This window comes from Anolis sagrei, chromosome 2 (genome assembly GCF_037176765.1).
Source record: "Anolis sagrei isolate rAnoSag1 chromosome 2, rAnoSag1.mat, whole genome shotgun sequence".
Classification (NCBI taxonomy): Eukaryota; Metazoa; Chordata; class Lepidosauria; order Squamata; family Dactyloidae; genus Anolis; species Anolis sagrei.
The window spans coordinates 95162959-95285884 of record NC_090022.1 but is presented as its reverse complement, the minus strand read 5'-3'; the positions used below and the strand labels follow the sequence as shown (position 1 = coordinate 95285884).

At 39.5% G+C, this 122926-nt stretch overlaps 2 protein-coding genes across 4 annotated transcripts; both read left to right on the top strand.

Moving 5' to 3' along the window:
* Positions 1 to 31915: 31915 nt before the first annotated feature.
* On the top strand, positions 31916 to 53973 carry ZCCHC10 (zinc finger CCHC-type containing 10). The gene is made up of 4 exons (XM_060765203.2): positions 31916 to 31989; positions 46160 to 46318; positions 50301 to 50342; positions 51237 to 53973. Exons 1-4 carry the CDS (start codon positions 31949 to 31951, stop codon positions 51520 to 51522), a joined length of 528 nt encoding a protein of 175 aa, XP_060621186.1. The 5' UTR covers positions 31916 to 31948; the 3' UTR covers positions 51523 to 53973.
* A 7650-nt stretch (positions 53974 to 61623) lies between these two features.
* Positions 61624 to 122603, top strand: AFF4 (ALF transcription elongation factor 4). Of its 3 annotated transcripts, XM_060765205.2 has the most exons (23): positions 61631 to 61713; positions 79237 to 79324; positions 79687 to 79813; positions 82451 to 83242; positions 84038 to 84082; positions 87235 to 87321; positions 89599 to 89635; positions 94087 to 94135; positions 94520 to 94540; positions 95201 to 95255; positions 98320 to 98357; positions 98782 to 98944; positions 100950 to 101876; positions 106267 to 106355; positions 107272 to 107509; positions 109652 to 109749; positions 110574 to 110637; positions 110783 to 110919; positions 111536 to 111607; positions 112446 to 112539; positions 113995 to 114038; positions 114719 to 114939; positions 116378 to 122603. In XM_060765205.2, exons 2-23 carry the CDS (start codon positions 79320 to 79322, stop codon positions 116494 to 116496), a joined length of 3522 nt encoding a protein of 1173 aa, XP_060621188.1. In that variant the 5' UTR covers positions 61631 to 61713; positions 79237 to 79319; the 3' UTR covers positions 116497 to 122603. The 3 variants fall into 3 exon arrangements, with proteins under 3 accessions (XP_060621189.1, XP_060621188.1, XP_060621187.1); XM_060765206.2 differs by lacking the exon at positions 79237 to 79324 and having other exon boundaries at positions 61624 to 61713; XM_060765204.2 differs by lacking the exon at positions 61631 to 61713 and having other exon boundaries at positions 79217 to 79324.
* Positions 122604 to 122926: the final 323 nt, after the last annotated feature.

Below are 122926 nucleotides of genomic sequence, written 5' to 3'. Positions count from 1 at the left end.
CCGAAGCCTATCGCCAGTGTTTCAATCTCGGGCATGCGCAGTAGGCTTTCTCGCCTACGTGCTAATGCTCTTTTTTTTAAAGCAGCCGACTCCCGGCTTCCCTTGTCCATTGGAAGGGGGGGGGGGAGAGATTCTTGCTCTCCCTCACAACGAGATGACGTCATGTATGACGTCGGCGTAAAAGAACTCAATTTAATTTCAGAAGTCTGGTCATCTCTGTCTTCTCGGCCCAATGTAACGAGGGCATGGTGAGAATGCAGAGTAAGGGCGCAGCTACACGGCAGAATTAATACAGTTTGACACCATTTTAACTGTTTTGGCTCAATGGTATGGAATTTAGGGAGTTGTCGTTTGGTGAGGCACCAGCACTGCTTGGCAGAGGAGACCTTGTAAAACTACAACTCCCATTACATAGCATTAAGCCAGGGTGTGCGGGGCTTGATGAATGCAAGGCTGGAGTTAAAATTGCCAGAAAAAACATTAACAACCTCAGATATGCAGATGATAACACTTTGATGGCTGAAAGTGAGGAGGAGCTGAGGAGCCTTCTAATCAAGGTGGGAAAAGAAGGTGCAAAAGATGGGTTGCAGTTAAACATTAAAAAAAACGCCAAGATTATGGCAACCAGACTGACAAATAACTGGCAAATAGAGGGATAAAACGAGGAGGCAGTGATAGATTTTGTATTTCTAGGTGCAAAGATTACTGCAGACGCAGACTGCAGCCAGGAAATCAGGAGACGCTTACTTCTTGGGAGGAGAGCAATGACCAATCTTGATAAAATAGTGAAGAGTGGAGACATCACACTGGCAATGAAGGTCCGCATAGTTAAAGCAATGGTATTCCCCGTAGTAACCTATGGACATGAGAGCTGGACCATAGGGAAGACTTAGCAAAGGAAGATAGATGCTTTTGAACTGTGGTATTGGAGGAAAATTCTGAGAGTGACTTGGACCGCAAGAAGATCCAACCAGTCCATCCTCCAGAAAATAAAGCCTGACTGCTCATTGGAGGGAAGGATAGTAGAGGCCAAGATGAAGTATTTTGGCCACATAATGAGAAGACAGGAAAGCTTAGAGAAGACAATGAGGTGGGGAAAATGGAAAGAAAAAGGAAGATGGGCTGACCAAGGGCATGATGGATGGATGGCATCCTTGAAGTGACTGGCTTGACTCTGAAGGAGCTGGGGATGACAACGGCCAACAGGGAGCTCTGGTGTGGGCTGGTCCATGAGGTCATGAAGAGTCAGAGGCGACTGAACAGATAAACAACAAAAAAAGCCATGGCCTTGTATCAGATATTGGAGCCCTACTGTATTTTCCCCACTATTGACTCCTCACTGTTCACCTCTTATAATTACACAGACTTTATATCAGGCATGGGCAAACTTCGGCTCTCCAGGTGTTTTGGACTGCAGCTCCCACAATTCCTAACAGCCAGATAATCCAGTTCAAAACCAATATTGTGGGATTTTCTGCCTTGATATTCTGGGATAGGGCTGTGTGTAAGGACCAGGGAGACCTTCCCTCTTGTGGCTGTCATGCTCAGTGATGTGTTGAGAAAGTGTTAATAAACAGGAGGGTGTGAGAGGCGAGAAGATGGGTAGAAATCGTTTCCTGAGCTCAGAAAACTGGGGAAAACAGCAAATAACGTAGGATGGAACCTGGCAAATTTGCCCATATCAATTTGGTGACATGTGGGAATGTGCATTCCTATGAGCAATTTCCTATGAAACAGTGATGAACTGGCAGTCTCCTAAACTCTAGCCGCCTGATCCTTGCCTTGCAGTGTTTTTTTTTCTTTTTGAAAATTATGGATTCATTAGAAATTTTGCTACTCCAGGAGATCCCTACTTTGTTTTTGCTTGATTCTGATCTTTCGAAATTGCGCTTTTCCTGCCTTATCTTTGGCTACTAATTAAAGAGAATTGTTACAAAACAATTTGGAGATGACAATAACATTAAGTTATTATAATAGAAACAACCTACAAAAATGTTGGAGGCACAATAAGGAAACTGGGAGTTATATACCTTTATGGTGGGAATGTGAAAACATTAAAAAATTGGAAAATATATTTGTTGAAATTAATTATATACTATTGATTAATCTACCAAAAATAGATATATAGCACCTATTAAATTTTGAAGATATAAGATTAAAATGGCAAATAATGATAATTAATAATTTGTTACTGCTCTAAGATTAGTTGTAGCCAAAAAATTAAAATGAAATTATGAATACAAAGTTGATGATTGGTACAAAGAGGTGTGGAACATCACAATAAATGATAAACTGACTTGTGAAATAAAATGCAAAAATTGATTAACAAAAAGAAATGATTTTGAGGCAATATGGGGTGAATTCTTAGAATATATATTTGTCAAAGAAAAAGGAATAAAGCCAAATAATCAAATATTAGCATTTTGGGAAAAGGTCAGTAGAAGAATGGTGGTGGGTGCACAGAGGTTAAATGTATAAAAATAAATTATTAATTGTTTAACAGATTCATTGTATGTTTTCTGTTAATGTTAGTTGTTTATGATTTGTGTAATTTATTTATTATGAAGAAATAAAAAATTAAAGAACATTTGCAACTTTAGGAGATCCCTACTTTGCTTGCTTGAGTCTGACCTTTTAAAATTGCACTTTTCCTGCCTTTTCTTTTGCAATTTCGAAATTCACAAAAGTTTTTTTTTTAATTAAAAAAAGGAATTGGGTGGGAGCTGCAATTGCTCATGTAATAAACCTGAAAACTTATAATTTTGGAACATATGGTCAGGCTCAACAATATGTGATGAAAAATGAGAAACTATATCATTTGCTTTCTAATACAACAGGAGATAATATGATGGTAATGTGACCCCCATCCTCCAATGGAATGAAGTCCTGCATGTTACGTTGCCAAATATCATAATTACCAAGGCAATCCTATGCCTGAATTCCCATTATTGACCTGGAAGTTTGTATATGCCACATTACATACCATTTGTCCTCAAGATACTATGGATGTATTTCTTTAGTGCATTTTCTAGATCAAAACTGCATAATGGTGTACATACTGAATGTTTAGTTTCCTTCCGTCATATTCAAACTTCTGACATTCACTTAAATTCACAGAACAAAGAAGGGTTGGTCAGTTTATCCATAAAATAAGTACAGAAGGACAAAGAATAAGGACATTTCCTGACATTGTACTATTTCATGTTGGAATTCCACAACTATTACTCAGCTCAGCCAGTGCACAGGATTCAAGCTTCTTGTTGTTATGCTTATGTTAAGAGAAAGCTAACACTTTGTCACTGTAAAGCTAACACACTTAACAGCTGTTAAATATTTTGTCACCAAGTGTCTTGAAGGAACTGATGTTATTCAGCAATATGCTTCACATTCATAGAACCTTTTAAATTAGAAAAAAATATATGAAAAAATAACCAGGTTTCATGTTCCATAGGCAAGTATGTATATACAACAATTAACATTTTGGGAATAGTAATTATAGAGTATTAAAATTACTAAGCAGTGATATAAAAAGAGACATAAAAAGATAAAAAAAATTAAAATTACTAAACAGTGATATAAAAAGAGATATAAAAAGACACAGTTCCAAAGAACAGCTTTAAGAGGGCTTGGAATAAAGAGAGAAGTAGCTGAGATGCAATATTTTGAAGTTATATCGTTCTTCATAATCACAGGATGAATGGAAAGAGTTCAAGAAGGAAAAGGGCTCCAATGGTAGTTTTTATCTTAGGCCCCTTCCACACAGCTGAATAAAATCCCACATGTTCTGCTTTGAATTGGACTATATGGCACTGTGGACTCAAATTACCCAGTTCAAAGCAGATATTGTGGAATTTTCTACCTTGATATTCTGGGTTCTTGTGCCATCTTTACAGACAGGACTCTGTTTTTGTTTTAAAGGATTGTTAGGTATATAGAGTATATTTTTGGCATGTGTGTAGGTATTATTCAATGAATCATTCGGAAGTAGGAGTCATGTCTCTGAAATGTTGTTGGACTGCAATTCCCATGAACTCCCTTTAAGACAGCATAGCCAATGATGAGGAATGCTGTGAATTGCAGTGTGAAAAAATATTTTGAGGACTTACTTTTTCACACTTTCAAAAAAAAAAGCATATGAATAAGCATTCTGGAAGCCTGGGAGAATCATTTGGCAGATGACTATGCTTTCCCATCAATCTTTCTGGTGCAGCTTTGTAAATGTACTTCATTCAGAATCTCAGAAGACTGTGGAATTGTATTCCAGAGCCTTTATTGGTGTCTTATCCGGGGTAAAAAGTTCAAACAGTATTTTGTGTCACCAACTGGATGTAGTCAATTGCGTTAGGCAAACCACTCAGTGTAAATGTCCCCCCACACTGCCTTCTGTGCCATAAGTATGATTATTTTTGTAGAGATTGCTGAAATAATGTACTCAGCATAAGGCTTAGAAAGAGTTGCTACAGGAGACATAAGTACTAGTATGTTACCAAAACATTAAGTATTTTGAACATTTACTGTCATACAGAACAACAAACCAGTCTGTGTGCCACTATATAAGAACAAATAAAATCACTGTTCAAACTAAAATGACATTTCTTTCATTATTTTTTTCACTTTCATTTTTGAAGTGAGCCTCTGCCAGAACTTGGCTAAGATATGATTACATACTTATGTCATACGTCACCAGTGCTTTTGCACTGATGTGCTTCAGTCTATGAGGATTTCCTCACACCTGTTTTTGCATGTGACTTGACCCCACAGCAGAGCTGTCTCAGACAAACAATAATAAAAGTATTATATAGGATGAAATCTCCACAAGCTTTTAAATAAATAATTTCAGAAAATTATTTATACAGAATGACCCTTGGTCTCGCTGTACCAGTGGCTGACAGACTTGGCTAATGGCTACATAATATGATGGCACTACTAACCACAATTATATTCCTCTTTTTGGAGTAGAGAGGAGAGCCTGGGTAAGATGCCCATACCTGGCCCCTCTTGTTAGTGCCCTCCATGTCACTGCAAATACCCAAGTGTGAGAAGGCTGAGAGGAGACATGATAGCCATGTATATGTGAGGGGAAATCATAGGGAGAAGGGAGCAGGCTTGTTTTCTGCTGCCCTGGAGACTAGGACGCAGAACAATAGCTTCAAACTACAGGAAAGGAGATTCCACCTGAACATTAGGAAGAACTTCCTGACTGTGAGAGCTGTTCAGCAGTGGAACTCTCTGCCCCAGAGTGTGGTGGAGGCTCCCTCTTTGGAGGCTTTTAAACAGGCTGGATGGCCATCTGTCGGGGGTGCTTTGAATGCAATGTTTCTTCTTGGTAGGGGGTTGGACTGGATAGCCCACAAGGTCTCTTCCAACTCTATGATTCTAAGTCCTCACTCCCTTCAGGTGCAGTCTGCGGCACATCTCAGGAAAAGGCATGATAATCAGAGGCTGCGTCACATTTTCTTCCTAGCAGTGCTTAGCTTAACCCTTAGAGAAAGTAGATAATAGACTGTGAAAACCAAGGAAAAAGCGGTAGAACACGGTTAGGAAATACTAAATGTCAATGGTGACCATCGTGTGTATAGGCCTTAGTAGATACCCATGTTTCCGTCTTTGCTCCCCCAATCTCTGGTAGCTCCACCAAGCACCAGTTAAGACTTCCACACCACAAGGATACCACAACACATCAGCTTCACTTTACTACCCAAGCATCTCTTTGGGCTGCGCTAGGACAGAGGGATTTATGTGTGATTCTATCCCAGTCTTGTTGGGCTTAATTCAAAACAGGATGATGCTTGAACTCTACTTCTATTTCTTTGAGGTGGGACATTTTTTTCACATTAACAGGTACTTAAAGCTACAATCTTATACACACATACTGGGGAATAATCATAATTAGATACAGTGAGATTTACTTCTGAGCTGACTTGTACAAGATTGCACTTGCAATCCTCTCTGTTTTATTTAAAGCCTTTGAGATACACACGCGCGCACACACACACACACACACACACACACACACATGTTCACATGTGTTAAAGAGTCTTCAGTTTTAAGCATTATGGTTTTCATTCAGGACAACATTAATTTTTATGGTTTTTTTCCTTTCAAATCTTTAACAATCTAAATGTCTAATTCAGAAGAACAGTAGAGACATACACTGCACTCTGAATGTCCTTGTCTGATCATTCACTGTGGGCTCCTATGATGAAGTAATGTAATTTAGCGAAATATGTGGTTATTAAAATAGCCCCTTAGGTAACTAAGTAGGGCTTAACATCTGGAAGGGGGCTAATTAAATTGTGTGCTTTTTAATTCTGAATAATATGCCCTGTTTAGTAGAGCTTGATATGCATTTTACAAAATTAGAAAGCATGTATATAAAGCTAAAGCCAATTACTTTTTTCATAATCATATTTATCCCGTTAGTGCATCATCTCATTTGAGTGGCTATGATAGTAGCCTGGATCCAGAGTCTGTACCTTTAAGTCGCTTGTCAACTTCTGGGTTCTTTTAGGCATGGAATATTCAAAGCTGGTTTGGCCAGTTCCTTCTTGTGAAATGTGCCCTACAGCAGCTGGTATTTGTTGGCCGACTCCTATCCAAGTACTAACTGGAGCTGATTCTGCTTAGTTTCCAAGATCAGACAGGATGTGTGTCTCTAAGCCCAGAGGGGACTAAAAATATTTGTGATGGTAAGAAACCAGCTTCTATCTACCCATAGTTGTTCACCCCATATCTCAGATTAGAGATCCAAAGGGAAGTTTGGATATTTTCTTTATACCCAGATCTTAATGTGATAAACAATATCTTTTTAAAGCTATATTTATAGACTTATGGAAGACCTACATAAAATATCTTTCATTTTATATAGAAATACGTAATGTCTGGTAAGAAACAGTTGTAGTAGGCAGAATTACACAGGTTTATGACTGAATTATCTTAATTCCTTATGGTCAAGAAATCTCCCACTGATTTTTCTTCTCAAATCTAAATATAACTTCTCAAATCTTCATTTTTTTTGTCCTGCGATTTGGCATTACTGGATTATTTTTATGTGATGTTTCCATGGAAACATACAGTTGCCTTCGTAAGAGCTTGTACAGTGCGTGTCCTAAGCATTGGACTATACAAATCTGTGGTATTTTTAGATGCTGAACTCACATTTCAATGAACAAAGTGCATCTCACTGTGTCAACAGTTCATAAATGACACACTACTAGTGTATGATGTATGAGGATGTAGGAAGGACATAATTTAGATGATTTGTAAAAATGTGGGTCTTTCAGCAAACCAATGGAATATGTTTTTAACATAATACAAGTCCTCAAATATTTATACACTGAAATAAATCTAAGCCCTTGCTCTCCTCTGAGCATTCAATATCTTCATCCACATTATAAAAGTAATGCAATTGATTGTCATGGCTCAGTGCTGTGGAATCCTGGGAACACCAGCACTCTTGGGCAAAGAAGGCTTGGCAAACTACAGTTCCAAGGATTCCATACCATTCAGCCAGGGTGGTTAAGCTGGTGTCAAACTGCATACATTCTACTGTGTATATGCCCCATGTCTTCAGCATACATGTCTGTATAGGACTCTGAGATGTGTTCGGTTGGATATACAGTAAAGCCTCACTTATCCAACCTTCGCTCATCCAACGTTCTGTATTATCCAACGCAGTCTGTCTCCTGCCCAGACCTACAGCTGTTTAAATACATTGCGATGTTTTGGTGCTAAATTTGGAAATACAGTAATTACTACATAACATTACCATGTACTGAAGGGCTTTTTCTGTTGATTTGTTGTAACACATGTTTTGGTGCTTAAAATCATAAGGTAATTTGACATTTAATAGGCTTTTCCTTAATCCTTCCTTATTTTCCAACATTTTCGCTTATCCAACGTTCTTCCAGCCCATTTATGTTGAATAAACAAGATTCTAGTGTAGTTACAGGGATCTCATTATTGGCAACCAGCCTCCACATATAGCTTCAGTTCTCTGTTCTATGTGTGGAGCAGATTAGTAAACACTGTCGAAGGAATAGTGAATCATTCATCTATCTGTAGTACACCAATCCAAACTCAGTTGGTGGTGTTACAGTAGATCTGCCAACACCTTTATCCCCCCAGGAGTATTCCTTTTATAGCTCAGCAGCACTGGGCTCCTATGTCTGGTTTCTCTGATTTTAAAATCATTCCAGTTTCCACAGCTGAGAAATTAATTTATCAACTTTAGCTGGAAGTGGGCATCCAATGGCAGTTCCACACAAGCACTTGATATATTGCAATATTGTCCAATAATGCCGCAGTACAGATGAATTAATTCAGTCAAAGAAGCCATGGCCCTCAGTTTCCAAGACCTGAGCAGGGCAGTTGATGACTAAGATTCTTGGCGATCTCTCATTCAGTCACAATCTCAATCACAAAATATTACTTTAGAACAAAACTTCACTTATATATTCTTTATAAATTGGCTATAACTAAAATAAAAGGCTGTTCTAGTTGAAAGCAGTGACAATGGGAAATTTAAAACAGAATTATTAAGAAAGGGATTTAGAATAAAGTATCTGTAGTACATTTTTTTCAAAAATATTGGAAGACACTCTCTGTAATAATTCTCACTATGTAATAATATGTAAGTCACTGTATAGCATTGTAACATAGTAAAACAAATCAATTACAAAGTTACAATAATGTTTGTTTGAAAAAAGAAAAGCCAATCATAATACTTTTTCCTGTCCCAAAATTGGAAATTTTATAGCGGTGGAAAGTATCTCCCGCACAACTTCAATCCCTCAGACAGTTGAGATGTTCTAAGCCTGGTGTAACATTATCCGCAGCATGATTTGAATGTGAGAAACACGATACTTCTGAGTACAGGCAACTGTAAACACCACTTGTGCATGAACATCCCAGAATAGCACGATGAGCAATAATCTACATGACATGCCAAGACTATGGACAGTGACGTCAAGACTGCATGACACCAATATTAGCTATAGTTTATATTCAGGTCACACTTGGGAGTTTGGTAGTGCTTCACAAGTTCTACCACAATAAACCAGCTAACTTGCCAGAATATAATAATTGGGTATGAAATATTATTTTAGCATAATTTTAAGTGCTGTAATGTAAGAGCAGGAAATGGAAATGACTAATCGTCTGAGGCTATAAACACATTCCAGGCAGTAGGTGCCGGCCAGAATTGTCAGGACTTTGGGGTAGACCTGTATAGACTTGTACTGTTTATCAGACACTTTGTTTGTTGTCATCTAGAGAACCCTTTCCAATTATTACATTTCATGGTCTGTAAAGAATGGCTTGTTAAAATGAGAATGTTATAAATGTATGATTTGAATATGTTTCTCTGAAGCAACATGATATGTGTGTCCATGCACAGGAAGGGAAATATCACAAGAAGTCAAAATCTGATATGTGCCACCAGCCAAGTTACATAGAATATATTAGATCAACAGACTTTCTTTCTGTTAATGGCAAACACATATCAACATTCCTTTAATCTTTTATAAACTTTTGATATTGTGTTCAGAAATGAAATTAGATCCATTGGATAATTTGGATCTCCAAATGTTTCATTTAAACTTTACATTTATTAGCTGCCCATTCTATCCTTTTCCTATTATTGGCTGTGAGATACATATATGATCTTGGTAGTTCTTAGATATTATTTTTCATGTCAGGAGTGACTTGAGAAACTGCAAGTTGCTTCTGGTGTGAGAGGATTGGCCATCTGCAAGGATGTTGCCAAGGGGATGCCCATTCTTATGGGAGGCTTCTCTCATGCCCCTGCATGGGGAGCTGACAGAGGGAGCCGAATTCAAACCTCCAACCTGTTGAACTTCAGTCCTGCCGGCACAAAGATTTAACCCATTGCGCCATCGGGGGCTCTGGCTCTTCGATGGGAAACTACTAATAAATACCAAGTACTATAGGCTGTATTTCAGAGGAAGGAGCTGGTAAAACTACCTGAGTGTTCCTTACCTAAGAACACCTTACAAAATTAATGGGGCTGCCATAAAAAAACCTGAAGGCACACCCATACACATTGGGCCAGTGAAGGTCTAAGACCTAACAGAAGTCACTTCCTGATTCATAGAAAAATCTCTCCTGGTCCTAAACTGGTGGTGGCAATATGGTCCCTGGCACACATTTAGGGAGGGATTTTTTTAAAAAAATCTTAACTTCTTTTTTTTACCCCTGGAGTGTGTGTATGTGTGTGTATGTGTGGGGGGGGGGGGATCACATGTGGCCCACAAGTGGCACTTTGCCCACCCCTGGATTAGATCTTCTATACATGCAACATTCATTTGCTATTTCCATGTTTCTTTAACAGCTGTTGATAAACTACTTCTTTTCAACATTAAGTTTTACTAGAATTGAATGGCTTTAAGAGGCTAAGAAGTTACATACAAATTGCTTATTTATTTATTTATTTATTTATTTATTTGCTTTACTTCTATACCACCTTTCTCAGCCGAAATGGCGACTCAAGGCGGTTTACATAGTAAAGGATTAACACAGCAACATCAAAAGGCAGTTAAAAACACATTATACAAAACATATCAAGTCAAAAAACAATCATCATCAAAGACGTGCGCCTCAACAAACAAATCAGAATCAGAATCCGCAATCATAATCCGTTATACCAGTTCCTATGTTCAGTTGTACCATCTTACTGTGTTTCATTGCACTATTTAGCCAAACGCTTGCTCGTAAAGCCAAGTCTTGACCTTCCTCCGAAATGCCAGCAGTGAAGGGGCCTGTCTGATGTCCACAGGTAGGGCGTTCCACAGCCGAGGGGCCACCACCGAGAAGGCCCTGTCCCTCGTCCTCGCCAGCCGCGCCTGAGATGCAGGCGGGACCGAGAGCAGGGCCTCCCCAGACGATCTTAACATCCTAGTCGGTTCATAGGAGGAGATGCGTTCGGAGAGGTAAGTAGGGCCAGAACCGTTTAGGACTTTATAGGCTAAAGCCAGCACCTTGAATTGTGCCCGGTAGCATATTGGCAGCCAGTGGAGCTGGCGCAACAGAGGAGTGGTGTGCTCCCTGAGCGCCGCTCCAGTTAGTAGCCTGACTGCCGAGCGTTGGATCATTTGAAGCTTCCGAGCAGTCTTCAAGGGCAACCCCACGTAGAGAGCGTTGCAGTAGTCTAAGCGGGATGTAACCAGAGCGTGGACTACCGTGGCCAAGTCAGACTTCCCAAGGTACGGTCGCAGCTGGCGCACGAGTTTTAACTGTGCGAATGCTCCCCTGGTCACCGCCGAAACCTGGGGTTCCAGGCTCAGTGATGAGTCCAGGGTCACACCCAGACTGCGAACCTGTGTCTTCAAGGGGAGTGCGACCCCATCCAACACAGGCTGTAACCCTATACCCTGTTCGGCCTTGCGACTGACCAGGAGTACCTCTGTCTTGTCTGGATTCAATTTCAATTTGTTCGTCCTCATCCAGACCGTCACAGCGGCCAAGCACCGGTTCAGGACCTCGACAGCCTCCTTAGTAGCAGGTGGGAAGGAGTGACAGAGTTGGACATCACCTGCGTACAGATGACACCGTACCCCGAAACTCTGGATGATCTCACCCAGCGGCTTCATGTAGATGTTGAACAACATGGGAGACAGTATAGAGCCCTGAGGAACCCCACAAGACAACGGTTGTGGGGTTGAACAGGTGTCTCCCAATAACACCTTCTGAGATCGACCCTCTAGGAATGACCGGAGCCACTGCAAAACAGTACCTCCAAGACCCATCCCCGCGAGGCGTCCCAGAAGGATACCATGGTCGACGGTATCGAAGGCTGCTGAGAGGTCCAGCAGCACCAACAGGGACACACTCCCCCTGTCGAGCTCCCGGCGCAGATCATCCCCTAAGGCGACCAAGGCTGTCTCGGTACCATGTCCCTGCCTAAAGCCAGACTGTGCCGGATCTAGATAATCCGTGTCTACCAAGAATACCTGGAGTTGTGAGGCCACCACACGTTCCAAGACTTTGCCCAAGAAGGGGAGATTGGAAACTGGCCGATAGTTGTCGAATTGAGTGGGGTCCAGTGATGGTTTTTTCAACAGCGGTTTTATTATAGCTTGTTTTAAGCTCGCTGGAATTTTGCCTTCCCGAAGGGAGGCATTAACCACCACCTTCACCCACTCGGCCAATCCCCCTCTGGCTTCCTTCATGAGCCAGGATGGGCAGGGGTCCAGGATGCATGTGGTAGGCCTCATTCCTCCAAGTATCTTGTCCACATCCTCGGGTTTCACCAATTGAAATGAATCCAATAAAACCGGACAAGCAGATGCTCCAGTTACATCCTCATCTACTGCCGTTAATATGGTGTCCAGACCAGAAAGGATCAAAGCGACTTTGTCTGCAAAGAACTGAGCAAAAGCATCACAGCGGGCTGCCGGGTTGTCAGGGCTCCCGTCTTGAGTGACGGGATTTAAAAGGCCTCTGACAACTCGAAACAGCTCCGCCGGACGGTTCTTTGCAGACGCAATAGTGGCCGCGAAGAAAGATTTCTTCGCGGCCTTTATTGCCACGGCATATGCCCTTAGAAAGGACACAAACCGTGTTCGGTTTGGCTCACTCGGATCCGAACGCCACACGCTCTCTAGTTCCCTCTTCTTTCGCTTCATCACTGCCAACTCCTCGTTGAACCAAGGAGCTGGTTTAGCTCGGCTACTTGAGAGGGGACGTTCTGGAGCGATCGTGTCTATTGCCCTAGTCATCTCCCTGTTCCAGAGAGAGACCAGGGCATCAACAGAATCACCAACCGAGGAGGCGGGAAATTCCCCAAGAGCCGTCAGGAATCCATCCGGATCCATAAGCCTCCTGGGGCGGACCAACTTAATGGGTCCTCCACCTCTGCAGAGGTTAGGAGGTACAGTGTCAGCTCACGACGGCTAGGCTCAATGAAGACAGGAGACTTGCATCATGTCAATCAAAGAACTTTACTATCAGATACTGTAACACAGAAAAGCCGGAATTGCTGGATGGCTGCAGGCCACCTCTTATATACCCTCCTACACATTTGAAACATACATTCCCGCCAACCACCAAACTCCCGCCAAAGCTTCCCGCCACCAAGCAAACCGCTGTACCCCAAGGCCACCACCTGCAGGGTCGTTATCAGCTAGGAGTGTCAGGAGTCTAGTTTTCGGCGCCGAAATCAGGGCTACGGAAACTGGATCCTGACATGACGTCCTCCTCCTCTTCTTCCTCCTGAAAGGGAAACGGAACACATATCTAATCGTTTTCCGGGTCGAGGGGCCCCAAGTATTTTTTTAATAGTCCGCAGTGGAATACCGGGTGTATTTTTCCCAAATCCTTTGGTAGCTTCAGTCTATATGTGACCTCGTTTATTTGATTAATGATTCGGAATGGGCCTATATATCGTGGCGTGAGTTTCTTCGATGGTGTGTTAAGTTTGATGTTTTTTGTGGACAGCCATACCAATCCTCCTTCTTCTAGTTTGTCCCCCTCCCTCCTTTTGCGATCTGCGAACAGCTTATGTTGTTTTTGTGCTTCTCGCAATGCTTTCACCACCTTTTCCCAGTTATCTCTCATTTGCTGGGCCCAATCCTCCCCTCTTTCTTGTTCTCCCTCCGGCCATTCTGGGAGTCTAGGAAGGGGGGCTACTTCTTGGCCATAAATTATTTTGAAAGGTGACTCCTGGGTTGTGGAATGTGGGGCTGAATTGTATGCTAGCTCTGCGAAGGGGAGGATATCTACCCAGTTGGTTTGCTGTTGGTTTACGTATGTTCTGAGGAATGTCCCGAGAGTTTGTTGAGTGCGTTCCACCCCCCCGTTCGTCATGGGATGGAAAGCCGAGCTCAATGTCCTCTCAGCTCCTAGCAACCTCATGAACTCTTTCCAAAATCTCGCAGTAAATTGGACTCCCCTGTCACTAATGACTTGGTCCGGACATCCATGTAACTTGTAAATGTGTTTAATAAACAATTCCGCTAGTTTTTCTGCGGAAGGAAGTTTTGGGAGTGCAATAAAATGTACATTTTTTGAGAATAGGTCTAGGACGGTCCAAATGTAACGTTGCCCCTTACTTGGTGGAAGTTCCCCAACAAAATCAAACGCAATCGAACTCCACGGTCTCGTAGGCTCGGTTACTTTTTGCAAAAGGCCTATGGGTTTCTGTGTGGGGGCTTTGCTCTTAGCGCACGTTTCGCAGTGGGAGACATATGATTTAGTGTTACTTCTCATTCCTGGCCACCAACATTGCCTTGCCAGCAATTTTGTTGTTTTGGTGACCCCAAAATGGCCTGCACTTTTGTTATCATGACATCTCTTCAACATTTCTCCCCTCAAAGATTCCGGAATGTACAGTTTTCTATTCACAAACACCAGTCCACCCTTCCATTCCACCTTTTTCTCATTATCTTTTAACCATGCGTCCTTTCTATAGGCCTGTTTCAATTCTTCTTCCCAACTCTCTCCCCCTCCACCTTCTACTCCCACTATCTCTCGATTGCGCTCAGCTTGGGCTCTAGTTACTACGGCCATGTTCCCCCTTTGGACTGATATGAGGCTCTCAGCGGCTCGCTCTCTTCCTCCCTCTTGTCGGGGCATACGTGACAGCGTGTCTGCGAGGACATTCCTTTTTCCTTGATGAAATTTTAATTCAAATTGGAAACGTGAGAAGAATTGAGCCCATCTGATTTGCTTGGCAGACAATTTACGGGGAGATGTAAGGTACTGGAGGTTTCTGTGATCAGTCCAAACTTCAAATGGGGTGCCGCTCCCTTCTAGCAAGTGTCTCCAACACTCTAATGCTTTCATGATGGCCAGTGCTTCTTTCTCCCAGATAGGCCAATTTCGTTCTGTTTCGGTAAACTTTTTGGATAGGAACCCACAAGGTCTTAAGGTTCCTTCAGAGTCTCTTTGCATGAGCGCTGCCCCGTATGCCCAATCTGAGGCGTCGCAATGGAGTATGAATTGTTTGGCCATATCTGGGTGGGTTAAAAGTGGTTCCTCAGTGAATCGCTGCTTAAGTTGGTCGAATGCTTTTTGACATTCGTCTGACCACACTAATTTTGCCCCCGGGGATCGTGTCTTGGCTGTTTCCCCCTTCCCTTTTGTTTTGAGTAATTCTGTAAGGGGTAATGTCAGCTGGGCAAAATCTTTTATGAATGTCCTATAGAAATTTGCGAATCCCAGGAATGACTGCAACTGTTTTCGTGTGGTAGGTGGCTCCCAGACCCTCACATCCTCTACTTTCGTAGGGTCCATTGCAATACCTTTGTGGGATATTCTGTATCCCAAGAAATCAATCTGCCTCTTATTAAATTCGCATTTGGCTAGTTTGGCGAACAATTTTGCCTCCCTTAGCCTTTGTAATACATCTCTCACCAACTGACAATGTTCAGATTCATTCTTATTAAAAATTATTACGTCATCGATATAACAAAACACACCCCGGTACAACAAGGGGTGTAGCACCTCATTTATCATCTGCATGAATGCCCCTCCCCCGCCTTTTAGCCCGTAGGGACACACGGAAAATTGAAATAATCCCATTGCGGAAGAAAAAGCCGTCTTCCATTTGTCCTCTGGCTTGATTCTGATTTTGTGGTAAGCCTCCACCAAGTCTAGTTTTGTAAATATCCTCCCTTCCGACAGTCTGGATAGTAGGTCTTTGGTTAATGGTAGAGGGTAACAAGTTGTAGTGCTCACCGCATTCAAACCTCTATAATCTACACACAAGCGCAATGACCCATCCTTCTTCCGTCTAAATAGTACGGGGGCTCCGAGAGGGGAGTCCGAAGGTTCAATGAACCCCCGTGCTAGATTCTTGTCTATGTATTGTTTCAGTTCCTCCATTTCCCTGGCCGACATTGGGTATATTTTTGCTTTTGGAAGCGTTGCACCTTTATTAATCTCAATTTTAACCTCAACCCTTCTTTTAGGGGGTAGTTTGTCGGCCTCTTTTTCATCAAAGACATCAGCAAAGTCTCTATATTGTGGTGGAATGTTCTGTACCCACTCTCCTGGTGTGTTTTCCTCACATCTGCCACCCATCTTCGGTTGTGAGAAGCTTAGGCTCCTCTCCTCCCAATTTACTTGGGGGTTTGCTCCTTGTAGCCATGGCATTCCCAAGATTACATGGTAGGTTGCTAATGGGGCCACCACAAATGCCACTTCGCCTTCCCAGTCGCCTACTTTGCACTTCACTCCTCCGACCTCATATTTAGCTGGGGCTCCGGAAGCCACCGACCCATCTAATTGGGTAAATGCTATGGGGGTTTGCAAAGCTATGGTCTTACATTTTAGCTCTTCAGCTAGTTCAGGGGTCATGATATTTCTAGAACATCCGCAGTCTATGAAAGCTTTGCAACCGGCCCATTTATCTAACCCCTCTAGTCTTATGGGGAAAATGAGCATTCCATTGCTTTGACTCACCAAAGTTCCCTTAAGACTCTCAGGCAGGGAGCATTCCTCTGCTTTCCTCCCGGCCGCTGGTTTTGGTATCGGCCGTGAGAGATCCCCTCCCTTCCGCTGCCAGCATGCGGAGGCTCGGTGGCCAAAACGGCCGCAGACATAACATCCGGTTTGTCGGCTTTTCTCTCTGCTCGCTGGCTCCTTCTTTGGCGGCTCCCCAGATGGCTTCCTGTCCTCTCTCCTCTGCGGTCTGGATGTTATGGTAGTTCCTCGGTGTCGCTCAATTTGGCTCAACGTTGTCTCCACTCGTCCGGCTAGTTGGATCCAGCCCTGGATCGTCCCTGGATCGTCGCGATGCAGAGCCCATGTCAGCAGCTCCTTCCTCAGACCTTCCTTGAAGATCTCCACTTTAGTCTGGGCAGACCAATCCGGGACCCGTTCAGCCAGCATCTGGAATTCCTCAGCGAATTCCGATACGCTCCTCTGCCCTTGTGTAATCGTTCTCAGCTTGTCTCTTGCTTTGATGCGTTCAAGGGGGTCTCGGAAGCGTGCCTCTAGTGCAGCCAGGAATGCTCTCACCGACCCTAGGCATGGATCGTGTCGAGCGTGCAGTTGCACGTACCAGCTTGCTGCGCCTCCCCTCAATGCTGCTCCTACAATTCTCACTCGGCTGGCCTCCGACCTGAAGGTATGTGCATTATCTTCCAAATACCCTCTTACCAGTGTCAGGAAGAAGTCAAGGTCTTCAGGCTTCCCTCCGAATTCGGCACGTAGATCCTCCCTTCTCTGTTGTAAAGGCTGGAACTGCATTCCTTGTGTGCCTGCTTGCATCATTCCTACTGGGGGTGCGGGCTGCCCGAATGGTGCCTCTATCCGCCCTGCTCCGCGTCCTGCTCCGGTTCTCATGGGAAGGGGTTGCGGGGTTATCGTCACTCCCCGGGACGGACCGTCTCCCCCTTCATTCGGTGCCGCTTGGGTCTTGCGTCTCGCTCCCAGGATCTGGCTGCTCCCTGTACTGGCATCCCACGGGGATTCCGTGCGGGGTGGTTGTTCCTCCAGCAGAGGGGCCAGGCGCTCCATTAGTCGGGACATCACGGATAGCGTGGTTTCCATGGCGGCTACTCTCTCTTCTAGGCATCCCTGCCTCTGGGGAGAGTTAAAGTCCATGTCGCTGCTGCCTTCCCCTGCGGTCTCCCTCACTCGCCTTTGGGTGACTCCGTTAGGGTTAGCGAACGCCGTTGATGAAGCGAGTGCAGTCACTCTTTCTAGTTCTGCTTCAGCCTCACCCAGAAGCGATGTTGGTTTTCCTCCCATCGCCCCGAGGACGGTGTCTTCTTCCTCCTCTGCAGGGGATTCGTTCCCTTCGTCCATCATATCACCTCACTGCGGTTGCAGGATGGTGCCAGGAATTCCGGCTTAATGTCAGCTCACGACGGCTAGGCTCAATGAAGACAGGAGACTTGCATCATGTCAATCAAAGAACTTTACTATCAGATACTGTAACACAGAAAAGCCGGAATTGCTGGATGGCTGCAGGCCACCTCTTATATACCCTCCTACACATTTGAAACATACATTCCCGCCAACCACCAAACTCCCGCCAAAGCTTCCCGCCACCAAGCAAACCGCTGTACCCCAAGGCCACCACCTGCAGGGTCGTTATCAGCTAGGAGTGTCAGGAGTCTAGTTTTCGGCGCCGAAATCAGGGCTACGGAAACTGGATCCTGACAGTACAGTAAGTCTAAATCTTGTTTGTGGAGGAAGGACTCTCTCAAGACTGATTTCAGTCTCTCAAAATGTCTTTTTAACCTTAGAGGAAGACTCCCAACATGAAAATAAATGATATAAAATGCATGATCATTCCTGGTTTTCCGCGCTATTTTTAGTCTACAGTATTAATGTAGATTAATAAAAAGTACAATAGAATCCTTTGAAATAGTCCTTTAGGAAACCTGATACACAAGAATAAATGTCCATTGGCCAGTTATTCAATCTTATAAATTGAGTTAGATCCAGACTTACTATCAACCGAAAAAAGTTTAGCTAATGCTGGAGAGAGTAGTTGAGCACAAAAGTGTTATCTGAAAGTGCATCTACATTGTTGAATTAATGCAGTTTGACATTACTTTAACTGCTATGGATCAATGCAACGGAGACATAGGAATTGTAGTTTTACAAGGTCAAAGAGTACAAACTACAGTTCCCAAAATTCAATCACATTGAGCCATGGCTGTGAAAATCGTTTGAAACTGCATTGATTTGTCAGTGCAGATAAACCATTAATCCTCCTGCAGCCATCAATGTCAACTTCCATGCAGTTCTAAATGGACAAAGGAACACCCTGGAGCAGCACGGTCCTGCACTGTAAAGATTGCAAGAAGAGTAAGCAAAAATAATCTTCCTGTCCAATTTTTTAATGTGAAGTAAAATTTACATGCCTATATTCAGTGAATGCTGCTTTGGGTGCCTCTCTAAGGCCCTTTCTACACTGCCATATAATCCAGATTATCAAATCCATATTATCTGATTTAAACTGGATTATATCAGTCTACACTGCCATATAATCCAGTTCAAGGCAGATAATCTGGATTTTATATGGCAGTGTAGAAGGGGCCTAAGAATTTTATATGGCAGTGTAGAAGGGGCCCCATGTCCTGCCTTGCACTATCTATGAGTCATATCAAAATCCATAATTTTGGCCCCAAAGCTTTCCCCCAACTTATAATGAGTACCATATATGAGAGAGGTTTTTTGTGTCAGAAGCGACTTGAGAAATCGCAAGTCGCTTCTGGTGTGAGAGAATTGGCCGTCTGCAGGGACGTTACCAAGGGGACACCCGGATGTTTTATCATCCTCTGGGATGCTTCTCTCACGTCACCGCATGTGAAGCTGGAGCTGACAAATGGGAGCTCCCCGCACTCCCTGGATTCGAACTGCCAACCTTCAGATCAGCAGTTCAGCCGGCACAAGGGTTTAACCCATATGAGGTAACCCATATGAGGTAATGACTAATTGGGTGTATCCCATTAGTCATTAGGTGCTAACATTTGTCTTGGGCCATGTGGTATACTAATTATTCTATCCTATCTTATCAAAGGCCAATTTGAACAAAATGTCTTAAATAATGTCAACAAGATATATACAGAGTGGAGAAATGAATTAAAACCCAAAGAAAGCACTGCAAAAAATCATCATGTGCATTTTGTGTCAGGATCAGAGCACTCACGAAAGAGGTACGATTTTTCTAATCTGCGTAGACAAGCCACAAGTGTATTAAAGCAACTTTAAATCTCCTTTGTGGGGAGAAAAAATGGGATATAAATAAACATCATCATCATCATAAACAATCCATCACAGAAATGGGTAGAGTTGTAGTTTCTCCTATCAGACTCTAGGTGGGGATCATCAGTTAAGGCCATAAAGGGGCAGGAGAAATTGAAAAAGAGAGTGTGGAAGAACCAAAAAGACAAGTTTCATCCCAGTAGACCTGAACCCGGGTGGCTTGGAAAGGGCTGCCAGTCAAGTGGTGAACGGCCAAAGCTCTCCATCCACATGGCAATGCGCCTTTCATTTGCCACTTTACAAAGCAATTATTAGCCTTTAATATATTGATTTATTTATTTGTTGTGTCAGGGCAACCAGTCAATATATTGATAAAGGAAGACATGAGGAAACCAGAATTGCTCATATGTTTGTGGGTATTGTGACATTCCTGATTTAGGGTGAATCTAAGGTGAATTTAACACAGGGTTTTCTTGGTAATAATAATAATAATAATAATAATAATAATAATAATAATAACATAATAACTTTATTTATATCCTGCAATTATTTCCTCAAAGGGCCTCTGGGCAGCTCACAAAAGACTTGTTCAGAGGAGAGTTGCCTTTACATTATTCATAACTGTATTTTTCTAAATCCTGGGCAGAAAGAAAAATGTAGGGAGAACAGGTGGATGCTTCTGTAGCTGCTATATTTCTTAATTCATTTTGTGCCCTTGAAGGAAAACACATCTTTTCTGGGTTACAACCGAGCATCCTAATCTTCTTAAATGCAAATCTTCTTAAAATTACACTCTGGGGGAAAACCCACCATCTTACTGAACAATATAAGATGTGTTCCCTGTTGGATTCCAGCACTTTACATGTGTTTGTTTGAAAGATGTAATTCATGATTATTTCTTTTTTTCCATTCCAAAAGCTGGCTCACTGCTCTGTGACCTTTTTAGCAGGTCCAAATACAGCTATTTTTCCTACTGTGGGTCTTGTTTGTTATTGCTTTTTCCCTTCAAATTGCTACATTTTAAATCTAATGGACATTGCTTATTTTGTGCTTAGTGTCTGGGCAAGAATGGCTAATGAGAGGAATATTGGGTTCCAGACAGAGTTGATATCTTCTTTAATGCACTGAGGAATATGTGCAAGTTCACTTGTGAATTGTGGCACTTTCCAGAGTTCAGGGTGGGCCCCAAAAACCATTATACAACTACATCTCTTATGCTAACATAGAGCAGTGGTGCATAGAGCAGTGTTTCTTCAGAGGAGTCACCAAAGGCCATCAGGAAACACATATTTCTGATGGTTTTAGGAACCCCTTTGGCAAAGAAGGTTGAAGATATTTCTGCCTATTCTTCTCTTCCTTTTTGGAAACAGAAGTCAAATCCTCCAACCAAAAGCTCTACTCCTGCTGTGATTGGCCGGCCTCTCAGCCAAGAGGAGGACTGTTTCTGAGACTCCAAGCAGGGAGAGTAGAACAGGGACATACTCTCCCCTAAATCACTGTCAATTCCTCCCAAATCCCTCCAGTATTTTCTGTTGCCAGTATTTTCTATTGGTCATGGGAGTTCTGCGTGGAAAGTTTAGCCCAAATCTATTATTGGTGGGGTTCCGGATGCTCTTTGATTGTAGTTGAACTATAAATCCCAGCAGCTTAAATTCCCAAATGACAAAATCACCCCTCCCCGCCCCCAACACCACCACTATTCATTTTTGGGCATATCGGGTATTTGTGCCAAATTTGGTCCAGTGATTGAAAATACATCCTGCATATCAGATATTTACATTATGATTCATAACAATAGCAAAATTACAGTTATGAAGTAGCAACAAAAATAATTTTATGGTTGGGAAACTGTATTAAGAGGTCGCGGCATTAGGAAGCTTGAAAAACACTGGCATAGAAGTTGCCGTGCGTCTAGGATCGAATGGGTCACTCCTGCTTTTGTTACTTTCTCTGACAATGAAGCTTTTCAACATAATTTTGTGCATGAACATTGAGAAATAAATCTCATTATTTCAAAGTGTCTTTAGGTCCATAGCAACAGTGGCTGATGATTTCCATGTCAATGGAGCCATGAATCCATTCTGGGTTTTAGTTGAGGATCTAAAGATTTTTAAGCCTTATCACTGAAATATGGATCACCTTGGACAGCTCTTTTGAAGTTGAGACTAAAAGTGTGAATTCACTGCCTTTTGGACAAGAGAGACATGAGCCATTCGTAGATCAAAGTCAGTTTTATATATGTTATTCTAAATCTCTATAACAAAGCCTTGTAATAGGTCCATTATAGAGTTATCATAAGTTAGAAATGTCTTGAAGTCACTCAAAAACAGTAAAACCTCTAGAGAATCAGGCACTGAATTTGAACCTACTACAGCTTTATTTAATTCCAAGGTTGAAAGCGCCTTGAGTCCCCAAGGGGAGATGGTTGGCGGGGTATAAAAATAAAGTTATTATTATTATTACTATGTCATCAATACTATGATTAATCAGAAGCCAACCGTGTCATTTCCTCATAGTACAGCCTCATGAATAATGTGCTTTCTGTGACTCTTACTCTCTGGTGAGGGCACATAGGAATGACTCCTGAGTCGGAAAACAAGCAGTTGAACAACTGTGTTTTTAAATAATTTTGTGGACGTAATAATAAATGTTTGTCTGCCATTCATACCTTTCTTGTCATCTTTATTGCTAATGATCATTGGCTTTGCTTATAATTATATTAATAATGAATCCTACTCTATAAATGTAAACTATTGAAAGGGCTTAATTATTTATGCCTGAAAAGTAATAGAAAAAAATAGATAACTATAGTCAGTGTTTGTGCAGAACAACACATTTCTTTTGATCAGTGTATTACCATTATCAAGGGCCAGCAAGTATTTACTCTTCAGTTTTCAAGGTATTTTAGACATATTAATCTCAGTATTCATGCAAATAACTTTAATACCAAGCTCACTGTTTTCAGTCCCAGACTAACAAACCCCGCTTATAGATACCTGTCATCACTCGTAGCTGAGTATGGTTGCCTTCCAAGTTTAGGGTCACTTGTGGTGGGTCTGGGGGGTGACCTATTCATCATCTGCATGTTGTGGCACAGTGAGGACATCAGATTCCAGATGGAAGGCAGTCCTAACCAGGGTTGGCTTAATGTGCCTTCCTCTTGACATGTTTCTCCCTTTCACCCTCCATTCATGCCTCTTCAAATTCCACAGCTGTCTTGAAGGCCATTATGGATTGAATTAGCCTGTGGTCTGCGCAGCAGTCATCGGTGCTTGTCATTACTCTTGTGAGAAGCACATTGTGGCGGTCTCTTGCACATATAATTACCTTGTCTAAGAGGTGTCACTGTTTTGACCACCCCCGGTCAAAACAGTGACACCTCTTAGACAAGGTAATTGTATGTGCAAGAGACCGCCACAATGTGCTTCTTCCAAGATGTCTTAAACTTGTTTTTCTGAGGGAAGACCATATTGATGATGACAAGGTTGTGGTCTGGATATTTGGTGAGGAGCAGAATGCCATTTGAGTTGCTGGTTTCAACCCCTGACCACAGGTTGAAGTCTCGTCCAACTTTCACATTAAAATCACCCAGGAGGATGATTTTGTCCTCCTTAGGTATCTCTGACAAGATGGTGTCCAGCTAACAGTAAAAAAATTCTTTGATGTCTTCATCAGCATCTAGTGTTGGTGTGTAGGCACTTATGATGTCTGCCTATTGGTTTTTGGCAAGGTTAATTTGGAGGATATTCTTCATTCTTCTTCAGGCAGTCTCTTCCAGAAGAAGGTGTAGCCTCCTTTTTCTTCCTTCAGCTGTCCCTCTCCTGCTCTCTGGGTCTCTTGGAGCACTGCTACATTGATGTTAAGTGCCCCAGCTGCCATGGAATAATAACAGTCCTGAGCTCAGCACTTTCATTATCTATGTTATCCAACAGCGTCCGTATGTTTCATGTTCCAAAATTCATTTGTCTTTTTTGACAGCAAGGTGGTGAGCCCTCTAGACATGACAGTTCAGTCAGCAATAAGAGAGGCAGACTGTTTAGGACACCTTTTCTAGCTTCCTTCCCGTATGGGGTGAGCAGAGTGGATCCTAATTAGGGCTGCTCAGTTGTGGGTACAGCAGCCGAACCGCTAAACTGCCTCGGAACGACTGAATTCATATCCACCGACCATGTGCCAGTCCAGATTTCACAATCCTGTCCCCATCACCACTCGCTGATCACCATGGGACTTTGGTTGGTTTTATTTTTATTTTCTTGGAAGACAGTAGTGCATTAATTTGTTTTATGTAGGGAGATCAGTGCACACTTGATCAACACAGTCTTCACAGAAAGAGGTTTGGATCCAGTGGTGTGGTTAATCTGACGACCGATGGCCCCTCATCTGTTGCAGCCTTCTTCTGCCTTGACAGCTTTTGTAACATGTACCATGTTATCATCCAGCTGTTCTGCTGTTGAGGTCTTTGGATTTGTGCTCGGTCTGGTTCCTCCTCTATGACCTTGCTGCCCTCAGAGACCCCCCTGGGTGCACATGACAAGCCCCTTCACCATGACAAGGTGACTATCCATTGAGGAGATGGTGTAAGATGACACACCCTACACCAGTAATGTGGCTGATGTAAGATGTACCTTTCAGCTGGTTTTGTGAGTTGAACTCACAATTATAGCAGTTCACTGTATTAGTCAGACGCCCATGTGTTTTGGTGACACAGCTACTTCTGTGTTGCCTCAGTAGCCAGAAGCCCCCAAAACCATGTATGTAAGTTGTTTGTGTTTTTGCCTTAGTTATCTGCCCCACATATTAATGCTGGGATTCTTGAGTCTTGTTAGTAAAGTACAGAGGGAAGCTAGGAATCAGCATCATTTAGGGTGACTGCAGCAGCTCTAAGAAATGCCTTAAGTACAGGATATTTGGCAACAGAGACTGCTTCATCAGATAGCAAGAAGGAGCAATTAATAATTACAACACATGTCCTCATGTAGATTAATACTATTTATGTGCAAAGACCTGAAACTACTTGACCCTTCTACTGTTTTTCAAAACCCTGGCTTCTATCTCACAAAAGGCTGTATTTTGAAAATTAGCAGAAGTATCAAAGTGTCATATGAGTAAAGGCCAACAAGCAGCTTTCAGGCACTGAACTTAAATTGTTCAGAAATGAGGAGTTGCTGTGAGGTTTAGGAATGACTCACACAGTAATTACCAATTATATATTAGAGACCTACCTTTTAATCTAAAGCACTGATCAGTTGAAACAGCAGATGAAGCCTGTAATTGTTTGTCACTGTAGCAAAGGGATATAATTATTAATAAAGGAATCATAATAGACAGTAGAGCTTTAGGAATTCCTGTTACAAAACACAACGTTGGCAGCTTTTCAGAACCAATACAGAAATGTCAATGAAGTATTCTCTCTGTTGTCTTTGAGGGAAAGCAAGATATTCCATTGTTGGATATTTTTAAACATTAATAAGATATTAGGAAGAAACTGGATAACCACAAGATCAGTGATTGGTACGCTTCTGGTCGCTTCTGGAGTGAGAGAATCAGTCGTCTATGAAGACGTTGCCCAGGGGACACCTGGATATCTTGCAATCCTATGGGGAGGCTTCTCTCATGTTGTCCCCCCATAGAAGCCACATAGAAGATAGCTTTGAAAGGCAGCAGATCACAGGAGCTGTCTTCATAGACCTATCAGCGGCTTATGATACTGTAAACCACCGCCTCCTCCTGAGAAAAATGTATAATATCACAAAGGATTGATTGGCTGGGCTCTACTGACACCACTAGTTTCAAATGAGAATTCCCTCCCAACTGTGAAGAGATGGCCATGGTTGGTTTCTGATGGCCTAATCAGCTCTGGGAGGACACCCTTCTGGAAGGGGATGATCCCAGGAAGTTCATGTGACCATATCTGGAGGGCTTAGGAGGCTTCTGACTAATACAAGAGGCTGATGATCTGTATACACATTTGGGTCTTATATCTGATCGGTGCCAGGAAAGTGTCCATCCTTATTGTCCATGCACAATGGTGGGGAATCTGCCAGGGCTGGGAATTCCCTTGGGGCATCGCTAGACATTCCTGTGCTCAAGTAGCCCACTGCCAGGTCAGGGAGAGGTGATGATCTCCTGTGCTCATCAGGATACATTTTGTACACTTTATAGAGAATAGACAGAGAGGCGAGGATATAAAGTAGACAGAAAGAAATCAATATACATTTTATTAAAGGAAACATATCTAATGGGTCAGGAGTGGTTGTGGGTTGCCTGCTGGCATTCTTCTGGATCAAAACAGCAATATAGCAGCAAAGATGCTATATTCATATTAATGTCCTCTTGCCCTTGAGAAAACTAGAAATCACGCGGGAGGGGGGTGCTGTGTCCGACAATATTAACACTGCTGTTTTTCTTCTCTGATGTCCTACCACAGAAATAACAGCCTGTGTATGTGTGAAAGGGTATGATTTACTCTGTTGAATGGTAACGATGTGTGACAGGTATTTGGTTGGCAGGCCTTTTGCCAGTCCAAACCTGGTAGAAAATTCTTGAGATCACAATGTCTTAAAATTGTTACTTTGAAGGCCTAGTTGTATGTGAATTGTACAATAATATATTGTTCTGGGGCACTAAAATGTCCTATCTGCTAGGGGTTATGTCTACCTTCATATCTAAATGACTGTAGGATGATATTATTGTACGTTTGTACCTTTTCTTGGAGTTGTGACGAGATTGAATGAAAAAGCTACTGTACCAGTGCAGGACAGCCCCAAAGAATACCCTAAAGAAAACTTAATGAAACTCAAAAGATTAATCTTGACTTTGAACTGTATTCACATCTACCATTTCTCCCACAGTAATTTCATCTGATTTATTCTGTTTCATCAACTCAATGTAATTTCTTTAAGATGTAATTACTTTTCCTTCCTGCTGGTTTTTCCCATGTTGGACTTCACACTGAGATTTAATGTTCCATATAATATTCTTTGAGTCAAATGGACTACATGTTAAGACTTGTGTGCTGAAGATCACAGCTCCGTTGACAACACTTTTGAGGAGACAGAAATAGCTATTCCAGATCCAGGAACTGTCTGTACTTTCCTTGTTGGGTGTGAGATTATCAGTGTCTCTGAGAAAGAGATCTATGCTTGGTTAGTAAAATAGGGGTTAAGGTTCCCCCTTGACATTAAACCTCGTTGTGTCCAACTCTGGGGGGTGGTGCTCATCTCCATTTCTAAGCTGAAGAGCCAGCATTGTCCATAGACACCTCCAAAATCATGTGGTCAGCATGACTGCATGGAGTGCCATTACCATCCCGCCGAACCTGTTGATCTACTCACATTTTCATGTTTTTGAACTGCTAGGTTGGCAGAAGCTAGGCCTAACAGCAGGAGCTCACCCCTGCTCCCCAGGTTTGAACCATCAACCTTTTGGTCAGCAAGTTCAGTAGCTCAGTGCTTTAACCTGTTGTGCAACCAGGTAGCATTATAATAATAAATCAGAGAATAATAGCGTTGGAAGAGACCACTTACTTACTTACTTAGGCGATCCCTAAGTCCTCCAAGATTGGTGTTCTGGTGGTGGGTCCGTAGGTGACTGTGGAGCCCTATTCTTGATCTACATCTTCTCCCACAGTAAGGGCAGTGGTTTCTAGGTTGAAGGCGGTCCTGGTCAGGGTTGGCTTGATGCGCCTTTCTCTTGTCACATTTCTCTCTTTCGCCCTCCATTCATGCCTCTTCAAATTCTACAGCACTGCTGGTCGTATGCTTCTGCGAAGGTGTTTAGAGTGGCTTGTAGGTCTTCTTCTGAATGCGCACAGACAACATTGTCATCAGCATACTGGAGTTCTATAATAGATGTTGTTGAAACCTTGGTTTGTGCCACCCAGTCCAACTCCATCCTGCTATGCAGGAAAAACGCAATCAAAACACCCCCTACAGATGGCCATCCAGTCTCTGTTTAAAAGCCTCTAAGGAAGAGCTTCCACCACACTCTTAATGTTCAGGTTGAATAACCCTTCCTGTGATTTTATGCCTGAGGCTGTTAGGAATTGTGGGAGTTGAAGTCCAAAACACCAGGATGACCGAAGTTTGCCCATGCAGCATTTTCTCCTGGCATTTCACTTGCATCTATGGCTGGCACCTTCAGAGGACAATTATTATGATTGCTATTATTATTATTATTATTATTATTAAAAACACAACAAGATGAGTCCACAGCAGACACTCTGCTGGCTGGTGTATTGGATCACACGTTGGACACTTCCCAAGTGTCTAGGAGTGTGTGATGTATTGGCGTATAATGCGTGCAGATCCCAGTAAGGTGTCCTTCTGCAGCTGGCAGATGATAATTTTGTCAGCGCCGATTGTGTTTAAGTGCAGGCCAAGGTCTTTAGGCACTGCACCCAATGTGCGGATCACCACTGGGACCACCTTTACTGGCTTGTGTCAGAGTCTTTGCAGTTCGATCTTTAAATCCTCATATTGTGCCAGCTCTTCCAGTTAATTCTTTTCAAACCAGCTGTCACCTGGGAATGCAACATCGGTGATCCATACTTTGTTTTTTAACACGATCGTGAGTTCAGGAGTATTGTGCTCCAAAACTCTGTCTGTCTGAATTCGGAAGTCCCAGAGGAGTTTGACGTGTTCATTCTCTGTAACTTTTTCTGGCTTGTGATCCCACCAGTTCTTTGTTGCAGGCAGATGGTATTTGTGGCACAAATTCCAATTAATCATCTGAGCAATGGTATTATGCCTCTGCTTGTAGTCTGTTGGCACGATCTTATTGAAGCAGCTGAGGATGTGATCTATTGTTTCATCTGCTTCCTTGAAGAGTCTACATTTGGAATCTTAATATTAATACTATTATTTGAAACACAACAAGATGAGTCCAAAGCAGACACTCTGCTGGCTGTTGTATTGGATCACACGTCGGACACTTCCCAAGTGTCTAGGATTGTGTGATGTATCGGCGAATAATGCATGCAGATCCCAGTACGATGGCCTTCTACAGCTGGTAGCAGGTAATTTTGTCAGCGCCAATTGTGTTTAAGTGCAGGCCAAGGTCTTTAGGCACTGCACCCAGTGTGCGGATCACCATTGGGACCACCTTTACTGCCTTGTGCCTGAGTCATTATTATTATTATTATTATTATTACTCAGTTCTTGTGGGTTTTTTCGGGCTATATGGCCATGTTCTAGAGGCATTTCTCCTGACGTTTCGCCTGCATCTATGGCAAGCATCCTCAGAGGTCTGCTGGAGCTGGGGTAAAGGGGTTTATATATCTGTGGAATGACCAGGGTGAGACAAAAGGCTTTTGTAAGTTGGGCTAGGTGTGAATCTTTTCAACTGACCACCTTGATTAGCATACAATGGGCTGACAGTGCCTGGAGCAAACTCTTCTTGAAAGGTGATTAGATGTCCCTGCCTGTTTTTCTCTCTGCTGTTTTAATTTTAGAATTTTTTAATACTGGTAGCCAGATTTTGTTCATTTTCATGGTTTCTTCCTTTCTGTTGAAATTGTCCACATGTTTGTGGATTTCAATGGCTTCTCTGTGTAGTCTGACATGGTGGTTGTGAGAGTGGTCCAGCATTTTTGTGTTCTCAAATAAAATGCTGTGTCCAGGTTGGTTCATCAGGTGCTCTGCTATGGCTGACTTCTCTGGTTGAAGTAGTCTGCAGTGCCTTTCATGTTCCTTGATGCGTGTTTGGGCGCTGCGTTTGGTGGTCCCTATGTAGACTTGTCCACAGCTGCATGGTATACGGTAGACTCCTGCAGAGGTGAGAGGATCCCTCTTGTCCTTTGCTGAACGTAGCATTTGTTGGATTTTCCTGGTGGGTTTGTAGATTGTTTGTATGTTGTGTTTCCTCATCAGCTTCCCTATGCGATCAGTGGTTCCCTTGATGTATGGCAGGAACACTTTTCCTCTGGGTGGATCTTCATCTTTACTCTTGTGGCTTGTTCTTGGTCTTGCAGCTCTTCTGATGTCTGAGGTGGAGTATCCATTGGCCTGGAGAGCCCAGTTGAGGTGGTTCAGTTCATCTTGGAGGAGGTGGGGTTCACAGATTCTTTTTGCACGGTCTGCCAAGGCTTTAATGGTGCTTCTTTTTTGACTTGGGTGATGGTTGGAGTTTTTATGTAGATATCTATCTGTGTGTGTGGGTTTTCTGTAAACGGTGTGACCCAATTGTTGATCAGGTTTGCGGATGACTAGGACATCTAGAAAAGGCAGTCTTCCTTCCTTTTCTTTTTCCATGGTGAACTGGATGTTAGGGTGGATGCTGTTAAGATGTTCCAGGAACCTGTTGAGTTCTTCATCTCCATGGCTCCAAATGGTGAAAGTGTCATCCACATATCTGAACCATATAGTGGGCTTTTTGGTTGCTGTTTCAAGAGCTTGTTTTTCAAATTGTTCCATGTAGAAGTTAGCTATGACTGGGCTGAGAGGGACAATGAATTCTACGAACAGAAAGATGGAGTAGCTATGGGGAGCCCTCTCAGCCCAGTCATAGCTAACTTCTACATGGAACAATTTGAAAAACAAGCTCTTGAAACAGCAACCAAAAAGCCCACTATATGGTTCAGATATGTGGATGACACTTTCACCATTTGGAGCCATGGAGAAAAAGAACTCAACAGGTTCCTGGAACATCTTAATAGCATCCACCCTAACATCCAGTTCACTATGGAAAAAGAAAAGGAAGGAAGACTGCCTTTTCTAGATGTCCTAGTCATCCGCAAACCAGATCAACAATTGGGTCACACCGTTTACAGAAAACCCACACACACAGATAGATATCTACATAAAAACTCCAACCATCACCCAAGTCAAAAAAGAAGCACCATTAAAGCCTTGGCAGACCGTGCAAAAAGAATCTGTGAACCCCACCTCCTCCAAGATGAACTGAACCACCTCAACTGGGCTCTACAGGCCAATGGATACTCCACCTCAGACATCAGAAGAGCTGCAAGACCAAGAACAAGCCACAAGAGTAAAGATGAAGATCCACCCAGAGGAAAAGTGTTCCTGCCATACATCAAGGGAACCACTGATCGCATAGGGAAGCTGATGAGGAAACACAACATACAAACAATCTACAAACCCACCAGGAAAATCCAACAAATGCTACGTTCAGCAAAGGACAAGAGGGATCCTCTCACCTCTGCAGGAGTCTACCGTATACCATGCAGCTGTGGACAAGTCTACATAGGGACCACCAAACGCAGCGCCCAAACAAGAATCCAGGAACATGAAAGGCACTGCAGACTACTTCAACCAGAGAAGTCAGCCATAGCAGAGCACCTGATGAACCAACCTGGACACAGCATTTTATTTGAGAACACAAAAATGCTGGACCACTCTCACAACCACCATGTCAGACTACACAGAGAAGCCATTGAAATCCACAAACATGTGGACAATTTCAACAGAAAGGAAGAAACCATGAAAATGAACAAAATCTGGCTACCAGTATTAAAAAATTCTAAAATTAAAACAGCAGAGAGAAAAACAGGCAGGGACATCTAATCACCTTTCAAGAAGAGTTTGCTCCAGGCACTGTCAGCCCATTGTATGCTAATCAAGGTGGTCAGTTGAAAAGATTCACACCTAGCCCAACTTACAAAAGCCTTTTGTCTCACCCTGGTCACTCCACAGATATATAAACCCCTTTATCCCAGCTCCAGCAGACCTCTGAGGATGCTTGCCATAGATGCAGGCGAAACGTCAGGAGAAATGCCTCTAGAACATGGCCATATAGCCCGAAAAAACCCACAAGAACTGAGTGATTCCGGCCATGAAAGCCTTCGACAATACATTATTATTACTATTACTATTGCTACTATTATTCCTGTAAGGTGGCCTTCTGCAGCTGTCAGATGGTAATTTTGTCAGCGTTGATTGTGTTTAAGTGCAGGCCAAGGTCTTTAGGCACTGCACCCAGTGTGTGGATCACCACTGGGCCCATCTTTACTGGCTTGTGCCAGTCATCATCATCATCATCATCATCATTATTATTATTATTACTATTGTTACTATTATTCCTGGTGGGTTGCCTCAATCAAGAAAACCCTGGCTTTGAGTCTGCAAGACCTGAGCAGGGCTGCTGATCATGGGAGAGCACATTTGAGGAAGGATAGTGGTTTGGAGACAAGGCAGGGCTGTGGGATTCTGGAGGTTGTAGTGTGAGAAGAGCCCTGCCCCATTCCTCCCTCCCCGTAGGCCTCCTCCTCCTCTTCCTCTTCCGGGGGGCGGGGCCAGCGGCGGCCAAGATGGCGACCCCCATGCATCGCCTCATCGCTCGGCGGCAAGCGTGAGTGGGCGAGGGGCGAGGGCGGGAGCGAGAAGCCACCTGTCCTGGGTCCGCTTTGCCTTCTTTGGTAGTCGTCGTGGCTTCGAGGGGCTTCTGTTTCTGTAAAGAGCAGAGGCTGAGGTTTCCTATGGTATATCTGCGAGGCCCCCCTTTCCCCCTCTCCTCCTCCTCCTCCTCCTCCTCCTCCTCCTCCTCCTCCTCCTCCTCCTCCTCACAGAGAAGGGGCTTCTACTCAGGCAAGGGCAAACCGGCTGCTAGGAATTGTGGGAGCTGAAGTCCAAAACACCTCCCATGCCTGATCTACACTGTGGAACAGACATTCACAAACTTAGGCCCTCCCTCCAAGGATCTTGGATTTCAACTCTCACCATTCCTAACAGCCTCAGCCCCCTTCCTTTTCCATATATCCCAGTTCAAAGCTAAAAATGTGGGATTTTATTCAGCTGTGTGGAAGGGGCCTCCATCCTGAGCCTCTTCAAACTACGAATCTCGGAATTCCTCAGCCTTGGGATTTGTAGTTTGAAGAAGCTCAGGGCGGAGACCCCTTCCACACAGCTGAATAAAATCCCACATTTTTAGCTTTGAACTGGGATATATGGCAGTGTGGACTCAGATAACCCAGTTCAAAGCAAACATTGTGGAACTTTCTGCCTTGATATTTAGGGTTATATGGCTGTGTGGAAGGGCCTGGAATCATAGAGTGATTCCCTTGCACTCAGCCAAGGCAGTTCAAGGGGGTCAAGGGGTGTTCGGGACCTAGGGTTGAGGCACCTTTAAGCAGGGGCCGAAAACCAACAGCGTTTGGGCAAAAGTATGATAGCTGGGACCTAATACTGGTTGCGCAACGCGGGTCAGGGAGCCCCTGGTGACGCAGTGGGTTAAACCCCTATGCCGGCAGGACTGAAGGCCGACAGGTCGCAGTTCGAATCTGGGGAGAGGCAGATGAGCTCCCTCTATCAGCTCCAGCTCCTCATGCGGGGACATGAGAGAAGCCTCCCACAAGGATGATAAAACATCAAATCATCCGGGCATCCCCTGGGCAGCTTCCTTGCAGACGGCCAATTCTCTCACACCAGAAGCGACTTGCAGTTTCTCAGGTTGCTCCTGACACGACAAAAAACAACAACAACAAAACGTGGGTCAGAATTAGAGAAGCGAAGATGTGCGGGAGACAGCGTTAATTTTATAGCACGCTTCATCCACATGTAATTAAGTTAAGTTTGAGTGATAGTGAAGGATGGTAAAGTTAGCAATAGTTAAGTTTATAGCACACACCAGCGTCTCTCACTTGCTGTGCAAGTGTAATTCTGACCCGCATTGCGCAACCAGCATTGGATCCCAGCTATCATACTTTTGCTTATGTGCCTGAGGGGGAAAAGGAAAGGGCCTGAGGCTTTCAGGAATGGTGGGAGTTTAAGTCCAAAACCCCTGGAGGGAGGGCCCAAGTTTGCCCATGCCTGCTGTAGAATGAATTCAGTTTGACCCCATTTCAAATGCCATGGTTCCATGTCATGGAATTATAGGAGCTGTAGTTTAACAACAACAACAACAACAACTACTACTACTACTACTACTTTATTTTTAACCCGCCCCCTCTCTCCAAAGTGACTTAAGGTGGCTTCCAAAAACAAAGATGGCAAACATTCAATGCCATGGGCAATTACAACATAAAACAGAAACAAAACAAACAAAACCAGTTAAAAATAAGCAAACAAAACAACCTTGATTAAAACATAAAACCAACCGGCATCATAAACAACAGAGTAGGCAGTTAAAATCTGTATAAAAATATGAGAATATGGCTCTCCAATAAGTTAAGGTAATGTAATCACCGTCAGCATCATCAGGCGGGGTAGAATGAATAATAAACTAATTATCTTCCTCTCTATAAGCTAATGTGCATTCTGGCCTGTATGGCCATATTCCAGAAGCATTCTCTCATATCTCTGTGTGTCTTGGAACAGTTTCTCCCAGTAGAGATGTTCAATATGTTGTCTAAGGCTTTTAATTGTTTCTTAAAGGAGAGGAGTAAAGTTTTTAATTGTTTCTTAAAGTGAGAAGTGAAGAGGCTGTTCTGATTTCCATTGGGAGGGAGTTCCAGAGGGAAGGGGCTGAGAAAGCCCCCCCTCTCGTTCCCACCAGCTGCACTTGAGATGGGGGTGAGACTGAGAGGAGGGTCCCCTCCGATGATCACAGTGTCTGAGCAGGTTTGTAAACAGGGATGCGGTTTGTCAAGTAGTCTGAGCCCAAATGGTTTAGGACAGTGGTTCTCAACCTGTGGTTTCCTAGATGTTTTGGCCTTCAACTCCTAGAAATACTAACAACTGGTAAATAGGCTGGGATTTCTGGGAGTTCTAGGCCAAAACACCTAGGTACCCACAGGTTGAGAACCACTGGTTCAGGGCTTTGTAGGTTGTATTTAGCCCAGAAGTGAACCGGTAGCCAGTGGAGCTGCCATAACATGGGAGTTGTCCGTTCCCTGGGCGGTGCTCTGGTTAGTAATCAGGCTGCCGATCTCTGAATCAGTTGAAGCTTCCGAACTATCTTTAAAGGCAGCCCCACATAGAGAGCATTGCAGTAGTCCAAGCGATATGCAACTAAAGCGTGGACAACCGTAGCCAGATCTGGTGCCACACTGGATGAAGTCTTCACCCTGGGATAGTGACTTCTTTGCTTTTGAGTGGTTCATTGTACACAAAATCATATACCTATGAGTGCATCTTTTTCAAATCCTCTTACAAAAAGATAGTAACACCCACATAGGTGGCTAAGATATTGACACTGGCCTTTTGGCGTTTCGGTATAGACATATGCAACATTATTGAAAATATTGGATAAAAACACCATCGGGTTATGTGTAAAAATGTATATGTAGATAATGAGACATCTAAGAGATGAGACACAAATGTGTAGAATTGTGCTTCATCTCTTAGATGTCTCATTATCTATGTATATACAAATATACGTATTCCAAATTCCAAAACATGTCTAGTCCCAAGCGTTTCAGATAATGTATACTCAACCTATAAGAAGTGTGGAAGTGCTATAGGCAGTTCAAGCCAAGGTATTGGGGATCACAGTCTCAAAGCAGACTGCTTGTTGTTGTTGTTGTTGTTGTTGTTGTTGTTGTTGTTGTTGGCCTTCAAGCCATTTCCATCTTATGGTGATCCCAAGAACATCTTATCATGGGGGTTTCTGAGACTGAGAGTGTGTCACCTAGTGGATTTCCATGGTCAAGTGGAGAAACAACCCTGGTCTCCAGAGTTATATGCTGATGCTCAAACACTATGGCTAGCTGCTAGGGATTAACTTTTAGATGAATTAGGATATAAAAACTACATCAACATACAAACAGTATGTTTGTTATGATTGGGATAGTGACATGAGCTATTCTCTTCTCAGGGTTTAAAGGAAATTTCTATTTATTTATCTAAATTCTGCTTTCTTCCAAGATGAAACCCGAGATTGCTTACAGCTGCAGGAAAGACATACCTGATTATATGTGTAGAATATGAATGTATACAAATGTTTGATGGCATTATTGCCAAGGTGTGAAGTGACATAAAGAGAGTTCATGACACATCGTTGATTTCAAAAATATCCTGCCTCATTTCCATTTATATTGTACTCTCTTAGGTATAGAGTGATGCCCAGGTTAGGGATTTTGTAAAGCTAAACATTAGAAGCCATCATTGTTTGGTTTTGGAGTCTATGAATGATCCCATTAGAAATTAGAAGACAGGATAGCTTGGAAAAGATAATGATGCTGGGGAAAATGGAAGGAAAAGGGAAGAGGGGCCGACTAGTGGCAAGAAGGATGGATGTTAGCCTTGAAGTGACTGGTTTGACCTTGAAGGAGCTGGGAGGTCGGGATGGCTGACTGAGCTCTGGCGTGGGCTAGTCCATGAGGTCATGAAGAGTCAGAAATGATTGAATAAATAAACACCCATTAGAAAATCTATTAGATTGTGGGTAAACTACAATTTCTATCAACCTCTGTCATTGCTCCCAAATGCCACCAGTATTTAAAGTTGGTCATGGTGGGTACATCGGTTGGGTTCAGAGTGTTCTCTGGATTTGGGTGAACCATAACTCCCAGCATCCCAGCCCAATTCCCTCCAAACCCCACCAGTATTCAAAGTAGAGCACATTGGATATTCTTGCTATGTTAGGTCCAGATCCATTGTTTGATTGGGTACAGAATGTTCTCTGGATATGAGTGAACTATAACTCCTGAAATCCAGGGTCAAATCCCCTCCCTCAACCCTGCCACTATTTTCTGCTGGTCAGGGTGGGGTGGTGGGGTTGTCTGTGTGTCATGTTTGGTTCAGATCAGTGGGGAGTCAAAGGGCTCTGGAAGTGGGAGGCATCTCAGAAGTTGCACACATACATACACATTTTCACTTTTATGTGACAAGGGGAGAGAGAGAAGTTATCATCACATCATTTTGTTTATTTTAAATACTTATAGAGATGTCTTATGTGTTCATTTAGATGTGTAGTCATACCTTTTCACAAGACTTCATGCAGGATAAGTTTCAAATAAAGCAGGAAGCACATTAAGGCTGGATCTAGACTTCCATATAAGTAGTTTCAGAATGCAGATTAACTGCATTGAACTGAACTATATAGCGGTGTAGACTTAAATAATCCAGTTCAGCGTATTTAATCTGAATTCTGAAACTGTATTATATGGCAGTGTAGAGCCAACCAAAAAGCGCAATCATAAATCCAAGATGGGGTTGTAGCGCTTTGGATGGAGAGTTGTTCTTGGGCCCCTTCTTGGAACTGATTGCTGTTAATAGTAAAGAGGAAAGCAGTATTATTGGCATTCCACATTTGTGATTTTGACTTTTGTGATTTTTATTATTCATAGATTTGATTAATATGTTCTCTTCTAGAGTGCATAGGATGACTCTATAGGCAATTCTTGCAGAAGTTGATCATAAAGTCATCCTGCAGAAACTAGAGCTTCTAAGAGATGTGTTCTTTCAGATATATAGTGGATTTTTATTAGTTTCTATTTCACTTTCATGGTGGTTCTGTGCTGCTAACCTCTACAAAGGTGAAGAACCTACTACATAGTCTTAGCTTAGTAGATGGAATTTCAACTCTTTCCTGCTTTTTTGGAATATTTGAAACCAGAGGAGTAAGCTTTTTAACGTCTTGGTATACTGAAAATCTGTTCACATTGCTTGAAATTTATTCTTGTTGTTATTTTTGTTGTTGTTACTATAAGTAGTAGTATCTTTCTGTTATCTCTGTTTGAGACACAAATCTTTTAGGGTTGGGTCTATACAGGCGGTCCCTGAGTTACAAATATCAGACTTACATATGAAGTGGAATGAGACAACAGGAAGTGAGAGAAATTTACCTCTAGGAAGGGAAATTGACTCCTGGATGAGTTGTGCAGGGAAAAGGGTGTATCCACTGAAGCTTTATCACCAATCCTTGTTTCCACAGAAAGTCAGATTTTTCAATCCAATTATGACAGGGATGGAAAGTGAGGTGAAAGCTTCTGAACAGGGGCAGAGACAGAAAACAAATGTTGCTGGGATGTTAACCCCTATGCTATTGAAAACTCTCTCTCTCTCTATGTGTGTGTGTGTTTGGCCAGCTACACTTAAAAATGTACCTGCTCTGACTTACATACAAATTCAACTTTAAGAACAAACCTACATAATCTATCTTGTCTTTAGCCTGGGGGACGCCTATATTTAGATGTGTTTAGATCACACTGGTATCAAAAATTCTAAACCTGTATCCCAGACAACAAGTCACCTGTCAAAGTATTGTGATCCCAAGAAATTCTGGATTTTCTTAGAGGTACTTTGCCATTTTCTTCTACTGAAATTTAAGCTACAGCATCTGACTTCCTTAGCGTGCCCCTATCCAAGTTCTAACTAGGACTGAGCCTACTTAGCTTTCACGATCAGATGGGATCTAGTGCCGTCAACATGTTTAGGCTGTACAGAAGTCTAAAACCAACAATTTTTAAAAAGTGGAGGTAGGGGAACAAAAAAAATTGTCAGTGAAAAATAACTGAAACAGAAACAGAAAAGTAAACTTTCAAACATGTTGGTATACAGAAAATCTCCCATTGTTTAAAATCTGTTAATTTTAAGTCTATATTTAGATTATTTAGATTTCACTTGGAGGAAATATTCTACAAGCAGCCATTCCAGGCCAAAAAACAAAAACAAAACCACAAAACCCTCAACCATCCAATTTCTGCTTGTGGAGCACTCAGAGGAAGCTTCCTGTAGCTTTGTGTGAAGTTGAAGTTCGGTAGGTTCAAGTGAGAGCAGGCAAGTTTTTGGATAGATTAATCCTCAAGTGCATACAGACCTTTTAAGGTTAAAACAGTTATTTCACTTGTGCTTAGAGACAGACCGGAAGCTGGTAAAGCTGTCTTAGGGTCCATCTGCACTGTACAATTCATGTTGTTTGGCACTATTTTAACTGCTCAGTACTATAGAATCCCAGGAGCTGTATTTTTATAAGGTCTTTAGTCTTCTCTGCCAGATTGCTGGTGCATCATCAAACTAGAAATCCCAGGATTCCACAGCATTGAACCATGAGAGTTAAAATTGGGTCAAACTGCATTGATTCTGCAGTGTAGATGGACCCTTAGAAGTGAAGAAAAATGTTTAAGTGTGTTACACATAAAGTTTTGGTCCATCTGTAGTACTTGTGCTTTGTGGCAGCCCCTGAAGGAATTTAATCGTGATGCTACCAAATCACAATGATCTGGCCATTGTGGTACATGTGAGGTTGAACTGCTGGGAAGCACTGGAGTCACAAATAACAATTAGACCTAACTCTAGTTTCATGTGTATTCCCAACTCTGTCTCCAAGGTATAAACTGGCTCCTTCAGGAGAAGTATAGTCTTGTGCAGAACAGCTTTAACAACTCCATCCCAGTAATGTAAATAGCATATATATAGTTTGTTTTTCCTTAGCTGAATTGAGTTTCTGTTTGTTGACTTTCGTCCATTCACAGCAAGCTTCAAATGATAATTTAACACCCACATTGCATCATATGAGTCAGAAAGAAAAAATGGAGCTAGCTGCTATCATTAGCCCTCTTTAAATCTTTGGATGACCTTACTTAATAATTATATGAACTACTTCATGTGCTTTTAATTACGTTTTAATATGTTTCATATTTTAATTGTTTTTAACTGGTTTTATTGCTGTGAGCTGCCTTGAGCACCATTTTTTCTAGAAAGTTAAGGTATATAGTTAAATAAATGTATGCACTTAAAAAAGGAAAGTGCCCTATTAAAAATTCTGTCACCAATATGACAGCACATGGTCTTTCAGTACGACTTTCTACAGCTAATATTGCAAAACATAGCACCAATCTGACTTGATGGTAGGGAAGAATACTGGGCTCAATGGTGTCAAAAGCTTCTGCATTGTATGAGTGAATATATAGGATTGTGCTTCCTCATCTTTCTTTCAACACAAGTGTTTGGTGACAGATTTGCATTTGAATTCAGACCTCTATGGCTATATCTCTAGAGCATTGAGAAGTACCTAGTGTTGTACAACCTCTGTCTAATGCAGTGTTTCTCAAAACCTGGTCCTCCAGGTGTTTTGGACTTGAGCTCCCAGAAATCCTAACCAGCTTACTTGCTGTTAGGAATTGTGGAAGCGGAAGTGCAAAATACCTGGAGGGACAGAGTTTAAGAACTGGTCTAATGAGTCCTGTTTTGTTGATGTCTTGCAATGAGGCATTGATGGCCATTTAGACAGACCCTGCTGGCCATCCTTCACATGGTAAAAAGAAGAAGTCAATAGATACAGTGGTCTAGCACATAGTTAGGAGGCTTTATTCTTCCAATTTTGCCCAATAAACTATTGCCAATCTCAATAAAGTAGTGAAGAGTGGAGACATCACACTAGCAACGAAGATCTGCATAGTTAAAGCAATGGTATTCCCTGTAGTAACCTATGGATGTGAGAGCTGGACTATAAGGGAGGCTGAACGAAGGATGATAGATGCTTTTGAGCATCTTGGAGGAAAATTCTGAGAGTGCCTTGGACTGTGAGAAGATCCAACTAGTCCATACTCCAGGAAATAATGCTCGACTGCTCACTGAAGGGAAGGATATTTGAGGCAAAGGTGAAGTGCTTTGACCACATAATGAGAAGACAGGTAGCCTGGAGAAGATACTGATGCTGGGGGAAAAGGAAGAGGGGCCGACCAAGGGCAAGATGGTATCCTTGAAGTGACTGGCTTGACCTTGAAGGAGCTGGGGGTGGTAATGACCGACAGAAAGCTCTGGCGCGGACTGCTCCACGAGCTCACAGAGAGTTGGAAATGATTGAACAAATAAACAATAACAACAAACTATTGCCAAATAGTGTGTTGCTCTACCATTGACTGGACTGCAGCTATAATAACATCTTGTTAAAATTTTCACTTACTTACATTCAAGCCACTATTTGACCTTCTGTTCTGTCTGATGCCACACTAGCTTACTAAAATACCAGGGTGGCAAATGAGGTCAGTCCAGCAGGATGTAAGGGAATGGTTTTGCTAATAGCCCAATTAATCTCTGAATCATAAAGTCTAATTAGGGCTTTTATAAGAGCAACAGTAATGCCAACACAAAAGCCTTCAAGAGATATTAGTATGATTTCCAGGTTTCACCATTTTTATTCATATAAACAGTCTTCTTTGGTACTATTGTTCCTGCAAGAAGCATCAGTTGCATATATATTTAAGTCAATCTCACTAGGACTGTGCTTAAACATATATAGGATTTCAGTGTTGGTTTGCTAATGATGTCTAAAAGTGTATTGAAGGTATAGCACTGTAGATCGATGTGATTTGTGAAATTTGCCTTGTCTCAGTTTTGATCTTATTTGCCCTGCTGTTTTGTTCCAATAAAGGTTTCAGCAATTCTACTGGATGTTTATTTATTTATTTTGCTTTTCTAACACACTGTCTTTTTTGGTTATTAGACATGTACCCTTGTGTTTTCGTACATGTGTTCCAGATAGTCTCATTTGGATTCAGCATCTGAAGACATGTGGTAGAATATTCTTCATTCACTAGTTTATTTTTCATAGATCATCTGTGAGACATCAAGAATGAGATGTGTTGCTGTGATGTTGAAATCACTTTGAAGAAAGCAAAATTATTCTCAATTAAATGCTTTCTGGACTGCAGCCCAGACTTCTGACTTGGCTTTAACCAAAAGGACACTGTGTGCATTCTAGGAACAATCCAAGCCGTACCACAAAGTTGTTTTATGTCAGAAAATGTACTAAATCTTAATTTTCAGAATGCTTTTGCTTTTGATGAGCTTTTCCTTTTTGTAATGAGATACTCACTGCCCTTTAAACATTTGCTAGTCCAATAATTTAGTCATGTTGATTAGTTACTCAGAGTTACAGGCATAAAAATAAATGCACTAGTAATTAATGGGATATTAGTGATTCTGAAAATAAACCTGATTGTGGTCTCTCTTTCTTTTAAACATTTCTGTATTCTGGTTTTATAATAGTAAATAAATGTTATTTAAGCTTTCGTTATGTTATTTATTTTTAAAGCAATTCTAAACTAAAAAGTTATAAAGGTGTAACCTGTTGAACAGATAAATGAATTTAGAGACTAATTAGACAAGAGTCCTTAAATGTATGCTAGCTTTGTTTTAAGGGAGGCAAAGGTTACAGTTCTGTAACTTCTGACTTAAATGATAAAATGTCAAATGAATTTCAGTAGTGTGATCAAAGACTGGTTAAATCTAGGAGAGTAATAGCAGTGCAATTTCTGTCCTCTGTACCTCTTCCACCCATTTTTGTTATTGAGAGCCTGTCAAATTCATTTGAACTGCAGCAATAAACTCTAAAGAGCACGAAGGTATGAAATGTGTGATTGTGAAAAAAGGCATTTAAAAGCATTCTTTTTTTTACCTTGATGCAGTCATTGCAGAGAGGAGTAGTGGCCCACTTAGACTATTCTATGATGGAGTCATGCTCCTATAAAGGAACAGGGTGAGGAAGATCTAAAAGAGTCCTGATTCCAGAAATGCAAGTAAAAGTTATGACTAGTTGATAGAACACTTAAAGATACTTTTAACCATTTGGACATGACATAATCTTAAAAGTACATTTGTGATATTAATTTACCTTGTCTGTCTGCAACCTGTCATTCTTAATGTTTTGTACTAAGATCTTTCAATAAAAATGTTGAAAAAAATAGAAAGCCAACTGGTTTGTGGATCCCCCACTTGACAAAATTTTGATTAGGTCAGTGAGGATTGTGGGTAAGAACATCTTAGGATAATTGTACTACACCTTTCAGTATATACGACAAAATTAAGCATAGCTATACATTCAACGTAATGTTACTAATGCTTATCATGTTAGAAAACTGGAAATCTTTCAAGTATTGACACTGGCCTCACACAGTGAGATGTATAGAATACAGAAATGGGATGGTCCTAAAAAATTACCTGTCTTTGATTCTTAGATATTTAAAAATTCAATTATTCCAACCATGGTTATTACACCTTTTGAATATTATTGCTGTTAAGACTGTTCCATAGTCTTAACATGTGTTTCAAACATGAAATTATAACCACTAGTCAAAGCGGTAGAGGTTCTCCAGATATTAAGCAGTCCTCACTCTGCTGTATGGGGTATGTAACTATCCCATAAAAGGGGGAAAATGGCAGATATCTCCAGGAAGGAATGAGGTGCTTCTGCTACCGTCCCTGGATATTTGATAGGGTCCCACATGAAAGATGAGGAAGAGTTGGCAACGTGCCACTTCATGCAATGCTGTGGATCCTGATTCTTTTTCCTCTTCCTGTGTGCCTTGGGCCTCTTTTTTCCTGGGCAATAGAAGGGAGATACAGAAATGAACAAAAACCGAAAGGAACCCCCTCCCAACATAATATGCCCAGTAGATCTGGTTTGCCTTCCTTTCCTCTTCCTGTATGCTATGTGTTCCCCCGCCCTCCAATACCTAGCTTCTTTTGCCCAGGGAAACAGACATTCATAGAACACAGGAAGAGGAACTGAATCTGTGGGGTAAGTGAAGTGTTGAGCCAGCTCTTCCTCTTCCTCCGGTGAGTTTCTGTTAAACCAAGCAAAGGAAGGGAAGTACCAGACAAAACAAAGATGTGGCATGGCCACCATCCGAACAGTCCTTTTGCACACCTCCTGAGGATTGGTCTGTTATCTTGGGATGTTCACATAATAGCTCCAACTTTGGAAAGCAGTGTTTCAAACTTGTGAATAATCAAACCTGCAAGTGTGAAATAATCAAAACTGTAATAGGGATGACTGTACAACTGTCAGTCTTATAGATATGGAAATTTGGCCAGCCTCTCAGTTGATTTTGCTGCAGACTGTGCACTTTGTGTTGGCTATGTCTTCTGATTGCGAGAGGAATAAAAAAAAAATAGGCCATTGAGTTTTCTGAGGAAGACTGCAGGTGAGATTCTGTGTTTGCTTAAGAAGAGTTGAGGTCTAGTCTGACTCCTTTTTGCATATTTGTTTGATTAAATAAACCCAAGAGTCTCAACTGATCAAAAACCAGAGAGAGCAAAAGGAAGAAGGAAAAGATTGGCGGCGGCAGGCCATGTAGCAAACTGCGAAAAATCGAAAAGGAGAAACCAGCTAGTTGATAGTTATAAAAACCATTGGAGGGGCGGGGGGAAGAAGAAAAATAGGTAAGACAAGTGTCAGGGAGTATTAATCTTGAAGCAATAATGAATTCTAGAAGAAGTATATTATAAGAGGAGCAAGAAGATAAGAGAAATAGTGTTGAAAGAATGTGTTTTTGAAGCCGTGCAGCTGAAAACGGCACGTTTTTTGTCATATTTTGAATAAAGAAAAAAAGACTAGCTGGCGGGTTCCAAGGTTCTTTATTTTAGGAAAAAGGAAAATTTTGTGTGATTTTAAAAAGCAACAAAGTGTAGTTGCCAAAAGAGTAGGGGGGCTAAATGTAGCTCTAGTGTCAGAAGAAGAGATTATCTCCCTTAGGCAGAGTGGGGAAAGTGTGCCAGTGGGTTCTTTGCAGTCCCTAAGGCCATTTAAAGCCCCTCAGTCCCCTCACAAATTAAGGGATGATTTTAAAAAAGAATTTTCATTATAATTATTATTGTATTCCCTCAAGAATGTCCATTCTCTAACATCCAGCAAGCATTGGTCCCCTCCCCCCCCCCCCCCCCCCCACATACACTTATGGGGCATTTTGATGGGAACCTAGAGTATCTCTTGAAAGATGCATGGACCCTCAGCACTTAAACTCTATTTTCTTTGAGACCAGATCTTAAGTGTTAAGAGTAGAAAAAAGGACCAGAAGGGACAGGTGAGTAATGATATAATGCCCGCTGCCAAGTTCAGTAAAATGAATGGGTACAAATTATAGAAGTACAAATTAAAAGAAGTTCTTATTGAATATTTGGAAGAATCTCCTGACAATAGAACCCATTTAGCAGTAGAATGGACTGAATGGGCTGAATAGAAAGTGGTGAATTTTCCTTTGTTGTAGGTTTTGAAACACATGTTTAAATTTTTACTGTACAGTTAAATATCACTCATGGAGTTGTGCAGTGGAAGGAGACTGAATTAATTTTCTTTAGAATACTTTCCAATCCCATCATCAGCATCTACTTCAGATCTGTATTTGGTATCCCTCTTTCCAATAAGTTGACAGGTAGAGATATCAGAAGAGTCTTTGTGTTGTGTGACAGTAGAAGGTTTCTCCCATTCAGCTCTGAGGAAGAGCAGAGAAATATCTCTCATTGATGCCAGTTCTCTGATAGCCTTGCAAGTGGGACCATTGGAACATTTCATTGCATATCTCCAGTTGTAACTCGCTCTATTGTCTGGAGAAGATTTGCTCATAAGAAATTTTTTTAGCATTTTAGCAGAGCTTTATTTGAGACAGTATCAAGTTCATCCAGAATCATGAGTGAAGAGGAAAGAGCAGAGTTTTTACTCTTTCCAACTTGAGCCTAATTTTTAATATGAAAAACACTGTGTCTTTTAAAATGTTTTAAAGTACTTTTAAAGATTGCAGCACAGTTAAATGTCAGTGGAACACAATGTGCCTGGGCCCAATTGAGGGCTGCATTCAGGATGCAGGGCAAGATTGGGAGAACAATTTAAGTAGATCATTTTTAAGTATTTTATATATGATAGTTTGGACTGGAAATAAAAATTAGGTTCACCTGTGCATTTAACCTACACTACAGGCAGAGCACTACCCTTCAGAGTTATCAAAGGACACCCTCTTAGCTATATTGTATGAGATGGTTCTTGTGGAAAGAACATAGAGGCAATTTTGCTGATTTATTCATTTTACCTTGAGAAAATCGTCTCTGGAAAGTTGTGGACCTGACAAAGCAGATGACAGTTGAGGCCTGCTGGGGGAATTGGTGAAAAGTTCCCTTCCTCCAGTGGAAGACGAGTCCATTTGACTGGGCTGTCACATTGTTCTCATCTTGGCTTTTCTGTTCCTCAGCTGTTGCTTCCCTCTTGCTGTTCACAGAATCATAGAGTTGGAAGAGACCACAAGGGCCATCCATTCCAACTCCCTGCCACAAAGGAGAGCACAATCAAAGTACTCAAAGCACTTTTGTTTCACCTCTTTCTTCCAGTTGCCATCCCTCATCAAGTGTTTCCTTTTCCTCTACTTTTCACATATTGAGCCTTGGTCTTTATCAGTGGAAGGTAATAAGCTGTTTCAGGAAGAGGTGTTACGGGTGATACCTTCCTGCTTTCTCTGGATACTTAATTGTACAATCTTTAACATTTCCAAAAGGAAAAAAAATGGCAAATTTCTTTTGCACCAGTCTTGCTGAGAAAACCACATCATAGGTTTGCATTAGGCTTGTCAAAACTCTGAAACAACTGTAAAGCACACAACAACGCCTATTAATTTAGTAATATCAATTATTTTATAGGGCTTGGCTGCTTGTGAAAGCTCTTAGACCAGTACAGAGATGTAGTGACATGGGAATATGGTTTAATATTGCAGATTTGAACAATCATAGCAAGGACATGAGCAAATGACATACATGGGTGTAATTGGTATTCTGAAACTGGCATCTTGTTTCTAGTGTATTAGTGTTGGCTGTGGTTAATATCTCACTTTTAATGTAAATGTCTGATTTGAAATATTTCTATATTTCCATAGGGAGGCAAACAAGCAACATGTGAGATGCCAGAAGTGTTTAGAATTTGGACATTGGACTTATGAATGTACAGGAAAAAGGAAATATCTGCACAGACCATCAAGAACAACAGAATTTAAAAAAGCACTAAAAGAGAAAGAGAACCAACTATTACAGCAAAGGTAAGATCAACCATAAATGTAGATTACTGCCTTCTTACAGAAATGTGAATAATCCAGTCATTTGAAAAAATCCTTAAAATCTATTCAACTTCAGTTAAAAAGAAAATGAGGGTCAGTTCAAATGCAGTTCCTTTTCTTCCACTGAAAACAGGCTGTGAGGTTATTTTTTATTATAATTATTTAATAATACATGTGAAGTTATGAATACATCAATTTAAAAAAGTTGTTTAAAACCATCTAAATAAATACAATAAAATAGTATAGATGTTAACAATGGTCAACAGTAACTGGTCGTAGTATTTAGAACCAGTGTGTTGTAATCCTTTGTTTTATAAGCTCCTGGTTTGGTGTTAACCTGTAGTTGTAGACCGTGATGAATTCAGAAGGCGTAATTTGCATGTATACGGAGGTTTGTGAAAAGAACAGATTTCATAGACCATTTTTCTAGCTATGGAGGAGAGAGAAAGTTTTAGTAATGCCTGTACATTTTGGAACATGTGCCATTTAATTCTGTGGGTGTCTTGAATCAATGATAAGTCAGTGTCATACTAGTGCTTCAGTTTATTAGGAGCATGTATTTGTTCAGTGACCAGCAAAGTCTATGGAAAGCGAACTTTTGTTAACTACTGTTGTGGCATGATTTAAAAAGCATTTGCTACATGATTTAAACAAGGTTGTGTCACTTATTAAATCAGTCACCAGGACTTAGCCAGGACTCCCCCAATCTCCAAGATTTCCAGCTGATACCTTTCTTGAAACTTTTATGTTTTATGGTTTATCCTTATTCTTTTCTGACACAGGAGCTTTTGTGTTTCTAGCTTGTTGATCTTCCAGTTTCTCACTCTCTTCTGAATTTTTACCCGTTCATTTTTTAAATTCAATATCACTTGTTGTTGCTCCTTTGTGGGATTCTGTTTCCTTACTGGATGCCGCTGCTTACTACTTTTTTGCTTTTCAGCTTTATTGCCTCGTGGCTAGTTTCTGCTATGTTTCTCCTCATTGTTTTTCTTCTGGATCCTCTTGGCTGAACCTTCTTGCCAAACTACTTAGTCTATTATTTCCTTTAGAACATTTTGTTCTAACTTCTCTACTCTTCTCTTTTCTCACAACGTTTTGAGCAACATTTGAAAACATGCATTTTATTATCCGCTTCGCCTTTCTTTTTCTGTCCTTCTATGTACCTCTCCCATTTTTCTCATGGCTTCTTATCTTAAGTTTGCAGATCTGCTGACAGGACTGTTTGAAATGTAAATATTGTGTTTTTCTTGAGTGTTAGTATGTTCTTAAGGTAGTAGATATTGTTGCTTTGATCATATAATTGGTTTTTGAGACTCCTGTTCAAAATGAAAATTTCTGACTATGACTTTCAAGCAACTACATTTGAACTAGCCTGCCAAATGGCAAAGCTGAGGTAATGGCAGGTTGTAGGCTTGTATTGGCACAACATTATTACACTATGCCAAGTATTGACTGGTTGATGAAACAATTAATATCTAAGTGTGTAAAATATTAGTACAACTATTTTTATTGCACAATTCCTTTGTAGCAACTTGTTATGAACCTATATATTTTGAACAGTAGTTGCTGTTCAGGTAGTTTGGTTCAAATCTATCAGTTTTGATGTCCCTAACGTGTGGATGACTATTATATCACCAAAATACTAATTAGAGATGCAAGCTTTTAAGTTCCCTAAAATTCCTCATCAGATTGGAAGTGGTAAACAAGAAACATCCAAAATATACTACAAATATATTTTTTCATATGTCATCTTGACTTTGACACATTCGTTTTTATGTATTTACCCATTTTAATTATACATGCTGGAGCATTTCAGTATTCCTTAAAATAGTCTCATTAAGTAAAAGAATATTAGCAAGCTGTGGCCATCTGGTGAGCTTACAGCTGGGCTGGTATTTTAATCAGAGGGCATATAACAAACTTACTTGTTGCAGCATATGTAATAAATTGATAAAAATAATCTAATTTATTTGTAGAATTTATTAAACCATTTCAGGTGAAAGCATTTGCTGTGGTGCACAGTAATTGAGAATAGTCATGTTTAGAAAACCTTATAGTAATAACAAATGGATTAATTCTGTGAAAAGTTTTGTTAATAATAAAAAGCCTGGTGTGCACTTCAGCAAATACGAAAAATAAAGTAGTGTATATGCATCTGTGATCTCAGACCAATAATGGAATCATGCAAGATGAGTAGGACAGGCTATTGTCAAACAGCAATCCTAGGAGTTTTCTGCTTTATAATAGTGTATTACAACAGACAGATTATTCAGTTATCAACTTTTTGGCCTAGTCTTAAGACTTATAAAGGACAGGATTAACCTAGTATAATCTATATAAAATACAGCAAAAACAAACAAACAAAAACAAAAAACCCTCATTCATGCAATTAGATCTGTTCACGAATCTAATGAAGGCATATCATTACAAATCTGCCTTCAGCTTCAATCTGAGAAAAATGCCAGATATTCATTGGAAGGTAAATAAGAAAAAATGTCTATGCAAGTGTTATGAAGTAGTGCAGATGTTAATTGGTTTGACTGAGGATGAGCTTGCACTGGCTGAGACAAATGGGATGATAGCGATGAATTAGTACCTCAGGCAAGGTTGTAGATAAAGATCCCTGTTTTCCTTGGATAAGAAGCAGTGAAACCTTTGTTTTTATTGGACAACTAATTAGCTGTGTGGGTGCAAGCAAAAATAAAAAAGAGTCCCAAGATAAAGTCTAAATGAGACTGATTTTGGCAGTCTTCACTGTATGAAGAGAAGGCAACCATATCATCTTCATGTTAGCACAGTAACTAATAGCCATTGCAGTGCTTTCAACAGATCAGCCATATTTTGTCTCATATATAGTACATTATAGCAATCCATCTGAAATCTATTCAGAAGAGGGCACCTAAGATCAAAGACCTAGAAAGCAGGCCTCATGTGACCCAACCTATGGAGCTAGGAATGATTAACTCATAGAAGATTGAGAGGTCAAATGGTACCAATATTGAAATACCTAAAGGTATGTCACTTAGATGATAGAACAAGTTTATTTTCTGCTATTCCAGAGCCTGGATTACAAACCAATGGATTCAAATTACAAGAAAATAGATTTGACTTAAACATTAGGAAGAACTTCTTGACTGTAGGAACTATTTGATAGGGGAATAGGCTGCCTTGGAGGATGGCAGACTATTCTTCTTCTTAAAGGTTTTTAACAGAGGTTGGATAGTCTGGAATTATGTTGAAACTGTTTTAGCTACCCCGAACACAATCACATTTACAGATTTGATGTTGTTGCATAAATTTGTTAATGAAAATTTATAGTCATATTCTATGTACATAAACTGCTTTAAAGACGGGAGCAAAGAAAATTAATTCAGTCATTGAAAATATTTACAGTGCAAGAGTAATACTTTCAGGTATTAATAAGTCAACGTTCAATGTAGCTGTTTTAGTAATGACTTATACTTCAACAGTGTCATTGTGGTCAGAATGTAACTCATGCTGATACTATTGGTCATAATGCTACTGGGTTTCTTCCATTCACTCAGATGAAACTTATTTAAGAGTGAGGCAGAAACACTGGAATAGTCTATTTATTAAAATATGTATATAATGGTTGGAATGGTTTACAATATCAATGGTATATAAACTACAATGAACAATCATAAAAAGTAAAGAACTGTATACGTAAATACAAATTACTTCATTCAGTTTTTATTTAATACAAACATTTTATGCAACATTTTAATAAATTCCCACAATGATGTACATAAAAATTGTGATTTCCAAGGTTGGAAAAGATACACCCAAAACTTAATTATTTGTTGTGTATACCTCCTATACATGTTATTTCATACTAAGAAGTTGGCTACCTTGTGCATTTTTTTAAAAAAAACCAACAACAACACACACATGCAATTGTTTCACCATATTAATTACAGTCATTGTTCTTGTATTCATCTGTTAGCTCTGGAGAATCTACTACAGAGAGGAAGACCAAGAAAAAAAGGTATGTGAGGAAGCACAACAAATTGTCCATCTGTTGCACTGTTTCTGTGATAAATGATGTAGTTTGACTATTGATGGAAACCAGTTTGGCTTAAGAATTGGCCCTAATTATACTGAAAAAAAATTCAATAGGACTTATTTCCAGTTAAACATGATTATGTCTAGATTTGAAATGTAGTTTTTCCTCTTAAGCTTTTAAATAGTATTAACTTAATGTATTCTGTGGCAATGCATAAGTTCAGATGCCCTTCTTATCAGTTCCAGATCTTTATCTGAAAACTATGGTACAGGCGGTCCCCAAGTTCTGAACAAGATAGGTTCTGTAGGTGGGGAAGGGAGAGACAAAGGGGTTTCAAACCTGGATGAGGCTTTAGTGGAAAGGTGGGATGGGGAGCAAGAATGAAGGAGTTTGAAGTGTAGGTGTTGCTTTGATGGGAAAGTATGGGAGGAGGAAATTAAAATCTTGATGAGGCTTAGGTGTGGAAGGAGAGAGGAATTGGTGCTCTTGGGAAGACAGTGGTAGAGAGCTGGAGCAGCAGAACGATTGGAGTGAAAAGTCAAAGCTAGTTAAACAGTAGCTACAAATCCACGAATAATGAAATCTGCAAAAGTGAAACCCACAAATCTGGAGGGCCAACAGTAGATTGCAATTTCCCCCATTTTATTTTATTCGTTTCTGCAAAAATGTATGTTGTTACATTGTGCTGCCAAATAAGTAAATGTTTTTTGCAATATGGCACAATCACCTACACTGCATGCCTGAGTGTATATGGGATAAAGGTGGGAAATATATTCAAATAATGAAATGTTTTCATAGATTTTACTCACTTCTGCTTTGCCTGGTGGGTTTAAATAACATCCTTTGATCCTGTTAAACTTTTGTGTGTGTGTTTAGGTCTAAAAGTGTGACGAGTTCTAGCAGTAGCAGCAGCGCCACTTCAGCCAGCGAGTCTTCATCCGAGAGTGAAGATTCCTCGTCTTCTTCCTCTGAAGACAGTGACAGTGATGAAAGCACTTCCAGTTCCTCCTCCTCCCCATCTTCAAGTAGTTCTTCCAGTTCTTCTGACTTTGACTCAGATTCTAGTTCCTCCAGTAGCAGTAGCAGCAGCAGCACAGACAGCAGCACGGATGACGAGCCACCAAAGAAAAAGAAGAAGAAAAACAACCTGGTGCGATGTTAGGACTGTGGGGTTGATGAATGATCAAATAGCACCTACAATGTATAATGGCCAAACAAAATCTAACTGGTCAGTTTTTACAGGTAAAAAACTGTCTGTGTTTTACATGGTAGTTCATAGGACATAAACTGTTAAATGGCAAGTAACACTTATTGAAAGAGTATTTTTGTGGATTATTGTTCAATAGGAAGCACTCCTTTTTCCCTTTTGTTTTTTTAAAATCTATGAAATGTTTATATGATCTAATGTCCAGTCACCCTGATGTTTACATGCCATAAAACTAAACAGATTTCTTTGACCCACCCTGTGATATGTCATTTAGCAACCTTCTGTTTATTCCACTATCATGTTATAGGAAAAATGGACAGAGAAGAGCATGAAGTTTCATTTCACTTGGCTAGTGTGTCCAAAGCCATATTTAATCTTCAGTAACAGATAAAGGTGGAATGATATTGCCTGAAGTAGAAAACAAATTTGGTTTTCTCGTGTATCCCTTTCCGGTTAAATATTAGTGGCAATATCAATTTTCTGTTACTGTTGATTTATTGGAAATCACTATCCTATTTGTGGGCAATACATTCACTCCGACCCAGCAGAATGGTTCAGCATGTGGAAACAGGTTTCTCTGAATACATTGCCCTTGCGGATTTGGGCTAGATTATGCAAAAAGAAGCTGTGCAGAGATCCTAACAGTACTGTGGCAGTTACTCCACTTATGGGTCTCTCCAAAGAGGATGGTCTGTTGTCTTGGGTCTGCAAGCTGCAGTCACTGTTTGGGCTCAAAAGGAGCTGATTCAAGGAGTTTCTCTAGTCTCTGCCATCTCTTTAGCCCTGGAAATCCTTGCACACAATTACGTCAGTGGCTTCCCCACTATGTACCAGAATACCTAGAGCAGGGCCAGGAGCTTTAATCCTTGCACCAAGGCACCTTGGGAGATTAAAGACCACACCTTAAGCTGCACTTGCACAGTGCAAGGAGAGAGTCATGTTAACTGTTGCAACCGAAGAGTTTCATCTTTGTGCCTTTTCATAAATTTAAATGTGCCCTAAATCGTGTTATGAAATGAAGGAGTTTGAAGTCTTCATTTTACCTTCCACATATAAATTTTGGAGTTTAAAAAATTAGTAATAATATATAAATGTCCTATTTTCAATGAGAAAAACATTTATTTTCATTGGAGGTGGATAAAAAAAGAAAATATCTTTGAATATTTCCCCTTGTGCTATTTTTACATAATTGTTAACTATATGATGCATTTGATTACTCTGTTCACATAGTAACTTCCATTTTATTCTAATTTAAAATCACTTATATAGTCCAACTATTCTTTTTTGCATAGCACAAGTTATATATAATAGAATGAACTCTGGAATGGAGGATACATATTAGCAAAAATCATATTGCAGTACATTTCTTGCTAGTTAACAAAAGTGAACTAACTTGCTATTGTGATGAATTTTAGCAATTGGCAGTAGTCACTAAATTTGTGATACGGTCTCCTTTTAGTTTCTAATTGATGGGAGTCTTTTTAAAAGGGGACCTGTTGGGGAGGGGGACTTAAATATCTAGTCTAGTTAAAGTATTAATTAACTATTTTTTATATTTTTATGAGAATGTAGTGTGTAGAATGACTTTTAAATACAAATGTTCTATTTAAATGTTTATGTAAGGTGTGCATTTTAGTCTGTAACAATTTCTATGTTTTGCAGAATTCAGATACTGTAAGTCTAAAACTACCAGAAAATTATTTGCATCACGCTAAAGAATGTATCATTTAAGAAGAAAGATTAATAAATTATTAAATGCAAATAGATTTTAACATTTATTTTTGTGGGTTGCAAACTGGGTACCAATACAACTTAGTTTTCAGAATGGATCCTGCTTATCGGTTTCTAAAACCATTAAGATATCAGAAATCATTAGCAACGAATGACTCAAATCTGAACAGTACTCTGTATAAAGAATAAAGAGGAGCAAAGAGTAGTATAGGGATTACATTACAGATAATGGAGACCCTTACAGTTTCTGTTTGGCTGCATGTTCTGACTGTTTGATACAGAGGCTGTATGCCATTGAAAATGAGTTGCCAGTGTGCTCTCTTGATGTTTCCCAGAGGCACCTACTGTGTGTACTCATGTATAAGTCAATTTCATGTATAAGTCAAAGGCAAGTTTGGTGGACAAAATGATGGATTTTAATGTAATAACTAAATGGACTAAGATCTTGCCTTTTGTCTCTCTACGCAATGAAGGGGATTGTTCCTATTAAAACAAAATAAGAGGACATAATTACCACAGAGGCAAACTGCAGCCAGGAAATCAGAAGACGTTTCCTTCTTGGGTGGCGAGCAATAGTGAAGAGTAGAGAATCACACAGACAACGAATATCCACATAGTTAAAGCAATGGTATTCCTTGTAATAACTGTAGCAATTAAATGTTTATTTGAATTTTACATTGTTTTTAATGACATTGAATAATTGTCTATGTTGTTAAGCCGCCTTGAGTCCCCTCCAGGGTTGAAAAAGGTGGGGTAGTAATGTCGCAAATAAATAATCTGTGGATGCAAGAGCTGAACCATAAGGAAGGCTGAGTGAAGGAAGATAGACACGTTTGAACTTTGGTGTTGGAGGAAAATTCTGAGAGTGCCTTAGACTGCAAGAAGATCAAAGCAGTCCAGACTCCAGGAAATAAAACCTGACTGCTCACTAGAGGGAAGGATATTAGAGGCAAAGATGAAGTACTTTGGCCAAATGATGAGAAGACAGGAAAGCTTAGAGAAGACAATGATGCTGTGGAAAATGGAAGGAAAAAAGGAAGAGGGGCCGACCAAGGGCAAGATGGATGGATGCTATCCTTGAGGTGACTGGCTTGACCTTGAAGAGTTGGCAGGACTGAACAAATAAAAAACAAATTGGCCAGATATGTCAACCCAGATCTTTTAGGTTGAATTTTTTTTAACTCAAATTTCTAGACTTATACATAGGGTATATAAAAAAATTGACCACTGTATGAAAGAGAGTGCTAGTTTAGATATATTTTTGGTCTGCTTCAGCAGGGCCCCAAATGATTTCACAAACCGAAAAGCTAGTTGAGTTACAATGCAAAAATCTCTGTTGTGGTAAGAACAGGTGACCTCAAAAGACTGAATATTTGGCAATGTGGACTCAGATAATTCAGTTCAAAGTGGAAATTGTGGGATTTTCTGCCATGATATTCTGGGTTATATGGCTGTGTGGAAGGGCCTTAAGACAGAAGACAGTTTCTCAAGTTCATGGCTGTTTCTGAAAAAGACTTGCATATTTTCAGGCAGAAGGATAAAAGATGTCAAAAGTCTGTGAAGAATGAGTGCTAAACTCCTTTCAAGGCGAATGTCCTGTCTCTTGATACAGTAATTTGTTACAACATGGTTTAAAATTTGAAATGTATCTTTTTAATATTTTTCAAATGTTTTTTTCAGTCTAAGAATGGGAAATCTATCATGCAAATAATCCAACTTAGTTTCAATAATTAATTACAGGAGAGCAGAAAGAACAAACCATAACATCAAAGGTAAAGAAATGAAAGCAAGTCATGAGCTGATGGACTTGTCTCTGACTGTCAAGGCCAATTAATGTCCTCATCTAACCTTGGGCAACTGGGATTAGCACATAGTGTGCACAGATGTTGACAGAATGCAGTGTCCTGTTACGTTTTGGGGAGCTGTGTCCCTGATCTGCTTTATGCCACCAGTAACAAAGAATTGAGGTCTTGTACACAGAAGTGGAGGGAGGGAGAGGAAACACTGCTATGAACTATAATAAGATTCCTCTCCTTTGTACTTCAGTGTGTCATCTTATTGTCTGATAAAACACAAAATTCTGCCATATGAAAGGATTTTCTTGACTCTTCAATTCTATGCTTGGCTCGATTTTTCGACAGATTTTTTTTCTTCCACAAAATCTGAAACAGAAGTCTTCCAATAACAGTTGCTTTCTATGTGGCACACCCCCACCTTTAGCAATTAATTTCTTATTCCAAATGACAAATGAGAGAGGACCTACTTTTTCTATAGCTGAGAACACTCCTATTCTGGATTGTCAATTGCAACCTTGCATAAAGAAGCAAAAAACAAAAAGCAACGAAAAACAAAAACCCAAACTATGTGTTGTTATTAGAACATCATTTATGGATAAAGGTCTTAAGAGTGTACAATGGCTGTCATTGCTGGGCTTTGGAACTATAATGAATTATTTGAGAAGGTGATTTGAAGAAGGGAAAGCTATGCCTCGTGTCCACAAGGAAAATGTAAAATATCCTGCAGTTGGCCAGCAGATTTCGAAACAGGTGTGTTTTCTTTCAGGAAACCAATTCTGCTCTATAGGCCAGTGCTAGCGGATCCTCCCCTCCCATAGTTTGTGGGTTTGGATGCAGTTACTTTGGAAAACACCACGTTCCTTTTCAAGGAAACTGGCTGAAAAGTTGTCCCTAAATTCTATCTGGAAAGAATGCAAAACAATACATACTATGTTTTGCTCTTAAAGGGCTTCATGCTTGGATTGGTTCTTCAGGTTGTTACTCAGTCATGCAAAATGTTTGAGTAGCTTGTCAGTGAATTCTAGGGATATATGATTGATGAATGGGTTGTTGTAGGTTTTTTCGGTCTATATGGCCATGCTCTAGAGGCATTTTCTCCTGGCTTTTCGCCTGCATCTATGGCGAGCATCCTCAGAGGTAGTGAGGTCTCAGACCTCTTTTCCTTCTGTCCTTCCTTCCTTCCTTCCTTCTAAATATAGGTGTTAGTTCTAATTAAAGGCTGGAAGTTACCTCCAAAGTGATGGCTTCAAAGTGGCTTCAGATAGAGGTGGAGTGTCTTCTGTACACCATTTCGTCTTTTGCTCTTCCTCTGGCTGGATCTACACTGCTATATAATCCAGATTATCAAAGCAGACAACCCACATTATCTGCTTTGAAATGAATTATGTATGTTCACACTGTCATATAATCCAGTTCAAAGCTGATAATGTGGATGTGGCAGTGTAGATCCCGCCTCCGCCTCTGTAATTGCAGCTAGTCCCTCTGGATCTGAAAATGCTGCTGGCAAATGACTGATTAACTGTGGTAAGATGTAAATTATAGCTTTCTCATTCAATTAACTTCATGCTGACCTGTCTTGAAATCTGGATGGCTTGCCAAGGTTTTATTTTCTTTCTGTTTTGTCCATCAGGACACCCAGTGTTGTGTCACATATGCCTCAGAGGGACGGAGTGGCCATGATTTTTAAGGGCAACATGTCCTTGGTTGGATACCCTATCTTACACGTAGTGATGTCTGATCATTTGGATGTGGGACTGAATAGGGATTTCACTAGTTCATTGCCCACCCTGATGCCTGTCTTGAGTGAAGATAGACTCAATTATTGAAAGCCCTGAAGGCTCTGATTACTTGTATGTTACATGCCAAAAGCTACCTTGTACAGTCCAATTTGGGTGCTAGACTAGGACTTCTGTTATGGTTTCCACCTCAGTTTGGCCACTGAAATAAACTGGGTGTCCTTGGGCACCTCACAGGGCCCTTTCGCATTGCATATTTTATAGCCCTATAATTCTCCTTTATCTGCCTGAGCAACATCCTATAGGATTTTGGGGTTTATGCTCCCAGGAGAGGCATTTAGAATCCTGTGCTGGGGGGCTCTCAGGCCTGAGCAAACCACAAACCCCAATAATAAAGATAATAATACACTTGATTTATATTCTGCTTTATCTCCCTGGAGGAACTCAGAGTGGATTACAATACACATATCATAAGCAAAGTCTATGGGAAACCAGTTCTTCCACTGGTCATGAGATTTGTTGGGTGATTCGCTCCATGCTATGCAGATGTGTCTCAGGAAACTGGAGGAAGTTTTCCAAGATTGGGAAGTAGGTAAAAGGTCATCTCAAGCTTGGTGGCAAATATCCCTCCAAAAAAAGGACTTTTATGAAACATAAAACACAATATATTAATAAAATACATTAGGAATCCTGGACACCTGAGGGACTCAGTCCATGGGGTACATCAAGTGAGTCAAAGATTATATAGATTATATAGAAAGAATACATTTTAAGATCTGAGAAATATGTTCAATATAAGATGTATTGCTTCCATGACTCTTCAGATTAGGGCATAGATATGCAAATATCTCTTCCTCCAACTAAGACTAAAGGCTTTTGAATCCCATTGTTAGTGAGTCATTGAAGGTCATTTAGTGGTTAGTTAGGGAATGTCTTCTGTGGCATGAATTCCAACACATTTTGTTATCAATACATATATAAAACTTTGATTAAAATGTACACATACTTAACAGTGAGGGGCTTTTGTTGCTTTTAGTCCTTGTGCAAGCTGGCCAAGACTCAACTCCTTTTATTATACCATCCCAGCATTGCGTCCTTGGCAAACTTTTTGTTGTTTATTTGTTCAGTTGCTTCCGACTCTTTGTGACCTCATGGACCAGCCCATGCCAGAGCTTCCTGTTGGCCGTGGCCACCCCCAGCTCCTTCAAATTCAAGCCAGTCACTTCAAGGATACAATCTATGCATCTTGCCCTTGTTCAGCCCCTCTTCCTTTTTCCTTCCATTTTCCCCACATCATTGTCTTCTCCAAGCTTTCCTGTCTTCTCATGATGTGGTCAAAGTATTTCATCTTTGTCTCTATTATCCTTCCCTCCAATGAGCAGTCGGGCTTTATTTCCTGGAGTATGGACTGCTTTGATCTTCTCGCGGTCCAAGGCACTGTCAGGATTTTCCTCCAACACCACAGTTCAAAAGTATCTATCTTCCTTCGCTCCGCTTTCCTTATGATTCAGCTCTCACATCCATAGGTTACTATGGGGAATATCATTGCTTCAACTATGCGGATCTTTGTTGCCAGTGTGAGGTCTCTACTCATCACTGTTTCATTAAGATTGGTCATTGCTCTCCTCCCAAGAAGTAAACATCTTCTGATTTTCTGGCTGCAGTCTATGTCTACAGTCACCTTTGCACCTAGAAATACAAGGTCTGTCACTGCCTCCATGTTTTCTCCCTCTATTTGCCAGGTATCAGTCAGTTCTGGTTGCTATCATCTTGGGTTTATGTTTAATGTTTAACCGCAACCCAGGTTTTCCACTTTCTTCTTTCACCTTGGTTAGAAGGCTCCTCAGCTCCTCCTCTCCTTTGGCCATCAAAGTGGTATCATCTGCATATCTAAGGTGGTTAATGTTTCTTCCAGCAAATTTAACCCAAGCCTTGCATTCGTTAAGCCCCGCACGTCGCATGATGTGTTCTGCATACAAGCAGAATAGGTCGGGTGAGAGTACACAACCCTGCCACACTCCTTTCCTAATCTTGAACCAGTCCGTTGTTCCATGGCCTGTTCTTACTATTGCTACTTGGTTGTTATACAGATAAGTTCCCTAATTACAGGCTATCTTTTATTGAGGGGTTACGCTCAATAACGTTCGGAATTTAAACTTATGTTAAACTGGTAGGGATTTAAACTGATGTTTTAATTGGCTTATGTCTTACGCAGTTTCATTGAAGGTGCTTATAATACACTAGCTGTCTCCTGCCACGCTTTGCTGTGGCCCAGTCTGGTGATCTGGAAAATAAAGTAATGAGAAAGTGTTGGTTTCTAATATATGTAATTTTTGTATGCTTGTGGGTAAACAATATTTCTTGTTTCTTCATCAGTGTTGATGTAGATATTTTCTGGTTTGCCTGCTCTGGAACATGCAACAGATAATTGTCCATCTTTAGGGGTCCCTTTAAAATCTATGATACTATATCTGTCATATACGGTGTGTGTGTGTGTGAATCATATATATCTATCTATTAGGCTTGGGTAACCACGGAAAAATTTGGTTCTAAACTGGTTTTGTTTTTAGGGGGCCCTTGCGTTTCGTTTTGTTTAATAATTCCAAAATTTTCCTTTTAAAATTTTCGAAATATACGAAATTTCGTATAATTACGAATCGATTCGTTAATGGCAGACGCGATTGCGCAATATGCTAAAAAAAACCTCCAAATGGGATAGGGGGAACTTCTGAAGCTTCCCTCTCCCTCTGTTGTTGACTGTTGGTGTGATAAAACAAACAACAACTATAAAACTTGCACCAGACATGTGAAAATAATTACGAAATAATTACGAAATAAATTGAAAAAATTGTTTCAAATCCAATTTACTCCTCACACTATTCCTGCATGGCTCAATATTGGATCGTAAGCTAATTTAAATACGAATTAATAACGAATTACGAAATTAACGAATGAAACCGCCCAAGCCTACTATCTATATCTATGACTGGATGGTTTTTTGTCAGGAGGGCTTTGATTACATTTTCTTGCACTGGTGAAGGGAGTTGGACTGAATGGCCTTAAGGCACCATTTCTCAACCTGGGGATTGGGACCCATGGGGAGGGGTCGCGAGGGGTGTCAGATAGGTCTCCAAAGACCATCAGAAAACACAGTATTTTCTGTTGGTTATGGGGATTCTGTGTAGGAAGTTTGGGACAATTCTATCATTTGTGGGGTTCAGAATGCTCTTTGAACTATAAATCTCAACAACTCCCAAATGTGAGTCTATTTCCCCCCAAACTCCATCTGTGTTCATATTTGGGCATATGAAGTATTCGTGCCAAGCTTGGTCCAGATCCTTCATTGTTTGAGTTCACAGTGCTCTCTGGATGTAGGAGAACTACAACTCCAAAACTCAAGGCCAATGCCCACCAAACCCTTCCAGTGTTTTCTGTTGGTCATGGGAGTCCTGTGTGCCACATTTGGTTCAATTCCACCATTGATGGAGTTCAGAATGCTCTTTGATTGTAGGTGAACTATAAATTCCAGCAACTACAACTCCCAAATGACAAAATCAATTTTTTGAGCGATAGTCACTCTTTGGATTAGTTGGTGTCTTGTGGCCAAATTTGGCAGCAATTCGTCCAGGGGATTTTGAGTTATGATGCGGGGACGAGAGATAGGGCCTTCTCGGTGGTGGCTCCTCGGCTGTGGAACGCCCTTCCTACGGACATTAGACTAGCACCATCTCTAATGGTATTCCGCAAAAAAGTGAAGACCTGGCTGTTTGAGCAGGCGTTCCAATAATTAGTGCAATGATTGGTTAATGAACACTGGAATGGAACAATGGATGACGAATCTGGAACATGTTTTTGATGACGAGACGACAGTGAATGGGTATTGTAGTAACTGTTTATTAATTGTGTAATGTGTTAGGTTGTTAACTGTTTCTATACTGTAGCACTGAATTTTTGCTGTTCGTATTTGTTGTGAACCGCTGTGAGTCGCCTTTGGGCTGAGAACAGCGGTATATAAGTAAGGTAAATAAATAAATAAATAATAATAAATAAAAGGAAGAGAGCATTTGTATATGTATGATAAGATGTCAATTTCTATTTTGTTGTTCTCTGACTTGATCCTTGGCGAGAGGCAGACAAGAAGGAAGAAGGGGAGGAAAAAGAAGCCAAGTTTGCTTTGGAGGGGAGTTATTTTTGTAGAAATATATATTCCAAGCCGTGGATGCTGGGCCCCGTGGATGCGGGGATCCAGGCGGGCAGTGTGCTTCCGAGAAACGTCAGAAGGGGAAGGGAGGGGAGGAACGCGCTTGCCTTGCAATCCCGCCTTTCCCCGACAGGGGGCGAGGAGCGGGGCGCCTGACGGCCATCCCTGGCCACGTGACCGCAGCGCCTGGGCCTCGCGCTTCCTTTCTGGGAGGGAGGGAGGCGCCGCTGGCTCACGCTTCCGGGGCCGCTTCCCCGCGGAGGGGGTGTCACGTGGGACGGAGCTTGGCCCCGCCCCTCAGCTGCCGGACGGGGCGGCGGGGCTGTGTTGGGCGCGGGGGCTGCTGGGTAATCCGACTCGGCTGAGGGAGAGACAGAGACAGGGAGGGAGGGGAAGGGAAGGGAAGGAGGCCGAAGACGCGGGGCTGGCTTCTCTCCCTCGGGGTCGTCGCGTCCTGTCCGAGGCATGGCGCGGCGGGGCAGGCGCGGGTGGCCTTCCTCCTCTTCCTCCCCCTTCTTCTCCGCCGCCTCGCCTTCTTCCCACTCGCGGTGATCGGCCCTGGAGGCCCGCCGCCGCCGGCCCTTCTTCTTCCTCTTCCTCCTCCTCCTCCTCGTCGTCGTCTTCCCTTCAGTGGCGGCCACCGGGAAATGGTCGGGGCGTAGCAGCAGAGCAGCAAGCGGAGGTGAGCGAGCGAGCGAGCGGGCCGGGCCTGAGGTAGGCCCCATCGGCCCAGGGGGGGAGGGAGGGAGAGAGGAGGTAGGCCCCTTGTTCGGCCCACATCCCAGCCGGGCCTGGAAAGCGCCGCCCCCGCACACGGCGCCGCCCGAGGCCGCCCCAGGAGATGCCTGTCCTTCCTTCCCTCCCTCCCTCTCTTCCGGTGGGGGAAGGCGGATATGGTTTCCCGTGACCAGTTTGGGACTGGGAGCCTCCTCTCCTCTCTCTCCTCTGGCCTTCACTCCATCCTTTCGTGCCCGGGCCCTCTTCGCCTCGCCCCTTTCGCTGAGGAAGGGCCGCTCCCCCCCCCCCCCCCCATACAAATAAGCCGCATCCAAAGTAAACACTCTGAGCTTTGTACGACAGATCGTAAAGTCTATGTGTTCCTGCTCATCTGAAACTAGATCATAGGATCCTAGAGTTGGAAGAGACCTCATGGGCCATCCAGTCCAACCCCATACTGCCAAGAAGCAGGGATATTGCATTCAAAACACCCCCTGACAGATGGCCATCCAGCCTCTGTTTAAAAGCCTCCAAAGGAGGAGCCTCCACCACACTCCAGGCAGAGAGTTCCACTGCTGAACAGCTCGCACAGTCAGGAAGTTCTTCCTCATGTTCAGGTGGAATCTCCTTTCCTGTAGTTTGAAGCCATTCCTCCGCATCCTAGTCTCCAGAAAACAAGCCTGCTCTCTCCTTCTTATGTCTTCCCCTCACTTATTTATACATGGCTCTTATCATGTATCCTGTCAGCCTTCTCTTCTTCAGGCTAAACATGTCCAGCTCTTTTATCCACTCCTCATAGGGCTTGTTCTCCAGACTCTTGATCATTTTAGTCGCCCTCCTCTGGACACATTCTAGCTTGTCAACATTTCCCTTCAGTTGTGGTGCCCAGAATTGGGCACAGTGTGACTCCAGGTTTGACCTGACCAAGGCAGAATAGAAGAGAGGGGGAGCATGACTTCCCTGGATCTAGACACTATATTCCTATTTGTGCAGGCCAAAATCCCATTGGCTTTTTAAGCTGCCACATCACATTGCTGGCTCATGTTTAACTTGTCCCCGAAGACTCCAAGATATTGTTCACACGTACTGCCATTGAGGCAGGCGTCCCCATTCTGTACCTTTGCATTTCATTTTTCTTTCTATGTGGAGTATCTTGCATTTATCCAAGATCACATTGGAAAGAATGGAAGTCTGGTTGGAAGAGCATCCTTGCCACTTTGAGTCTCCTTTAAGAGAGAAGCAACATGTAAATGAATCATAACAATAGTTCTTTCCCGAAAGTGCCCGGTGACATACAGTGGGCCTTTGATATCCTCTAAAACAGGATGGGCAAACTTCATCCCTCCAGGTGTTTTGAACTCCAACTCCCACAATTTCTAACAAGCTACCAGTTGTTAGGAATTAGTAGAATCATAGAGTTGGAAGAGACCTTGTAGCCCATCCAGTCCAGCCCCTTGCCAAAAAGCAGGAAAATCACATTAAAGCACCCCCAGCTCCCACAAACAGCCTCTGTTTGTGGGAGTTGGAGTCCAAAACACATGAAGGGCTGAAGTTTCTCCATGCCTGCAGTAGAATGAGGTTCCAGGGCCTCTACAGAGTTTTGGTTCCATGGATGTTCAAGTCCCATTATACACAATGGTATCATCAAAGGGTATCCCTTAAATAAATATTTCTCTTGATTTTTTTTTAAAAAGATTGTCAATCTGTGGATACAGGAGGCAATTATATTTTGAAAATTCAATAAATGGACACATGGGTGATTTCTGTGTGGCAAGATGGTGTTGGACTGGATGTCCCTTCTGATCCCTTCTAACTCTGATTATTACTTTTTTTTCTTTTCAATTGGCTAATTGATTTCTTGCATTAACTGTCTTTAATTCTTCCCCAATGATTGATGTCAGTGTTTGACTTCCCATCTCTCAAGTCCTTTCATGTGCTTGGAGAAAGTAGTTGTCAGAATTGTAGAGGCCTAGACTGTCATTTGATTTTTTAAACTGTTTGGGTAGGAGGGCGAATTTGCATGATAGTATTATATCATATAAGTCAGGAGAAAAAATGTTAAATTCCCAAGTAATTTCCAGAGAAACCTAGCAGAATTTTTTCTCAAGTCGGTACAGTAACTTGATCTTTTAACAAGAGGGCTCCATCAATCTTCCAAGAACTGGAAAGGGTAGTAGTGATAATTGGTTGTAGCAGAAGAAGCAATCCTGTTGAACCATAGAGATTAAAAAGTTCAGTTTGACAAGATGTTTTATGGAGTTCATCTGATTCTATTCAATTAATTTTCCAGTTACCCTCAAATAGAATCCCAACCTGAAATGACTTGTCATGTATAATAACAAATCTCATGTGAATAGCAAGATTCACTTCTTAAGTGTAGAACTGAGGTCATGTTTACATACAACTTTTGTATCTGCAAGGTGTGTTGACAGTGCTTGAGTAAAGACTTGAACTAAATCAAATGCAGTGAGTAAATGGAGCAAGTGTGACTATAGTCAAAGCTATCAGCATTGGAACTGCTGTGTGTGAGCATTGGAACTGTCATGATTACTTATGTATGTAACAGATGCATTGGCTGAAGTGCCCTGGAGAAGTTATCTATTTGTATATAACTATGGAATTATAGCTAGAATTTAGATAATATACATAAAGGTTTAGATAGGATTGAAATTTCAGGGGAAGAGTACTGAACCACCTGAAGCAACTGGGGCCGGTGGTATTCCACCAGACTTGTAGGTATCAATATTGAGAATGGTTCATGAAAGGCATACTTTCATTTTAAGAGTTGTATTCCCCTCTAGAAAGGGAGATGGTCTTTAAAGCAAAGCTTGTGCAGAAATTGGTGCCTTGGCAGAATGGTGGTAAATTCAATGTTGAGGACTGCAAAAATGCATGTATTGGGTCCCTATTTTTGTAATACATTATTGGACCAATAGTGTGGACAAGAGTGCTTCTGGATGCAAAGGGATTTTGTAGCACCTTTGAGGCTGAGATAATGAAGTTGGTAGGATAAGGTTTTGTGAGTCTACAAAAGGTTATGCGGTCATCTTCTTTCTCTCAGCCTCAAAGGTGCTACAAGAACCCTTTGCGTACTGACTTGGACAAATATAGCTTTATCATTTAGCTCTGCTAGAGTGCTTTCTAGTTAGAGAACATTTGTTTCTTTTATTAACCTTTTTAAGTATCAATCACTTTGACTTTATTCTCTTGTTGTGGAAATATGGAAAATAAAATATATTTAGATATTAATTTGAAGAGAATAAGCTTACCTTAATTTAGATTAACTACTTTAGTTAGTGTCATGCTCACAGCTTGAGACCCATAATTTGATTGGACTTCATTTTCAGGTATATTACAGAATAAATATGATCTGAATACAGATTTGAAGATCTGTGGAATTCATATAGGACCGGTGGGACAGGTATCATGGGCATTGATTTCATTGGCTAAAACTGAATTCAACACAGAACAATCTCTTGAGCACTCTACAGTCAAAATAGTATAACATGTGTGTATGTGAATTCACATGCACATGTTCTTGTTGTGACATATATCAGAACTTATGTCTAAAGGGAATTGAGAAACTGCATTCCTTTCTGTCAGACAATGAAGTTATGATTCCCTCTCAACTTCAGTCTTCTCCCCATGCAGAAACTTCTTACTGCTGATATCCTGTTGTTTGCCCTAGTGGACCTAGAGATGAGTCAGTGTGTCTGCTCTGGTGGGGATTATGAATCGAGTTCAAGTCACTGATTGAGGAGGTAGAGCTTGTGCTTTGAGCTCTTTCCTAATGTGTTGTCTTCAAAATAGTAATGCAGTACCCATCAGTCCAAGACTCAGTGGTCGGAGATTATGGGGCTTTCAATTTTGAAGAGCACCAGGACAGAGAAAGACAGTTTAAAAAGTATCCTCCGATATCATGTCTTTGAAAATAAGGCCATGGTGTGTATATCAAGTCACCTTTTGCTGACTCCATGAATTTTATAGGGTATTCTTAGGCAAGAAATACCCATTGGCGGTTTTGACAGTTCCATACTCTAAAACAGAGCTCTCCAAACATTTCATGTTGATGACACTTTTTAGACATGCATCATTTTGCAACACAGTAATTCATTTTTACTAGCAAACCAGAGGTTAATTGAATCCCATATAAGAGATATGGACATTGTATAAAAATTGTAATAACAAAATGTATGGGGATTCAAGATACCTCATGAAAATCTTTTATTTATATTTTTAAAAATGTATTGTCAAATGCTTTTAAAAAATGTTTTTTTCTCTCTACATAAACTAATCTATAAACACTACCTCAAAGAATCCCCCACCTTGTGTGACTGTGGAGCAGAACAGACAACTCCACATCTGTATGCTTGTCCACTATGCCCTGCTTCATGTACAGAGGAAGAACTGTTGGAGGCTACAGACAATGCCATTGCTGTTGCCCGTTTTTGGTCAAAAGATATTTAGCCACTTGTGCTCCTTCTATTTTTATCTGTTTTATCCTAATTTATGCAATGCAACCAACACACAGTTTGAAAGGCTCTGCTCTAAAATATAGTCTGTAACACATAGTATTAGTTGCCAAAATCCTGCTGGGGATTGGGAGAGCATGGCTGGAGTGATCCATGCTTTTTGTAGCAATTTGCTGTATTCCCATCCTTTGTATAGAGGAAGTGGTGGTCATCCTCCTGCAAAATGTATGGTGTTTTTTTTCGTGTCAGGAGCAACATGAGAAACTGCAAGTAGCTTCTGATGTGAGAGAATTGGCTGTCTAAAAGGACGTTACCCGGGGACAACCCGGATGTTTTGATGTTTTACCACCTGTGTGGGAGGCTTCTGTCATGTCCCCGCATGGGGAGCTGAAGCTAACAGAGGGAACTCAGTCCGCTCTTCCCAGGTTCGAACTGCTGAGTCAGTCCTGCCAACACAAGGGTTTAACCCATTGCACCACCGGGACTCCTAGAATGCATGGTGATTTGATGGTCTTCTTTTGACAGTTTTCTAATTTGCCTGCATGTACTTCTTTGTTGCTTGTATCATCCAGGTTAGTGCTTATGTGGAAGGTGTCTGTATGTTTTCTTTTCTGTGGGGATCTGTATAAATTTTTTACACACAAATAAATCTAATGTGGTTTTGATCAAGCTATAGTATAATCACTTGGGAATTCCACTTATATCCCATTATATTTCATGTTGGAAGAGAGCTGCCGAGTAACAGTAATACAGCTATTGCCTCCTTTCTCTTAACCCTTTCCTTTAAAATGATTACTCTAAAATGCCTTTCAGTGAAAATATCACAATATTTTTTGTTAATATAAGTTATTTTTAATCTTTTGTATTTGGTTTATTTTTGTTCCTTAATTTGCTGATTGGGGAAGTGGAAATATTTTCTAGCATTACAAGCTTTAAATAAAAGCTAGCACCTGTTTGAATTACTGTTTATGTTGGACATTTTTCTTCCATGTAAGTAACTCTTTGTGACTTCCATGGTTTTACATGAACTGGTTGCGAAATCTACCGCAAATCAATCAATCAGTCCTGTGGAGTTTCTATTATATTAAAATAGGGATTTAAGTTATGGAGCAAGTGATGCTTTTACATCTTCTGGAAGGAGTACTTAGTTCGCTTTTTAATTGGTTGAATGTTCAAAAAAACCATACAGTTGACATTGATCTTAGTGTGTCATGAGACCAGAAGAGATATGCATTATAAGTATGGATTGCTCAGATTAGGTATAGAAAAACTGGTTAGGACATAGTGCTGATTGGGTTGTTGTAGGTTTTTCAGGCTATATGGCCATGTTCTAGAAGCTGTTGATTTTCATAACTTGACTATCTCAGCATATGTGTGTTAATTGTCTAGGCTGAGATTCAGTTTTGTTATAGGGTTGCACGGAAATTCTTGATTGGATACAAATTAGCTGTTTATATGTAGAATGCTGGAATATGCTTGGAACACATACATGCATACACATGCACATACACAAGTATATGAATGGATTTTCTTCCATAATAGTGGGGTCAAAACATCTGCTGTGTTGCAGAACCTTCCTCATTGGCTATGAATTCTTAAATTCCTGAGTGTGTGTATGTACTTTCAAGCCATGTGTTAACTTATTGTGACCTCATGAATGTCATAGTTTTCTTAAGCAATAAATACACAAAAATAATTTACTGTTTTCTTCTGCTAAAATATAGCCTACAACACCTGATATTCGCTGGTAGTTTCCCATCTAAAGTAATCAGGACTATTCATCATACAATTGTTTTCTTTTTTGGATTCCTGGGTGTATTGGAACAAGCTAAAATATAGCCTACAACACCTGATATTCGCTGGTAGTTTCCCATCTAAAGTAATCAGGACTATTCATCATACAATTGTTTTCTTTTTTGGATTCCTGGGTGTATTGGAACAAGTTCATTTACCAGATGACCAACTGGGAGTCTAAATGAATATTAGATTTCAAGGGATTGACCTTGGATTCAAAGCTGATACCACTGTGGAAGTATACAGGGCTAGAATTAGAGTGGTTTCCTGCTTTAGGTCCCTAGGTGGTGCTGGATGACAAGTTTTAGCACTCCTGATCATTGGCCATGCTGACCCAGGATGGTGGGAATTGTACTAATATAACATCTGTGTATTAAAGCTTGGGAAACATTGGGCTAATGCAAAAATAAATTTGTCATTTGATGCACACAGGATGCTCACTATAGTGAAAGTGCAAAATATTATTTCTTATTTTGGCACAGAGTGAACAAAAAGAAAAAGGTATTTGTTGGTTGCATTAGTATTACTCCCTTTGCTGTGTCACGCCCAAATACACTCTGGTGTGATCCACTGCCTCCAGCAGTCACATAAGTAATTGAATAGAAGGTACCTGTGTGATGTTCCAGTGGCACATGCTCTTAGATTAAATACATTTCTAGAAAGACCCACAATTTCTTGGCGAGCATATCTAACCAGAATATATCATATCATGTATCAAAATAAATCTGGGATAAAATTATGTAAAAGCTATCATGGTCAGGATTTAAAAGATATGAACACCCCCCAGAAGGCCATTAAAACTATTATTACAAAACTGAAAGAATTTGGCTGAACCACAACTCTATTTTGGGGAAGCTGTTTGTTAAGACTCAGTGAAACGATAAAGAGCACATTAACCAGAGAAGCAACAAGGAGACCTGTAAGAATTTTTAGTCCTACTTCTGAATACGAGATTGAGACCCCATGAGACCATATGACTAACCACCAACACTTATTGATTTAAATTCCCTTGACTTGTAATCCAATAGATGATTAATAGGGAGAGAAAAGGCCCTCTATGTATATGCACACTGATTAAAAGGCACATGAAAAGAGAGTGCAAAAGATGGAAAGTTTAAAAGGGAAGCTTTTTGTCTAAACAAGAAATTAGCAAAGAATGCTTTCTCTTACATATATGAAGGCAACACTGTTGAGACATATTCAGAGAAATAAAAAGGTTGGAAAGAAATCTGAATCACATCCAGTCAGATTTACAAGTAAATATGGTTACTCTAATACAACTAAGTAACAGTGTTTGATTACTCATGAATATAGCTCTTCTGTGTATCTGGTGTGATGAGAACCAGGGCTTTCTGCCTGCCTTGTTCTCTGTTATTCTTTCTCTAGCGCATGGTCCCTTGAGGCTTGTATAACGGATCTCCAGAATTTAGAAGCTTTGCTCACTCACTGATCACTCTCATTGGGTGAGGAGCCCCATGGAAGCTTTGCCTGCTGACCACTGTTATTGGCCAACACTTCTCACTAAATGCAGTTGTAAACCCTAGGCCTTATTAGCCTTTTGTGTTGAGGGAAGATAGTATACCATCAGCTGTGCTGCCAGATAATGGGAGTGCTCTGAAGGAACTGAGGAAGTCTGTCACTGAGATAGGAAAAACTGTAATTAGACACTGTCTCCTGGACCATCTGCATTTGTTGTGGAGATGCTTTTCCTTGGCAAGTAGTTGAAAACTGATCAGAACTGAGGCAAGATGGAAGGTGCCAAATAAAGGTAAATGGAAGATAGTCTACTAAAGTAGCATGGCCTAGTGTGGAGGTTCACTTTTTAGCAGGAGTGTGATCTTAAACACGGAACAAAAATAACATTGGAATGGTTTGAAAACAACAACCTGAATGTGTTAGAATAGTTCAGCAAGAACCTAGACTTCAGTACTATTGAGAATCTGTGAGAAAACTTGATAGTTCCTTTTCACAGATGGTCCCCATTCAGTTTAAGAGAGCTGGAACATTTTTGCTAAGAATGAGCAAAAATAACATGATCTAAAGTTGATAGAGGATTACTCAAAAAGATGCATAACAGTAATTGTTGCCAGAAGTGCTTCTACTAGGTATTAAGTCAGAATTCATGTCTTACCCACAAATACTACGTAGTTTGTTTGTTTAACATCGCTGCTTCTGTGAAATTTGCACACTTCAATGTTGAGTATCTTATCAAATGGTAACAATCCCAGGTAAATCCACTCTATTTCCAGGTTGAAACACAACAAATCTAAGATGTGTGAAAAACGCCTAATACTTTTGAAGGCACAGTGCATACATGAGTGCCTTCAAGATATCTACTGATTTATGGTGATCCCATGACTTTTAAAGGATGGTCTTAGGCAAGGAATACTCAGAGTTTTGCCACTCCCTTCTTCTGGGACATAGCTTATTGCACCTGGTATTAATCACTGGTCCCCATTTTAGAACTAATCAGGTCTGACCCTGCTTTGTTTCCAAAATTGTATAGGATCTAATGAATTTAGAATAAAGTAAAATAATTTGAACATATAACTATGTATATTTAATTCATAGTTATTGTTGAAGAAATTAATGCCAATATCAAACTAATCCTAATTTCAAACATAAATTAGAGGTTTGACCAAAAAACATAGTGTGATACAAAAAAAAAGGGTTGTGAAATGTAGGCAAAACTGCAAAACTGCTTCTGTGTTTTCAGCCTAAAAAATAGCACTAGGTAACACGATTTTTGTCCCTGGGTTATAAATGTTATTTTCTAATTGGTTCTATCATAAAAATATAGAAAACATTTATTAAACTGCAAATGTTCTGTTTTTGTGTGGCATCCCTGCAGCACATTTTGCTATTGTTTTTCAATGACTATCCCATTGAGTCTGAATCAATTCAACATAATTGTTGCAGACACAAAAACCAAGTTTTTGGGGTATAACAACTACTTTCAAAGTAAGTAGCATACAAACAGGAAACAACATTTTCAAGCCAGAAACAGAAACAATTTCAAATTTTGTTACATAGTGTAATACTGCCCGAGAATATTAGCTATTGTGGTCTATTACATTTCAGAGGAAGGAACTGGCAAAACCTTTTGAGTATTCTTTGTCTAAGATAGTGGTTCTCAGCCTGTGATTCCTTAGGTGTTTCGGCCTACAACTCCTAGAAATCCCAGCCAGTTTACTAGCTGTTAGGATTTCTGGGAGTTGAAGGCCAAAACATCTGGGGACCCACAGGTTGAGAACCACTGGAAGAAACCCCTATGAAATGCATGGGATCACCACAAATTGATAGGCAACATGAAAGCACATACAGACAGCTTCGAGTGGTGCTGGAGTGGATTAGCATGTAGTTTTTAATACCTAGGATAGTTGGATTGTTTTTTGTTTACGGGGTGGAAGCAAGAGTTTGCTTTTACAATATTGATTTTTCCCTCTCTCCAGTTAGCAATAGTTTGAAAGAGATCCTGTTTGGTGCTTACTTTTGTTTTGTCCCTTATTGTAGCGTTGCTTACTAGAAATCATCTGCTGATATGAATACCCCCCTCTCTTGGGTAACCAGGAATGTTCCCTTTGGCATAGACTTACATTAAGCTTTGGGAGGTACATAAACGGTACACTTTGAAGAGCCTTGGCAAAAGGAATGCAGCTGCTCAGGCAGAGGATAAAGCTTGGAAATGATGAAAATTTGGTATGGTAATACATGAAGAAAGAGAAGTAGTACAGTGGTTGCTAGAAAGGAATATTGTCAGTGTAAATGTCAATCCATTGCACTATTTAACAATGTTACCAATTACAGTTAAGAACATAGATCACTATGAGAAACAGAATATGAATATTTATATAGTGTTACTTCATAAATATGCCAAATCTTGCAGCCTAGAAAGTGATGTCACTTACTCTTAGATAAGAAAAGTCACCTGTAGTATGGATGGATTGCAGGACCAAAGGTTTTGGATTATGTTGTATGAATTTTCCATTTCATTAAACTGCAGGCCATTATTTGTTGTTATAATAGCCTTCCAGATGTATTGGGTTTTGATTTTCATTGTCTCTTTTGACCACGATCAGATTGCAGAATTCCATGTACATGTTCCATGTATTCCATGTACATTTTTTTCCAAAATGGGAAACTTCTTTTCAATCATTACATTTTCTTGCCGGGGGGGGGGGGGGATATAATACTCAAAGCTGCACAACTACAATCTCCCTATTACTGCAGAAGTTCCACAAAATGGCTATTAAAATAACAACATAAAAACAAAAGACCCTACTAATTCATGAAACTAGCAGTTGGAAAATACCCTCATCATTGTCGTGAAAATAATCATTACATTTTATTTGGTGCCTGTAGAGTGAGAGGTCTGATATAAACTGTATTGTGATATATCCTGAAAACTGATGCATCAGACTAAATGTTGGCAGTCATGTTAAAGATGTAATTTTGCATTTTATATTCAGAATGATTTTAGCACCCTAGGAAGATTTTGTTGTTTCTAAAACAGCCAGAAAAGAAGTATGTAATTTTTTTGTGTCCTTGATCAGTTTGAGGTCACAAAGAGACTTCATATGTAAACATATGGCCTAATTTATTTGAAGGCATGCTCATTAAGATACAAAATATATTGTAGTAATCACAGTGTGCTTTACTAGTTATATTTGGTTCAAGAAATTTTCTGGGAAAGTTCAGATTTCAGTGATATAAGGGAAGGTTCTATGGGGAGTTTGATTTATTAAGCCCAATTGAATGTTCCAATTTGCCCTACCTGATCACTCCTAGTGCCAGTTAACAAACCACAGTCCACTGTTTGTTTAGCATGACTTTTGAGCCCAGCAGCAGTTGGAACTCAAACTGTTTATTTCCTAGTGAGCTCGAGAATCAAGCCATTCTATGTTGTTGTATAAGGGCAGAGACCTGATTTTTTGCAAGTGCATACATTACACTATAAGCAGAGCGGTTGAGTATGCTGCTTATACACAGTACATATAGTATACAATTCACATCTATAGATCCTTTGGTTAAGCTTAGATGAACTATTAAAATCTTTTAAAATTGGACTGAACAGTTTCATTGAGTTTATTTGTATAATTAGTTTGATATGTATCTGTGCAGGTTGGGGGAAATGGAAGTGGAGAAACACATAAAGGGGAATGTCTGTATAGATGACAGCATCCAAAGTCTGAAGTAAAATGGTTTGTGTTAAATCTTACCTCGATGCTTGAGGTAATTAAGGGTGCTGTATGGATACTATTTTCATCCTTGGTTCTAAATGAGAGAAGGGCAATGGCCCAGTTTTCCATACAGGATTCCTAGTAAGGAGAAGTGCCTATCATTGCTTAACAGAATGGAGGTAATGGTTATGTTGGCTGAGGCTAAGCAAGCTCAAGTCTTAGCTAGGGCAGAGTGATGTTGCCTTTTGTTCCATGAAGGCAGCTCTAGGGAGAACCATAACATCACTATAGAGAAGAGGAGCAATATCAATATATGAACATATGAACACCATGATTTAAAACAGGCATGTTCAAAGTCCCGACCGGGGGCCCAATTGCACCCCGTGTTCAAATTTCCACTGGCCTGCAGCCTTTGTCATAAAATCAATAATATGCTGCCCGCTAGCACTGTTGACCACAGCATAAAATACAAGTGTACAAAAAAAGCACTATTTTATATTTCACCAGAAAATTGCACACTCGTCACTTGACCCTTGTGTGATCCTTTCCAGCCCATTTCTAAAACGGTGACTGTAACTAAAAAAAAAGTAAAGTTGACATCAAGGGTTGCTGCTTCCGAAATAAGTGGAAATTGGAGTATTTTTTCACTGAAATATGAAACAACTGTGTCTGCTTAATTTGCAAAGAGACTGTGGCCATTTTCAAAAAATTTAATATCAAGAGGCACTATCAGATGAAACATGCTAACTATAACAAGCTAACTTGGAATGAATGTAATGAAAAATGGAAGCAACTGGAAGCTGTTTTGACGGCACTGCAACACTTTTTCTCAAGAGCTGGTGATTCAAATGAAAATGCCACAAAAGAGAGCAGCGAGGTGGCAATGCTGATTGCCAAGCGTACAAACCTTTTTACTGAGGGTGATTTTATAAAAAAACTGCATGCGGAGAAAATTTGTCATGAGAGGAAGCAAGAGTTTGCCAATGTTTGCCTGGAGTTTGACGGATGCATCTGACACCGCTCAGTTACTGTTTTTTTTAGTTTTTTTTTTAGAGGAGTGGACAATGAAATGAATGTGAGTGAAGAGCTACTTGACTTCAAGAGGAACAGATGTATTTGTTTCTGTTTGTTCTGCCGTAGATGATATGAAACTACTGTGGAATAGAGTCACTGGGATTATTACGGATGGCTCACCTACCATGGCTGGCAAGCAAAATGGATTATCAAACCTAGTCTGTAATAAAGTCAGTGAAGAAGGAGGCAAAGCTATAAAACTCAGCTGTATTATTCATCAACAAGTTCTCTGTGTCAAAACATCTGAAACATGATCATGTTATGAAACCGGTCTTAAAGGCTATTGATTATATTTGTTCCAAAGCCCTGTGGCCATCACCAGTTTCAGCAGTTTCTACTCAACATCCAGGCTGATTTAGTGTATCACAACAATGTAAGATGGTGCAACCGAGGGTCTGCACTGCAGCACAGGGAGGAAATCAGTCAATTCTCTCTTGACAACTTTTCCCTCCAGCAGGATAAGAACAGGTTCTAAGAGATTTGAACATTTGCTAGGAAAATGCTGAGTTTGTTTGGCTCAACATACTTGTGCGAGAATACATTCTCGTTTATAAATATTAACAGCTATGTGAGGATGAGATTAAGTGACTCACTTGCATGACATTTGCACATCAAAACCACTGTTTTGAGGCCAGATCTGGCCTACTGGCTTATTTACTGCAATCAAGATCTCACTATCACCCTTTACATTAATGAAGGCAAGTTGTTTGTTTAGTCTTCTAAGGTGAATAAATTCTAAAATCTCAGTGAATTGATTTTTGTGATGATAAAAAATGATGCCATCATTAAATATGTTGCTTTAAAATTGGGTCCATTATTTTGAAACACCATAAATAAATCTGTCCATTCCTATTAAAAGATATGTTTTTGTTTATTTTAATGAAAAAATGAATTGAACTGTGTCATGCTGACTAAAGTCTATCATTTAGTATTTAGTGAATATTCATATTTTGATAACTGTCTCCACAGAATAGAGATACAAATCCAACTATTGTCATAGCTTTATAATTTTGGAATCTAGTAATTCTTCTAGACATTTGTCGAAGCATTGCAATGTGCAGAAAGGTTTTTTAATTTATTCATTTAACTCACATCTTATTTTATATAGCATGTGATCAATAGTAATGTACATAAAACCAGAAGTAAGATATTTAAACTTCTTTATTATGAAAGCACATGTTGATGCCTACTGTCAAGTAACAGCTAGATATAAAGTGTTTTCTCTTTGAAATCTAGATTATCTCATTGTTTACATGTATTTTTCCAGAATTAGCTGAAAAAATATTTCAAACGGATAATATACACTCATTTCACATTATATAACTTTTTTTGGCATGGCACATGCTTAGCATTTTTATTACAGTTCTAAATGCTTTACTGAATCCTTTATGAAATCAGTAGCTAATTCTGATGGCAGTTTGGTAAATAGGCATAATGAATATTTTCAGGAGCATCCAGCTTTGCTCTTACCAGTTGGGTGTGACCAAGAGGTATTTATTTATAATTCCACTGGAGGCTTATTTGTCATTCATAGCCAAATATTAACAAGCAAGACTCATGTTGCATCATGTCTAGTTCACTGGCAGGCAGTGTGATGAGCTTAAATAACTAACGGTCCAAAAGCCATATGAGGTGATTCGTTCTTCACAAGGAGATACTTTGATAACCTTAACATTGAGAGTGTGAATAATTACAGTATATGCATCTTTTGTGCATGATGCATTTGTTTTCTATGAGCATGACAAGAGGCTCCAGCAGCAGTGCAGTCAATTTAAGGCTGTATTTACAAGAGAACTAATGCTTTGCATGAAGAATATTACAGTTCTATTTTTAATAGCTCTATAGGTCTAAAGATAATATTCTGGAGAACCAGTGCTGGCCTTTTTAGAGCTTAGTACTGATGTAGATGGATCCATGATTTGATATAGAGTAAGTTATTAAGTCTTTAAATGAATACCGTGATAATAAAACACTGTTTATCAATATTTCATCCACTTGGATTTCCCTTCCTAGAAGCCTCAGCTAGCATGGTCAATGGTCATGGATTCTGGGAAATGAAAGCAAAAAGCCATTCAACTCTCAATTAAAAATGTTAAACCTAAATCTGAATAATTATAGTCTTAACAAAAATAATAGTTCTTTCAAACGTACACATATTAAAATACCTACTGTTAAACATAAAAAACAAGAAAATATGTATCTCTGTTTCAGTCTATTAATAAAAATGTCAGCCAAAAATGAAATCTGTAGTGCACATTAATTTACTATTGAGATTTTTTTAAAATGATGTATTTATTGTATATCTCAAATCTCTTTTAATACAGGTCCTAAAGCTGCTTAAAACACGATTTAAAACAAAATAGAGCTAAATTCCAGAGTTATAACGTTACATAATTTACCTTATGAAAATCAAACATTGAAGAAAAATGGTTAAAAAGTATAACATGAAAAGAGGGGAAGGTGCAATCCCCTTGGTGTTGTAGCAGCCTGTAAGGGACAAAAATGGCCCATTTTTTAAAAAAAAAATGCTTTGCCTGTTAGCCCAAGGAAATGACAGTAGGCATCTTAGCCTCACTTGGTCTGAGAGCAGCTACCAAGGACCTCACAGAGCATGCCTGCTGCGCAGGTTATTTATTTATTTATTTATCGTGTCAGGAGCAAACAAAACAGTTGTATTGTATTTTGAAAAAAAACAACAACACAAAGTTTGCAAACTTGGCATTCTATTAAATGTCTTTTGACCAGTAGCTGGACACTTGGAATGCCTCTGGTGTTGCCATAAGAAGGTCCTCCATTGTGCATGTGGCAGGGTTCAGGTTGCATTGTAGTAGGTGGTCAGTAGTTTGCTCTTCTCCACACTAGCATGTTGTGGATTCTACTTTGTAGCCCCATTTCTTAAGAGGTTGGCTCTGCATCTTGTGGTGCCAGAGCGCAGTCTGTTCAGCGCCTTCCAAGTAGCCCAGTTTTCTATGTGCCCAGGAGGGAGTCTCTCATTTGGTATAGGCCATTTATTGAGGTTCTGGGTTTTAGCCTGCCACATTTGGACTCTCGCTAGCTGAGCTATTCCAGTGAGTGTCTCTGTAGATCTTAGAAAACGATTACTTGATTTAAGTCATTGGCGTGCTATACATAGGTAGAAATAGGAAAATGACTTTCCAAAAAAAAAAAAAAAAGAGGGAGAGAGAGAGACTTTGCCAAAAAAAGCAGCACATTATTATTGCATAGATTGAATCTATAATAGCTTAGGTTTTGAGGGATGTTTAGGAGCCATTTGACTTGGTCTGCAGTTGCACTAACATAGTTCCATCTGGGATCTTTAAAAGTGAGCCACCTTTTCTAAGCTGATAATATTAAAATAATGAGTTTAAGTTCACTTCTGATATTTAGAGTTTTATGTCATTTGATCCCTAGTAATGTTTATATTTCATGTTAATATATTTGTTGACTACATAGCAAGCTTACAATTTGAAAATATTTTATCTTGTTTTTTGAAAACAATTTGATTTAAAGATTATAATTTGTTTTTTGCTTTTGTTTTAAAACTTCTAATTTGCTTATAACTGTTGCCATTTTGTCTGGCTAAACTATTAATTAAATCTGCAAAGTTGGCTGCTTGCCTTCTAGACGTGTTTAAACACAAATCAGAGGATCTCCTTAATTTTCAAACTCATACTTTGAACAATAAACAAGTTAGATGGTTCTGAATAAACTATTAATTCTGTTTAAGATCATTAACTGCAATTTGATTTATATGAGAGAAGTTGTTAGTGCTGATATATTCAGCTAACAATGTTAAGAGGTGACAGGGTGGTGCTGAGGATTGGCATGAATGCTTTATGCAGCTATTGCAAGAATGATTCTCCAGCAGGTAGGGTGAAGATATGTGGTTAAAAGGTTTCTTCAGGTTTTCCTAATCCTCTTTTTTTACAGTTCTGTATTTTTCCACACCAGATAGAGGTAGTTTTTTCATAGTTGTCAAGGCTGTTATACTGCAAATACTTAGATTAGATAGACTAAATGTAGTTTGTTCACTATAAATATCTGCACAATAATTCATGTACCAGGTACCTATAATGATACTCAACATTTTTTCTAGTAACACTGGTGCTTCTTTACCCTATTCAAAATGTGGGAGAGGGCAGCTTGCTAAATGACTTGGTTTTGTACATAAACAAAGAGAAATGACTGTCACAAAAGAATCTGTATGCTACTTTGCATCCGCTTGCTCTGAGATAGTTGAGCTATTAGGTGGGTGGAAGAGTTGTTAAGGAAGCTGCCGTGTATCTAGTGTTGTATGAAGTCTGTGCAGTGGGGCTTTTCCTCTTCAGCTCCCCATTTGAAACACTTCAGAGAAGCCTTGGCCATCAGAGGACTTGGGAGTGTTGGGTGTGCGACATGGAAGAATTAATGGGAGGGGGATGGAGTTTTTCATTGCATACTACGCCTTCAAAGGGAAATTGTCTCAAGAAAAATGTGGCATCTGCTGTTATTCAACCCTCACCCCGTACAAATGTGGCAGGATTTTTGCTTGCCTTCCCTTTGTCAGTGAAATTCAAGATAAAGCCCAGTCATTCTTGAAAGTGAACATGTTCTAAACATGAAATAATCTTCATGTAACTTACTTTTTCAACATTTACTTTATATCATGAACTTTTAATCCTTAGTAGCATTCACAAACGTTATTAGTGTCATCTGCTTCTTGGCTTAGATGTTTCCTTAAATATAAGGGGAATCCTTTTAGACTCTTCTGTTAGATTTATGGCTTATATTTAGAGCAGTAGGTCAAATAAAGCAGGGCTCTGTTACGTCACATTTCAGTAAGCCCATTCCGTAAGGAAATCTTCCAAGTTCTTTACTCACAAAGAGTAGCCTCTACTCTTACGAGGAGGTATAGTTGTTTATAGAGGTTGCTTAAACTGTGGAGATGTTTACTGAAATATGTATTTAGAGTAGAAATGTCATTTTTAGGGAACCTAGAAACAGCAAAGCTGACAGCATGCTACGGTGGATGGACACGAAGGAGGATCTGTTGGGGACAGAAAGAAAGAAAAATGAGGTAGATAAAAGTAGATGGCAATTGTTGTATTTGGGAATGTGTTCTTTTTACTAATATTACTGGTGGGAGGTAATTTGAATGACATAACCAATAGGGGGAAATTTTGAGTTAAATATATAGTTTAAAATTGGATTAGAACATCTGATTCTCTTCTCTGTATGTATTTTGATTATGTAGGTAAAATAATCTAAAGAATAGAAGTTTTAAGCTGTAGTGTAATTGCCTATGTTTTGTCAGTGCCATATCTGTAGCTCAAGTTGTTAAGTTTAGGCATTATTGTTTTTAAAGACTTTATGTTTTACATAGAATCACTTATTTCCTCTCTGTGTCATTTTATGTAATCAAATTGTTTTCATTAATAGCAACATGAACCGTGAAGACCGGAATGCGCTGCGTATCAAAGAAAGAGAAAGGCGTAATCAGGAAATTCAGCAGGGCGAAGAAGCTTTTCCACCTAATTCTCCTCTCTTTGCTGAACCATATAAAGTTGTAAGTGCATGGATTTTTTGAAGTTTATTTTTATCACACTCCAAATTAATATTGCTTATGTTTCTGTTAGTTTGGTGGCACTGTAGTGGAATCCAGTGAAAAAAGGAAAAGCAAACACACCCACCCACCCCACTCACCACTAATGGCTCTGAAGGGCTGGGGAAAAAGACAGAAACCATTTTGAGCATCATGGAGGAAAAGGAAGGCAATTCAGTTACTGTCATTGATATCATGTTGGACTTAGCACCATGACTGTTTTGAGGTCAATGCAAGTTTCATTATATGGAATGCCCAGGTTCATACTAGAAACTAATTGCCAGTCAGCTGTCTAAATGTGAAATGGTAGAATAAAATTATAGGTCAGAATATTATTCAGCTAATTGTTTCTGTATACTCTTGCCCGAGAGAAAAAGAATGACTCAGAATGTTAATGTTTATTAGCTTCCTATAGAGAGGCAGTTTTGTAAATAACAGATAATCGTTGAGCTTTATGTTTTTGATGTGTAGTTCATTGTGTGTAAGAGATTCATTATAATACTGTCAGTCTGCTTTGTTCATGCCGTTTTCTTAACTGTACTAGTTATGAGTAATTTGGAAACTGGTCAGTAAGAAATTTGACTAGAGTTTGGCATTTATAGTTTGGCGAATTAGCTGTGTGTGTGTGCTTCAAATATATGCCTACTAGAAAATTAGACAAAACTTGTTTTGTTCTGAGGCAGTTTGTTGTTCAACTGTAAGTATTCTGTTCTACATATTGCTGAGTTTGAAAGGTAACATGGAAGCTTATTTGTCTTATTTATTCTCCCTGGCACACAATTCTCCTTCTATCTTTACATTCCTCTTTCTGTGTTCCTCAAGGTGTATTAAATAGATAAGCAATAAAAACAAATTACTATGCACTTTCTTATTATGTGGCATGGTTGTTAGTGACTATAAGGCCAAAAGCTTGCACACATACAAGCTGGTGAAGGCAGAGTTGCTGCATTTTTAAAAACACACAAGCAAGTTATAGTTAAACTGCCTGTTTTTCTGCAAATATATCTTGTAAAATAGATACTGGTATATAGGAGGATCTACCCTTTTTCTAGTTTGAGAATAACACCATCGTTTGGTTCAAGTAGGCAATATGTTTTTGAATAAAGTTAGTGGCAGAAGTAATAATAAATCATCTTGTAATCTGGAAAGACGTTGGGGAGTTCACATGCAATCCCCCACTGTGATCCTGCAGTATGTTCTGCCACATCTTCAATTTTCACATTCCTTTTTCTTTTCACAGTTTTAGGAAGAGAAGGGGAAAGATAGATAAGAGAGAGAGAAATAAGGGAAGACACCATGAGGCGGTTGTCCCATCTTGCTTCTTTCTTTTTCAGCCCCCTTTAAGAAGCCACTTCGTTTCACGACTTGTCAAAATACATTTATAGTACTGCTTTCTAGCAGTGGGCACGCTAAGCAGTTCTTCGATCCCAACATTTCTCTTCTTTTTCTTTCCTAAGAGTGATTTGGCTAACATTCACTGGAAAGAAGGAGTTCTAAATATGACCTGTTTCTTTCTGTCTAAAAATATTCAAAGAAGGTTGAGAGAAATGTAAATGCTAACTCCCCCCAACTATTTTACTCCAACATAAAATATATGCATATTAGGAAGACGTTGGGAAGACGTTGTGTGCTCAAAAACTTAAGCGAAGGGTGCTTTAAGCAAACAACAAGCAGTTGAATATGTTGAGGCTATGGATCTTGGTCTTGAGACCAAGATTCAAAAGAGTTGGCATCAAGGATAATTTTCCCTTTGTATGCTTGGATTAAGCAGTAAACATCCTAAAATTGATGAGTTTTTTTCTTAATTATTTATTTAATTTGCTTTGTTACTGCAGTTTCACTGTTTTAAAGCCTGGTTTGTTTTTAAATGGGTATTCCTAAGTCATTAATTGTCAGTGTTTCTTCTGACATAAGAAGCTTTTAGAGCATTCCAAGTGAGCCAAATATAGCTTGGCAGGCAGCTGTGTCCTTTATTTTGATCCCAGGACCATAGAGATCCTAAGTGAATTTGGCATGTCTTAAGGATTTCAAAGGAAGGATTCTCTAAAGCTCCGGAAATAGAGCGATCACCTTTTGGCTCTTTATAAAATCGGTTACCACAACAAGCAAGGAATCATACGTCTTACAAGTAGAGAGAACAGCTAGAGGGACAGATTGTCACTTGTCCTCTTAATCGTAAACTGAAGGTCCATAAACAACATGACTAGAGCTTTTATAGAGAGCTGGCCATATTTGTACATTATTAGAATACTCATAATCTATTTTTTTTAATTTAAAGCACTAAGATGTCAGTATTGATAATATATATATTTTTTAAAATGTCTGTTACTTCTTAAAAAGAATGTTAAATTATTTTGCTTCCAAGCTATTAAATACATATTACAAAAGTAAAATGAAGGCTTCATGTTGAATTCATTATAGACACTTCTATGGTAACCCTATATCTTATAGCTTGCTTTACAAAATATGAATTATTTTGTTATAAATCAGAAATAAAATAATTTCAAACACATTTTCAGAATTGAAAAAGGTAACCATTATAATGTATAGAATGTATATTTTAAAATGTACTTTTGCATCATGTTTTTACCTTTCCTGCAGACCAGCAAAGAAGATAAATTGTCCAGTCGTATCCAAAGCATGCTTGGAAACTATGATGAAATGACAGATCTTATAGGTGACCGGTCTCTCCAAAAACGTTGCGGAATGCCCAAGCCAACAGTATCATCAACAGCAGATGAAAAATCAAACCAAAGTTTCTTTGGTGACCAGAGACATAGTGGTGGTTCTCATCAGAGCAGCAAATGGACACCTGTGGGTCCTGCACCTAGCACTTCTTCTCAGTCACAGAAGCGGTCCTCGGGCCTGCCAGGTGGACATGGTAGTCAGCGCAGCAGTGGCAATAGCACTAGCAATAGTGGTCAGAGACACGATCGTGACTCATATGGCAGCAGTGGGAGCAGCAGTAGCCACAAAAAAGCCCAGCATGGGTCAGAACACTCAAAGTCCCGTTCTTCCAGCCCTGGAAAACCATCTTCTGTTTCTTCTTTGAATCCCAGCCATTCCAGATCTCATGGAGGTGATCATCACAGCAAGGAACATCAGCGTTCTAAATCTCCACGAGATCCTGATGCCAACTGGGATTCACCTTCTCGTGTGCATTCGTTTTCCAGTGGTAACCAGTCTTTCCCTCCTTCACTCATGTCAAAATCTAACACAATGTTGCAGAAGCCGACTGCTTATGTGAGGCCTATGGATGGCCAGGAATCCATGGAACCAAAGCTATCTTCTGAACACTACAGTAGCCAGACTCACAGCAACAATATGAATGAGCTGAAGCCCAGTAGCAAAGCACATCTCACGAAGCTGAAAATTCCTTCCCAGCCACTTGATGTAAGTTTTTTTTTAAGTTATGAGATGGAGAGATTGATTATGTTGACATTCCATGGAGTAATCTATGAATTAAGGGGTTACTACAAAAATTCTTCTGAAATTTGGATATGCTTGTAAGGACACCTAACTAAAACACAGCAATAAGTGCATCCATTTTAACACCTTCAGTTCTCCTAGGTTTCATTAAAATACTTTTAGTATGCTTCAAGTCATGAAACACCATTAAAAATATTGTCTTAGTTTGTGTCAGCATTTTTAAATGAGATGTTTTTCAAGTTTCACGTATGTAAAAGTCTGTGATTGCTTTGTTCACAATGGCAAGTATTTTATTTATTTATTTATTTTGTTTTATTTGACTTGTATACCGCTACTCCCAATTTGGCTCGGAGTGGTTTACAGCAGTAGATTAAAACAATACAATTAACTTTAAAATAGAATAAAAACAAGAACAGACATAGTCCCGAGTTAGTCACCCATTGAAAGTTTGTCAGAAGAGAAAGGTTTTACAGGCTTTCCGAAAAGCAAGTAGATCTTGCATAGTTCGGGTTTCAACTGGCAAGGCATTCCATAAATAAGGGGCTGTGTTGTGAAGGAGAAGCCTTTATGTCAAAGCTGTAACACCTTTGGCTTTATATTTCTGGTACTCTAATTTATCCAAGGGTGCTATTTTGTAATTGTAAATTCTACATTGAAAACAAATGTTTTTTTGTTTTTAGAATAACTTATTTTCTTGCAGAATTACTACACTAAATTAAAAATGCACCTGGTAACTAACATCTGAACATTGAATTGTAGGCATCAGCATCTGGTGACATGAACAGTGTGGATGAAATTCTAAAAGTAAGTTGTTTTTTTGTTTTGGCTTTGGGGATTTGCTTGGTTTATAAATGTATACATTTTGATTTTATCCCAAATGCATTACTGTAATTTTTCCATATGTGTTTAAATACACATGTAAGAAAACATTAATGCATTACAATATTTAACAATGAAATTATTAACTAGAACACAGTTGGACATATTTTGAGAGTACATGGCTGTTTTTATGTCCCCTGAACTCTCCAAGTCCTGGACTAGAAGTTCTTAAAAGAAAAACATTTCTAGCAAAAAAAAGCCCCTAAACAAATGGATGTACTAGTAGTCTTTCATATATAGTGAAGAGGATATTTCCAAGTGGGGGTTGGGGGTGGGGAGAAGAAGCTATGGTTTGGAGCACTGTTCCTCAAACCATGTTTTGGACTTCAGCTCCCACAGTTCCTAACAGCTGGTAAACTGGTTGGGATTTCTGGGTGCTGAAGTCCAAAACACCTGGAGGAACAGAGTTGGGGAAAAACTGGTTTGGAGGAACAAACATTGTGGTAAAGGTCCCATATTTATTCCATCTATGTTAGAAAATTCTTTATTTTTTTCCTTGATAGATTGTGTGAAGGGAAGGGATTTTTTGTGAAAAAATACCTTGTATGGAGAGGAACAGGTGAAAAATCACTACTGGATTAATCAGTAAAACAGTATAAAGAGTGGAAGCCACAGGGAGGAGGGAGCAAGTTTGTTTTCTGCTTCCTGGAGACTAGGACGCGGAACAATGGCTTCAAACTACAAGAGAGGAGATTCCATCTGAATATGAGGAAGAACTTCCTGACTGTGAGAGCCGTTCAGCAGTGGAACTCTCTGCCCCGGAGTGTGGTGGGGGCTCCTTCTTTGGAAGCTTTTAAACAGAGGCTTGATGGCCATCTGTCAGGGGTGATTTGAATATTCCTGCTTCTTGGCAGGGGGTTGGATTGGATGGCCCAACTCTTTGATTCTATAATTCTATGATTCTATGAAAGATAAAATAAAAAGTGGCCAAACCCTTCAAGTTCATTAAAAAATCTTTGATATTGAAAAAGGTTACAATGTTGGCATCAGTTATGCATTGTTGAAGGTGTTCCATTGTCCATATTTGAAATATGAGATCATATCAGGAGTTGAAAAGTATGAATCACAGACATGCAGCCCCCCCATCCCCCACTCCCTTTTGCTCTATATTGTCCCTTCATTGTAGGTGTTGTGGGTTGCAATTTTGACATATTTTTGCCTTCTCCCACCATTTCAGACTTAGATAAAGGGAGAGGTCTCTTATCTAATTAGAAGACCTGGAAATTGGCCTTTGGTGCATCTCCAGTTAAAATAAAAGGTGTTTCCTGAGCCCGAAAGCATGGCAGAATTAATCCCTCCTCCTAGAGCGTTTTTGGGACCCAAAATGTTTTAATATTTTTGATATTTGATTATTTTTGCAATGATAGGTGCAGCATTCCAAGTTTGTCTTGTCAGGCATTGTTGTTCCCATGCCTCCAGGAATTGAAATATGAGCACATTGGTATATGGGAGGCACTTCTTCAGGCATTTAGGGTGATGAGCAATTTAGACTTTCCAAAAGTTGACACTAGTAGCTTAAGTTGGCTTTGGAAAAAAAAACAACAGGCAATGAGAGCGACTCCTTTAGAACTGGTGTGGATGTGAGGGCAATCTGGCTGTGGCATGTATCACCCGATTGATCACCAGAGTTGAATAGGCTGATCTGACTGGCTAGGCGGGTGTCCCCTTCCTCTTTCATGCTCCATGTGCATCTCTCCTGAAGCTGTGTGGTTGGTGGAAGAGAATGATCTCCTAGGTATAGAAGGAGTGTACCGAGGTCTCCAGTCTTCATTCCTGGGTATATGATTATTTATTTATTTAAAAGTTTTATATACCGACCTTCTCACCCCTCTTGAGGGACTCAGACCGGTTTCCAACCATAAAATACATACAGTCAATAAAACATCATACTTCATATTTCAATAAAACATTAAAATAGCAAAACAGCAATTACATTCAATAAATACAATGGTCAGTCGTCCCACTAAATTTTATGTTCATCGTCCTCCATCCATAACTCCGGGTGTTGGCTCACTCCTCGAATGCCTTTCTCCATAACCACGTCTTCACCTGCTTCCTGAATGTCAGGATAGAAGGGGCGGTTCTGATCTCCTGTGGGAGAGAGTTCCAGAGTTGAGGGGCCACCACCGAGAAGGCCCTGTCCCTCATCCCCACTAGACGCGCTTGCGAGGTCGGTGGGACCGAGAGCAGGGCCCCTCCAGACGATCTTAATAATCTTGATGGTTCATAGGGGAGAATACGTTCGGAGAGGTAAACAGGGCCGGAGTCGTTTAGGGCTTTATAGGTTAAAACCAGCACTTTGAATTGTGCTCGGAAGCTAATTGGCAGCCAGTGGAGCTGTTGTAACAGCGGAGTGGTGTGCTCCCTGTACCCAGCACCCGTTAGTAGTCTGGCTGCCGAGCGTTGGACTAACTGCAGCTTCTGGGCAGTCTTCAGAGGCAACCCCACGTAGAGAGTGTTGCAGTAATCTAAACGGGATGTAACCAAAGCGTGGACCACCGTGGCCAAGTCAGACTTCCCTGCTAGAACCTCCAAACAAGCTCAAAATAGGTGTAATTTATACCTAGTAGGAAGGAATACTCCCAGGTTAAGTGCTTGTTCTTCTTGGTAAAGTTCAGGCCTTAATAAAATGGTTTCCTAAAAATGGAATCACCTGTCCACAATTGCTCCTTTCTATCAGAATTCATCTTAAGTGGTCCTCCTGAAGCCCATTACTGAATCCGGCCACTGGATCCGCATCTACATAGGCTCACCTGAGTTGGGAGGATGGAAATCGAGTTTATAAAAAGTTTGGATTTGTTCGATTGGAGTTTTCAAGCAGAAAAAGCCTTTACTATGAAGCTTCTGAGCAGTTCAACCAAAGTGTTATTTTTGTGTTTATTCATTGCACACATCCCAGTTTACAATGCTATCAGGTCTTTATAGTCTTTGGACTAATACTGAGGTCATTCAGTCACTGATTGCATTGAATGTAATGCAATTATTGCCAAACTTTAAATATCTTAAGGTGTGCCTTTTCTTTTGCGTTATTATAGAAGTGTATGATGGTGTTGGGTATTCTTTTGTGTTCGTAATAGGAAATGACCCATATTTGGCCACCTCCATTGACAGCTATTCATACACCTTGCAAAACAGAACCTTCAAAGTTTCCATTCCCAACCAAGGTGAGTGGATAGCACAAATGGTTGTGTAATTCTAGATACATGTTACATAATTCTGCAAGTAGAATTTTGCCTTTTATGGATCATGACTTCAGTATTAATTTTGTGATGATTTATCTCAGCAATTACTTGGATTGGAATGATTTCAGTTTGTGCTCTTAATTTGGACATTTTTACCTTTTAATCTCGTTCGTCTTTTCTCTTTAACTGATTACATTCGAGTTGGTTCTTCCATCGCTAGTGAAAGTGTGTTTGTCATATGTAATAGGTATGTTTTCATATTTTCAGAAAAAAGTACCATATAAATTGGTCATATTATCCTGTCAGGAAGCTCCGACTGCTATTTATAAACATAATGTGTCATAGTCTTTTGACCATCTTAAAATCTTGAGCCACCAGTCAACATAAATGATCTGAGATGAATCTAGAACAGTTTTTTTCAAGCCCTTTCCTTTGATGGAGAACTCTTGCAATTTTTTTCAATTCTCAGGAAACCTCTGCATTAAAATTATTATATCAGTAGCTCAAAAAAGTATTGCTTTTATAAGATATCTTGCCAAAATGTTAGGAACCTCTTAAGACTACCCTTGGTTGAGAAACACTGCTCTAGAGGATTTGCCTTTGCGTTATAATGTACATATTGAAGACAGCAACTGTTTAGAAATTAAAACTGTTCAAAAGGACTCTGGTGAAGCAGCACTTCTAAACATGTCCTTGTATTTTGTACAATATATATATAGTACACTTAGGAGATTTTTTGCTTAGGAAAATTATTGTAACTTTTGTAGTGTTCAGTTAAACAAAACCTACAGTGAATGCTTCTCTGTTTAAAAGGGCCACTTATTTGGGCGGGGGGGGGGGGGGGAGATGTATTTTCCTTTGATTAATTTAAAAAGGATTCTGTTGCCTCATCAGGATAATACCATACATTATTTTTGGTATAGTCAGTGTCTTGTTTTAACTTGCACCCAAGAAAACAAACACTGATGCAGTTGTATGTTTCTCAGCACTTCTGTTTCTAGTTCCTTCAACCTCAAGCAAACTTATAAACTTCATAAATGTTATATATGCTATTTCATAAACAGCATTTGTTACCCATAATGGTCTCTGTTATCTAACTTATGTAATGCAAATCTATAAAGGTGTACAAGTAATGATTAATCTCTCACAGTCACATTATGTAGTAACTAATGGCAATAGTTCTGTTTTGTCATTTTATTTTGCCTTGTTCATTATCTTCTTGTTAAGCTACATGTGGAAAACTTGTACTTTATTAGATTCTACTGTATAATCAACCAGGGGCACACTATGTACCTTAGTTACCTTGCTCAGGTTTATACATAGCCAAATGCTTTCCTGGCAGGGGAGCTTTTGTAATTCAGAACAGAGAGTGCTTTAGGTCATTGACTTTACCATAAGCTTAAATAACAAGGCAAGTATGAGTTTTCTTTACACACCATTGTTTGTTTGCAAGGGCAGCCTAGCAAACAAACAAACCTTGGTGTACATGGTTTGCTGCTTTGTAATGAATTGTAAGTTTAAGTCATATCCCATAAATTTCTAGATTGAATTTCTGTTACACATATAAGAGGAAATCATCTTTTCATGTTACTCCTCTCGAGTTCCTATAAATATTTCCTCGAGTAATATTGCCTCATCTAAAATCATTCTATTACCCATGTTTGTATTTAACAATTAGATTTTTCATTTGTTCTTGAAATAATATATTTCTACTCTTATTACCATGTAATTCTTCTCCTTCTTTCCTTTTCATTTACTTAATACAAAGAATGCAGGTTCAAGTTGTCCATGAATAATTTTATAAAAGTATTAGGAAGCATCGGGAGCAGCTTTAGAGTGCTGTCTAACTTAATAGACAAGGAATAACAAGTTTCCTATGTGTGCATTTTCCTGTAGATATTATCACACTGCTTGGCTATAACTAGGGGTCTTAATTCCTTGATATTTACCACAACCAGTAAAATAGTTGCTGTAACTTTGTATGAGTAAAGGACAGAGATTAGAAAGTCACTTTAACAGGTGATCCCAGATGCTTTGGACTGTGGCTTCCCTCAGTCTCAGACAGCATGCTCAATGGTGAAAGATAATAGGAACCGAGTGCCAAAACAACTGGAGGGCATAAAGTTGTCTCCACCACCTTCAAGGGAGCCACTTTATTTTTTTTTCTTTGAAATCTTAACTCTGAGACAACCAGAACAAAGCTTTTCTTCTTTCAGTATTTTCTGTTAAACACATAAACAATATTTTATGTTCTTACAGGACACACAGCAGTCTAATTTTGGCACCGGAGAACAAAGTAAGTCCATGTTTGATTGCTCTAAATATTTATTTTACCTGTTTGCCTTTTACATTCAAATTTCCTATGGGAAACTGTGCTTTCCCCCCATAAAATTTTAGTAATTATTTGTTGTGACTTTTGATAACTTAAAGATCTGAATTGTTCATGTAGTCTTAATGTATTTTTGTATATATGTTTTCTAGCACATATCACTTGGATATAGTGTGAGAGTATTAATAGCTTGGTGCATTCATATTTGTAAAAAATCTACTGGTGCACAGGTTGAGAGAAGTTTGACTATAGCATGAATGCTGCAGCTGCATTTAGACTTTGGGTATCAAATTGGTTAATATACCTTGTAACGTTTGTAGATGAGACAACTAAGCAACAAAATAGCTATTTATTTATTTATTTATTTATTTATGACATTTATATGCTGCCCTTCTCATCCTGAAGGGGACTCAGAGCGGCTTACAAGTAAAAAGTAAATACAATATATTGTATTATCACAGCACAATATTATTATATATTACATTGTACTATAACATTATACTGTAATATTATTAGTAATATTCCTTTTAATGTAAAATATATTATTATAATATTTTATTATTATTATTATTATTAGTAGTAGTAGTAGAATATTGTATTACATTATAATATTATCAATATTATATGTATATACAGTATATTATATTATATTATATTAATTATAAGCACAGTGCAGGAGACAAGATGGAACTGCCTTCCTGGCCCCTCCCTTCACTCTGATCTCAGAGCAGTAGTTGGTGCTGGAGGGGGGTGGGGGTGGGGTGCTCCTAACTTGAACACCTGAACTTCTTACATTTCCCTTCTTACATTTCCCTTACATTATTAAGCATAATTCAAAGTAGACAATGCCTGTGTTAGATACTTGCCCATGGTTGTACTAACTCTTACTCTTCTCTGTCCCCATAGTACTGTCAGTCTTTAAAGTTGCAACATAAAAAATTGTTTCCCTTCTCCCAAAAGGATAACTGCAACTAGCAGTGAATTTGATCTGAATGAAACAGGACTGTGTGATGTAATTTCCATGTCTGACTACTTTTTCTTTAACTCTAGCAACTAATCTGCTCAATTAGCAAAAGTAGAACTATAGGGTGTTTCAAAATGATGGATTCAATTTCAAAACAGTGGATTTCGTGGATTGCTGAGAGTTTTTTCTAGGCTGTATGGCCATACAGCTCAGAAAACTCAAAGCAACCCAGTGATTCCAGCCATGAAAGCCTTCGACAACAGTATATTTCATGATGGTAATGTGTTCCAATTACACAAAACTTTACAACGGTTTGATTGAGTTATCACGATACCAAATTTTACTAACCAGTCTGCAAATAAGAACTAAAGATTCTGCTGTATGCTGGTCTATTTTAGTTAGCTTAATAAACTCATTTTAACAATTATTATTATTATTATTATTATTATTATTATTATATTATTATTATTAACTTTATTTGTACCCCGCTAGCATCTCCCGAAGGACTCGATGCGGCTTACAAAGGCCAAGGCCTCAAAACACAACATAACAGTACAACACCTAAAGCAAATTAAAAACAATCAAAGCAATATTAAACAAGAAGCAATAAACAATACATCAAGACACTATAAAACTGGGCCGGGCCAGAGTAATGGGTACAGGATTAAAAGTGCTGATGTGACATGATATGTAAGGATAATAGGGTAAGTGCAGTGTGTGGTGTGCAGCAATCTTAGTTCTAATAAAGTGCTTCTGGGACTTGTTATTGGAGATTCCTATTCTGGAAAGGCACATCGGAACAGCCAGGTCTTCAAGTTCTTTCTAAAGACTGCCAATGTAGGGGCCTGTCTAAGATCTTTTGGGAGGGTGTTCCAGAGTCAGGGGGCCACCACAGAAAAGGTCCTGTCTCGCGTCCCCACCAAACGCGCCTGCAACGCAGGCGGAATCACGAGCAGGGCCTCTCTGGATGAATGAAGTGAGTGCGTGGGCTCATAAACTGAGATGCGGTCACGCAGGTAGGAAGGTCCCAAACTATTTAGGGCTGATATCATCTTGTAGATGACGGAGGCTAGGGAGCGTTTGTGCTTTGGGAGAGGAATCTATCAGCAGTCCTTTGAAACTCTTATGTCCCATCCTTTCAAGGGGTAAGGGTTTAATTCATGGGTGGTTCATGGTTGCAGAGATAAGAGTGCTTTCAAATCAGGTCCATCTTTTTGAAACACCCTGTAGTTATTGTAATACTAGCTCAATTCAGTTGTTGCAAAGCAGAGTGCCAACACACTGCTTGGCTATAACTAGGGGTCTTAATTCCTTTATATTTACCACAACCAGTAAAATAGTTGCTGTAACTTTGTATGAGTAGTGTTGATCAGGTCTTGTATCTACAGACCTGAAATTTCTTCCCTCCCACCTTCCTTGTAAACTTCTCACTTCCTACTGTAGTTTGAGATACCTATAATTTGACATGGTCAGAATCAGACAGCCTGTGATTAGTACTAAGAATATTCTGCTTTAAATCATAAATTCCAATATTGTGATTATTTTCTGTTCAGTTTGAAGGCCACTTTACAGTTTTACCTCTGTACGTGTGTTCTTTTTCTCTTGGTGGTTTTTTTTAACTATACAGAATTATTGCTGTAATAGGAATAATTTTATTAGAAATATATTTGAGAAAGAGACAACACCTAGTATTTATAACCTGTAATTGAAATCCTGAACAGATGTGTGATACCCTTTTGTTGTGTACTTTCACACATTTGTATGATAAAGTTGCTCTTTCCACCCTCTTTCAAAATCACTTCTCAATCCCTTCCATTCTTTTAAAGAGCCTTCTGAAACTAATAGGCCCGTATCTAGTGGTAACACAATTTCTGCAATAACTAGTGAATTATTAGGATTGTTCAGTTACTATCTGAACCCCACTGCACTTAACATTTTCACTTGATGACAAAAAAAAGTCCAAAAGGGACTTGCTGTAGCAACAGTCTTAAGGCTTACTGGAACAGGCAAAAGTAGTTGGACAGTGATGGTCCCCCCCCCCCCCCCCCAATCCCAAGTCCTTCAATTACCTTCAATTACATCTTGGTAATTGAAGGACTTGGGATGCTTCTTCTCTTTCTCCAACTTGCTTTGTTTATTACAGAAAAGTATCTTTTAAAGAAAGCCTAGTATTTTCTGGGTTTCTAAATAGTGTAGTTGATAGATTTGGCACAATCAAGGTCATCATTTGTTGGCATATCTCTGGAGCTGTATCATTTGCTGGAGCTGTATCATTTGATGTACCCTCTTCTTATTTATCCCTAAGATGGGTTTGGAATGAAGTAAAAGGAGAATTTTTGAGGATTAAACCATAGAAAGCACCCAGAGGCAACACTGAACAAGAAATGAGAGAATTGCACAAATTTCCATATTAATAATTTTATTTGTACCCCGCCACCATCTCCCCAAAGGGACTTGGGGCGCTCACAGAAGCACTCCAAGTGCCACATGCAGACAACAATATAAAAGTACAAATAAAATGACATAAGTATAATAACAGTGCATAAAATCTCATTAATAAAATTTGAAAAATTTGAAAATTATAAAATTCCTAAAATGCAGTGGGATCTGCGACCGGCTATCTGCCATAACAATCAATCAAAATGAGGACTGGTACTATCAATACTTCCATCTACTTTTATGAACAAAATAGCCAGAAATGATCTGAAAGGCGTTATATTTATTGGTTGGGTTAAACAGTCAGGACATGAATTTTAGCAGTGTTCACTTGGGAAAATGACATGGAAGGTTGCAGCCATATATGTCTCAAAATGACACCATCCTGGTTATTGGTTCTTAATCTCTAAATACACCTAATGTTGTTCTTAATCTCTAAACACACCCAATGTTTTGAGCAATAAGTTAGAATGTGCAGTTCGGAAATTTTACACATTGATTTTGGTGTTGATGGAAAAAGACTCAGCTGTTGCATAACAAGGATTATAATAAAGCTGCTGTTGAGATAATAGCATCGCCAGCCAAGTGCATTAAATAGTTGCATGAGATAAGAAATCTGTCTCATTTGTGTTACTTGTTATCTAAACAAGCCTAATAATACTTGTTATCTAAACAAGGCCATTCTTCCAACTTTGTAGTTGAAGTTGATGTTAGTCTTTCACATCTGACTCTCTAAATCAGGTTAAAATAAATAATCAGTGTTGTATGTCTAGAATATACACAGTTGTATCATGCATCTTCAAGCCAATGATGCAGCTTATGGAGTTAAATCAGTAACAGGAAAGCATTATTATTGCACCTCTTTGCATTATTTCTTATTTAATGCAGTGGTGTTACACAGTTTCCATTTCAGCCATTCTTGTGTCCAAACGTAGTCTCTTGGATAGCGTATATATTTTATAGATTGTTTTTAAATGTGCTGTTTCTCCCCCTTCCCATTTTTCTTCTTACAATCCAGAGAGATACAATCCTTCATCAAAAACATCTAATGGACATCAGTCTAAATCGTAAGTGTGTCTTATGTGTTTCTTTAAGATATTTGCAGAAATGTTATAAAAATCCAGAAATAGATATATCAGTACATTAGGATGATTTCCTTTATTTAAAGCTTCATGGAAATAGAAAACTAGCACAGCAGGGTTGGACTAGTTTTCTCTGATTTGCTTGTTATCTCTTTGTAGGAAAATTTCTGTGTATGTGTTTCCACTAAACTGGTTTTGTTTGAAGCATTCTGAAACACATATAGTCAAACACATTCTGTTCAATGTGTAGATCTTGTCTGAGTGCAATAAACTATTGTTGTTAAACCATTTTTATTTTTATTTTTGTCTTTACTTCAGAACTGCCTGCTACATTGAAGAATTTTAACTCCATTTTTGTTTCTGTTTCAGATGCGAGGCAAACCAGACCGAGTAAGATGCTTTGTTTATTACAGTGATATCAAGTGCTTTTCTTAATGTAACAGAATTCTAAATTTAGAAGGAGAATTTTGGAATACCTGTATTTGCAAAGATGGGCATAATGAGATATCTTGGAGATGGGATCCAGTCCAAACACAAAATTCATTTACATGTCCTATACACCTGATATACATAGCCTGATAGTAATTCCCCTCGGGGACATAGGGTGGGCTACAAATAAAGTTTTATTATTTATTAGTTTTATTATTTAGACACACTATTTTAAATAATATTTCATGTATATGAAAAAAAGGTTTTCTACATTGACCCATCAGGAAGCATCTGAGCTAACTGTGTGGACAATTTTGAGTTTTGGAGTATTCTGAATTTTCGAATTCCAAATAAGGGGTGCTCAACATGTATAAATACCTTGCGCGTTGTCCTATAAGCATTCTGTCTTTTATGGAATGTCATATTGTCAGGCTGTTTTTCATACCTTCTTCTGTTTCTCTTGTAATGATTTAAGCACTTAACTTTTCAACATACTCCTTCAATAGGGTATCATTCTATCACAAAAATAGCAATAAGTTAATGGCATTGTCATAGTTTCCATGAAGATCTTCAATGTTTCTGTTGATTTTTTTTAAGCTGTTAAGTTTCTTTCTCTTCTAGTGTTCTGATAAATGACTTGAAACTTAGCAGCAGTGAAGACAGTGATGGTGAACAGGTTATTATACTTTTTTATTGGTTGTTTTTGATTTCTGCCAAGCTACATGGGGAGGGGTGTATATGGTTTAAACAGTGTAACCTAAGCAATGGAATGCAGTCTACATGCATTTAAAATAGATGTAACATTGTGGTTTAACCTTTTTAAAATAGTTGCTCAATTTGCCCTAACATTGGTATTCCAGAAAGCCTGCCAACATAATGACATCTTCATATTCCAGTTAAAAATAGCCAGTATTGAAGCCATGAAGTGACATGAAAGACCAAAGCAGGTTATGTGGAGAGACACAGGTATTGTAACACAGTAAACTCTCAGTTAGCCAGCACCCATGGAGATTGGCAGATGCCAGAGAAATGTAGTTTCTGGATGCTTGAAAATTAGTATTAAAAATAAGCCTAACTAATATTGTACCCCCTACTATATCATATTATACCACACCATACTAAAATTCTGTATTGACTTGATACTTGATATTAATATACAGTACAGTGTTCCCTCACTTATCGCGGGTGTTACCTTCCAGGACCACCCACTAAAAGTGAAAATCTGTGAAGTAGAGACCACACACACACACACACACACACATCTCACATTGTGAGGGTAAGGCAGAAGCTAGGAAACATTAAAGGCACCACACACTTTTTGCTAGCTATAAGGAAGGGGCTATAAGGCCGTGATTTATATACTGCTTTGTATCTCCTCTCTGTCTTTTTTTATGATTGGCTGCCTCTCTCCTGAGGGGGAGTGTGAAACCCCCTTCCATACTCCATCGTTGCCAAGAGGCAAAAACCTGTGAAACGGCACATCTGCAAAAAGCAAACCGTGAAGTAGCAAAGGGACCCTGTAATTAAAAGCAAATAAAGACAAATAAAGACAAACATGACCTAATGTAATACAGTTTTATTGTGTTATAAAAGTGTTTTAAAACTTAAAGTATATGTTTACTGATTACTTGGGTTTTGGTCAACTGAAAATCTAGTGTATTTTGATCTTCAAGTGTAAAGGTAGGCAAAGCTAGAGATGGGAAGGCGGGGGGGGGGATGGGAAATTGGGTTTTTTTTCCTGCCCCCCCCCCCCCCCAAATTTGTAGAAACAAACAAAAAAATCTCATCAATCTTTCATTAAGGTCTTCATTTTATAGGTTCAATACCGTATAATAGATATATTATTTATCATTGGAAAAGAACATATTCTACACACTTTTCATTTTTTCTGAGAAAAATGGCTTTGGGAAAAAGGGGGGAAACACTGTTTCCCCTCCAGTTTTTCTGGATTTTTTCTTGGCCTTCCCAGCTCTAAGCAAAGCACATTGCAGTAAACCAGCACTATGATGATAAAGGGTATGAACAGCCAGGTCTGGATTCTTTCAAAAAAGGCACAGGGATCTTTTCACAAGAAAGGGATCTTTTCACATGACACAGCTGTAGGAGTATGATTCTGCTTTAATTGCCGTGGCTACAACCTAGGGAATCTTTGGATTTGTAGTTTGGTGGGACACTTAGAAGAACATTTTGGCTACCCTTCCTAGACTGCAAATTCTAGGTTCCTATAGAATGCTGCCCTGGCAGTTAAACTGGAATCACTGCTATGATTGTGTAGCGTGAAATGGCCCAAGGCAAAACTGAAATCTTTCCAATGCATCTGCATGCAGTTTTGCATCCAGGTCTTACTGATTTGTGTATCTAAGCAACTGTTATGATTTTCAGGGAATGGCTTATTGTTCGGGCATAAACACAATAAACCTTGTAGAGAAAATTGTAGCAGGAACTGCATTTTTTAAAAAAAACCCTAAAAGGCCTGGAGAAATACAAAGAGTTTAACCCGCAATGGAAAAGAGAAGAAAAATAATGCCAGGTTAATTTCTCTTGAAAGCACAATTCACAGATTTAATGGCAGAACAGAAAGGATTCTGCCTTTGTCACCTTCCCTGCTTTTGGGAGAAAAACTACCAGCTTCATGGTGTGTTGTCTTTTAAATATACCATTCCTAAGTAATTGAGGACTTACTAGGTTAAAACCAGCATTTTGGATTGTCTTCATCTGTTTTGCATACGTGCTGAAGGGATCTGAAGCCCAGTCTGCCATGTAATGCTGTGTGGGAATAACAACACACACAGGCTAATGCAAGGTATGCTACTTAATGCAGCTTGACCTCAGGTTAAAAAAAACACAGTGAAAAGTCTGAATCCTGCAACAAGATTCAGACATTTCCTGCTGTTGGGACAGTGGGGACTGCCATCCTGCATCTCCATACAGGATCTAGAATCAGATCCCGAAAGCCATCTTCTGTTCCTCGTACTCAGGCAGCTAAGGAAAATGGAATGCAGCCCCCCCCCCCCCCCCGTGCCTCCGAATTCCTCCTCAAAACAACAGAAAATCCCCACTTCCCAGCACTAGCTGCTCTTTACTTTCTGATTTTTTTTGTCATTCAGGGAGCAAAGCAGCTTCAGAGGGGTGGGAGCTCATTCCTCCCAAGGTGCTTTGCTCCCTGAATGGTGAAAAATCAGGAAGTAAAGAGCCAAGCTACGCCAATAAGTGAGGCTTTTCTGTAGTTTATTTCCGGGGTGGAGTGGGGGTGCAGGGAGTGTGTAGAATGGAGCCCAATCCCAACCTTGCTAAACTGGCTTCAGTACAGCTGTGTACTGTGGAGGTAGCTCAGGACAGTCTTGTTTGGCTCTAGTGCAGCTCAGAAACAGCATTATGTGCTGTTCCTGTGCAGAATGACCCCAAGGAGCATTAGAAGAGTAATAAGGTCCTTTTGAGGACATAAAAAACAGTCATTTGTTTGTATATAAGAGACGTGGCAGCTGGTATACAAATATTCTCAAAAGACATTTGAATTTATTAGTCCCTACCTGGACTGTTGATTGATCTCAGATTGATGTTTAATAGTTCTCATTTGGATACACTGATAAACAAAGTGAGCGTCTTAGTTTTCGTTATTGTAAATCAGTAAAGTTTGTGTGGTTTAAATGTGATTAAATCTATTTTTCTAATGTACCTAATTAGTATTTTATACTCGGTATAAGAATATCAAAAGGCTAAGTTGAACCTTTTAATTACAGGACTCTGATAAGACAGTTCCAAGAAGTACACCTGGAAGGTAGGTATACCTTGACATCTGGTGTTACATTATGGTGTGCAATTTACCTCTTGAATATAAAGTTTGTATTTAAAGGGAGTCTTAAGAGGGAAGGGGCCTTAGCTCAGCTACATAGCATATGCTTTGCATGCAGAATGCCCCAGGTTGGATCCCAGAATTTCCATGTCAGGCTGCTGATGACTTCCTGCCTGAGCCCCTGCTGGTCAGTGTTGACAATGCTGGGCTAGATGAGACTGAGTTCCATATAAAGCATGTTCTGTATAAATGCATATGCTATGTTCTGTATGGCTGTAAAGAAGTAGCTTCAACAGACCAGAGAAGTAATTTAATCTTTGCTGAATTAGTGTTTAAGTATTCACTCATCAGAATATGGAGACTATTTTGTAATTGTATTCATTCTTTCTTCTACCCTTTCTTTTCCCAGTACTTCTGAACCATCACAGCATGCAAGTGAAGGGGCAGACAACTCTAGGGATGACTCAAGCAGCCATAGTGGGTCTGAGAGTAGTTCTGGTTCTGATTCGGAAAGTGAAAGTAGTTCAAGTGACAGTGAAGCCAATGAACCATCACAGAGTGCATCCCCTGAGGTAGGTTTGTTTATACTGTAAGTGACCTTTCTAGGCCCTATGGTCTTCATAGTATTCATATGTATGAGCAGAGCAGAAGTGGCTTGAAGAAGTGGGCTATGCAGGTGCTAGAGATACCAGTATCTATCATCATTATCATGGGCGATCACATGTGGCCGAGTATTGTTGTCTTCCAAGGATAGAGCCTTGGTGATGGGTCCGTAAGTGACAGTAGAGATCTATTCTGGATCTGCATGGTCTTTCTCAGTGATTACATTGATTTCCAGATGGAAGGTGTTTCCTGACAAGGGTTTGCTTGATGCACCTTCCCCTGGAATGTTGCTCTCTTTTGCCCTCTATTCGTACCTCTTCATAGTTCATAGTACTGTTGATAACAGCTGACCTCCAATTAGAATGCTTGAGGGCCAGGGCTTCCCAGTTTTTGGTTTTTATTCCACATTTTTACAGGTTAGCTTTAAATCTCTTTCACTTTCCACTGACATTATGTCTTCCATTCTTGAGCTGAGAGCAATGTAATTGCTTTGGGAAACACTAATCAAACATTTGGACAATGCGGCCAGTATCAATCTATAAGTTCACTTAATGAACATACTTTTTGGCTTTAAATTTAGAGCATCTTGCTGAAAGTACCCTGTAATTCAGGGAAAGCCAACCAAAAGATGTAGTGTCATTCAATCTAATAACAAGCATAGTTGTCAGTAGGAAACTAGTTTCAAAGTATTGAGAAATAAGATAATGATTCCTACAACATATTCAGAGGACTTCCTGTCAATACATCTTGTTAGCCATGTAAATACAGGAAGTCCCCAAGTTACAAACAAGATTAGTTATGTAGGTTTGTTCTTAAGTTGAATTCATATGTAAATTGAAACAGGTACATGATTTTGAAAAATTGGCTTGTTGTGGAAACAAGGATTGGTGATAAAGCTTCAATTGTGACATTCCCCCCCCCCCCCCCCCATGATAACTCCTTTAGGAGTGATTTTCCCTTCCTAGTAGATTTCCTCTCCCTGTTATTCTTAACCTCATTCTTAATTATGAGTTGTTTGTAAGTTAGATGTTTGTAACTTGGGGACTGCCTGTATACAAAATATGTTGAAAACTAAACACATTGAAAGAAACCATGACGTACTGTGGAACTTCCAAGAACCTGTGTCTTTGCTGCTGCCTTTTCATGGAGTGGAGTGAAGTGGGTATTAATGGCTCAGTCACAGCTGTGCTAGAATTCTGGATTTCTCCATTGTTTTGTAGGCATCATTTTATTTCTGTCTTCAGTGAGGAGGGAAAGGGGTTTGAAGGAACCTGAAATCATACTGACTTTGAATTGGCCATAAATTCATCAGCTGAAACATGTATATTTAGACTGCATTTGGGGAGCATGTTGGAGCAGGTTTGATTGCTCATGTTTACACCATAATATTTTGTAATAATTGTTCTAGAAAGAAGATTAGAATTGAGAGCTATATGAAGTTTCCTCCTACGTTTGTCTTTCTGTATCTCAGGAATAAAAAAAGGAAATACAATACCTTTCTGTCTCGCATACTAGAACATTCAGTCATCTCTCTGCACATCAAATAACTTGTTCTGGTTGAAGGCAGATGGGCAACCAAACATGTGAGCAGCAAAACAAGATTAACTGTTTCAGGTGCCAGGTTAAGAAAGCCTAGTACATTTTGGCAACCCTCCTGATCTTTTTTATATGAGGGCTAACTGAGAGAAGGTACATACTTTGAAATTAACATTGCTTCTGTGCTGTGTTAGCTGTGGAGGACTGAGGAACATTCCCACTATCTCAAATCTGAAAGGCTATGACAAAAATGTTCCTACTTACTCTTTGCAGGGTTGGAAAATGTTACTCTTTTGGACTATGGCTTCTCATGTATCCTATGCTGGCTATGGGATTCACTGAGTTGTTGTCTAAAGAGTTGTAGCTCAGTAGCTACCGAGAAGGTGAAAGAAATGTGGTGACGTGTTCATTTCAGATTTCCATTTTTTCTTTCTTTAGCCTGAGCCACCTCCTACAAACAAGTGGCAGCTTGACAACTGGCTGAATAAGGTGAATCCCCACAAAGTGTCTCCAGCTTCCTCTGTGGACAGTAACATCCCATCAACGCAAGGCTACAAAAAAGAGGGTAGAGACTCAAGTGCCGGGGGTGGATATGCCGATCAAAGTGGTTCTAAAGACTCAATTTCTTCCATTTCTGGGAGAGATTCAAAAACTAGCCAGAAAGGTTCAGAGAGCAACCGTGGCAGACAAAAGTCACCTGCTCAGAGTGAAAGCATGACACAGAGGAGGACTGTAGGTAAAAAGCAACCCAAAAAGACAGAAAAACCATCTGTGGAAGAGCCTAGAGGAGGGCTGAAAATAGAAAGTGAAACCCCAATGGAAATGACAACAAGTATACCCTCAAACAGGCACAAGGCTGCCACAAAAGGCTCCAGAAAGCCAAATATAAAGAAGGAGCCCAAATCCTCCCCTCGGCCTACAACAGAGAAAAAGAAATGCAAGGTTGCGAGCAAGTCCACTCAGAAATCTAAGGAATTCATTGAAACTGACACCTCATCCTCTGACTCTGATGAGAATGAGAGCCTCCCTCCTTCATCACAAACCCCCAAATATTCTGAGAGCAATAGGACTCCTGTTAAGCCCTCCATGGAGGAGGATGACAGCTTTTTGAGGCAAAGAATGTTCTCTCCTATGGAAGAGAAGGAACTCCTATCTCCGCTCAGTGATCCTGATGAAAGGTATCCCCTTATTGTGAAGATTGACCTGAGTCTGTTAACTAGAATACCAGGGAAGCCTTACAAAGACACAGATCCTTCAAAAGCTGAGAGGAAAAATGTGTCCGAGAAGCACCCAAGGGAGCCTCAGAAAACATCTTCTGCTGAGAAAAGTTCCAATAAGGGCAAGAGGAAACATAAGCTATGTCAGGTTAGTCTTCAGTCTCAAATGTTGTTCTTATTATCTAAATGCAGGATCCTTAAAGTAGTCTCTAAATCAGGTGGTTTTTTTTTTTTTTGTATTATTCCAGGACAACCAACTGTTGTTGAAAACAGATGAGAGCTAAATTAGTATTCTTAATTTTGACAGGGTACATGTGCACAGGCACATAATTGAGAATGTTTGTTCCATTCTCCTTTGTGAAGTACATTTGAAATAAGATGATATCGCTATTTATTCTAATTTGATTGATGATTTCATGCTCATATTGCTACTGTAGTCTGAGTTCTTAATGATGAATATTGCCAGTTGTAGTTCAGTCAGTAGCCTGACAAAAACATATGTTGGTACTTGCCTTATATTAATCATATGGATAATTCATCTTTATGCTCAATTAGAGTCCTAAAGTTGTCAAGTGACACCTATTTCCATAGATGGGTTTAAATGTACATAGTACTATATTGGTAAGGAAATGGGAGAAATAGTCAGGCTGGTTGGGCTTGTGTTGGACTGCTTGTGCCTGGCTGTACCTGTTTCGGTGGAGTAAATGGATGGATGGATGGATTTTCTGTTGCTTGTTTCTCATATGCCCGCAAAGTCAGATCCCCTGCTGATAATGAGGCTTGTACTGTAATGGCTTTCATGAATTAGCATTTTGCCCCATGTTTCAGTGTCTGTTGTCACACCAGACATTCTGTAGTATGCTGGTGATGTGTTTGCCCCCCCCCCCCCACCACCACCACTATGTCCTTGATCATATAGCACAGTGTGGTGTTCATACAATAGTTCAAAGGTCACAAACTTTTTAAGCAGAGGGATGGTTCATGTTTCTCAGACTGTGTTTGAAAAAAAAAACCATGAACAAATTCCTGTGAACATGGCACATGTCTTATTTGTACTTTAATACATTGAAAGAACAATACAACATTTAAAATGAAGAATAATTTTAACCAACATAAACTTATCAGTATTTCAGTGGAAAGTGGGGGCCTGCTTTTGGCTAACAAGATTGTCAGGTTAATTAGGGTTGTTGTTCTGTCCCTTTAAGTCGTTTCAGATTTAAGGTAACACTAAGTCTAAAGTTTAGGGGGGGGGCAAGTAAATGGCCTTGGAGGCCATTAGTTTGCAGACTTAGTTTGGGGGGCCCTGCAATGGCTCAAAGTAGACCTTCATGGCATAGTGATGATGAGGAGCAGGCAGGGATAGGACAAGCATAAATGAAAAAACAGTATAGTCTGGTCTTGTTGCTCACAATTTAAACCTTCAGTTTCTTATATGGTTCAGTCAATTTTCTCATGGCAGCCTAGCAAAAATGATTTTTTGTCTATTCTACTAGTCTACTAGTACTGAATTCTGTATGCTGGATTGTCAGCATGGGTTGCGAAGTTCAGGTTTCTAGTTTTTATCTGTAATGTAAAACAGTCTGATGTCAGTTAAATATTTTTTTGTTTATTGTGGTTTCTTGCATCTTTGTGATTTGATGTTTGTTTTATCTGAATTGATGAAATATTGAATCTGAATTGATCCAATAAAGTGAGTCTATGTGTCTTGGGTTAGCCATAGTTTTGCCTGAATTTCATAGGTTCCTTGAATATCTTGGCTCATGCATAAGCGTATAATCAGAATTTTCTGGTTTTCATTAAATTTAGCTGATCAGAAGCTTCCTGGTTTGATTGCTCATGTTACAAAATGATTGCAAGTGCTTACAAAATCTCATTTGTATTTTAAGTTATGAAACCAAAATTTGATGATCCGAATCAGATCAGGCCTTGGTTTGATTAATGAATGCATTATAATTATGCAGTTGTTTTTTCAAGCTTTAAAATTTACACATTTAACTGAAAAAGCCACTGTTACTTTTGACTATTTTTGCCATTACAATTGTTCCTGTACTGCAAGTGAGAGTTTTGAGGTTGAGTTTTAGACTATTCAGTGGGCTGTTTGCTTAAACTAGATCAGAACAACTGTGACTGTATGCACAATGCAGGATTGCCCATTTCCCAACATTCAGTAACAGTATAAAGTACAGTTTTATTGTAAAGTATAAAGTATAAAGTACAGTTTTATTGTACTTTATTGTACTATTTTAATATGTAATGACTTTGCACTTTGTTGTACTTATATATTATTGTACTTTCATATATGCTGTAAACCGACCTGAGTCCCTCGTTGAGGTGAGAAGGCCGGTATAGAAAACTTCTAAAATAAAATAAAATAAAATAAAATAAATAAATATAAAAGGGGCACTCATGCACATACAGAGGTATAAATGCAGGCTCATCCTTGATTGGAAATACCTCAATTGTACATACATAGGCTTTTCTTTGTAGGTACTGTGCTGAATTCCTGGATGTTGGAGAAAGAACTTTACCAGTAAAATGTGTGGTGCCCACAGTTGGGGCACCAGGTGGAACTTCTACTCTATCCTCACTGTCTAGAGCAGAGGTGTCAAACATGTGGTTCTCCATATATTTGGGCCTCCAACTCTCAGAAGCCCTAGCCAGCTTGTCCAAAGGCCAGGGATTCTGGGAGCTGAAGTCCAAAACACCTAGAGGAATACAAGTTTGACACCACTGGTCAAGAGTAAATTTGTTTGGAAGTTGTAACCATAAAGGACCGTAGTCTCAGCCATTAGTCTATACCAGGGGTCCTTAAACTAAGGCCCGGGGGCCGGATACGGCCCTCCAGGGTTATTTACCCGGCCCTCGCTCAGGGTCAACCTAAGTCTGAAATGACTTGAAAGCAAACAACAAAAACAACAACAACAATCCTATCTCATCAGCCAAAAGCAGGTCCACATTTACCATTGAAATACTAATAAGTTTATATTTGTTAAAATTGTTCTTCATTTTTATTATTGTATTGTTTTTAAGTGGTTTTTTTGCACTACAAATAAGATATGTGCAGTGTGCATAGGAATTCATTCATGTTTTTTCAAATTATAATCTGGCCCTCCAACAGTTTGAGGGACTGTGACCTGGCCCTCTGTTTAAAAAGTTTGAGGACCCCTGGTCTATACAGTGCACATGTGCAAGCACCTACACAGTACCCTACTTCTAAAATTGCTTGCCAAACTTCAGATCAAGTACCCATAGCAGCATCCCTTTATCTTAATTTCATTTTCATTACATGACTTACTTGTTCCTTCATCTGACACCATTCACAGTATTTGTACCAAATTAACGGACACAGAAGAATAATATTGTGCTTCTATGGTTATCAGAAGGCATAATAGACAATTAAAAAGTGTTGTAAACTGAAAGACAAAACCCCATTGACGATTACCTGAAGTCACATATCTATTTATTCTCTTCTCCCCCATTCCCCTTTTCTTTTCTTTCTTTTTATTTGTTTTTAAATATTTTCCTCCTTTCTTTTTCTTTTCTTTTTCTTTCCTAAGCTTTATTTTAAAATGATGTATGCAAAAACCACAATAAAGAGTACTTTAAAAAAAGCAGATATTCTAGGTTATCTTCTTTGATGATCTGGACTATATGGCAGTGTAAAAAAGCATTGTAAACAATAAAACATAAAATAGCCATGGTCATAACACAGGTTTGAAAGGCAAGATTGATAGATGTGTCTTCACAACCTTAAAATCAGTGGAATGGGACCTAATTTCCAAGTGAAACACATCCCACAATTTGGAAGCAGCACAGGATACAGAATGTGTTTGTGTCTTTTGCAGTACTTATTAACTAATATAGTAAATAGTGATAAATCCCCATCTGTTTTAGCAGGACCATTTACTAAGGCTTTCCTGTCAACATGACAAGACCAGTTGCTGTTTTGACAATTGAGTAGTAAACCGAGCAGTCAAGTTTTTGCATTTATTAAACTTTTAAAGTTTAACTGTAACTGGTAGCAATATGGAGCATGCAGTGTACTTATGTCTTCTGTTGCCATTGATAAATCCTGCTGCCAGAAACAATTGTATAGTGTTACATTTCAAATGAACACCCGAACCAGTCATTTTAAATGTAAACTGTATAATGTTTACTTATGTTTTAGTTAACAATGTCTTACCGCATTGTTTTGTTTTATTTTTATCACAATGCTTAATTCTTCGTCATAAGATCACAGTTATTACTGTTGCTTTATTGTGGGTTTTTGTATACGTTTGTACTTACCTGAGGCATTGAAAGCTTGTCTTTGTGTGTGTGTAAACTACCCTGAGTCCCTTCTGAGAGAGAGGGCGGTCTAGAAATAAAATGTTATTGTTATTTATTTATTTATTATCCAGCTAATGTTTTTATTGTTTACTCTTTAGTGCTGTGAATAATTTTTAAAATCATGGCAGTAGACTACAAAATATTACTGCAGTCACTGTGGAATCATCAGAAATTGTTCCAGTGGTTCTTATGTGGTTGCTCTGTTTTAGAATGCAGAAGAAAGCCGAGGCACTGAAAGCAAGAAAAGTAAAATAGAAGAAAAGCCTGCTTCTGTGCACAAAACTTCCAGTAATAGAGAGTAAGTACGTTCTATAACATCTAAGTGAAAAAGTGTGCTGGAAGAGATTTTTCCAGCATCATGGAGCTTTTCCACATGGCATTTCAAACACAAGGCGGTCTCATGTAGAGGTGATGAAAACCATTGCAGATTGGCAGACATTTAAAAAAAATTAATTTGGGGTTGCAGTGGGAATTCTTGGAATGGGATATTAGAAATAAAATGTATGTTTCTTATAAACAGCCATCCTGAAGTGTACCCATCACATGTTTAACACTGGAAGATTTAAATTGAATTGTTTTGATTCTTTTAAGGTAATAGATGAGAAAAACATCACCAGATGTGTGGGCATATGTGCACCTAGGTTTCAGGGAAGGTATTTTCTTGTTTTGGGATTCCAGACATATTGCTTGTGGTTTTATTTATTTATTTATTTATTTATTTATTTTGGAGTCTTAGACTTAGTCTTATACTTAGTTTGTCTGTTTTTTTAGATTTAAAAATTTACCTTTTTATTGTTTTTATATGACTGGTATCAGTTTTATGAATGTTCCTCCACAAGTCATCCTGTGATGGCACCCACAACATGATGTCAAAGTCTGAAATAAGCACACAAACCGAAAAATTACATTGGGATTGTGACTAGTTTATAGCCACTGTCATTCAGAGGTGAAACTGTCGCCACACTATTTAATACATCTGAATTGGTTGCCAGGGCCAGAGAGGGGTGACCCAGGTTTGGATTTAACCCAAAGTCATTCATTTGGCTATCCTAGATACGTAATACAATGAACTTTTGACAATATGTTATTTGAACCATACCTTTTCTCCTTTTCAAAGTGAAATATACAATAATTTAGCAGCTGGTGAATGCAAAGAATGAAAATCTCTTTCACATATAAGTCTGACTGGGATGATTTTTGTTTTGGGGGAGCAGGTCATCTAAACAGAGTGCTGTTAAAGAGAAGGATCTTCTCCCATCTCCAGCCAGCACACCAGTCACCCAAAAAGATTCAAAGCAAGAGCATGGGTCTCGCAAGAGAACGGTCAGTCAGTCATCGTCTTTGAAATCAAGCAGTAACAGTAATAAGGAGAGCAACAACAGCAGTAAAGGTAGCTCATCTAAACAAAAGAAGACTGAAGGGAAGACTTCAAGTAATACTAAAGAATCAAAGGTAAGGAGGTACTTTTAACATGATTTCCCCTTCCAGCTCTATTTTTCATCAAGTTGGAAGGGATCAAAAGGCCACCAGGTCCAGCTCCGACTCTGTAGAATACATAATTTAATCAGTTCTGTTTAAAGACCTGCAAAGAAGGAATGTCCACCACCCTCTGACACAGTTTATTCCATGGTGGACGGGGGAGCAAAAAACCCAACAAAAACCTTGGTCCTATCTTTGTTTATGTCAGTATTTTGTTGTCATTTTTGTGAAGCTAGTGATATAAGGCTTTTTATTATCCCATTTGCGGAGTAAAATAGGAGAGCTCGATCACACTAATTTGTCTCAGACCTTATGATGTATGGATCAGCTTGCTTTACACCCCTTGATATTTGTTAATGCATCACATATGTCTTAGGGAAAAAAGAAAGAAAGCGTGTGTACAGCTGTACAAACAAGCCCTCCCAGGCAGTCTGGAACCCAGTGTTATTAGGGTTCCAAATACATTGATGCGACTGCCTGTACTTGCAAAGATTTTACCCTACAGGCATTCATGTTAAACACAGAGATGTAAAAAATAAAGCAAACTAAAATATAGGGTGCAGAAGTATATGTGGCCTCACTCACCTGATGAGCTTTTAAATTAAAATACGGTTATAAACTGACAGCATAGGATTTTCCTGATTGTTTGTAGGTCTATATGGTTCAGAAGATCAGTTCAGTTAATAAAGTGAAATTGAAATCAAGACTAACTTTATGTTGATAACACATTTGGTGTGTTAGATTCTAGTAACTTCATGAGATCAAAAGCTAGAAATCATCCTGAATTTCAAAAGCATCTGTTCATCAGTGAGGAATTTTTCATTAATCAGAAAGTTTTCCTCCTAGATGAATTGGAAAGAAAGAAAGAAAGTCATTTATGCCTGGGGCAAAACTCTGTAGAAACTAGGACAGTGGGAGGATCTCAGGAAGTAAACAAGTAGCCAAACCTTTCACCAAGAAATGCGGCTTCAACTTCTCGGAATCTAGGATTTTTATGAGCCAAGTAAAGTTAGCTAGAGCAGTTCCTTCATGAGGAGATTTTATACACAGGACAGAAGTTAATTCAGGCAGATTTATGTAAAATCACTACATTGAATCATGCTCAGACCACTTTTTAATTAAAGGTAATTAGTATGTCCCCATAGTTCTGTTGGGTTTTAATAATTCTCCTGACATGTGTAATCTTGTCATGTTTCTATTAAAACAGTTCTCTAGTCATTTCAGTTCCAGGGTGGAAATCTTTACCTACTACTAAAGACTAATGCAGAATATGATTTCCCTGTTTTTCAAAGTTCTCTAGGGCTGTTTCAGATGGAAAGCCCTAGCACTGTATTTAATTATGTGGCTGGGGGAAGGGGAGGACTATAAGTAGAACAGGGAAAGATTTGTATTCAACTGTGATGAGGAAAGTCACAAACTTGGGAGAACCAAAGAGGCATTAAAATCTCAGTGGTGAAGTTGGCAAATTACATCTGCATGTTAGCCGTTATCAGCGGGGGGGATGGGGGGGACGGGACACACACAAGAGAATTAGAAGAGGATAGGGATAAATTCTAGTCACTAGAGAGAGCTTTTCAGAAAGCCAGGTATAAGGATGGTGGCCAGGTTAAAAATTTGGCCTAGAGTTATTTTGCATTTTTGTTTTGTAGCTTATTTTGAAAGAAATAATTACACTGAACGTGGAGAGTAAAATGCCTTTTGATTGTGTGCTGTGCAGTTGAATAATGGCACTATTCAACCTCCACTCAGGCATCTGGCTGCAATTTGATCTTCCTTGCTTAGCTCTACAGCAGGGAACAGCATAGGTTGGAACAGTACTGCCACTGGAAACCTGTCAAGATCTCTAAAGCGTGCCAATTTAGGTATTAACTAAGTACACAAAACTGTAACACGTGGTCTCTAATTAAAGATCTTCCCTGTTCTGTATTTTGAATAAGTAGTTATCAGTATGGCAGCAACTGTGTTTGTTAAGCTATGTGTGTGGTAGTCTTGAATAATGATAGACATCTGGGTTGTAGCCTTATAGTCTAAATTCAGGAAGTGAAAAGCACTGTGAGCATTTGCTTTCCAAGAATTGTTATCTTAACTAATAGGGATTGTTTTTTTTCCCTCAAGGAAAAGGCTTTAAATAATTCTTCCAGCTGCCCTTCTGCCTCTACCACAACTGCAGATAGTTCAAAGTCTCGCAGAGCAAAGATGGTATTTGATGACAGGTGAGAAGAAAAATGGAAACCAAGCAAATTGGTCTAGTACACATTTCTACTAACATCTCTCTGTAGCTCACTTTTTTAAGGGGGGTGATTTGGATCTGAGGCTAGGGGAAAGGTAAATTGATTGATTCATAATTTGCTTTTTCTGATATGATCATTTGAGTGCCTGTGTACTGTTTATCTGAAGGGTTTTTTAAAAATGGGTGTTTTTTTGTGATGTTTTAAATCTCTCTCCAATAAATGCATTATTTTCTATCATTAGAGAGGGACTTTTACCTTGAGTACAAGCTAATACAGGCATGGGGAACCTTCGGCCCTCCAGGTGTGGTGGACTTCAACTCCCACAATTCCTTGAGGCCAAGGTAAGCCTTTGGGGCGAATGCCGAGCCTCAAGGAATTGTGGGAGTTGAAGTCCACCACACCTGGAGGGCCGAAGGTTCCTGACCCCTGAGCTAATATGTTAGTATGGCCTCATGGCATCATAGCTGAAATACATCACTCAATTTTAAGGGGGTTAATTCTGCTCTGTGACAATCTGGATTGTTTTAAATTTTTAAATGATCAAAGTATACCTGGAGGTATTGAGTTGCCTTTGGGCTGAAAAGGGTGGGATAAAAATGATGTAATTAAATAATAAATAAATTGTGGGACAGTTTTTCTTTTTGGTTCCCTGGAGTGCTTTTGACTTAGGAAAATTCTGGATCTGGGTCCAAATCTTAAACAGCTGGGAAGATTAAAAAATTGTGGGGTAGGGATCTGCATGGGCCTATGGAATTCATTCCCTACTACTGCGTTAATGTAACTGTCATTTCTATTGTTCGTTTCAGAACATATTCAGCAGATCACTACTTACAACAGGCAAAGAAGTTGAAGCATAATGCTGATGCATTGGTAAGGAGAAGTCTATTCATGGTCTGCTGGTGGTGTTGCTTGTTGTCCTGCCTTGACATATTCCTTTTAAAACTATTTCTCTTGACTGCAGCAAACCTCCCATGTAATCCTGGTTTGGTTTTCAAAAGTGTTTTTGTTTCTTCAGTCTGACAGATTTGAGAAAGCTGTGTACTACCTTGATGCCGTGGTGTCGTTCATTGAGTGTGGGAATGCATTGGAGAAAAATGCTCAGGAATCAAAGTCCCCATTCCCCATGTATTCCGAAACTGTGGAGTTGATCAAGTAAGTGATGCAGGACAAGCAAAAATGTGGTATTTTTAACTGTTAGGTTAAAAAAAAAATAGTAATCTCCTGTGTGAAGTGATGGCCTCCTCCTCCTCCTCTTCCTTTATATCCCATCTGAAGATGGGACTCAAAACAGCTAATTACATGGGGTTAAAAAACCAAAATCAGAATAAAAGTATAAATATACAATTAAACAGTATTTTAAAAATTACATAGAAACCACACCATATTAACAGCCCAACCCTCATCAGTTTGTAATGCTTTGGTGGAACAAATGTTTTTCCTTGTCGCCAGAAAAAGGAGCAAGGATGTGGCCATCTTAGTCTTTCTAGGGAGGGATTTTGAAAGTCTTGAAGCTTGAAGGCAGCCTTTTTGTTTTCTCAGTTGTGGGCTCATAAAGGGAGACACCCTCTTTTTAAAACACCTCAAGACACATATTGGTCAGACATGTGCTTGATATGCTTTATTATTGGAATAATAGCAAGCTTTTTGGTGAACTGTATTATATATGTAGTCCACACCTAAAAGGCATTACAGCACTTTCCACAAATGGAAAACGAATAACAACTGGAGTCTGTACTTCTCAATTGTTTACTATTTTTTATTGTTGCAGGTACACTATGAAACTGAAGAATTACTCTGCACCAGATGCAACATCTGCAGACAAAAGGCTAGCAGTACTATGGTAAATATACACTGTGTTTAATTAGCAGGAGTAAAATAGCTAAAGGCAGAATCTGTCTGTGCAAACCTTTTTAATGGAATAGACAGTAAAAAATAAAACATAGCTTACTATGTAGCACAGTGTTGTGCCTCCTTCTGAGATATCAGCAGGATTGAGAGCCTTTCGGGAGGTGCTCAGTATAGATACAGCTCATTTAGAGCTGCCTGAGCTGTTCTTGTTGAACACTCAGCCATTCTAGATAAGGCTGGCAGCAACCACCCTTGCTCTCTTGATATCTCAGAGGGAGTCATCATACTCAGTCCTTAAGGGATTGCTGGCCTTGGAGCCAAATCTGCCCCTCTGAGATCCTAGTTCAGCCCCTGAGGCTTTTGTAGATTATTGTCCTCCCATGACACTGTCACTCGATCACTTCCTAGCTTTGTACAGATTTTTTTTCATTCTAAATTGAAAAGCTTCTCCAAAAGCTTTGTTACTGGCAATACATGCTTCAAAGGATTTCCCAATCCTACCCAGCTAGGTTGAGGAATGGGGAAACTGCAGTGGGGAGGGGGATTACTCTTCTTCTGGCTCCACTAGAAGCAGTTCTTTCATAAGTAGAAGTCCACCAATAGATTCTGTTCAAATTGTTTGGGGGTTTTTTTTGTATCAGAATTTTGTGAAATAATGATAAAGGATGACTTTAATCTTCATTGAAATTAGCCCTGATCTCTAGTACTCTTTAACTATTTTAAAACCATAGTGAAAATGCATTGCTTGTTTGCCAGAGTAAATACTGATTTTTTTTCTTGGTCTGTTATTTCCAATATTGTATAATAACAGTGTTTTTGTTTCAATATAGTCTTAGATGCCAGTCCCTGTTGTACTTAAGACTTTTCAAACTGAAGAAAGAAAGTGCATTAAAATATTCCAAGACACTAACTGAACATTTGAAGGTAAATAGTTTAAGTGTGTTTAAACAAAAACATCCCAGTAATGTTAAGTATGGCTGGATTATAGATTTTGCTCTCTGTTGACCTGTATTTCATATTCTCTGGCTTCTTACCTCATGAAATAATAGGGACTCATGAAAATGGGGCTCCTTGCATATAAAGAAACTACAGTGAGAACAATCTCATTGAGGCCACTTTCTCCCCTTACCCACCCCCAGGTCTTCAAGGTGCTATCACCACTACCCAAACTCACCATTTTCTTTCTCATTGGCATGACCGCATAGGGAACAGCAAGAGGAGGGGTAAGGACAAATGGGGAAGGAGAGTCACGGTTAACCAGGTCTCGCTGGCACATGATTAAACAGTCATTTTTTGGGATATCTGGAGGATCCCTGGGAGATCTGGAGGATGCCTACATTATTGTGCAACCTTGTAGGAGCTCCTAATGGGTGATCCCCTTCACGTGGCTGGTCACTCACCGTGTTCCTTCTGATTCACACCATGGCTGTGTTGGTGGTAGGGGACAAAAGACTATATATATACCTGAGCAAGGTTTTTCTTCCATTGAATATGATAGCTATCAATAGTCAATTGTCTTGCTTTCTACTGAGCACTACCTGGCTTTGCTGGTAGGGGAGCAGGGAGGATGGTCAATCAAGAGTGTAGGAGGGAAGTTTTTGGGAGAGCTTCCTTTCCTTATGAGAAAATCAAAACTGCACAGTTATCAAATACATCATTGCAGTGAAGTGATTTCGGTTTAAATTGCTCAGTCCCTGCTGTAGGAACAAATATTTGAAACAAGCTATCAGTGTTTTTAATTTCTAAATCAAATATTTTACTGATATAAATTATACCCATTGTCACTTAACAAGACTTTGTTCCATGGAATTAATATAGTGGCAAAGCAATTTATTGTTCATTTTGCCATTTTGTGTCCTTGTGTTTTATAAACAGTAGAATTTGAAATTTGAGACATCTCTAAATTGGGGGAGTGTGCTGATCAATGTAGTTAAGTTATTATGCACGGATAATCCCTTCCCAATTTATCACTTACCTGCTAGCAAAAAAAAAAAAAAAATCACTTCATTATATAAAGTATATATTGACTCCTACTTAACAGGAGGTCATTGTGAATTTAGCTTATTGATCACTCACATGTTTTCCATTGTTTTTGATAATAGTTTTATATAACTTTAAACCAGATGTGGCCAGTTTATGGTTCCAATAGCAATAAACTGCAGTGCAAAAAGAAAGAAATCGCATTCATGTGTCACTACTTAATCACACAATTATTCCTAAAAGTAATTATAGTTGACAATGCCCATTGCTTCAGTTTTGTCTGAATCCAAGGTCCATCATTGCTCAAACTCCTAGTAATGCTGTTTTTGTACTTTTAATGGTACCGTTTACAATTTATATTTAATCATTATTTATTGTGATTAATTTCCCCCTAAACAGAATTCCTACAATAATTCTCAAGCCCCATCACCTGGTATAGGAAGGTAAGCATTTATTCAATCAGTGCAGAATTACAATGTGACAAATAAATAAATACATATTTTGCCCTTGGGTATGATTAAAAAGAGGTCCAATTGTGAATTTCTAACACCCAAAAAGTGGTGATTCTGTGTCATTCTCTCTGTCTTTCAACAATCAATCCAGGCTCTTGTAAATTGTAAAGATTCAGACCTCTGTTGGCAGTTTGTTTAATTTACTTCATTTATTAAATTGTTATAGAATCGATATTTTCATTTGAGTAATACTTCAGCAAAGGTTTTAATGCAGCATCATTCAAACTGCTATTCTACAGACTTTTAATGGAAAAGCACTTAATATTGAATTTACACGTTTATATTGTATGCTAGAAGTCTGGTAGCATTTGTAGCACATTCAGGAGTTATTTACATTTGAAGTAATACCTTCATATTTGTGAACCAATCTTCCTCCAAAATGTCGATGTATTTCTCAGAATAAATACATTCTTTAATAAACAAGATTCAGTCACCCCTCCACCAGGTCATTCAAATGTCAGTGGATGCTCAGATTTTATTGTCCACATGACCTCAGTGCAGTCAGTTCTGATATGCAGTTTTCATATTGTATAACAACACCTGTAACTACTTCTTCAAAATTTTATATGGATGGTAGCAATCTAAAACGTGTGATCTTTATTTCTTGCTAGCAAACCTGTCAGCATGCCATCTCCAGTCTCCCCAAAGTTATCTCCAGGAAATTCAGGAAATTACTCTTCAGGGTCAACCAACCCTTCAGGGAGCACATCTTCAGTAACTATTCCACAGAGGATACACCAGATGGCAGCCAGTTATGTTCAAGTTACTTCCAATTTCCTGTATGCCACTGAAATTTGGGACCAAGCTGATCAGCTTGCAAGAGAGCAAAAGGGTAAGACTGTACTGGGTTAATAAGGGTCAGGTCAGTATCTTGCATAATAAATGGGTTTATTCTACATGAGTGGGGCTGATAGATGTACACATTTATTCATCATAGCTACAGTTGCAGAGCAGCTTTCTGGATACCTGTGCAAAAGGGATAAGATGTTTAATACACCATTATTAAACTTTTTACATGGGTGGCTTATTTTAAATAGTAGTAGAAGACTCAGTGATACACTGCATGGGCACTTAATACACATTAGATTATGCTGCTTTGAATTGTGAAGATATGGATTTTTGGTTATGAGACATAATTTTTTGTGGATGAGACAGTGTATCAATTCCCATTTCTTAGAAAGTTTGCTGGGGGGGGGGGGCACAATTTTTCCATTTGTGAGTGTCATTTTTTTAAATTATGGAACCAAAACTAAAATTCTTTAAGAATAGTAACTACTTGTGTATGATCCATTTAGTTTAAGGAAGTCCCATACAACCCTCCCCTATACTAACAAAGCAACAATCAATCTGATGGGTGATATTTAAAAAAAATTGGCAGAAATGACAGTCTTATTTCCCTCTCCCTTTGCACCTTAGGCACTCAGGGATAATTTTGTCATTTGCCACAATATGGGATATTTAAACAAGACTCTCCAGTTCTAAACTAGAAATACAATTTAGATAATGCCTGTTTATTTATTTTGTATCAAAAGCATTGCACCAATAAATATAAAACTGATAAAAATATGTGCACAAGCGACTAAATAATATTTCACCAAAAACGGGCAACAGCGACCGCATTGTCTGTAGCTTTAAACAATTCTTCCTTTGTACTTGAGGCAGGACATTGTGGACAAGCATACAGATACGGATTTGTTTGTTCTGTTCCACAGTCACACAAGGTGGAGGATTCTTTTAGGTAGTCACAGGTTGTCTTTTGATCTCCCCAGTCCGCTTCTGAAACTGTTCAGGGACTTCCAAGTTCCCCTGGAGGAATACCCTTGTGGGGGGCCTTGCAATTGGGATTTCCTGCTTTAGCTGCCCAGAGGGAGACTCTTGCTGTTGCTGGGGTAACGTTAAGAGGAGTGATGATTCTCATGAAGCTTTCCCTTGATTTGAGTCTACTCGGAGGAGGCTGATAGCCATGCAGTAGATGGCTTTCACAGTGTTCAACCTTATTTTTCTCACAGTTAGCAGCAACTTCCTGTCACACATCAGGGGAGGGGGTGTGTGGCAATGCCAGCTTGCCTGGTAGTGCTCATTGTTGCTAAGAAAGAGTTTGTCTCTTACTGTTTCTCCCATTTTCAAGTTTCCACTTTGGGTGAAAGTTCAGCATAAAAATAGCACCACAGTTAGAAAATTAATATTTGGTAAAGAATTAATTTAATCCTAAGAGAAATCCTGTAGGAAAAACATGCATGTCAGTTTGGTTATTTCTTCTTTTTTTGTAGAGTTCTTCACTGAGCTGGATAAAGTTATGGGCCCTCTGATCTTTAATGCAAGTGTCATGACAGACCTAGTGCGTTACACCAGACAGGGACTACATTGGTTGCGCTTGGATGCCAAGTGATGAAAGAAAGAACTGAAGACACATAATAGAAGACAACTTTTCTTGCTGCCTCTGATTTTTTTCAACACTGTGTCATAAAAAATAAGGAAGTCTGCCATAATGCATTGCTTAGTGAACGCTCAAGATTGAGGAAGGCTTTCATACGTCTCCCAGCATCATGTATGTGAGAACCTCCAAATCATCATGTTAATGAACCTTTTTTTTCTGTTGCCCCATTTTTAAGATCTTTAAGAATAGTTTAAACTCTGCAATGTTTTAATGTAAGATGGATTCATTAAGCTGCAATTGGGTTGGAAATCTAGTAATTATGTCTAAAAAATCTTTTTTAAAAAATTATTTATTTCAATTTGTTGTTTTTTTTCAAACTCTATTTTGGGTCTGTTTTAAGATTTAGATGTTTTTCCTATAAATTTTACCCGATCAAGTTCTTAGCGAATATTAAATGTAGACACTTTATTTGTATTTTGTGGGTTCTTATTCTGTAATGTCTTGTGATGGTAGAGCTTTTTAGAGAAAGTCAGGGTTGGTAGATTCTAAAGTGTAGGAAGATACTATCATGAGTATCTGTGTCAACCCCTAAATGACAGCCGCAGTTTTACTGTTGTACTCAGTTCCGAGACTGTATGGAAAGTCAGCTTCAGAACATATGTCTTAACACTAACAATCTCAAAACATTATTTAAAGTTGCATTCAATGCAGTATCAAAAAAGTGGGTCACAAGGAGTGTCTGCTTCCACATGTAATCTATGAATAGTGTCAAATGGACAATCGTGTGCTTTGATTCAGTGTCTTTGATTCAGTGTTGCTTGTTATTGTTGGACACTGAAGCCCCTAAACTGAACTCATGTCCAAAATTTGATGTGCTTAATCACAAAATGTGTGTAGAAGGTAACATCTGTGCTTCCTTTCTGATAGGATTATGTGGTATAGATTAGACCTGTGATTTACAGGGAGGTGTTTAAACTGCGTTGTCCAGTTAATTTGAAACCTTGCTTTTATGCCAGTTTATGGCATCTTCATTTCTATTAATTATTTGCAATGGGAACAGAATTTTTAAATTTGAAGGAAAATTACTGTGACCAGCAAGAATCATGCATAGAATCCTAAGTGACTGTTTTAAGATTACTAACCAAAGTACCTTTTCAAAGAAGGTGCTTGCCTGACTATAAGAATATTGTTTAGCATCCCTATCATGTCTGGTGTGCCTTATGCCTTTTTAGATGAAGATTTTGAATACTGTTTACAAGATGTTTTACACGTAGGAGTTGGTATGCTCTGTCCAGTTGGTCTCCTGCAGTACTTAGGTAAAATTCCACTTCCTTTTCCTAATACGAGAGGCTGTCATTTGTTGACCATACCTATGGGATGTTCCTTAGAGTCAAACTCTGAACCCTTTCAGCGGAGCATCGTGGAATGCTGCTTTCCCTGTCCTTGTCCCTGGACCCCTCTCCCCTGTTGTGAATGTGCATGCTCCAGGAAATGATTGCACTAAATGGTTGTCTAGCTGTATAGCTATGTGCCAAAATGATGGCAAGCTTTTAAAGGAAGAGTAGAATTCTACATTCATGAGTACTGCAGTGTGCCCTTAGGACTTTGAAAGTTGCGGGGCTTCATCAGTTACACCAATTTCACTAAGCGATAACTGGCGCATATAGAGCCTTGTGTCTCTTACTTCTAGGGGTCCATGATATTTGGATCTGTTCCTTTGAAATCACTGCCCAAGTTCTCTATTCTCAATCAAGAATATTGTTTCTTTCTTGCACTGTACTCACAAGAAGGTTGTATAAGAATGGAGAAACAACTACCAATATCCTAAACTGTGTTTTGATATCCAGTGTCTTCTCTTCCTGCAACATTCTGTGATATAAAAACCTGTTCTAGAGCATTCCCAGGCTCTTTAATGCAGGTTTTTAATACTCATAGTGAAATGTAGGAAGGTTACTTTGGCAGAAGCAGTGAGATCCATCAGAAGTGTTCTTTTGGATCATGGCTAAACATATTTGGTCACATCCATACTGCCTCTGTTCATACAAAAGAGATATAAAATTATGCTTCCCAAAAGGTTTAATATGCACAAACTGAGACTCAGTAACACAATGGACAAGTCTTGCTACGTATTCATGCTTTTGTCAATATTGCCACTAGGGCTAGTGTGAGCAACTGTTGTGTGGAGCTTCCTTTGGTTCATCAAAAAATTCATTGTGCGTAGATTCTGCACACAGAGTAGTACTTTCCAATAATTGTTTTTAAGAGGGGAAAGACTTGCATAGTTCATTTTGTATGAACTGCGTGTATTGAAGAAATTCAATCAAATACATGTGTGTGCTAGGCTGGATTGGTATGCAAAGGGGTTTTGTAGCAACTTTGAGACTGCGAGAAATAAACATAGAATCATAGAGTTGGAAGAGACCACAAAGGTCATCCAGCCCAACCCCATTCTGCCATACAGGAACATGCAATCAAAACACCCCTGACAGATAGCCATCCAGCCGCTGCTTAAAAACCTCCACCAGAAAAGGAGACTCCACACTCCGCCACAACATATTCCACTGCCAAACAGCTCTTACTGTCACAAAGTTCTTCCTAATGTTGAGGTGTACTCTCTTTTCATACAGTTTGAATCCTTTGCTCTGTGTCCTAGTGTCTTACTCAATGTGACAGTCTTTCGTATACTGGTGTGGGGAACATGTGACCCTCGGGATGATGATGGATTCCAGTTCCTGTTAGGGCAGTGGTGGGTAATGATGGGAATCACTGGGAAAGCCATCGGTTCTTCATGCCTCTCCGATCCTCAGTCCCAACAGAAAGAGTGAAGGTGCTAGCTAAGATCAGTGTTCAGTTTCCCCATCTCAGATATTCAGAAGAGCCTGGTACACTTGCTGCACTGAACCCTCTATTTAAATCAGGAGTGAGAATGATGCAGTCTTCTAAATGTTGGGTCTGTCATTCCCAGGAATCCTAGGCAGCTTAGTTGATGTGAGGAAGGCTCGGAGTTTCAGCCCAACATGTCAGGAACAATGGGTGATTCCCACCTCTGCTCTGCGCTGTCAGGAGCTTGGGTGCATGCTCACATGTTTTGTAGTGCCATAGTGATAAATTGTGTGGTCTAACTTGCTTTTATATGTAGGTGCCAATGGGAGAATCTTTCTAAAATAAGAATCTACTATATCAGATTGTGCTTCCATGTGAATCCTAAGCATTTGTATCTTCAGTCATCTACCAAGCCCTTGCTTAAGTGCAGGAATGAGCAAGCAGGCATGATAATGGATGCCTTCCAGAGGGTATTATCTGTGTGTCCTAAACAAATGCAGAGTGTTACTTCTTCCATGTTATGAACTTTAAGGTTTGTAACCAGTTTAAATTGGACTTGGCAAATATCAAAAGGCCATATAACTAAAATGAGTTATTTCCAAAATGCATGAGTAATTTGCCAGAATTAATTTTTCAGTGCAAACATGAGATAAGCTTCTACTTTTCGTAAAAGCAAAAGAAAGTTACCAGCATAAGTCTGTCCCTAGGAATCACATTTTTGGATGTCAGTTAGTAATAATGAATGTGTCTTGTTGCTGTCAGTGGGACTAAAGCATGTCTACATTCATCTAAATAGAACCTTGTTATATTTTATCACTCTAATACATTTCCCTGATGTATTGAAGACCATGAAATGTAAAAGGCTCATATTGCTGTATTAACACATATCAGTGTTTGTAGCATTATCCAGTTATGAGCCTTTAAAATGGGCTTAATAGTCACACTAGGCTTGCTCAGGTGTTTCAACTAATTCTGAATTTTCTCTCAGACTTCCAGGGTTGTAAGAGAACAATTCATGAATGGAGGTGCAAGACCCACTGGTGGGACCCGGTGTTTCACCAGGCTGCTGGCAATGGGTTCATGAGACAGTGTAGCACAAGGCATTTGGCAAATTTTGATTTAGGGGCTAGGGTTGGCATAAAATGCAGCCGGCAGATCCCAAACTCAAGCAAAATTCTGATGGTGGATCCTTTTAATAAACACTTGGCTACTTCATTTTTTAAAATGTTAAATGAACCTCCAGGTGCCAGACCAGGCTGATCTGGCACGTTCAGTTTAATATGGTTTCAATGTTTTGGCTGTAAAGCAGAGCGAGTGGCTCTTGACCTTTAAGACAGCAGTATGCAATTTGTAATATAAATGTTTCTAATACATATATCGACATGCTTATATAGATGAATGAACTCAAGTCTGTCCAAAGTTTGTTATACTTGTGTTAGATGATAGTGCCGCTGACTATATCAATATATTTATTGAGTGCAGAGCCATCCTCATTTGGGTGATGGTGGTAAATTTTGCATATTATGCAGGAGTGCTATTGGTTTCTTTTAGACTATTGAAGCTTGATTGCTGTGATTTTTATACAAAACAGTCCCTGTAGTGTGTGTTATAAGCCGCCACAGCAGATATGAAGTCTGTGGATGTAAGCGCTTGCCAAAGGCAAGTAAAACACAGCTGTAGGCAGATAATTGTATAGTTTGCCAATATGGCATATAATGGGAAAGACTACCTTTGCTATATGTAGTAATATTTCCTTGCACTGTAAACTCTGCAGTATTTTTATTAAAGTGGTTTAGGTGGACCTGAGCAAATCAAGACTGAACACATTTTACCCATATAGGAGGTAAACAACATCCAAACTGTATGTCCTGAATGGCAAATATTTCATAAATATTTGGGTCAAGGGCATAATGACTTTAAATTGTGATTGGAAACCAGTATTGTGGGAGAGCTAGGTTTCCAGTAACTACTTTAACGTTGAATCTCTTTCAACAGAACTCCGTTCAACAATTTCTGTCTTTTCTCCAGAGACAGAAAATTCAACGTAACTCTGCAAAATGTGACCATCAGGTACATTGTTTTGGGATGATTTCTCTTATACTTTTTTCTCTTCCAAAATAGCTGTGATGGGTTAATTATAACATTCTCACTGGAGTGAGACTATCCAGGAAAACCCAAGCATTTGTACAAAATCTCTCCTCCCACAGCCCCTTCCTTGCTGGTTCATCTAGGTTTTTCTATACATCCAAGTTGAAGACATTTTGAACTGCTGCTTCTGCTCAGATAATTGTCAAAACAGATCGAACGTTGACTTTGCTTCTTAATTACATCTGTAATTTGGGAAAGTACTGGTTTCTGACAAGAGAACCAATGCTGGCAAAGTGGACTGAAATGTCTCCTTTCTCCTGATTTATCAGCCTCATCAGTATTGGAGAAAGCGTTCCGAGGTGATTGCGTTACGATCTCTGAGAACTGGCTTCATGGGCCAAGGCATCTATCACCTCTGCAAGCACAGTTGCTGACCTTTGTATCTGGTTTCCCTTTTAAATGGTTTTAAGAAGTTTTGTATATGGAGGATAAAGTGCTTATATATTTATTAAAGATCCTTTATCGTATTTGAAATTGTTCGTAAGGAAGGTTTTCCTTTTCCTTTTAGGGACAAACTGGTGGGGTGGAATGGGGTGGGGAAAGGTTAGTTTTAACCTTTAACTTATCAGATTTTTTTTTTAAAAAAACCTTAAGCATGCAGCTTGGTACTGATCATGACTGGCAGGATGGCTCTCTGTTGTATGCTTTGTACATGACATGTCCATGTCTTACACATTTTGTTACTTATCAATGTATTTAGTCATCTGTTTTCAACCAAAACTAAACTTTTAAAACAAAACTGTGATCCCTCCCTTTTTTTCTTTGCAATACAATTGAAATTTCAAAAGGGTACGTTGGGACTCCTAATTAGGTTTTCTAAGTCAGTATGTGCATTTCACGTATGTTAATGGTGAGCAAAGTATTATATACTAACTAGATTTTTTTCCACATCTGTATAGTATATTCTATGTATTTTGTGGTATTGAGATTATAGAAAGTTTAGTGTCTGAAATATGCGTTTAATGTGTATTTTTAAACAAATTTATGGCAATTAAATATTTGGAGAAAAGGGTATCACATTTCAATTTGTAAAGATCTTTTTAACTACTGTGTCATTAAAATGCTTTGTACAATGCAAAACTGTAACTGGAGAAACTAAGTTTAATAAATATCAAATAGATTTTCTGTATTAAACTTTATAAACACTGTGTTTGAATGAATCCTTTCACATGGACCTCTGTGCAGCTGCACTATTCATTGTAAAATGAACTAAAAAACTCTTCAGTTTGAAGATTGGAGTAAAATTGATATTGTGTGTTCATGAGCTTCATTTGGCCGAGATGCAAGGAGGCATGCTATATTTCTATTCTGCTTAGTTACCATTGAATTACTATCGCAGGTATGGTTGCACAGCATTGCTATTGTGCGTCTTCAAGTCGTTTCTGACTTGTGGTGCTCCTATCATGAGGTTTTCTCAAAAAGATTGGTCCAGGGAGGGTCAGCAGCCATGGTCTTCCTGTGAGGCTGAGAA

What these genes read in the sequence shown, in the direction of transcription:
- ZCCHC10 (XM_060765203.2), top strand. Translation starts at nt 31,949, where the DNA reads ATGGCGACCCCCATGCATCGCCTCATCGCTCGGCGGCAAGC. An exon ending in AACCAACTATTACAGCAAAG is followed by an intron (nt 46,319 to 50,300) that starts GTAAGATCAACC and finishes TTCATCTGTTAG; the next exon opens with CTCTGGAGAATCTACTACAG. An exon ending in AGGAAGACCAAGAAAAAAAG is followed by an intron (nt 50,343 to 51,236) that starts GTATGTGAGGAA and finishes GTGTGTGTTTAG; the next exon opens with GTCTAAAAGTGTGACGAGTT.
- AFF4 (XM_060765204.2), top strand. Translation starts at nt 79,224, where the DNA reads ATGTCATTTTTAGGGAACCTAGAAACAGCAAAGCTGACAGCATGCTAC. An exon ending in AGTTTCCATTCCCAACCAAG is followed by an intron (nt 87,322 to 89,598) that starts GTGAGTGGATAG and finishes ATGTTCTTACAG; the next exon opens with GACACACAGCAGTCTAATTT. An exon ending in AATGGACATCAGTCTAAATC is followed by an intron (nt 94,136 to 94,519) that starts GTAAGTGTGTCT and finishes TTTCTGTTTCAG; the next exon opens with ATGCGAGGCAAACCAGACCG.